This window comes from Lagopus muta, chromosome 27 (assembly GCF_023343835.1).
Source record: "Lagopus muta isolate bLagMut1 chromosome 27, bLagMut1 primary, whole genome shotgun sequence".
Lineage (NCBI taxonomy): Eukaryota > Metazoa > Chordata > Aves > Galliformes > Phasianidae > Lagopus > Lagopus muta.
The window spans coordinates 1,961,052-2,065,579 of NC_064459.1; the positions used below are offsets into that span (position 1 = coordinate 1,961,052).

General features: G+C 52.1%; 7 protein-coding genes across 23 annotated transcripts; 3 read left to right on the forward strand and 4 right to left on the reverse strand.

The window, feature by feature from the left end:
• Nucleotides 1–1,040: 1,040 nt before the first annotated feature.
• ANK1 (ankyrin 1) lies at nt 1,041–51,571 on the forward strand. Of its 13 annotated transcripts, none has more exons than XM_048927965.1 (45): nt 18,356–18,857; nt 18,967–19,059; nt 27,366–27,467; nt 30,851–30,949; nt 31,617–31,715; nt 32,435–32,533; nt 32,636–32,821; nt 32,958–33,056; nt 33,262–33,360; nt 33,712–33,810; nt 34,020–34,217; nt 34,312–34,410; nt 34,695–34,793; nt 34,934–35,032; nt 35,186–35,383; nt 35,535–35,633; nt 35,718–35,816; nt 36,870–37,067; nt 37,257–37,355; nt 37,521–37,619; nt 37,902–38,000; nt 38,090–38,182; nt 38,396–38,468; nt 38,793–38,816; nt 39,613–39,715; nt 39,963–40,110; nt 40,316–40,413; nt 40,493–40,717; nt 40,902–41,056; nt 41,237–41,448; nt 41,565–41,769; nt 41,914–42,010; nt 42,162–42,390; nt 42,474–42,599; nt 42,679–42,798; nt 42,918–43,002; nt 43,234–43,308; nt 43,457–43,588; nt 43,777–43,923; nt 45,254–45,806; nt 46,387–46,645; nt 47,720–47,803; nt 48,094–48,258; nt 48,552–48,675; nt 49,387–51,571. In XM_048927965.1, exons 2-44 carry the CDS (start codon nt 19,033–19,035, stop codon nt 48,648–48,650), a joined length of 5,802 nt encoding a protein of 1,933 aa, XP_048783922.1. In that variant the 5' UTR covers nt 18,356–18,857; nt 18,967–19,032; the 3' UTR covers nt 48,651–48,675; nt 49,387–51,571. The 13 variants fall into 13 exon arrangements, with proteins under 13 accessions (XP_048783919.1, XP_048783927.1, XP_048783928.1 ...); XM_048927968.1 differs by lacking the exons at nt 18,356–18,857; nt 18,967–19,059 and adding exons at nt 19,427–19,687; nt 21,053–24,962; XM_048927967.1 differs by lacking the exons at nt 18,356–18,857; nt 18,967–19,059 and adding exons at nt 19,492–19,515; nt 19,593–19,687.
• Nucleotides 51,572–53,039: 1,468 nt separating this feature from the next.
• Nucleotides 53,040–55,689, forward strand: NKX6-3 (NK6 homeobox 3). 2 transcript variants are annotated; one of them, XM_048928099.1, is made up of 3 exons: nt 53,040–53,669; nt 54,385–54,554; nt 54,623–55,689. In XM_048928099.1, exons 1-3 carry the CDS (start codon nt 53,291–53,293, stop codon nt 54,851–54,853), a joined length of 780 nt encoding a protein of 259 aa, XP_048784056.1. In that variant the 5' UTR covers nt 53,040–53,290; the 3' UTR covers nt 54,854–55,689. The 2 variants fall into 2 exon arrangements, with proteins under 2 accessions (XP_048784056.1, XP_048784057.1); XM_048928100.1 differs by having other exon boundaries at nt 54,385–54,548.
• A 1,985-nt stretch (nt 55,690–57,674) lies between these two features.
• GPAT4 (glycerol-3-phosphate acyltransferase 4) lies at nt 57,675–66,332 on the reverse strand. Of its 3 annotated transcripts, XM_048928234.1 has the most exons (14): nt 65,603–65,716; nt 64,640–64,742; nt 63,845–64,488; nt 61,450–61,519; nt 60,863–61,160; nt 60,635–60,709; nt 60,127–60,216; nt 59,940–60,033; nt 59,593–59,708; nt 59,425–59,480; nt 59,146–59,231; nt 58,774–58,902; nt 58,613–58,692; nt 57,675–58,040 (listed from the first exon to the last, which is right to left on the reverse strand). In XM_048928234.1, the coding sequence occupies exons 3-14, from the start codon at nt 64,007–64,009 to the stop codon at nt 57,932–57,934; spliced, it is 1,368 nt and encodes a 455-aa protein (XP_048784191.1). In that variant the 5' UTR covers nt 64,010–64,488; nt 64,640–64,742; nt 65,603–65,716; the 3' UTR covers nt 57,675–57,931. The 3 variants fall into 3 exon arrangements, with proteins under 3 accessions (XP_048784191.1, XP_048784189.1, XP_048784190.1); XM_048928232.1 differs by lacking the exon at nt 65,603–65,716 and adding an exon at nt 66,253–66,332 and having other exon boundaries at nt 63,845–64,742; XM_048928233.1 differs by having other exon boundaries at nt 63,845–64,742.
• Nucleotides 66,333–66,437: 105 nt separating this feature from the next.
• LOC125685238 (protein phosphatase 1 regulatory subunit 3C-B-like) lies at nt 66,438–67,767 on the reverse strand. The gene has a single exon (XM_048928161.1). It carries the CDS (start codon nt 67,765–67,767, stop codon nt 66,901–66,903), a length of 867 nt encoding a protein of 288 aa, XP_048784118.1. The 3' UTR covers nt 66,438–66,900.
• Nucleotides 67,768–73,979: 6,212 nt separating this feature from the next.
• Nucleotides 73,980–76,312, reverse strand: GINS4 (GINS complex subunit 4). Its single transcript, XM_048928162.1, has 7 exons — nt 76,061–76,312; nt 75,767–75,853; nt 75,436–75,549; nt 74,933–75,030; nt 74,514–74,602; nt 74,168–74,258; nt 73,980–74,083 (listed from the first exon to the last, which is right to left on the reverse strand). Exons 1-7 carry the CDS (start codon nt 76,151–76,153, stop codon nt 73,987–73,989), a joined length of 669 nt encoding a protein of 222 aa, XP_048784119.1. The 5' UTR covers nt 76,154–76,312; the 3' UTR covers nt 73,980–73,986.
• Nucleotides 76,313–76,414: 102 nt separating this feature from the next.
• On the reverse strand, nt 76,415–80,700 carry GOLGA7 (golgin A7). 2 transcript variants are annotated; one of them, XM_048928164.1, is made up of 5 exons: nt 80,447–80,700; nt 79,826–79,978; nt 78,903–79,004; nt 78,374–78,437; nt 76,415–77,636 (listed from the first exon to the last, which is right to left on the reverse strand). In XM_048928164.1, exons 1-4 carry the CDS (start codon nt 80,555–80,557, stop codon nt 78,390–78,392), a joined length of 414 nt encoding a protein of 137 aa, XP_048784121.1. In that variant the 5' UTR covers nt 80,558–80,700; the 3' UTR covers nt 76,415–77,636; nt 78,374–78,389. The 2 variants fall into 2 exon arrangements, with proteins under 2 accessions (XP_048784121.1, XP_048784120.1); XM_048928163.1 differs by having other exon boundaries at nt 76,415–77,633; nt 80,447–80,699.
• A 10,753-nt stretch (nt 80,701–91,453) lies between these two features.
• On the forward strand, nt 91,454–100,556 carry SFRP1 (secreted frizzled related protein 1). The gene is made up of 3 exons (XM_048928248.1): nt 91,454–92,112; nt 95,244–95,321; nt 98,707–100,556. Exons 1-3 carry the CDS (start codon nt 91,590–91,592, stop codon nt 99,027–99,029), a joined length of 924 nt encoding a protein of 307 aa, XP_048784205.1. The 5' UTR covers nt 91,454–91,589; the 3' UTR covers nt 99,030–100,556.
• The last annotated feature ends 3,972 nt before the right edge of the window (nt 100,557–104,528 follow it).

Here is a 104,528-nt window from a genome sequence, read left to right on the forward strand (position 1 = left end):
AGTTGTTTTAAATATGGTGCCTCTGACCGTTGCAGCTGTGCACATGGCATCTCCTGCCTATGGAGCGTTGTGCTGTGTGGTTTCTATTTAATTCTGGTTTGTCTTTTTTTGTTTTTTATGTGCATATTCACAAGATGTATGAAGATGTGTAGCTCTATCTGAACCTGAGAGTTGTGTTTCTCCATGGGGGTTCAGGTCAAAGAACTAAAGCTGCTCTTGGAAAAGACTTGTAAAATGTGATGATTTCCTGTTCTTAGATTTTATTAGGACCCTGTAAACCTTTTCTGCATTCTCACCCATCACATTCTGAAAAAAACTCAGATACATAAAACTGTTTTCTGTTCTTTGGACTCTTCTTGGTCTGTGGGTAAAGCAAGAGAATTGGAAGGACTTCAAAGGGAAAAGAAATGCAGGAGAACTTAGCCAGAAAAGTGACCTACATTATCTACAGTTAATTCTGCATTTCTCAGCTTCCCATCTCTCTACATAACCTGTAAGTGACTGTCAGGTAGTTGCTAAGGAATTGACATTAAACCCTACTTCCCCATCTTTTGACACGAAAGGGACCTTTCTGTCTAAAATAGGATGAGCTACACCAAAAACCTGCAGCGTATGTTGGGCAGATGATGCTCCCAGTGCTCTGCCCATAAGTTTGCAGATGGGTGACATTTTGGGGGCAGAGGGAGAGCGGAGAATGGAACTGATAAAAGTGCAGACCCCAGTTTGTGCCCAGACCCCTCCTGCACTGATGCAATCTGCAGGAACAAAAATTACATCTCTGAGCTAAATCTATGACTTCTAACCTGTGGTTTGTTTTGCTTTGGAAGGGAGGCTGCAGGTAAAATGGTCAGATGAGCATGGAGAAGAGGTGACTGCCTCCAGGTGCCATGACCAGGGATCCTCTGCTGATGTCTGTGGGGCAGGAGCTGGGGTATCTGGTTTTCTTTTCTGCAGCTGTTAGTCAAGGAGCAAACCTAGCCCCTGCTTTCTGTCTCCCATTCACAGCCAAGATCCCTCCCCTCCCGTCGCTGTTCACTCAGTGAAGAGATGAGAGCAGAAAAGGATGCTGTTAAGCTGCACTTTGCTCCACCGTTTGGCACAGCCTTTGCAGCATTGACTGTTTTCTGAGCAGGGATGCTGCCTGCCTTCTAAGCAACGCAGCGATCGCCTACTGCTCCCCCTGAAAGGAGCTGGAATCACAACCAGCCGCATCGCCCGCTGCACAGAGAGTGACTGAGGGAATCGGAGAGGCTGGAATATGTGCCTGCCTCAGCAGCACTGCAGTGGTAGAGCCACCGACTGACTACATGCAGGTTACTGCTTTCAATGTATTGCTACGGAGAGAACAGAAGTCGAGATGAAATGCAGCGGCCTCCTTTTCCTCTGCTTCTCTGCTGTCATCGTGCATTAATTGCTGAGAGTTATTTTTCTTCCTATGGCTAGCTGCCTGCATCTCTTTTCATACTGCAGGAGAGGCAGTGAGGGAGCGAGCACAGCACAGCCCGGTGCCCTGTCCCATCAAGAGGGTTCTGCATGATGTGCCAGTGCAGTCAGGGGCTGCTGCAATGGTGCACAGAACCTCTGGAACAGCTGGATTTGGGATTATTAATGCTTTATAAAGGTGTTCTGGACTCCATCTAGCAATTAGCCGGAGACACCGTCTGTCCTTTGGGGCTTGTTGTCTGCTTTCTATCTTCCTCTCGTTACTGGTTTCACATCCATCTGGGTCGACAGCATTCGAGCTGGAAAGGGACCTTCCTGGCCAGGAACAGGAGTGCGCTGTGCAGAAAGTGCCGCTGTGAGCTCTGGAGCAGCTGCAGTCTGACCAGCCATGGCTCAAGCAGCAAAGCAGCTGAAGAAAATCAAAGACATCGAGGCTCAGGCTCTACAGGAGCAGAAGGAGAAGGAAGAATCCAATCGCAAGCGCAGAAATCGCTCTCGGGACCGGAAGAAAAAGGTCAGTGATGCTGGGGTGAGCAGCCCTATGTTCAGATGCCTGTTCTTGTGGCAGTGGGTGCTGTTTGCTTTTGGAGGGGGGGAGATGATGAGGGGCACTCTGTTCCCAGAACAAATCCATGCGCACAAGGAACAATTCCTACAAAACAGAAGACAACTTTTGGGGCCAGGAGTCTGCTGTTTATCCTGACAGTGCAGGGATGGGGGTAGAAAAAAAGGAGGGTGAAGGGACAGAGGGAGCAAAGGGTTTGTGTAAGCATCAAAGTCTCACTTAGCCTATTTCCAAGTCCTTTCATCATCTGCTAGTAATGGATTTGATCTCTGGGATAAATTTTCTGTCTTTCAGCTTCATGCAGTCTCCCAGAGACTGCAAAGGAGCAGGTGACACTTGCCCCTTTTCCCAGTGAGGAGTGTTTCTAATATTCTGCCTGTGCCCTGCTTCTGCCAGGACACTGCACCCAGGGTACAGTGACAGCAGGCCACCTGGGGAGAAGGAGCAGTTTTGTGCAGGGACCGAGTGCTCTGCTGCTGCTGCGTGGCACAGACAGTGTTGGTGAGGGGGATGTGGTTCATCCCTCCCAGCAAAGGCATCACGCTCGCAGGCAACAGGGAGCCAGAGCAAGAAAAGGTGCCCGTCCCCTCTGCCGACATCAGCACGCAGGAGCCTGGGCTCTGCCTGCTGTTCTGAGCTGTAGCACCTTTCTGGAAAGCCACTGTCAGTTTTTCTTGCTGCCAGCTCTCCGCCGGAGCAGATGTGTGGCTAAGATTGCTTTGCTGCTGCTTGAAGATCTCTTGTTCTTCTCACAACAGGGCCTGATGTCTATGCTATACACCAGTGCAGAGAGGCTAAGAGGAATGAGGTGACACCAAGGGTAATCCAGGGTATGTGTGAGAAGAGGCTGCAACACAGAGATGTCTTAGGGGGCTTCTCCTCTGTATTTAGCAAAAGAGTCTGAGACTTCTGTGTATCTCCTGTGAGCAAGAGGTTTACAACAGACTTCTGTTGCTTAGAATGTGTCAACGGCTGCTTCTGCACAGCCATGAGAGAAGTCCTGCTGAGGGAGCAGAGCAGGCACTGCTGAGCAGCCCTCAGAGTTTTATTTTCCTGCCCCACTGCCAGACAGCTGCCCACTGAGGCAGTCTGGGCTAGTCCTGGGCACTGGAATCCCAATTTCATTCATGCCTGTTTGAAGAGAATGCTCATCCCTTGTGAGCCTTTGAGAAAACCATGTTATTCCCTTCTGCCCCTCACCATGAATCACGGTGTCAGCGTGTCTCAGTGATGGACTGGGAAATCCAAAGATCTCTGTAAAGTATCTGGGCTTCTTCAGGTGGAAAGGAGCAGGGGGGACCTTCTTGTCAGCTCCTTGTGAGAGACTTGAGTTATGCTTACTGCCAAGACAGTGACATAAACAACAGAGATGGCAAAACTCCCCTGAATAAACCCAGGGGCTCTGATTCCCTGAGATCACAGAATCACAGAATCACAGAATTGTAGGGGTTGGAAGGGACCTCCAGAGATCATCGAGTCCAACCCCCCTGCCAAAGCAGGTTCCCTACAGCAGGTCTCACAGGCAGGCATCCAGGCAGGTCTTGAACATCTCCAGAGAAGGAGACTCCACCACCTCCCTGGGCAGATGAAATAGATCTTGCAGCCATAAGCATTGCAGTGCACTATTCAGGACTGTCACAGCATGGGGGACATGGTGCAAGGTCTTCTTGGAGAATTCAGCAGGATTCTGGCACACTGCAGAGTACCTGAGCTTCAGCTTTCCCTTCCCAAGCATTATGCCCAGGGAACATGCTTTGGGAAGGGAAGCTGGGCTGCCTCACAGCTCAGCCTAAAGTCAGGACAGACAGAGCCCCTGCTTGCCCTCCATTTCTTCTGGGACCAAAGCTGGGGTGAGGGATGCTTTTGCATGGGGCTGAGCACTGGGATGTCTGACCAGGGCAGCCCAGGAGGGCTCTGTGTTTGCAGAGAACAGTGAATTTGGAGAGAGCAACGGACAGATATAAAGTCTGTAGACAGCAGCTTGTCACTGGGTATGGGGCCTTTTAACTACCACACTGGCAAGTCAAACATCGCTTTCTTCAGTGATAACTGCTTACTGCATGCAGGCTCACAGCTTTTCCCTGCAGGGCCTTTTACTCTTCTACAGAGCAGCTTGTCTCTTATGCCATCAGAAAGCAGTTAAGGAGTTCTACTGTGAACCAGGAGATTTTGCTATAGGAAAAGTCCTCCCTTCTTATCCTTTGCTTCCCACCGCCTGAGTGTCTGCAGTGGTGGCAGTTTATTGCACAAGTCTGTGTTGGCACCACAGCAAGGGCTACCAGAACATGTTGGAGTTTTCTCATTCTGTTTTGCAGCAGCAGCTGAGGGGGTCTCCATGTTAGCCATGTTAGCTTGGGTGCCTGGCTGGTGCCTTGGAAGTCTGCATGCAGCTTACCATATATCCACACAGGAGGCCTCTCTGTCAAAATACTCTCACACTGCCACCAGTGTGGACTGAAAACGTTGTGTTACTGGATCCTTCTACTTCTCCACATGTGCCAGCTGGTTGTCTCTTGCTCTTTATGCAAACACAGGCTCCTGTGGGCAGAGACTGTTTGCCCTGAGTTTGCACAGCGCTGCATGTTTATATCTTGGTCTGTATCTGAGCCCACTGCTGCAATTCACTTTATTGGTGTCAATAGCAGAGGGACAACCAGTCATCCTAAGAGGTGCTAACAAAGCAGTGGAGGCCACAGAACAACTTGCTTCTAACTCCATGCAAGCTGATGCTGTCTATGCCTTGGGGCACGAGTGGTTTGCATTCTGCAGCATTTCCAGCCATTTTTGTGTTGTTGTGTATGTTGTGTGTTCTGTGATGCACCCTCTCAGTACATTCAGAGTAAGTTTTGCTTGGGCTCTACAGAACAGAGCCCAGCGCCTGCACTGCTGCCTCTATTTTGTTTGCTTTGAACAAGGAGAATTAAGCCACTTATTTTCTCTTTTCACTGCTATTTCCTTTGGCTTGCAATTGTCCAAGGTTAGGACAGTCTGTCAGTCTGAATTTGTACAGTATCTCACACAAGACAGCCTTGAATGCTAAAGGAAAATGTTTCCTAATGAGAAACTTTCAGCATAAAACTTCTGGCTGTTTTCCTAGTTGCCCATTTCCAGGAAACAAAACAGACTACTTTGAAGGCATATGTCTCCCTGCTATCAGATAGCAACCCGTGCTTGGTGCAGAGTTTCCTCTACGTGCTGCAGCAGGAAATACTTCAGTGCTCATTACCTTATACTCAAATACATCACAGAAGGAGTCAGAAGAAACTCCACTGTTATCTTCTGCCTGAAGCTTGATGCTCTGCTGTGGAAGTGAGGAGGGACATTGAGTATCAGGGCAACCAAAGCCTTTGAGAGCCAAGGAAGTACCACTGTGAATGTAACCAGGGTAGTGTGTAGGCAAAGAATTAGAGTGTGTTTCTAGGAATGGGCTTAGTCATTAGCCATATAGCTGTTATCTAGGCTTAAGAAAGGACTTTGCAATCACAGTGCCATCTTAAATCTTTGTGTGTGTTGTGTGTGTGCTGGGTTTGAGACAGCAATGCAAGGATGAACCTTTTCTGCTGTAAGAGTCCAGGGTGTAAAGCTGGGAAACTGTTTTGTATTGCAGCTGCTGATAGACTGGGGCAAAACTGAGCTCCTTTAAGGTGATCCAATGCACCGACTGATGTCGCAGTGGTGGAGGATTTACATCCCCGCCTCTGTCTGCCGAGTGTGCCAACAAGGAATTGATTTGTGTGACAAGAAGGTAACTGTGACCCTCCGAGCACTGTCAAGGTTGTTGGGGAAGCAAGTCCTGTCAGGATCTGGGGAGGATTACATCAGCCGGCTGCACCGTGAGGAGATTCAGACTTTGTAGAAGCGTAATAAATATTTAGTTTGTGTTTTAGGCTGGCTTGGGAAGTATGGGGGCTGTGTGTGATGACAGCTTCCTCTGATGCTGTTGATCTGACCTGCCACTGGAGTGCTGTGCGGATGGAAAAGCTGTCAGGAGGAGAGAAAGCATCAGCGCTGTGCTGGGCTCTGTGAGCACCCACGGAGGCCTCCCCTCCAAGCCTTTCTGTGTCTCTGTTTCTTTCTGGCGTGGAGTCAGAAGGTAGAGGAGACTCTTTCAAACTTACTTTTGACTAAACTCTGTCAAATTTCACTCGCTGCCACTCGCAACCACCCTCCAGCATTTCTTCCATTAGCTTGTAATGCAGCGTACGCTGGTTGTGATGGGAGCATCTGTCCTCCTAACATTCGGGTTTTCTTCCCAGTGATGACATGAAGTATGGGAGGAGGGCTGGCAGAGGGCAGGGTGTGTCATATTTACGTGCAGAAATCAAAATGGCAGTGCAGAAATTAGACTTCCCTCCGTGCTCCTGCAACAGCAGAGAGGTTACAGGAGCTTGTGGCTGAGCACGTGACGTTGCAATGGGCGCAGCCCAAGAGATCTTTCAGATGGCCCAGTTAGAAAAACCAGAACACGTATTCAGCAGCGGTTCCTTTTACTTCTCTCACTGTCCGCCTCGGCTCTTGGCGGATGCGGTGCTCAGCTGATCTCTCAGGTAAAGGGAGCTGATGTATAATGGGCCGTGTTTGACTGCTTTCCCAAATTGCGCACAAAAACTCGAGTCAGTTGTAAGTGAAGAACAGCGTGTGCACTGCTGAGCTAGCAAGGCATTTCAGAGCCTGTGCATCTGTCCTTTCCTGACATTTCCAGACAAGGAACTGCAGCGCCGGTGATGGAAGGGGGAGTGGCTGGCGTGGAAAACATGAGCTGAATGTAGGCATCTGGAAGGAAAGGATGGGAGGTCGGAGCAGCCCCTGCTGCTGCAGGCACGCATCGGCGGGGGGAGGAGGCACGCAGACAAAGCTGGTGCCATTCCACACGGCTGCTTTGCAGGTTCTTAAATTATTCAGGTAATAACGGTATCCATGCAGGTTTGGTGAACCCTGCAGATATCAAGATACTGGGACGAGGCAAGCAACATTTTAAACCTTGCAGCATTCCAAAATCCATTTCTGGTGCAAAGTCTTTTAAGTGCGCCCTGTCCTCTGTACCTGGTCCCCTGTGCAGTGTGGAGCATCCCAAGGGTCTGCCAAAGCAGAGCAATTCCTATGTGCAGGGGATGAGGCCAAAGGTGCCTTCTGTGACAGAGCTGAGCTTGGCAGCACGTGCAGCTTGCTTTGTTCATGATAAGAAGCTGCTTCTATTGTGCTGCAGCTGAGGCACAGCAGGTTAGATGTGAGCTCGAAGGAAAGCAGCTTTACAGAGAGCTAAAATTAGAAGTTTGGTCTGAATTATGCTAATTCATTTTAATTGCCTAAGTATGTCAGTGTTCTTCAGAAACGTACAGTCACTTCGCCGGTCTGGGAAGATGCAGCATCACTGGAGGCATGATGAAAGGATGGGTCAAGGATTGCAGAGATTTCTGGGTTCTCTGCCCTACTTCTGTCTCTGTAGCAGCCATCACCTCCAGCTCTCAGAATGCCATGAGGGTGGGTTCTGAAAACTGCCCCTGGACTGGATAGTCTCATTCAAATCTGAGGTGTGCAGAGGGCATCCTCCTGGACACGGGGAGATTTCTGACATCTCTCTATGAAGGGACAGTTCTGCACAGCAGAACCATCTGAAAATTCACATTTCCTTTCACAGATGAACTGTGTCATGTTTTGAGCCACAGTGCTGCAAACAGCAGCAAAATCCAAGCTCCCTTCCTATTTGCAAACCAAATTTTGCTGAGTGGCTGAAACACGAAGCCGGAGCCATACAGTTCTGTGTAGGGCTGCAAATATAGGGGACTGTGTTAAATCTAGGACTTTGGAATGTTGCAGTGAGAAATCTACAGTAGAAACAAAAGTAGCAGGTATTCACCAAAGTGTCTTGGGGAGGCGGAGGGAGAGAATGCAGCAGCAGGAGAGCATTCAGAAAACAGATGAGGCTTCTATATTTATACAGTGATGAGGGAAGAGGGAAAGAGTGCGTGCGTGTCTGTCTGTCTGTATGTCTGCCTGCTCAGGTCACTGAGAAGCCTCTTACTTAAGCAAAAACGTACAATAGAAGCCAGCACCAAATAAAAGTGATGGTTACAGTCCTCTACTCTAGTGTGGTAACGGGACTGTTCAAGACCTGCAGGGTGTGCTCATATCTGTATGTTGGACCTCTGCTATGGGAAATGCAGAGAACACAGTGCCTAAAGCCTTTGCAGAGTATAAGCTGTGTTTATACTTGAACTACTTGAACATACCTTAAACTATGTTGTATCTTCAGCTCATCTGGTGGTCACTGCAAAGGAATAGTGAACATATTTCTACTTTTCGTACAGTGATGTTTGTTCAGAAAACAAAAGATTCTAAATAATCTACAGGAAAACTTTTGTGTGTTCAGAGTCCATTTAATTCTGTCCTGATGCCATGCCTGGAAGGGGAGCTCTGTGTCTTACCCAGGACTTGCTGATTACAGCACAAAGCAAAGAATAAGATAAATGCCATGAGGAGTGCTGCTTGGTGGATGAGACAGACAGGTGTGGGGTGAGCTGAGGACAGTTGCAGCTTTGACAGTGCGCTTCCTACTTGCACTGAGCATCTCCAAACAGAAACTGGGTGGGAGCTGCCCCTGTCTGTGGATGGTCCCCACACAGGGTCTCCAAACCTTGGGTGAGCGTGGTGGGAAGTGTTGTTCTGGGTTTTCCAAGCGTTTGACCTTTCCATCTCCAAACACGTTGCAATTAGTCTCTATGTCTTCTGTCCCCAGCTGCAGGCACTGCTTCTCGTGCAAAGCACTGTGCCTTAGCATGCTCACATTGCTCTACTTGGAGAGAAGTGCTCTACTGAGCAGTAGATGCTATTCCACAGCCCAGCTCTGCGTTGTCAGTTAAAGCATAGTTGCTCTGAATGGTACTCAAAAACTTCAGAATCTCTCGTACAAGAAGAGCAGGGCTGTTTTGGGCTGTACCTTTCTCTCACTGTCAAGCCTTAGGCAGAGACCACGTGCCAACTAAACTTGCTCTTTCAGTCTTCTGAATGGGGAGGGGAGAGTGTGAAAGGTGTCCTCCTTTGGTCTGCCTAGGAATCAGCTCTGCTTTGTTGATGACTGGCGTGAGTTTTCACTGGGCGCTGTAATTACAAGCACGCCTCTTCCATTTCTAGGTCCTTACTCTGATGTTTGAATCAATAATGTTTTGCTGTTCATTGTTTCCATGGTTTTCGTTATAGGAGTAAATAGTCTGTTCTTAAATAAGATGCTGAACTTCAATCATTCCGTTCCCTGTCCTTGCAAGTCTCTGCATGGATCTCCTTTTCGGCTGCTTCTCTCTGCTCCTAATTTTCCTTGCGGTGGATGAAAGAACTCAGGCTGGTGATGAGTTTGAAGAGTGGTGGTGTGGGGATGGGAAATGTGCTGCAGAGCTCTCAGAAAGGGAAAACTTATCTAACTGGCTTGCTATGCTGTACTTGTTTTCCCTTTACTGGGGACGGTTACGGTTCTGCTTCTCAACATAAAAGCTGAAATAGAGAATATATCTGTGGGCCACTGCCTTTCTCGTGACAGTATTTCAGCTCTTGGGCAAGAGATGCCTTCATAGGGTCTATATTTGTCCTGCAGGCTATGATTTTCTCATCTTTTCCCTTCTTCAGCTCTGTTCCTGGCAGGATTAGCTCAGCTCGCTAGATTTGGTCCAAGCAGAAATTGCTCAGTGAAGCATGGCATGGCAGCTCTCTTCACACACAGGTTGGCCATGCATTGATGCACAATAACGTGTTCCTGTTAAAAAAACAACGTGATGGCCAGCAGGCTGATCCCTATCTGCACATAGCAGGAAAAATGCCGCCCGTCAAGCCTGCTGCAGTGCTAAGATTGCAGTAAAAGCAGCTACAGCATCACAAGGCAGAAGTATAAAATATCTGCTCCCCATCAGTACTGCATCAGCACAGCTCCTCCACATAACTTGTTGAACTCATCCTCATCAATAGGGTCAACAGGGAGAAATGCATCTCAGACCAGCCAGCAACCAGTCCGCAACTGCAGTAGTGAAGCACTTCCTTTATACAGCAGGGAGATCAAGTCTGCATTGGAAAGGGGCATTGCATGTTGGCTATTGTGGTCTGCAGGCTTCCTCCCTGAAGCAGTGGTGTGTTTTTACACATTGTGCTGCAAATAAATGCAACGTTGCACACAGAAGACAAAGGAAGGTGGCTCAGAAATATCACACGATCCTGTAGTTTGCTCTTGGCAGAAAGAATCTATCGCGACCTGTTGGGATAAAGAAAGGAGCTCAGCTTCCTCAGAATTGTCTCTGTAGCTCTTGTGAGATTTCAGGGGAAACATCAAACAATCAAACAAAAATAAAACCAGCCCAAAGAAAGCAATGTGCTTTTTGTACTTTTTATGGAGCTGCAACCACTACGGTTCGCTCCACTCCTCCAGCTGTCTGCTCTGTGCTGCCAACTGCTGAGCTCTGCCAGCAGGTTACGGGGAGAACGTGAGGGTGTAAGGCAAAAAGTACCTCAAAAATATGCACTAATCATGTTTGTGTTTACATTAGGAGAGATGTAAGGCATGCCAACGATGTGATTGTGAGCTGCAATGAAACAGTAGAGATTCAGGGAGGCTTTTTGGGTGCTGAACCATGAAAACAAGGACTTAATTTTGACTATGGTTCTGAAGGTCAGCACAAACAAACATGCATACAAACATGTTGTTTGGAAGATGCTTCCAAGGTACAATAGATTGCAAAAAGGTAAGAGAAGAGACTGCAGAACTGGGGGCTTTCAGCTGCAGCTGTGGAGTAGGACGTCATTAAAATGAATGTGCTGGGAATGGCAGAGTGCAGGACATAGACATTACTTCTGTAGGAGACCACTTTGGGTGCCTGCTTTTCATGATGTAAAGCATATTCTGTTAGAAGTCTGGCACGAAACCCCCTCAAACAAATGAAATCTTCCTTTGTGCCCTCACATTTCAGGGCTCCTTGGCTTGCATTGGACCACTACAATCTGGGTGCCCACCAAGGGTACATTGGGATGCAGGGGATGGTGGCTCACATTGTCTGTTACCGACAGCAAATCCTCAGGGAACCGTAGTGCTAAATGCTACAAGACTGTGCATCTTTGAAGGTATGCAGTTGTGCAGTGCTTTTTGGGCTTGGAGATGCCCTTTCAAGGCAGGGGATCTCTGTGAGCTCCTGGAGAGGGGATCAAGCAGCCTGCTTGTCCTGTGTTTTCCTTGTTCCTCATTGGGAATTGCTTCCTACTTCTCTGCCTATGATGTGACAGGAGATGGGGACAGTATTAAGCTGCGTGTTGCTTGGCTCCACTGATGTTCTGACGCTGCAGCAGCCTTTTCCAGGCTCCTCATTAACTGCTCTGTGGCCAGCGCTGTTCTGGTGCTCAGCTCCCAGCACTTGCTGCCAGTGCTGATAAACTGGAGTAACAGCATCTTATTTTTGAATTATTTAGGGCAGATTTTTTATTAATAACTCAAATTACCCTGTGAAACAGCAGCTTGTCTGATGTTAAATATTAAACTCTGTTAAGTGTGTGAGCCGGGGCAGAGAGCAGCACGCTGTGACTGCTCTAGCAGTGGATGGCCACGGTGCCCACCATCGTGCATTAATCCCTGCTCCTCAGAGAGCCTCCATCTTTAGGGCAGCCAGATGCACCCCACACAGCTCCCCAGCTTCTGAATTGCATTTTGCATGCTTTAAACAGATCAGCACATCAAAGGCTGGCGGAGCCTCTCTCTGGCGTTTCCATGGCAGCAGCAGCTGAGAGGATTCGGATGTTTCTGGGGTGGGATGGTGCTGTTGGGTGCATTGGGGCAGAGGGGACTGCTGACCACGGCCAGCATCCTCATAGATCTGCTCAGTGCAAGGGGCTGTCTCCCCATTTTGGGGTGCTGTGATGCAGACCTCTGCCTCTGGACTGCCCACCTCAGCTTCCTCTGGTCTGGGAGAGAAGGATGCTGCGCTGCACAGCAAGTAGGTCAGCTGAGTTATAGCCTCAGAATTGCTTGCTGGTTGGTGCAATGAAGGAAAGCAGGTCATTTCAGTTGCCATTCCTGCTCCTTGTGCTGCTGCATCCTTTGGGAGATGATGACGTGGTAGAGATAATGCTGTCATGTGGTTTGTGGTGGGTATGGCATCATTGCAAGTCTGCAATCAGCTGAATTAATTCCAAACTCATGTGCATCAAAAGATGCGTTCTGTTTCCATTGCCTCCAGGAGCACAGCAGTCTCCAGCAGTCTCTGCTTCTCCTAGGCTAGACTAGACTCCCTAGAGCGACTGAGGACACTCTGTTCCAACATGGGCTTTCCGACTGATGCTATGTGTTTTGTCTACATCTCCAAAATAATGCTTTTTGAGTGCAAAAGCACTTTGCGTTCAGAGCAAAACTCACAGTCACAAGATCTTTCCTTTTCTTGCTGCTCGTATCAGCTATGCATGCTCAGACCATCTTGCCTTCATCTCTAGAGTAAGGCATTCAGTTTTGGACACACTCTCATTTTATTTGAGATTGGGATTGATTAGCCTCAATCCCCATCCTATCCTATCCTATCCTATCCTATCCTATCCTATCCTATCCTATCCTATCCTATCCTTATCCTATCCTATCCTATCCTATCCTATCCTATCCTATCCTATCCTATCCTATCCTATCCTATAGTGTTATCTTGCATTCTGATATCATATTTAGTAAATTAACTCTCCTCCTCAGATCTGCTCTGTTTTTAGGCCCATCTCCTTACCCTTCCCCCTTGCCCCCTTTCCCCTTTCCTGGGGTGTGGGTCAGTGGGTCCCCCTGCCCCATTAGTCACAGCTGGACCAAACCAACCTGTAAACTGTCAGCACCCTCCCATCTCTTCTGGGCTGTGGTCCTGTGGGCCTGCTGTCCCCCCATCACAGACACAGATAGATCTAGAGATAGCTCTGTGACACTTTCCAACAGTGAATACACCACATCTCCCATATAGTAGCTGACAGAGCTCTCAGGGGCAAAGTTCTGTAGCTGAGGTCAGAGAAAAGTGCTGATACTGCAGGTGTTCAGTGAAAGATGTCCACTGGGAGAAATAAAATAGCTGATCTCCTTCAAGTTTCGAACAATTGTGAGACTCTCATTAGCTCTGCTAGGTCAGTAGAGCTCTATCTTCACGCTTATTCTACAGAATTGCTCCCTTCCCAAAATCATGTACAAATGACTATTTCTGGGACTCTTCTTCTGTCATCCAGAAGCATCTTATGTAATTGAATTAGACCGTAGGAAAAGATACTGAGAGATGAAATCATCCTAAATGCTGATCATTGAGAACAGGGCTGTGGGCATACAACAGAGGTGTGCACATCTCTTCTGAATCATTCATTAATTATCCTTAAATGGAACCCATGAGGTTCAAGACTTCAAGTGGATTTTTTGCAGGTCTGCCAAACGGTTCTTCAGAGCATTGCAGTAACTGGAGAACAACTGGCTGTTGTACTGTGAGCAGCACACTGGTGTGAGCTGCTGCTCTTGCTGTAATGCTCATATCATGTTGTGCAGGCATGCCAAGGATGCTGAGGAAATAGATGAATCAATGGTATCTGGAATAGTCATGCCCACAAGATGCACAGTCATCAGAACATGAGTGGAAAAGAATCCAAGGAAGCATTTGGCCTCTTAGCTTACTCAGCAAGGTGATCAGCAAAGGCTCAACAACGTGTTTCTAAGTTCTGGGACTGAGGTAAGGAGTAGGAAGCCACTTCTCAAGTAGGTTTTGTTCTGGGGTCTGCTCTGCACTGGCACTGCAGGCTGGTAGGGACCACCTATATAGGGCACCTTTATAGGGCAGCTCTGTGCCAGGATGAGCACATGTTAATGCTGTCACAGTCCCTCTGGACAGCATCTGTAGAAAAAAGAGGAGTGACCTTGTGAGTGCAGAGTTTGCTTTTGATGGTACACGAAGCTCTGAGCTCCAAGAAGAAGAGTTTGCACTGTTGGGATTTTTTTCTTTCTGCATGGGAGCCAGAAAAGCAGGGACAAATCTGCTCTGCGAGCTCCTGCAGAACGAATATTCACCATAATCTCAATGGCTTTCCATCAAACAATCCCCAGGACTAAATATTAGCAACAAAAATTTTTAGTAGTACTCTATAGCTTTCACAAATAGTCTTGGCAATGCCTTGAGTGGATTCTGTTGATGATGGCATAACCCAGTCAATATTGCTCATCCACCTCCCAGGAGGGGAGCGTCTAACAGCCTCAATCCATTAGAGGCATGAAGAGGATGGAGGTTTCCCATGACTTATTTTTCTACGACTGTGCCTTGATTCTGTAACCACCCCTCATGCAAACCTGCAGCCCAGCACTGTCACACCACAGCTGTTCCTGGAAATGGCTGTGCTGCACTTGCAGTGCCACCATGTCTCTCGTCAATCCTCATTTCATTATTTTTGCCCAGCTGCAATCCACGACTATTCAGAGGGAAAAGCTGTACAAGTTGCAGCTGACTGTGGCATGAATATTGATTGGAATTATTTCAATTTTTGGTGCAAACCTTCCTGCCTTGCTGTTGATATTTGAGCCTTTCATCAAACTCTAGAGCATTTCTGTGTCAAATCACAGGTGTACAGCTTGTTTTGCTTATTGCTCTGAATATCAAAATAACTCCCTCTGAGCTCTGTGCAGAGCTCCTGACGCCTGTCGGACTGCTGCAAAGCTGGTGACAGGACTGCATACACCACAAAGCGCTGATTGAAGGCTTTTCTTGCTGGTACAAAAAGAAAAAAGAAAAAAAAAAAAAAGAAAATAATTTGAGAACTGAAAATAGAAAAGGTTTACAGAAATGGTTTCTAAGTTCTGTTCAATTGCTTGAAGTGATCTGATAGAACAGAACAGGAGGATCTTGGTGGGACCACGGCATTTAGGTGCACTGCAGACCTCAAAGACCAGGTGGCTGCTGAGAGTAGAGGTACAGCAAAAGGTTTTTCTTTCCCTTGATGCTGAGCAGCAGAGTCAGAAATTTCTTGCCAAAAGGAGCAGAGTGCATCTTGCCAGGTGGGGACTGTGCCTTCATCTGCTCTCACAGGATGTCAGTCTGCACTGCCTCCAGGCATGCATTACAGCTCAATGCTGGATGTTTGTCCATCTTGAGATCCCCAAATAGGCATAATAACATTTGGGAATCTCGGCGGATCTGTAATCTTGCTGTTACAGCAGAATCACTGGATTCAATAGGATCAATAGCTGGGCTTAATTAGCAGCAGCTTGATAAAGGTCTCCTTATGTCTTTCAGATCGGTACCCGCCTGAGTGAAAGCAGAAACTTGTACCTAAAGCAGTAATTAAGAAGTGATTTGCCCTTGGCCCACATTATGGGCATAATGCCAAGCTGATTTCCCAGAGCTGTTTTTTTCCAATTCAGGCTCAGTTAGGTGATACTCCTTGCTCTCAGAACTGCTTGGCCTTCAGCAGAGGGAAAAAGAATTAAAACAACAACAACAAAAACAACAGCAGTTGTTAATGTTGTGGGCAAGATGTCTTCTGGTCCAATGGATGGGGAGCAAATGCAGAGGCTGCTGAGCATTTTCTATCTGTCTGTGCAGCCAGGACAGCACAGAGCTAAGCTGTAGCATAGGCAAGAGTCCATGGATATTGCTTTTATGTGAGAATTCTGCACTTCTTTCATGTCTGCACTCAATGAATCTGAGTCTCTGAGATTTCTGTGCATGAATGAGCGTAAGATGAATTGGTCAGATAACATTTTCAGCTGCGTTGCCTGGCTCATCCAAATGAGGAGCAAAAAGAACATCTTATGGCTCGTATCGTAAAATGTCAAAGGGACACACAGTGAGGCCTTCTGTTTGATCAGTGTCAATGCAATGAGGGGCAAGGGCTGCCCAAACTTTCTGATGTCATGCTCACACTGTTTCTTCTAAGAACCAAGCAGCAGTGATGCTGGTAGTAGGCAGTTTGTCTCTTGGAGTAAAAGGGCAGGCTGCTCTTTTCAATTTGCATTTCTGGATTTCCTTTGTGAATTCCACAGCTCAAACAGTTCTGAACTTATGGAAAGCCGTGAAAGATTTATTTGATCCAAGGGTACAATGGGAAAAGATTACCTATACTTACCTGCTGCTCAGCTTTGCAAATGCAGTCCAGTGGTTTTCTTGCAAGTTTTAATCTGCCTCATGCTTCTGGGTGCAGGTTTTTAGACTGATTTTGGGACAAGTATCTTCCTGTTTTCTCTCTCTCACACACACACAAGAGGATGGGGAGGCAACCAGCATGACAACACAGCCTGGAAGATGTGAGAAAAGCAAATCTTTGTTCCCCTTCCATCACACAACACTGCACAGCTCCTGCTCTGACAGAAAGCTGAAGAGCAAGTGTGGCCCCTTCCATGCCCTTCCTCTGGCCCATGGCTGATGATTCCAGCACTTTGTAAGCCGAGGAATTGACATCAGAGAGGGAGGACACCAGCAGTTCGCACTGACTTTCTGTGAAATGACAGATGCCAGAAACAACAAATGCCACAGGAAAGCGAGCTTGCTATGCTCAGAGAACTGCCTGCTCCTAGCATCAGAGTGCCTGGCTCAGCACTGCAGAGTGCTGTTATCTGCTTATTTATGCCTGCATCATGGCTATTCTCTCCTAGCAGGAGGAAGCAGCCTGACAGCAGCACTCGTTTTCATTGCAACTCTCTCCTTGCATGAAGCTCAGTACCTTCCATTACCCACAGCTGGGCAACAGCAACAGAATTGCTAAGGATTTAAATTATTCATCTTTTGTGCCTGACTCAGCCTTAAAATTGCATTCATGTTTCCTAAGATAACAGCTTGTTGACCAGAGGAGCCAGGGAGCTGGCTGCTCTTCGGAGCCTCAGCAGGTGACTGGAGCACAGGGACTGTTGTCCTCAGTAAGCAGAAAGGGGATGTGCTGGATAAAACAAACCCTGCTGCACACTTGTCCTTGCTCCAGGAGGTTGCAGTGATGGCTTGGAAGAGCAGCTTCCCTTCAGTGACTTCAGCCCTGGACCTGTCCTAGCATTGTTTCTCAAGCTGCTGAATGCAGGAAAGGATGTACATCATTCTCTGAGCAAAAGCACCGTGCTGTATCCTCAAAGAACTGAAGCCCACTGTTAAACAGAGGTATTTACTCTTCCCCAAGGCAATGTGTGTGAGATACTCTGCTTCATGCACTCTCCATTCCCTTAAGTGAAAGGAAAATAACAGCTGAGAAGGGACTGGCAGCAGCCTGTGGTGCCCGGAGATCCCTTCTCTAATTACATGGAAGATAACAAGGCAGAGAAAGGAGCCCTGCATTCCTTCACAGCTACATCATAGTGCAGCTGAAGATCTTCTCCAGAGGCCCTCAGGAAAGGTCAGAGGCAGGACTACGTATCTCTCAAAAAAAAAACCAAACAAAACCCCAAACTGTTTGTGGCTGTAGGAGCAGTTTTCTTCAGGGATCCCCCCTTCCTCCTAACTGCTCACAGATCACTTCCCTCTGTCCCACCTCTGTCTGCAGTTGGTGCTGGAGTTCAATCTCAGGTGTAAACCTGTCATGCCATGGCACTGAAGCACTAGGACTGCTGTGTGCTGTCACAAGATGGTAGGAGAGATTGTTTTTCCCTTGTATGATAGATGTTATAGCATCTGGGGAACAGTGCTATGACAATATCAGAGCCCTGGCTGGCAAAAATCTCCTTGAAGTCCTTGGGGTTGCACACAGGGGCACAAGAGAGCTGACAGCAATTATTCACTCTTTGTCCTGGATGCTTTTTCTCGACGATGGTTTGCACTTTCTAACAGACTGTTTCTATTGCATCCACTGAAATCTCTTCCTTTTTCAGAGCTCTGGTTTAGCTCTGTGTTAGCTAACTGAACTGAATGCAATGTGATGCTGACTTGTGCAGTCTCAGAGGCCTGTAAGGAGATGTTCACATAGGTGTACTGTGTGATACTGTGCAAAATCCCAGGGAGTGAGCAGTCCAGCCTGTCTCAGTTCAAGCTCTGAAAACAGGTAAGTGTTAAAGCATTGCCTGAGACTTCTGAAGTGTTTTCATGGAAAAGAACCTGCAGAAAGTTTGCATTATGCTGAGCCAGTAGCTCTGGATAGACTCATAGCCCTGGCTGGTAGGGTTCTATCTTCAGAGGACTCATATTTGCATTCATGATATGCAGTTACACAGGGGAAAAAAACAGCAGGATCTGAGACATGGCCAATGTTGCCTGGAGGTTCAAAGCAGCAATACGTTTTAGAGCAAATGCAGCGTGCCAGGCAGCAGTTACATTGCTCATCCTTCTGATAATTAACATTTGAGCTCAGCCTCAATGGGAGGAGGAGTTCATTATAGGTCAAACACTTAAGGGATCCCACACTTCCTGTGAAGTACTGAATTGCACTGGACAAGGGGAATGTATTTCCTTGGACTGAGGTAAGGACTATTCCTGCTCTAATGTTTCAACCTGGACTTGGCTCAGTAAGAAAAAAAATCTCAATTTCTACATAGTGCAAAGCATTTTTCTATCCTAACAGATTCTCTTGATTTTCTTTTCCTGCTCCAACTGGTGTAAGCTCAGCCAGTGGTGGGCTGGTCTGTTTTATTGGAATTCCCTAGAGGCATGCAGCTGATTTTGTTCCCTCTGCAACTGAAAAGTGACACAAGCTGCGTTTATCAATGTGATGCCCAGACCCTTCCAGGTGTGATCAGGTCACAGCCTTGCTAGTTTGTCCCAGTGGAGAAAGTTCTTGAACTTGTAATTGGTATCAAGGACCTGCTGATTGCTAGCTAGAAACAGGCACCAAGCTGCGTGGCTGCCTTGCACCACCCCAGGGCTTCTTCAAGGATCCCAAATAGGGTAGCAAAGCACTGGCAGAAGAATGCACGGAGTGCCAGGTGAGCGTGGCTCTGTGTTGTGTGAGCAGGAGGAGAGGGTGGGATGGGAGTGGACTCCAAGAGGGCTGTTCCTTGGACAACTGGTGTGACTCCATTGCGTGTCTTTCAGAGAGGGCATGCACCAACCACTGTGGACCCCTTGCCTTCTTGTTGCAAGCAAGGATCTCCTGAAGGGATGCTGGAGCAGGAGTCTGCTGTGCAGGTAGAAGGGGGGAAGGGGCGCGTTCGTTGCGTTGCAGCGAGCCTCAGGCCCTACGAAGGGCCTGGAGCTGCTGTCACCAGAATTCATCTCTCACTTCAGTTCCATCTCAGTGTCCCCCATTTTGGGACCTGTGCCCCAGCCAAGGTCTGCAGCAACCAATGAGCTGTTTGGGCTCTGCGCAGCACAAACCGAGAGAACCAGCGTGGTTCAGGCCACAGGATTATTTCATTTTGCCTTGTATTTCCGAAGCTCCATCTTCCCTTCTGCTGTTTGAAGAACAGGGCTCACGTAAGCGGGCTCCTCCCTGTTTACAGCTCAGGGGCATGTTTATGAAGCACGCCTCAGGTGCAACATAGGCTGAGTGCTTGCGTGCAGGGCAGCTGTAATCTTCCAGCTGCAGGCAGGGAGATTACCTCCTGGGAGGGAAAGTGCCTCCTGCCACTCCAGCAGACACATGTGAGTGGAGATGATAGGGTTCAGTCCTGCTGATAACGCTTCCAGTCTGGCTGCTCACACAGTTTATTTGGCTGCAGCATTCAGCATCAGTGAGCTGATCAGACCTGCAGACCCTGGCTGCCCAGGGTGAGCTGACTCTCCTGCAGCAATGCCATGTTTGCATTACTTGAGGGTGAGTACTTGGGCAAGTCCCTGCCATGGTCAGGGGCTTGCTGGGCTGCACTAGGGGGAGAGGAGTCAGGTCTGTTTGAATAGGGGTGTTTTTATTTGCTTTGGTTTTGTGGTGTTTGTTTATTTTGTTGTTATTATTATTATTATTATTTTATTTTGGGGGCTTTTGTTTGTTTTTTTTTTACATTCAGGAGTTTAGGTGCATCCAGGCCACTTAAATAGTTTTATATCTGCCCCAGACAACATGGGCCCTTGTCCCCAAAGTATGGTAGCCTAAATGGGCCCTGGAATGGTAGAAGGGGTTTGCTGCCCTTCTTAGGCTGCTGGAAGCTTGCCTAAGGTCATGCTGGGATTCAGCAATGTAGTCTGGCATTCAATCCAGAATTCCTAAGACCCCCTGGTATTGTGCTCACCTTGTCTTTCTTGCTGCTGCTTTTGTTGAGAGATGGGGGTGCCCTCAAGTGAGGGCTGTTAGGGGTTTTTTCCTTTGTTTTCCTCTCAGTGGTACACGTTGATTTCTGTGCTATCACCTTCCTTATTTCACCCACACGAAGCTCTGGGACAGGTGCACAGGATGACGTTTCTCTCTAGGCATAATGCTCTATTAGCTCTGCTGAGGAGCAGGTGGCTGTGCTGCCACAGCTTTTGCTTGCATGTCCTCACCGGGGATAAGTTGGCAACAATCTATTTCCAGGCTGTGCTTCAGGTACTTTCCTGTCAATGCTTTCTTCCCTGCATGGCTTCTGGAGGCTACACTGAGCTCAGGCAGCCTGGCTGCACACTGCTAGCAGTGAATCTGCAACCATGCACATGTGCTGCGATCCTTCACAGCCTCTCCATCCTAGCAGGAAGCCTCATCCTCAGCACTTTTGCTCATGGAAGCAGGTGTGGGCTGGCCCTGCTGAAGCAGAGGTAGAAAAGATCAGCCAGATGAGATTGCAGACATTAGGAACAGTTGATTCAAAACACTGGCAAAGAGAGAGAATTTTTTTCCATAAGGCACTGAGTCAGACCTTGGTGGCACGTTCTGGCTTCTGCTGCGTGCAATGGCACTGCACAGAGCCTGGGGCAGGCTGGAAGCTGGTTTGCAGGATGTGCCTCAGCCCCTCAAAGCATGTCCCTGTCTTCCCTTGTACTGATGTTGTCTGTTGCACGTATTGCCTGAGCCATGGCACGGCTGGGGAAGGCAGTGCAGTAGGAAAGCAGGAGATACAAAGCAGTCACAGTGCTGCTGCATCTCTCACAGCTGTAAATCCTATTGTGTTGTAAGAAGAGGTGTAGCTCCTGAGTGACAAGCACCGGTGTATTGTCTTCAGTCACAGTCTGTGTATTTTCTGACGAGGTAAAAATAGCTTTTCTTTTTCAGGCTGTGCAGAGAGCAGAGGCTCCTGCTAACATCAAAGGAGTGTGACAGCTTTCCCCTGGATGCGCCTTGCCCCAGCTGGCAGGAGCCTTCGCTGTGCTAATTCTTGCTTTGCTTTGGCTCTGTGCAGAGGAACAATGTCCTGGTCTTCAGCTCCCTATTCCTCTGTTCAGTCCCTGCTGCTGGACTCAGCACTGGACTTCATTGACAAGTGGTGGTTTGCAAATTTCAGAAAAGGGCTTGACGTTACTGCTTAGAAACTCCATTAATACTATCTGGGAAATGACAGGCAGGCAGACTTTCATAGAACCAGGGGATCCTTATCAGGAAGGATCAGTTCACTATGCAGGGGCAGCTTCCTAATACTTGCTCATTGCAGATTAAGGAGAGATCCGTCTCCTTACCCAGTCCTGAACCCCTTCCAGCTTCAGCATCTAGCAAAGGGGATGTGAGGTGGGAGGAAAGGGACCAGTTGTCTACATCTGAACATGCTCAGCAGGGACAGAGTGAATTTGGCCCTGAACTACACCACCAGTGACAGTCCAGAACAACCCTGTCCCATTCAGAGTGCATAAAAACAGGCTTTCCAAATGCTAATTAGTTGTGATACTGTAAGGATGGAGGACTGTGCCTGACAGAGGGGCCTGATGACTGCGACTGCACCTGAAAACGTGCCCCCACTTTACTAACTTCAAAGCTCAAAAACTAATTGAAGAGTTGCCTCCCTTCTCAGAAACCTGACGGGGACCTTCACTTTGGGATTTCTGCTCTGCCATTTGTGCCAAATTCTCTTCCAGCATTAACAGCCCCTTGATGCAGGAATTTGTGCAGATCTTTCATTTCTGCATTATTTGATTCTCTTGCCACCAGATCATTGTGCCATGTGCACCCCTGCATTCTCATGACTGGGGATCACTGCTGCTATCAGCACTATCAGCCACGGCCTCTGGTGTTCTGTGCCTTGGGGAGGCCTGGGGTATTGTGAAATCTCCACTCAGCAACAATGAGCATGGACAAAGGTTTTGCTCAAGGTGATGCATGAAAGGAGAGCAAAATCACTTAGCAAATGGTTTCCAGAGATGACCTCTTAATGCTTTAAGTTCTACTAAGATCTGCAGACCTCTCCTAAATCGCGTGCGCAGGAGTGAAGATGGTGGGAGGGTAGAATTTGGGTATATGGATTTATCCTTTCATCTGATGAGCTTTTCCCAGTGTTCTTGCTTTTCTCTTTCATCTGAGTTTGCAGTATGTGCCTGGCAGTCTCTTCTCTGTGCTGCTCTGGCTGCCTGCCTGAGGCTTCGCTCCTGTGGCCTCTCTGGAGATGCTGTGCACTATTAAATGCTTTCTTCCACCAGGAAGGCTGAAACTTGCTGGTAGGTTTTGTTTCCACTGCAGGGACCACCCGTGTCAAGCTTCTGTGAATGTAGATAGAGGAGAAAGTTCCTGCTGATCAGATGGTGTGGTTTCTGTTTCTGGGCATTCCAAGTTGAATCCAATTCAACTTCCCTTATCTTTTTAGAGAGACCCCAGGGGCCATCTCTAAATGCACTTAATCTTAGTATCTGCCTTTAGTTTATTTCCAGAACTGACATATTCTTCTCATCTGAGGAGAAAGGATCACCATTAGCACCTGCTGACCTGGGCATTTGATGTCTGCAGGGTAGGGAGAACATGGAGAGCCCTGGCCTGAAAAAAGTCCTTAGGCTGAGAACTGCTTAAAGTAAGACACTACATTGTTCTCTCTGTTGGAAACAATACCTCAAAGTTGAGGACCATGCCTGCTGCTGGACATATGCCCACAAGAGCAAAGAAATGTCAAAGCAAACTAAAGGCCATTGCAAGGATTGTACTTCCTTCCCAGCTGGCAGTGCTGACAGTGCCCTGGTACTAACAGCTGACAGTGACTGGGTCATCTCCTGGGATGTGGTCTGGACCTTTTATGCACTGTCTGGATAGGATGCCCTCTGTAACACATGGCCACAGTGCAGGAGTCAGGCTTGCATCTCCCTGTTGCTGCTGAGGCTCTGTGCATTGCTGGAGCATTGAGTGCTACCTTACACAATTCGTCTGTCCTTGCTGGACCTCCATGAGCACTTGGCAGCCTGAGACCAGGCTGGGGGGAGAGCATCTGCTTAGCAGGGTCAGAAGCCCCTGTGGGGGATCCCCAGGTAGGGCCTTGCCCTTAGCAGCAGCATCTGGCTCTTCTGTTACTATTTCTCTGCTGTTCACAAACTGCTTGCTCATCCTGGTTGTCAAGATGCCTCCACTGGCTTCACTCCTAATGCATACCAGGGAAAAAGTGGCACATATTGCTCCAGAGGTGGGGTTTCAGGAGCATTAGAGCAGTGGAGCTGCAAATGCCACTAAGTGTGCAGGGCAGGACTTGCTGGCAGGAGAACGTGGCTTCCAAAGAATACAGCAGTGGCAAAAGTTTGAAGATGCAGTTATGTTTAGGGATAAACTCATGAGATAGAAACCTGTGCAGTGGTGTAGTTGCTTTGAAGACCTTTGCTACAGAGCACACACAGGAAGCTGTTCTTGTAGCAAAGCCTGCTGTCTGAGCCTCCTCAGTGGCAATGATTTTCAGTAGCTCGGCCTGGAAGAAAGCAAATTGATCAAGGCCCAGGCATGGTGCACACATGGAGCAGTGTAGCAGCATGCATATGTGCCTTTTGCCAGTCTGAAACAGCAGGACAATTTGCTTCCTTCCTCGTGGCCCAGAAACCACCATGAGAGCAGCGTGAGCCTCTGAACTCATTTGCTCTTGGGAATCATCAACATGCTACATTTAACAGCCTCTACACAGGGTGTTCCTGATGAACATGGCCCCCGTCCATAGAAAGAGGCAATGTTGAGACCCTTCTTTCCTTTATCAATAATTTGCAGAAGGAGCTCCTCCCTAGGTGGGAGTAAGAGTGATGGCACTGCCAGAAAAGATTAGAGAAGACTTTGACCGTGTGCAGGAGACAAATAGAGCAAGATTAGCAAAATCCAGCCTGAACCTCTGGCTTGGCAAAACATCCCCTTTGCATATTGCCTTAGCCCACAGCTACAGTGCAAGGAGCTTGGTCAGACCCAGGCTTCTGCTGGGGTGAAGGAGCAGTCATCAGGCTGTGGTGATACCCTGTGAATAAGGACTGAGAAAGTCTCCCATCAAGGCTGGAAAAGAGAAATAATTTCACTGTTGCCTCAAAGAAGAGAAACTGAAGGAGAAGCACAGCTGTACTGAGCTGTGTTTTTCACTTTAGAAGGTCTTGGAGCATTTTGCAAAGTCCAGATCTGGGAAGTGCTGGAAGCTGCATCCTGCCACTTCACACCTTGAAGATCCCCAAGTCTATGGAACACGATGCCTATACGTGGGGCTTAGCTGTGTGAGAGGTACACAAATAAGCAAGTTTACCTCCTCAGCTTGGAATAACTCCTTCCTGAAAAATGGCTGGGAAAGAGAGGGAAAATGGAGAGAAACACTGCAAGCTGCCAAAAAAAATTAAAGGAAAGTAAAACCACTGGGGGCATTCTTTTTCATCTGGAAGCAACTGCTGTATATCCTGGGGCAGGCGGATAGCAAGCAAATGTAGGTGCAGGCAGCAGTATGAGCACAAATGCCAAGCGAGTGCACACAGTGTGTCTGTGCTGCACTTTGTGCTTAGCTGTGGATGGCGAGTGTGCAATGTGTGTGTCTGCCTTAAGGAGCATTTGTGTTGTGCTGCCTGGGATGTGCATGCATCTTTTTGATATGCATACGTACTTATGCCCATGGAGTCTCTGCATTTCTTGCTGTTCCCTTTTGTTGAAAAAGGAGATGGCATTGACCCAATCTATGCTTTAGTTCCTTGGCTAATCTCATGCTGTCAGGCTGCCTGTGACACCCCAGAGTAATCAGCTGTTGTGAAAGAGTACGACCGAACGCCAGGTAGGCAGTCCCAGTGTACGCAGGGACTTTAAGAGGAGAATATGACTGCAGATATCTGTCGTCTGCTTTTGCTGTCTGAGCTGTGTCTCCATCCCATGGCTGCCGGCGCCCGGCACCCATCAGTTCTCTGGTTCTGGGAAGCAGAAGGGCAGTCGTTCTGCAGCATCCATGCCTCAGCCATGTGCAAGGGCCCTCCACCCCTCTCCTCCAGGGTAGTGTTACCTGCAAGATGCTCCTCAGCATGTCTGTGGGGCTGCTCCTCTCTGCTCTTCTCGAGGTAGTCCCTGCAGCGCTGACTGTTCTCTGTGCTTGGCAGCAAGCATCTGCTTTCCACAGGCATCTTGCTATTAAATATCCTGTCTGACACAGTAATGGAAAGAAAACGAACAAATTCCATTAGTGGCTGGCGATCCCTGCAGGTTCTGCGTTGGGGCGAGGAGGGAGTTGGTATTTTTAGAGAGAATGCAATGCAACTTACTGGCTCTCTTAAAGCTGGGGAGTAGATAACCAAGGAGGGGAAGAGGGGACACCGGGCTCAGGTTTCAGCTGAAGTGCTGGACTATGGCAGCACGAAAGGGCAAGTCTGGTCCAGACGTGGCTGTGAGTATACAATGCGCTTCTCCTTCATGCCCAAAGAGACCTCTGCTTTGCTTCTCTGCTTGCTTCTTGCCTGTGGTCTCTGCTGCTGGGTGTACCAGGGTTTTGGAAGTGCTTCGCTGCTGGAGCGTGTCAAGTTTTACCATATTAATCTTTACAGTTCCATGCGTGTCCTGTGGGTGGGATCCCAGGTCTGGCTGAGCTGTGCTTTGAACTTCCAAGGGGGTTGCTGTTGTAGGTCTGTGCTGAAGCTGCCATGCCTGCAGCGTAGCTGAGGGCTCGACCTGAGATGCAGAAGTTTCCAGCAAGAGCTGGAGTTAGAAAAGCCCTTTGCACTTAACCATTTCTTGGAGCTAGCAGCGTTTCCTGCTGACCCTAGACAGCATGCAGGGCTCTGAGTGCAAATGTGCACTTCTAAGGGCAGCACCAGCACCGTGCTCTGCCTTTCCCAGCAGATCAGCCTGAATGAGCAGAGTGCACCCAGGCGTCGTGTTGACTCTCCAACGCACCTGCAGCCCTCCGTGAAGCTGGCAGCCTAGCTTCAAATGTGGGGGCTCCTCCCAGGCAGACCGGGTTGTGCTGCGAAGCAGCAGCTTGTGGTGCCAGCTGGCAGAGCAGGGCATGCCAGCTGCACGTGTTTCCCTGCGTGCAGAGACTGCGCCAGCACGGGGCATGGCGATGCTGCCCTCCACTGCCCGTCCCTCTGTCCTGGGCAGAGCTGCAGCACTTGCACTGCTGGGGTCTGGGACACCCATCTGCAGGTCTTCTTTCTGCAGGGGTAGCAGGAGAGTGGGCCCTGTGCTGGGCTGTGTTTCTCTGGGTAGGAGGATGAGGGAAGGATGGAGGAAAGCAGGAGGCAGCTGAGCAGTGCTGCTTCCATCTCTGAGCTGAAATGACCGAGGCTGGTAAGACAGGAGCTCTGAACACTTCACCTGCACCATTCTGCCCAGGTCTGCTGCCAAGGCTCTGTTGCTTTCAGTGCTGGCCCCACGAGCTTGATGACCCCAGGGCTGTGGGAACTGGAGGGCTGAGGCTGGCAGGGTGTATGCTCACATAGCACAGGAGGTCTCTTGGACAATCCCAGCGTGAGTGGTAAGAAAGGGGCTCTGATTTTCTAGTGGAGCCAAGGACAGAGGAGTGTGTCCTGCTGCTTTGCCATGGATATCTCATGGCTCTGTGCTGTGGACAGCCCTTTGGGCTAGACCTACCAGGCAGGCACCAGTTCATAGGTACAGCCACACAGAGCTCTCACTGCATTTCCACCTTGTTCTCCAGCTTCTGGTGAGCCATCCCATTGTCTTCATTTGCTGCCTTAATAGTGTTATACAAATTATTGCTGTGCCTTGCCTGGGGTGGTGGCACTGCCTTGCTGTGACTTTCCTGGCTGCAATGTGCACAGTTGGGGTTGTCGCCACTGTCACTGTGACTCCTGTACTGGTTTCTGGAGGACAGCAGAGGCAGGCACAACCAACTCTGCAGTATATTGTCCATTGCTGATCTCTCAGCCAGGACAGAAAGCATTTCCTGTGCCTAGAAAGGCTGCAGCAATCCTGTCAGAGCACCTTCCCAGCCCTACCAGCACTGCTCAGATCCATACATCTCTCCTCCCTGGCCTGGCCAAAGGTTTTTCTTCCCTTAAACCTCACTCCCAGCCCTGCCTTGTCCTGTTTGATGAGGACCATCTCTGCCTGCCTGGCCTCTTTCCCACCGGGTCTCTGTAGCCAAGCATTGGGATGATCCCATATTGCTGACGGGAGAGCACGAAGTATGATGCCAAACCTCATGCTGTTTGTTTTTTTCCCCAAGGCTGATGCTGCGACCAGTTTTCTGAGAGCTGCAAGATCTGGGAATCTGGACAAAGCCTTGGATCATCTCAGGAATGGGGTAGATATTAACACCTGTAATCAGGTAGGTGAAACCCACGAGGTTTCTGGTATCACCGCTAGCTTATGTGAAAATTGCCATGCTGTGGCTCCCCAAGGCTGAGGTGACAGTCACTCTGTCCCTTCCTTATTCTGCTCTGTGGGAGAGGGACAGAGAAAGGCCCCAGGGAGCTTGCTTAGCCTTGATCCTGGTACAGAGCAGACCATAAGTGAGCAGAGCAAGTTTAAAAACGGTGGGAGGTGTTTAAAAACAGGGGATGTTTGCAGAACGCCAGTGTGGTGCCTCAGGAGGTGCTGTTCAGGTGGAGCCCCTTCTAACACAGAGCAGGGACAGCTCTGCCCCTGGAAAGGAAAGCTGCAGGCACAGAGGAATGGTTTGCACATAACTGACAGAACATTTTGTTACCTGTGCAGCTGCCAAATGCATCGACTCAGCCTGAATCAGAGTAGGTGCTGCAGGGAGGGACACAAGGGACTTGGGCTGAGCTGGGGGACAGACAGGCAGACGGCACTGTCAGCTGCTTTCCAGAGCATCAGTGATGCTGGGGAGGCTGACTTGGCAGGTAGCACAAGCGGATGTTCCTCTGGTTCAGTATCAAGTTTCCAAACCAAGCGTGGTTCAGACCCATCAATCTATGCACTGCAGTGGCCGGTGCATTGCTGCAGACATTTTCCCCCAGGAAATGTTGCTGTCTCCTTTTCTTTTCTGACTGACAGTGCTGTGCAGATATGCTGGATTTCTGCTGGCAGCTGGGGCATGTTGCACCTTGTTTTCTCCTCCCTAGGATGCTAGAGGAGGCTTGGGGAAAGCTCATGAGGTGCCCATTTTATTCCTCATTCCCAATTATTGTCAGCGCATAACCAGCATCCAGGTGTTCCTGTCCTGGGGTTGTGTGGGCAAGGACAGGATTGAAACCAGAGGGGTGTTGTAGGGAGAAGAAATAGAAAACGTTGTGTTTCAGTCCATTGAAGATGAAATAGTTTTCAATTTCTTCCCCACAAGGGGCAGTCCCTGTTTGCTGGGAGCAGTCCTGCTTCCAGCCAGATTCCTGCAGCCAATGAGGGGGTTTAACATCCTGCTGGGGAGCACGTGGCTGCAGCAGAATGAGGTGCTCCTTTCAGTGGTGCCTTTGCACTGGTTCCTGCCATCTCCCTGAGGTTAGATGGCACTTTAGGGTTTCCTTCTGAGGAATATCAGACCTGTGGGAAAGGTCCAACCTCACATGTCCTGTATAGAATAAGGAGGGATATATGTGGTCAGACCTATCCCACAGGCCCTGTATTCTTACACAAGTGCAGAGACCTTGACATGCCATCTGATCTTCATCCTGCCATCTTCTTCATGGTTGCCATCTGCATCAGTATCCTTATTGTGTTCTGAATCCGTGCGTGCTGTCCTCACCAATGAGGAGTTGGAGCTGAGGAGAAGCAGAGCTGAGCTGGCTGCCAGAACCCAGCAGTCGTGGTTGTCTGGGCAGGAATCTTTTCTGGGTCACAACCCAGGGCAGGGTCCACTCAGGGTACAGCAACACAAAGGAGCATTTTTCTGCAGAACTGAGTTTGTTGCATTGGCAGCAGCGCCCAAGGCTTCTGGGAAGCATTTGCAGTTGGTGAGGGAGTGCAGCACTGCTCAGATCAAGTGCATCCCATGGCGGTTTTGGGTCAGAAGAGCCGTCAAACCAGAGCAAACCTGCAAAACAACCTGCATTGTTCCTGAGGCAGAAATATCGATGGGCCTCTGGGAAACAGCCTTCAGTAAACATTGTGCTTATCGCTGTAAGGATGGAGAATAACGATTCCTCAATGGCTTTCAGCTTTCAAAAGGTTATTTATGAATCCTTTGCGTAAGAGGACATATGTGTGAGGGGAGCATTCATGATTTTGTCCTCCCTGCATCTTGTTACATGGGTATAACAGGGAAAAAGCATGTGCTGTATCTGTGGCTCTCACCCAGCTGGTGAGCTCTCAAGATGTGGGTGCAGAGCCGTGCAGCTGTGCCCTGGTCCAAGAGCTGCAGCATTCTTGCTTCTTTTTCCCTTGGCAGCCATCCCCTTGTGCTTGGAGCTCCAGGAGATGCTGGAGCTGGTGTGCTGAGATAGCCTGTAGACTTGCTATCTGTGCATACATGAGAGGTAGAAAAGAGTCTGTGATCATGGAAGGCTGCTGGATTGAGAGAAGTGGAAGACCTTTTTGTGCTATGAGAAACCCCCTCTGGAAGCTGTTGTGAGTTTAACTGGGATGTTGAAGGCTGCAACTGGAGCTTGCCCTGGCATGTTCTGCTCCCCTACCTGTATTCAGATGGGGATGAAGCAATCCTGCAAAGTGACCTTCCAGCACCCTCCATAAGCCAAAGCAGATGGCTGGGGGGTGGAGTGCTTGGGCAGCATTGTGTGCTTCTGGGGAGCTGGCAGCTCTTTGCCACATGAGAGCTGCACAGGGGTGAGTAAGCACAGTGCATCCATCTGGGAGAAGTGCGGCACTTTTCCCTTGTGGAGGGGAAAAAAAAAAGTGCCATTTGAAATTGCCTGCAAATATTTAACCTCTCTGCCAGTAAATAGCTCAGCCCTTTTGTTCACATCTGGGAAGTTGGAAATAATGGAACATAAGCTTTCTCAACTGCCTCTGGGGTGCTGGCAGGCCTAACCCCCCCACTTTTGACAGCACAAGGATATTCCAAGGGTGCTCTTCAGTCCTTTGCTCCTGGGACTGTGGTTTCATATGTAGCTTGGAAAAGGAGGGTTGAACTGGGGCACCCGAAGCAGTGTTCCCAAGCAGTCACCTGAACTGTTCAAGAGCTTCCTGGATCTGACAGAGCTGAGCAGCTGCACAACTGGTGCTTCCCCAGAGTCTCTCTGCAGCTCAGTACTGGAGGAGCAAAGCAGCCCCGGTGCTGAGCATGGGCTGTGGGATGGAATTGGCAGGGTCAGCCTGCAAGGCCACACTTACACAGCGTGTGCATCCTCACTCTGGGCCATCCAGAGGGCTTTGGCTGTGCCAGGTGTGGCTGTGGGCAGGAGATCTGAGGGAGCCCTGGGAAGTCACTGGAGCGGTGATGGGAGCTGACAACAGGAATGCGTCATGAGCAAGGAGAGCTCAAACAGTGCCTGTGAAGCCATGCACACCCACTGTGCCATGGTGACACCCATCTATAGGAACTAGTCCACGAGGGCTGCATGTCACAGGGAAACCTCCAGCATTAGTCAGCAGCTCAGTGCACGGGGCTGCATGCAGCGTGAAGCCAACTGCTCAGGGCTCAAAGGCAGAGCAGTGACTTCTGCTCCTGGCAGCCAGCACCTCCTTCAGTACACAGCAAGCACCCGCAGCCAGGTCTGTAGAGGAGCTCCAGGGTGGTTCCCAGAGATCATCAGTCTCATCCTGTGATTAATGCCCCCTCTTTGTGCCCTGCAGAATGGGCTGAACGCCTTGCACCTGGCCTCCAAGGAAGGCCACGCGAAAATGGTGGTGGAGCTTCTGCACAAGGAGATTGTTTTGGAGACCACGACCAAGGTGAGAACAAAGGAGTCTGGTCACATTCCTCAGTCGTTGCTCTACAGCCTGCCATTGCTGGTGCTCCATAAATAATGCATAGTTCTCTCCCTGAATCATCATGGAGAGGTGTGGCTCTCTCTCTCTGTGACAAAGGCATGAGCCAGCAGGACTGGACAACCAGCAGCCTCTGGTAGTGTGTGGAAGGCTGTGGTAGCTGCAGTGGCTGGCATGTCACCTCTGTGCCCTAGCAAGGCTTGGGATGCAGAGCAGAGCCTGGTGTCCTGCCCTCGCCACCCCAGGGCGCACACTGGAGGGAGAAGTCTGTGTCTTTCAGTCTGCTCCTCCCTGAGCTCCACTGGGAAGCCTTGGCTCCCATGCTCTGTGCTTTTGCCTGAGGTCTGCCAGCTCAGCGCTCCCTTCTCCCTTCCCCTGCTCGCCTCCTGGTGCTGGAGATATGCAGAGCCTGACAATGCGCACAACTTTGGCTGCCAGTGACCTCGTAAGAAATATGAAGTCACCCTCTTGCTTAGCCAGCAAATGTGTCTGTAGCAGGAATGGGGTGCAGAGCACGGCCCCACCGCCTTGCGCTGGCCGGGATGGCAGCAGCCCCTTTTCACACCTATGTTAGTACGCACATCTGGCCTGTCTTTTTCCCTGAGTGCTGCCCTGTGATGTTGTCTTTCAGAAGGGAAACACAGCCCTGCACATCGCTGCCCTCGCTGGACAGCAGGACGTGGTCCGGGAACTGGTGAACTATGGGGCCAATGTCAATGCTCAGTCTCAGGTACAGTGATCCAGGCTGGGGTAGGCAGAGCTCCAGCATGTGTGTGGTGATGTCCATGTGGTGAGAGCTGTGCCCAGCAAGGGCTCTGCAGTAGCCCTTTAGTGTCTCTTTGGTCCTGTTCAGGGACAAGGGTGGCTTTGCCCGATCTCTGAAGGACCACAAGTCTGTGAGTGATGGGGAAAGAAGTGTGGGGGTGGAGATGGTGAGTGTCTGGTCTGTGGAGATGGTGAGGAGATGGTCTGTGTCTGGTGGGAGTCCATGGCAGCACACACAAGCACACTGAACTCTTCCTGGAAGAACTCATGAAAGATGCTCCCTGACAGTGAACCGGGGGTGTGGGTGTTCATAGAATGGCTTAGGTTGCAGGGGACCTTGAAGATCATCTAATTCCAACCCCCCTGCCATGGACAGGGTTGCAGAGCACTAGATCAGGCTACTCAGCATCCCATCCAACCTGACCTTGAATGCATCCAGAAGTGAGGTATCCACAGCCTCTCTAGGAAACCTGTTCCATTGCCTCACCATTCTCTGAGCAAAAAAAATTCTTCCTAGCATCTAACCTAAATTTCCCCTCTTTTAGTTTAAAGACATTTCTCCTGTCCTACCACTGTCAGACTGTGTAAAAAGTCAGTCCCCCTCCTACTTGTAAGCTTGGTGGGGTGCAGCTCTTCAAGAAGCTGGAGGAAGGGTTGTGTTGATGTGTACGGCTCTGTTTGCAGAAGGGATTCACACCACTCTACATGGCAGCGCAGGAAAACCACCTGGAAGTTGTCAAGTTCCTGCTGGAAAATGGAGCCAACCAGAATGTAGCCACAGAGGTACGGTCCTTGGGGAGAACTCCGCAGCTCTACTTGTTGAGGCTGCACCAGGGGCTGCCGTGGCTTCTTGGCTCTCCCCACTCACCTGCCTCTCCTTGGCAGGATGGCTTCACACCGCTAGCTGTGGCTCTGCAGCAGGGTCATGAGAATGTGGTTGCTCACCTTATCAACTATGGGACAAAGGGTAAGGTCCGCCTGCCCGCCTTGCACATCGCAGCTCGCAACGATGACACCCGCACAGCCGCCGTGCTGCTGCAGAATGACCCCAATGCTGACGTCCTCTCCAAGGTGCGTGGCTCTCCCACCCTGTCCCTGCCAGCTTTCCCACCTCCCAGGGGGAACAGCAGCTTGGTATGCTGTATATATCCATCCTTTCGGCAGGGAGCATGTATCTGGCTGGGCTGATCCCCCTTCTTTCCCCTAGACTGGATTTACGCCCTTGCACATTGCAGCCCACTATGAGAATCTCAGTGTGGCCCAACTCTTGCTGAATCGTGGAGCCAGTGTCAACTTCACACCCCAGGTGAGTGCCATGTGGGGTGGCTGCTATGGCATCCACAGCTTTCAGCCACGGGTGGGCATGTGCTTGCCTCTCACCTGTCCATCCTTGCGAAGGAATTTAGCCTTCCACTGCCCTCTGTCCCTTGTTTGCCCCGTGCTTCCTGGCAGCCCTGCAGGGAAAAGAGGAGGGGTTGCTTCCTGTAACAAGCTGTCCTTCCTTCTGCCAGAATGGGATCACTCCTTTGCACATAGCCTCCCGACGAGGCAACATCATCATGGTGCGGCTGCTGCTGGACCGTGGGGCCCAGATAGAGACAAGGACCAAGGTGAGACCCTTTCTAAACCTCTGGCAACTACACGGGCCATCTCTGTCTCCATTCTTCCTGTGTCCAGGGAGCACTGATGCAATGCCCTCCTCAGTCCATACCTTGGGAATGTCATGCTAGGGCATGAGCACAGTCCCTGATGTCCTAAGGGGGTGGACCAGGTTTTTTAGTGATGTGTGTTCAGGTTGAGAGAAAGCTGCATGGGTGGTGGGCTGAGCCTGGGGGCTGAGAGCAGAATCAGTTTTGATCTTATTTTGCAAACAAGTCCCAAGTTTCTGTTCCTTTCTGGTCTGGGGTTTGCCTTGCCTTTCCCTGTCCTTGCTGAGCCTCTGAACCCTTCTCTCTCCCCAGGATGAGTTGACACCTCTCCACTGTGCAGCTCGCAATGGACATGTGCGAATTGCAGAGATCCTACTGGACCATGGTGCTCCCATTCAAGCCAAAACAAAGGTGCCTGTGGGACTGCGCTCAGTGTCAGTGCAGGGGTCACAAATTGCATGCGTTTGCTGGATGCTCTCTGTAGCTGGGCCAGGGTCGAACTTTTGGCCCTCAAGAGGCAAAGAGCTTCCTGATCTGCTCAGAGCTATGGCAGGGAGCATGGCTGTGTGGGATGCCCAGTGCCCTCCACTCAGCCCTAAGGCTCCGCTCCCCGCTCACAGAACGGTCTGTCACCGATCCACATGGCAGCACAGGGTGATCACCTGGACTGTGTGCGCCTACTCCTGCAGTACAGTGCTGAGATAGACGACATCACCCTGGACCACCTGACACCACTGCATGTAGCCGCGCACTGTGGCCACCACCGTGTGGCTAAACTGCTGGTGGAGAAGGGAGCCAAGCCCAACTCCAGAGCCCTGGTGAGCCAGGAGGGGTGGGCAAGAAAAGGATAAATGGGCTGGGAGCGGAAGAGGGAATGCGCTTGCAATTGACTGATGGTCATTCTGTCTGTAGAATGGCTTCACGCCTCTCCACATCGCCTGCAAGAAGAACCACATTCGAGTGATGGAATTGCTTCTGAAGACAGGAGCCTCCATTGATGCTGTCACGGAGGTGGGTGAGCTGCAGCCCAGCCCCAGCTCTTCTGTTATTGCCCATGCACAGCAGGGCTGGGTCACTGCTGCCCTGCTGCCCCCCAGCATCTTCTTCCTTGTGGCTGGGGAGAACTGCAGCTCAAGACCCACTGTGCGGGTGGCAGCCGCAGCCTGTTTCCTGCAGGGCAGAAGTTCTGTGCATTGCTGTCGGCTCAGCTAGGGGCTCCCAGAGGCTGAGAGAATGGGGGGATTACCTCTGTGTCAGGCCATTCAACATGACTCTTTGCTGCTTTCTCTCCACAGTCTGGCTTGACCCCCTTGCATGTGGCTGCCTTCATGGGGCATTTGCCCATCGTCAAAACCCTGCTGCAGCGTGGAGCATCTCCTAATGTGTCCAATGTGGTGAGTGCTGGCCTGGCTGGAGCCATTGGGGCTCACTGTGGTGGGGTGTAGTGGAGCTGCACCCTGCTTTCTTTGTTCCTGGGCAATGGGTGACATGTCCCCTCCTGTGGCCTCACCGCTTTATTCTGTCCATGGTGCAGAAAGTGGAGACACCCCTGCACATGGCAGCCAGAGCTGGGCACATGGATGTGGCCAAGTATCTGCTGCAGAACAAAGCCAAAGTCAACGCCAAGGCCAAGGTAGGCAGGAGCTCCCATGTGCTCACCCAGTGCTGAGTTCTTTGCTCTCACCTGTCCAGGCCCCTGTGGTGAGGGGTTGTGAAGCAGCAGGAGTGCTGCAAGGAAGCAGCGAGTCCAAGCCCGCGAGCAACAGCTTCTCTGCCTCCCTTACAGGATGACCAGACTCCTCTGCACTGTGCTACACGCATTGGCCACACCAGTATGGTCCGACTTCTGCTGGAGAACAGTGCCAACCCCAACCTGGCCACCACAGCAGGGCACACACCTCTGCACATCACTGCCAGAGAGGGTCATGTAGACACAGCCTTGGCCCTGCTAGAAAAGGGAGCCTCTCAGACTTGCATGACCAAGGTAGGCTGCTGGCATGCTGCGGAAAGATGGCTGGCAGGGCTGGCAGGACAGTGTCCCCATCCCAGAAGGGACAGCCTCCTGTGCTGCAGTGTGCATCTGCATTCTCCTCATCATCCCCTTACACCCAGTGATGGGCTGCCTATCTCCTCAGAAAGGATTTACCCCTCTCCACGTTGCAGCCAAGTATGGGAAGGTGGATGTGGCAGAGCTGCTGCTGGTGCATGATGCTCACCCCAATGCAGCGGGGAAGGTGAGGGTTGTTCTGGGGCTGTGAGAGAGGTGAGTATGGGCTGAGACTCTATCTCACTGCTCCGTGCCCTCTTCCCTCCTCTAGAACGGCCTGACCCCACTGCACGTAGCTGTGTACCACAACAACCTGGAGATCGTCAAGCTCCTGCTTCCCAAGGGGAGCTCTCCACACAGCTCAGCCTGGGTAAGGCTGGATGGGATCCCTGGGGTGGGAGGATGGTGTGTGCCCAGTACCCTCCAGCCAAGGCTGACAGTGCCCCGTGCTGTGTCACCCCTCAACTCTGACACCTGCCAGTCCCACCATAGCTCCCCCACCTGCTGCTTGTGCTGGCCTGTCCTTGTGCCCATGGGGATGCTGAGCACTCACCCGGTTCCAGCAGAATAGCTTTAAGGGATATTCCCTGTTGGCAGCCTAGTGGCTGTTGCTTGGGGATGTGTTTCCATAGCAAGCCCTGCTGAGCAGTGCTGCGGTCTGGCAGTTTGGGAAACCACACATGAATGTTTCCATGCAGCTGGGAAGCTGTGAAGGCAGAAAATCCAGCAGCTTGTGAGCATCCTGCGCTCTGGCAGAGCACGAGGAGCCTTTCCTCATGGATCAGCCCAGCAGAATTGGTTTTCACATTGTTTGCAGAAGCTGCAGCATCTCGGCAGACAAGTGGCTGCTGGTGCTACCTCCCCTCTTCCCCCGTGCATCTGCTGGCAGGGCTGCTGGGCTGGCAGCAGAGCAGCTGGTGCTGGTGCCGATCTCCCCTTGGTCTGCGTCACGGCCGCCTGCGTCATCACAGGCACAGGGCGTCTGCTTCTCTGCTGGCAAATGACAGCACAAGCAGTGCTCAAGGCCATGCAGCCTCTGCCTGAATACTAATCCTGTATGTTGTGGGTTCTGCCCCACACCTCTACCAGGCAGTCCTAGTAGTGCCTGCCTGTCCTGACTCTTGCAGCCCCAAGTGGCCGCATGCTAGAAACTCATGTAAAGAAAACCCCAGGACAGCTGACACTAACCAGACCTGAAGCAGGTGGTCTTGGAGCCTCCTCACTGTCTTGATTAGGGAAGCAGGATTGGCTTCAGTGATAGGATTAGTTGCTGTCAGGGAGATGGTTTGAGTGTGAGCTTGTGTCCCTGAGACCTGGAAGCAGTCTGGCAGGGCAGACTTGGCCTGGAGAGATGGGGTGGTACTTCCTGCCCAGGCAGATCTGCTCAGTGGGTGCTGAGAGCTGCCATGGTCCCTTCCCACAGAACGGATACACCCCTCTGCACATTGCTGCCAAGCAGAACCAGATGGAGGTGGCCAGCAGCTTGCTGCAGTATGGTGCTTCTGCAAATGCGGAGTCTGTTCAGGGAGTCACCCCTCTGCACCTGGCTTCTCAGGAGGGGCATACAGACATGGTAGCACTGCTTTTCTCCAAGCAAGCCAATGGAAACTTAGGCAACAAGGTATGTTGTGCTAGTGCTTCCTGCCAGGCTGGCAGGCAGTAGCAGATCCAGTGCCTCCCTGCATTCAAATAGCAGTGCCTTGGTTATAATGTAACGTTGGGCAGTTTGCTGTATTTACAATCCAACTTGCTCTCTCTGCTGGTCGAGCTGCAGTACTTCTCCTGTGCATGTGACATGCTCTTTTTGCAGAGTGGCCTGACTCCTCTCCATCTCGTGGCCCAAGAGGGACATGTACCAGTTGCTGACGTTCTGGTGAAACACGGAGTCACAGTGGACGCAACAACGAGGGTAAAGTAGTGCATTGGCCATGGTTGGGGTGAAAAACACTTGGGAACTACTTCTACATACCCCATCCTTCAGCTGTTGGGGCTGGCCCATGCAGTTCAACATACCCAAGCCAGAAGGCCCAGGAGCAGTGCTGACAGCACTCTGAGACCTGATCTTGTCTTTCAGATGGGCTACACCCCGCTGCACGTAGCCAGCCACTATGGGAACATCAAATTGGTGAAGTTTCTGCTGCAGCACCAGGCTGATGTCAATGCTAAAACTAAGGTACAATGATGCTCTGTGCTAAAAGGACCCTGGGGAACAGTGTGCAGGTTGATGGGAAAGGTTTTGTGCCACTACAACCCCTATACCTTGTTCCAAGTCCTCCTGTTTCCATGGCTGGAAGCTGTTGTAGCGCCCCTGGGGCACATTATGGATCCTATACAGCCCTTTACTAACCACAGAAAGCAGGATGCAGCCCATGTGAAGCATTGTGTGAAGCTTTGGGGGGCATTTGTGGGGCAGCATTCCCCAAAGCTGATGCAGCAGTCTCTATTCTCCCTACAGCTTGGCTACACGCCCCTGCACCAGGCAGCGCAGCAGGGCCACACGGACGTGGTGACCCTGCTGCTGAAGCACGGTGCCTCTCCCAACGAGATCAGCACGGTGAGCAGGGCAAACTGCCTGCATTTCCTCATTGTGTGACATGCTTGGGCACATGCCTGGGTTCCCTTACATCCTCTCCCCTTGCACAGAATGGCACCACTCCACTGGCCATCGCGAAGCGCCTCGGTTACATTTCCGTCACAGATGTGCTCAAGATTGTCACAGAGGAGACCAGCATCCCAGTAAGCTTCTGGGCACAGGACTGGCTGGGTGCAGAATCCTGTGGAGAAGGGTTGGGGTTGGGAGCAGCTAAGTGAGGGTCTGCCAGCCTTGGCCCCAGGCAGATCAGGGTGTGGGCTGCCAAAGAGCAGCTTGAGTGCCCAGGCTTGTGGAGAGGGGCTGTGGGTGGCTGTGGGTTGTGTGCTGTCCTGCTCTGACTGCCCTCTGCTCCACAGCCAGTCAGTGACAAGTACCGCATGAGCTTCCCAGAGACTGTGGATGAGATTTTGGATGTGTCAGAGGATGAAGGTGAGAGGCTGGAGCTGGGTCATGCCCTTAGAGGTCTGCTAGCAGCCCCGGGGATGGGCACAGGGTGGGGAGCTGCCTGGTCCCACTGGGGTCTCGCAACAAGGAAGCAGAAGCCCAGCAGCCACCTCCTGGCTTGGTCTTCCCCTGTGCTGTGCAGGAGGGTGGTGCCCAGACCTGAGGATGGTGTGCAGAGAGAACTTGGGCACTCTGAGCACCGCACCATGCCTTGCTCCCTGGGTGATACCAGCCCACAGCCCACCTGAAGCTGGTTTGCTCCTACCCCCTCCCACCAAGACCTCACTTTTGCCTCTTCTTACTTTGCAGGCACTGCTCATGTCACAGTAATGGGTATGAAATTTGTCCCTGTGCCCCAGCTCAATGGCCCATTTCACCCCATGGCCACTAACCATCCGCACGCCGCCTCCATCTGCTGAACCTTGCTGCTGGGCTGGTGCTACCCAGCACAGGCCTTGCCATCCTGCCCTGCCCATCTGCGTCCATGCTGCTTGCTGTGGTGTGACTGCATGAAGGGGACTATCCCCGAGCAGACGGAGCCCTGGCTGTCATCAGCCTTGCTCCCAGCAGCAGGAGCCTGCTCCTGTTGTAAGCTCTGGAGCCTGCTCACAGCCAGCCCGTGCCACTCTGGCCTTGGTGGTATGAAGTGGAGCACTGGAAGGTCCCTGTGCTGCTCACCACTCTGGCTCTCCCTGCATTGGGAGGTGCTGGGCTCCTTCCAGCAGGGCTCTAGCATGAGCTCAGCCCTGGTGGATTCCTTAGCAGGTGTTAATTGGGTGGCAGGTGAGGATGGTTCGGCTCATGCCCCCATAGAGTCATGTGTGGGTGAACTTGGTGGCCTTGGTGAGTCCTTTCTATGGCCCCAGCCCCACCTGGTGGTGGGGGGCCCCAGCAGGCTTGGCTCTGTGCTTGAGTGTTGTGAGGTTTGGGTTGGCTGGCTCCTAACAGATGCCACAGTTCCTGCCACACTAACAGCCCAGGCTTCTGGCAGAGGGAAGAGCCTTCCCACTGCTGAGACCAGGGGAAGAATGCGTGTGGCCAGTGGTGGGAGCAGGGATGGGAGTAAAGCTGGGCAGCTGTGCTCCCTTGTCCTGCTGCCTCTGTGTGCTGAGCCAGCTCTTGGTTTCAGAGGAGGAGCTGATCGCACCGAAACCCAGAACACCTGAACCCAGGGAGCAGGAGGTCAAGAGGGAGATGCTGGAGTTTGTGACCGTGACAACACTGGAGCAAACGTACGAGGCACTGGATGGAGGGGAGGGAGTGGGAACAGGGCATGGGCCAGCCTGGTGCTGGGGTGGGATGCCAGCAGGGCAGGAACAGCTGCAGGCATTGGGTACCAGCAGATCAAGCATGACTGTGGGCAAGGATCCCTGAGCTCCCTGATAGGGTCCTGCTGTGCCTGGTGGCCCTCAGGGGTGGCTGGAGCCTGGGGGGCCCTGACCTGTTGCTGCAGTGGCTGTCATTGTTCTCTCCTGCCAGGGAGGAGTCTGTAGCTGTCCCACAGGTCCCCTGCGTGCCCCCTGAGACAGTGGTGACCAGGGCAGAGGAGCCTGAGCAGGTGGGATCTGTGGAGACTGAAGCTGAGCAAGGCAGCCTGCTGCACGCACCTTCGGTGTCCCCACAGGAGGTGAGTGTGACACAGTTCTAATATATTTCTTGTTGGGGGAATATCCCTCCTCTGTCAGCCCAGAGCCAAAACGTCAGGGGTGGAGGGGATGGGTTGATGGTACAGGGCTGCCAAGACAGAATGCAGGAGTGCAGAGGGTTGAGCAGACCCAGCACCACCAGACAGGACCTTATGCCCATTGGGACTCTTCCCTGCTTTTGCACAGCCCTCCAAGGAGTTCGATGAGGACTCCTTGATTCCCAGCAGCCCGGCCACCGAGACCTCAGACAACATCAGCCCCGTGGCCAGCCCCGTTCACACAGGGTAAGTGCCTGCCCAAAGCAGCACTGTGTGTGTGAGCTGGCTGCAGGGCACTGCTTGCCTATGCCTCTGCCTGCTGCAGGTTCCTGGTGAGCTTCATGGTGGATGCACGCGGTGGCTCCATGCGGGGCAGCCGGCACCACGGGCTGCGTGTGATCATCCCACCCCGTGCCTGTGCTGCACCCACCCGCATCACTTGCCGCCTGGTGAAGCCTCAGAAGCTGCCTGCACCCCCACCGCTGGCTGAGGAGGAAGGCCTGGCGAGCCGCATCATTGCACTGGGACCCGCTGGTGCCCAGTTCCTCAGGTGAGCATGGAAGGGAATGGGGCCATCCCTTGAGCTAGGGACAGATCTGGGCTCCTCTAGGGGCTGTTGCTGGCTGTCTGTGGGGATTCTGTGCAGGAGATGTCCTAGCTTTGGCCAAGCGCAGCACAATGCTGGGGTGGGCCTTTGCAGCATGGTGTAAGCATGCCTCCTCCCTTATCTGCAGCCCCGTCATCGTGGAGATTCCTCACTTTGCCTCCTACGGACGAGGGGACCGTGAGCTGGTGGTGTTACGGAGTGAGAATGGCTCTGTCTGGAAGGAGCACCGCAACCGCTATGAGGAGAGTTACATGGACCAACTGCTCAATGGCATGGATGAGGGTGAGCGTGCCAGGCTGGGGGCTTGACACTCCAGCCAGAACTGCAGCTGTCCTGGGAATGGCCAGCACTGGGAGGTGGTGGTATGGAACCAAGTGTGGCATGGTTGGTGCAGCCAAAGAGGAGGTAGATGTCATGGGTTTGGTTTGTGGAGGAGCACTGATGACTGTGCTGCACTTGCAGAGCTGGAGAGCCAAGAGGAGCTGGAGAAGAAGAGGGTCTGCCGCATCATCACCACTGACTTTCCTCTCTACTTCGTGGTCATGTCCCGGATTTGCCAGGACTGTGACATGATTGGCCCCGAGGGAGGGTGCTTGAAAAGCACTCTGGTGCCCATGGTGCAGGCCACCTTCCCAGACACCGCTGTCACCAAGAAAGTGAGGCTGGCTCTGCAGGTGAGGTGCTGAAGAGCCTGGTCTGGAGACCAGCAGGCAGGAAAAGGCAGCTTATCCAGCTGCACCCCAGCACTGCAGAGAGCTGGCCCCGATCACCCCACCTGTGCTGCCCACAGGCGCAGCCCGTGCCTGATGAGCTGGTGACCAAGCTGCTGGGGAACCAGGCAACCTTCAGCCCCATCGTCACAGTGGAGCCTCGCCGGAGGAAGTTCCACCGCCCCATTGGCCTCCGCATCCCTCTGCCCCCATCCTGGAAGGACAATCCCAGAGACAGTGGCGAGGGTGACACCACCAGCCTGCGCCTGCTCTGCTCTGTGATAGGTGAGGCCAGGTGCATGAGTTACAGGATGAGCCGAGGTGGGATGCAGCTTTGGAAGCCAAGGATAGGTTGCACAGTCCAGCGGGGAGAGCAGATCCGCTGCAGCGAGAAAGCAATGTGCTTAATCCTGCTTTCTGCTGCTGCAGGAGGGACAGCACAAGCTCAGTGGGAAGACATCACAGGCACCACGAAGCTGGTCTATGAAAAGGAGTGCGCTAACTTTACCACCAATGTGTCTGCCAGGTGAGTCGTGGCTGAGCATGTAATTGAATGGGATTCTTATCCTGGGGAAGATCCCTGCCCTGGATGGGTTTTCCACACTTGGAGCTCCTTCACACCCTATGTGGTGCTGTTTTCCCCCCTGATGCCCCATTCTGACCCACCCCTCCCACAGGTTCTGGCTGGCTGACTGCCCACGCACTGCTGAGGCTGTGCACTTTGCCACCATGCTGTACAAAGAACTGACAGCTGTGCCCTACATGGCCAAATTTGTGGTATTTGCCAAGATGAATGATGGACGGGAAGGCCGACTGCGCTGCTACTGCATGACTGATGACAAGGTGGACAAGACTTTGGAGCAGCACGAGAACTTCACTGAGGTGGCCCGCAGCAGGGACATTGAGGTTTGTCTCTTGCAACGTTCCTGGAGGACAGAAGGAAGAAGCTGCTCTGTGCAGGGTCCTATCCCGTGTTTCACTCCCTGCAGGTGGTGGAGGGAATGCCTCTGCATGTCGAGCTCTCAGGGAACCTGGTGCCCATCAAGAAAGCCACGCAGTCGCGCACCTTCCTCTTCCAGTCCTTCCGGGAGAACCGCCTCGCCCTCCCCATCAAGGTAATGGCAGGTGCAGAGTTGGACTGTGGTGGGACCCTGTGCCCTGTTCCAACCCCCCACCTGGGTGCTTGGTGTGCAGGTCCGGGACAGCAGCCGAGAAGCCAGTGGCTCCCTGTCCTTCCTGCGCAAGGCCATGAAGTATGAGGACTTGCAGCATGTGCTCTGTCACCTCAACATCAGCATTCCACCCTGCACTAAGGTCAGCTCTCCTTTCTCAAAGCAGCCACACCATGCTGTGCTGGGGCTGTGCAAATGCCAGGGCTGAGCTGTTTCTCTCTATTCTGGCTGGTGACCCCTTGGTTTGTAACCACTTTGCAGGGAAGTGGCACTGAGGAGCGAAGGAGGACACTGACACCTTTGTCTCTGAGGGAGCGATATAGCATCCTAAGTGAGAGCAGTTTCGGTACGCAGCCTACTGGTCTGTTCAAGCATCTCACCTCCTTTGCTTAGGGTAGGGGTGCCCAGCCCAGGAGGAAGGGCTGGGATGACCCTACTGCACTTGCGTGCGTGGTATCCTCCTGTTCCCAGGGAATTTCTCTGGTCCTGCCTGCGGGGCTATGCTGAGCCCCTGCAGCCTGCACCTCACTCCTACCCCAACCCACAGCTGGAGTTGTGACCCCCTCTTCTCCTCCAGGCTCTCTGAGCAGCACTGACAGGGCAGACCAGAAGATGATCGACATCGCAGAGCAGCTCGGCCTCAGCTGGGCAGGTGAGTCCTCAGCTGATGGATGCTCAGTGCACCTTGAAGCTCAGCACTTAGGAAGACTAAAAAGATGCTGCAGGGTGGCGTGAATGTGCTTTATGCTGTCTGGGGAGCTGCCCATGAATGTGATGCTGAGATGCTATGTCTCTCCCAGAGTTGGCACGTGAGCTGCAGTTTGGGGTGGATGACATCAACAGGATTCGTGTGGAGAACCCTAACTCCTTGCTGGAGCAGAGCATAGCCTTACTCAACCTCTGGGTCAGCCGCGAGGGCAAGGGTGTCAAGAGTGAGTATTGATCCCCGCTACAAGGGTGATGGTGTCTGGGCTGGGCGTGCAGCCTATATGTGTGTGCTCAGGGCTCCCTGGCTCAGTTTGGACCACCAGTTCCTGCACACCTACCTGGAGGGCAGCTGGGGCATGGCCACAACTGCCAGCCTGCCCTGCCTGCTGACTGACACTGGCTTTCCCTGCAGTTGAGAATCTGTACACGGCGCTGAGGAACATTGACCGCAGCGAGATCGTCAGCACACTGGAGGGCTCTGGCCGGCAGAGCCGCAGCATGAAGGGCAGCTGGCGCTACACAGACAGGGACTATTCACTCTCACCCTCCCAGATGAATGGTGAGCCCCATGTCCTGTGCAGGGGATACCAGAGGGGCTAGGAGCAGAGTCGCTGTGGACACAGTGGGGCTGATGTCTGTCCCAAGTCAGCTGCACTGCCCCTAGGAGCTTGGTGAGCACCAGGTGCTGCAGATAGCTGCAGTCTCTCCATGGGGACTTGTGCTATAGGAACCTTGGTCCTGCTCTTCATGGAGAACAGACACATGGGGCATCCTCCTCTTGAGGTACCAGTGCAGGATGCACCTGGCTTGTTGCTCCCAGCATCACCTGTGCCCAGCCATGGCTGTGCCTGGGAGCAGGACCAGCCACGTGTCCCACAGGAGAGCCAGTGCCATGGGCAGGGATGGGGCTGTTGCTGTCCTGCCCCCAGGCACCACCCATGCAGCTCTGGCTCATCGCTTTCCCCTTTCGTATCTGCCCTTGTTGTGTTCTCTTAAATGTGCCACCTACTGCCACCAGATGTGGGCACTCCTGGGGGCCACTTCTTGTCACCTCCAAGTTCACCCTGGCCTCTCTCATCTTCCTCCTCTGCTTGTCTACACTGTTTCCACCTCAGCTGAGCCTCTGGGAGCAGTGTCCTGTTCCAGCAGCTGCATGTCACCCAGGACTGCTTCTCTCTTGGCTGTGTCATCCTCTTCCCTTAGTGGCCCTGCACTACTTTCCCCCTGCATTGGGGAGGCTGGGGGCTCCTGGCTGAACAGTGTGCTCCTGCTGCTCCTGACGATCCCTGGCTGAGCTTGTGGCTCAGTAAAGGAAAAAAAATTGCTGCCTGCATGCCTGAGACTGCTTGGCTTGGCTGTAGTCTCTATTGGTGTGCCTGGGCTGTGCATGAGGACACGATGATTGCTTACAGACCTGAGGACATCAGTGGGATTATAGGGCCCTGGCTGCATCCTGCAGGGCTTCAGGGCTGCATGGCATTTGCCAGGATCATCCTTCCTTGCTCATGGGTCAGCTTTGGGAATTTAGTGCCTGCAGCACCTGGCTACCTGAGCTCCAGGCTGACCTTCAGATGCTGGTTGGGGGCTGTGGGCAGGGACTGGGGGCTGGTAGAGCAGGGTGCTAGAGAGGGCACCATGTCCTGCAGTGGGGATGGGGCATCACCAGTCCCCAGGCCTGTCCTCACCAGGGGAATGGACAGCCTCAGGGGCCGCCCAGCCCCAGCACTCAGAGTGAGGCACGGGGGCACTTGCAGGGACAGGAGGGACTGCGTGAAGGCAGCAGCCGCTGTGAGCGCGCACCTCCCAGAGGCTCCTTCCCTTCTCGCCCCGCTGTGCTTGTGTGTGTGTGAGATGGCTGCTGGAGACATCGCCTCTGTCTGCCCATGTAGGTTATGCTTCGCTGCAGGACGAGCTGCTCTCCCCTGCCTCCCTGCATTATATGCTGCCATCCCCTCTGCGTGCTGACCAGTACTGGAACGAGGTGGCCATCATGGACGCCATCCCTATGGCCGCCACCGAGCAGGACGCCCTGATGGAGATGTCTGACATGCAGGTGTGGTCCTCAGGGCTCACCCCTTCACTGGTGACGGCTGAGGACTCCTCTCTGGAGTGCAGCAAGGCTGAGGACTCGGATGCCACAAGCGAAGGTCGTTTCCCAGGGCAACTTCTGACAGACGCACACGGCCCAGACCACATGGGCTCTATGGACTTAGTTGAGGATGACACAGTGGACTCAGATGCCATGAATGGGCTGATTGAACTGCTAGAGCAGGAGGAAGGGCAGAGGCCAGAAGGGAAGACGCCAGCCAGGGACCGCCAGCTGGGGACTGGAGAGCAAAACCCAGAGGGTGAAGTCTCTTTTGTTTCAGTTCAACAGAAGGTACAAGCCAGGATCGTGGCATCGCCGACTGTGAGCCACACAGTGGAGAGGAGTGCAGACAGGTATGGTGGTCCCAGTGACAGGGGGGCAGTGGAAGGGGAGCTTCGCCAGCTACTGCCTTGTGCTGGGCCAGCTGCAATAACTTCCCAGCCTCGCTTGCTTCCCTGCTAACCTCCAGCTCTGGAGCCCAGCACCCCGCACAGAGCAGTGGCTTGGGCAGAGTGCCTGTAAACCTGCTGGAGTCTCTCTGGGGGCTCCTTGAAAAGCACCCAGGGGAAATCCCCGCAGACAGCCGGGCCCTGCATGTGGGTTGTGCCTCCCAGCACCATCTCAGGGCTTTGTTCTGCCATCTTCACAGCAGCACTGGTGCCATGACAGCCCAGTGATGTTCCGAGGCATGGCCCGGAAGCCTGCAGACTGGGGTGTTGGATGGGCAGAGAGCGTGGCAGGGAGAAGGCCCGTGCCCTTTGTGCATCTGCATTGTATGCTGCTTGTGCCAGGCACTGGCAGCACCAGGAGCTCTGTGCCTGGCGGGGTGCAGCTGTGCCCAGCTGTCAGCTGGTGTTCTGGGTGCAACACTCCAACAAAGCTGACTGCCTCTCTCTCTCTGTCTCTCTCTCCCTGTCCCTCTCCGGCGTCCAGGCTGAGGGACTGGAATGCAGAAGGCTCCTTTATCTCCTGCCTACAGGACCTGACAGAAGGCTCCTGGCAGGAGGGGGTCACCCGACGGCTGGGCCCAGCACACACCGTGGCTGCTGGGGCGCAGGGCCAGGAGCAAGAGCAGGTCCTGGCGCCGGACGTGGAGCTGATGCGGGTCAGCTCCACAGAGGACAGCGACTGGCAGCCCCAGCACCCCGCGGGCGGCTGGCCAGAGGAGCCCGACAGCCGCGGCTTTGGGCAGGTGAGGTTGAGAGCAGCAGCGGATGCAGCCTTTTGCCCACCACCAGATCAAGAAGTCCCGGCAGAACTGCTGCCCTGGCCCCTGGGGTGCCTCTTGGCCCAGAATAGAATGCTGCACACCCAATATGTGAGCTCTTGCTCTCCATTTATAACTCAGGCAGGCCCTCTGCTTGCTTCCTTATTGAGTATCTGCCCTGGCCGCTGGCCTGACAGCTTACTGGGCCAGAAATAGAGCTGGTCTGGGGGCCAGGAGGGGTGATGGGCATCCCGCCATGGCCATGTGGATCAGATAGGGATGGGATGAGAGCAGGCGTGTGCCCCCAAGCAGGCACGGCAGGACTGCAGCTGCAACACGGCAGAGCTCAGCTCCGTGCCACGTGTAGCTCCGTCTGTCCTGTGACAGATGACTGCTCTCTGCCCTGTCAGGCTGCTGGGGAGGGGGTCATGGCTGTCCCTGTCACTGCCTGACAGGGGACGGGTGTTGCTGTTGCAGTCCCAATCCCATGACTTTGACAGAAGCTGTGAGTGCAAAGGACACCCCACCTGCCTTCTCCCTTCTCCCGCCCCGGGCAGCTGATCTGCAGCAGCTAGGATTACAGCAGTGCTTTGCAGAGACGTGCGGACCTGTGGGCAGCTCCTGTGCCCAGAGCTCTGCCCGCCACAACCGACAGCATGGCTGGGCTCTGAGAGGGGGTGTGGGGCACATGCACGACCCTGCAGGGGCAGGATGTGGTCTTTCCTGGTCCAGCTGCTGATTGTCGTGGTTTTGCTGGCCTTCTTCCTGGTCAGCTGCCAGAATGTCCTGTACATCGTCAGGGGCTCTGTGCGCTTCCTGCTCAATCATGCGCACCGCGAGCTGGACAAGGAGCTCGGGGAGAGCCAGGGGCTGGCGGACGACGAGGAGTCTTTCTCTACCAGAGTCGTCCGCCGGCGTGTCCTTGTGAAGGTAATGGGCAGGGAGCAGTGCTGGGGTGCACAGCAGAGAGCAGAGACAGGGCTGGGGCTGTGTGTGTGCCGGGCTGCGTGCTGGAGAGCTCTGCTGCACCCTGAAATGCTCTTCCTCCTGTCCCTCCAGGGCAACGAAGTCCTCCATTTACCTGGGGAGCATGTAACTGAGGAGCAGTTCACAGATGAACAAGGCAATATAATCACCAAGAAGGTGAGTGAATGGGGCCGAGTCTTTGTAGGGTGCTCTCCAAAGTCTTCCTCCTCTCTCTTTCCATGTGGCCCCTCTCTGCAGCCCAGGGCCCTGCACAGGGTGCTTGCATTCTGCTTTCTCTAATTACTGTCGTGGCTCTTCTCCAGCCACAGATTCTGCCAGGGGGTGGTGTGCACGGGGCTGAGGGCCAGACCTGCAAGAAGGAAGGCATGGTGTTGGGGCTGGCCGTGTCCTCTTGTGTGGGCTGGTGTCGGGGCTGGCAGTGATGAAGGCTGCATGGGTCTCCGCAGGTCATCCGGAAGGTGGTGCGTCATCTGGGCCCCAGTGACACAGATGACAGGCAGGAGCGTGAGGACCTGATCCTGGAGGGCTCCCTGCAGGAGCCCCAAGACCTGGAGGCAGAGGCTGATCACTTCATGTACTCCATCCTACAGAGGGACGGTCTGGGGGCCAAGGTATGGTGTGGTTCATGGCTGTGCCTTGCAAGTCCCCTACTCGGGGCCAGCACTGCCTCTGCAGGACTTGTGGGCTCCAGGGCTCCTCCATCCTCTGTCCTTTCTTCTGTCCTGCTCACCTCTCCCACCTGTTTCCCTCCTAAGGCTGCCAGGGGCTGCTCTTGCCCCTGCACCAGTCTTCTTGCTTGGTGTCTTCTGCTGACTGACTCAGCCTTTCCCTCTCCTGTCCTTTTCTCTGTGTCTGTCTGTTCACCTGGGTGATGTCCTGCCTCCTGTCCCTGTGGCTCCCTCAGGAGGAGGTGCAAGTGCGTGTCCCAAAACTGGAGGTCTCCGGGAGCAGGATGGGGGCTCAGATAGTGAAACGAGCCAGTCTGAAAAGGGGGAAGCATTGACCCCCCTCAAATGGCCTCTTTGGAGGTAACCCCCCCCCCCCCGCTTTGCTCTTCCTTTTGTGCCAGCTCTTTGTACTGCTGGGTTAAAGGTAGCAGGGATGTATGTGCATGATGGTGTCTCTCTCCTCTCTCTCTCTCTCCAATTTCTACTTTTTGTTAGTGAGATATCTGTGGTATATGATAGTCAAGACCTTTGTGTTTGTGGACATATGGTCATACAGACAGTGTCTGTTGTCTGCAGCTGTCCCTAGAGAGTCCCTGGGCCAGCCTCACTCGAGGCAGTCTACTTGCTGCTTTACACTTGCTATTTTCTACAGCATGCAAAAGCAGCTCAGGAAATGCATTAACAACTTATGGGGTCTTCCATGCTGCTGTGAGAAACAAGGTGTAGTGAGTCAACCTTGTTGAAACAGGGCTGGCCTCCAGTGGATGGGATATGTCTGTCCCAGGCTGTACAGCAGCCTTCCCAGCTCCTTCCACTGCTGCTCTGGCTTTGGTGAAGCTCAGCTCCTACTTGTTGCTGCTCTCTGCATCTGAGGTGGCACCACTGGTACCATCTGTGCCATTGCTGAGGGTTCCAGGCAGGGCACTCATCGATGCTCTGATGCTGCCTCTCTGGCACCCTGCTGTAAAACTCATCTTGTGGGTGGTCAGAACGGGTGCATTTGGAACAAGTGTAGGCTGGGACTACGTGAGCCTGATGACTCCATCTCTGCGTCTTTCTGTGTCTCCCCAGGATCTCACCTCAACACCAAACCACTGATCTCCACACCAACCTGAGAAGACAGGAGAGGAAGACAGAGATTGGAGGGAAGCAGGGCTGGCTGTACATGTTTCAATAGGCTAATGGCATGATTTCTGTACGAGATACTTACCGTCCTATCCGCATGACTGACTGACTGCAAGACGCATGAGCTACAGTACTTCCAGCAAACAGAGGGACCCTGTCCCTGCCTTGCTGCCATCGGGAGCCTAAAGACAGCAGCACGCACAAGGGGCATCCTTCAGCTCCTCTGGGAGGCCAGAGCTGGACTGGCAGCAAATGAGAGGGGAGAAGAATCCACCCTCGCACGTCCGCCTGCGTCACTACATCCCTGTGCAGTGCTCCAGTGGCAGGAAGGAGGCTGGGGCTGCTCACTGAAGGAGAAGAGGGGCTCTATCCCCGTCACCATTCTTGCCTCTGCTGGACTCGCTTCTCATCCCTCTCAGTGAGTGCTGGGGCAGGGGGAGGGCAGCAATAGGGGGATGTGAGAGAGGAGGGCTGTGGGTGCAGTGTTGCCTGATGCAGGGCTGCCCTTCCTCTCCCCAGCATGTGCAGCATCTCCTGCCAGGGCAGGGCTCTGGGCCGAGCACTGAGCTCGTTGCTTATGTTGAAAGTGTAAACTGTACAGCAATCAGCCTTGTGTATATGAACCAATAAATACTATGCAAACACCTAGGGACACTCTAGCAGTATGTACAAAGCACTAACAGCTCCACTCCCAAATACCTCTTCAGGCTGCAGGATGGGCGAAGCCTTTGGAGTATGTGAGCAGCTCTGGTGAATAGAGCTGGGAGCCTACAGGTGTGACAGGGTGGCAGATTGTCTTGTCCTGCCCTTCCATCTGAGTCTGGTCCCTTCTTGGCCTGAAGAGAGAGGCCCACGGGGGCAGCCCCATGGGCTGGTCCATGGTGCAAGCCCCAGTTTGTGCTGGCTTCAGCTGGGGTGAGGCTGGCAGCCTGCACTGAGGTGCTTGGGGCCCAGGGAGGATAGGTAGTGAGAGCAGGGAAGGCTTGTGCCACGCACTGGATTGTGCCTAGCTCTACTCAGCACAATATCTGCTCAGGAGATGGGCCAGGAGCTGGCAGGAGCCAGAAGCCCTGCACTACTTTGCAGGGCCTCCTGGCCTCCCTGTGAGGGCACAAATGAGCACAGACCCTTGACCCCGTGGATGTTGGCCCACCCAGGACCAATCCCAGAAATGGGGGGAGCTGCTTCCTCGAGTGGCTGCACTTTGGCCAAGTGAATGCCTTCTGCAGCCACCGAGCTAAGCAGTCACCCTGAAAGCACGGGCAGTGCGGGGGCAGCTGTTCTGGCAGGAGAATCGTGGTGCTCAGGGCTGCCCAGGCAGCACTGAGATGTGCAGAAGGTTGAATCTGCTACAAAACTTGACCCTGAAAGGACAGAATGCAGACAGCAGTAGATCTGTGTCCCCAGCTCTCTCCTTTACCTAAGCAATGAGGGGGCCTGGCCTTTGTAGCATGGTGGTGTGGAGACCCCCTTGCCCTTTCCCCAGAGGTGGCTGTGGACTTGTTTAGCAGGGCCTGATGCTGCTCTCGGTGGCCACATGCAGAACAAGCCCACCTCCAGCTTCAGGCAGGGCAGCCCTGTCTCACAGTGGGTGCACACATGCCAGGAAAGTCTCTGGCTCTGCTGCAGTCTGGATAAAAAACCCAGATGCAGCAAAGCAAATGGCCCAGCTTAGCCATGGAAAGCAAGGCAACCCCTTCCTCACCCCACCTCAAAGTAGGCACAGACTCCATCCATTACCCTTGCTGTGTACAATAACCTACCTAGACCCACTGCAACAGCTGACCCTGTAGCATCACCGTAGAGTTGTGTGTGGGTCCTGTGCTTTGGCCTAGTCTACGCCTTAGGGAATGTGCTGTGCTGCAACTGTGCCCGGCACCTGCAGTGACATTGCTTTGCGCTCAGATTGCTCGTAGGGCTGGTAGGGGGAGGCTGCACCCAACATTGAGCCTAGAGAATGCTGCAGTCTGCACACTAGAAGCTTTTTAGAAGTTTTAAAAATTACTTTTATTTCCTTTTTTTAATTGTTATGGAAACAAGCCTTTTGGATCTCCCTGTCTTAGCCCCTGATGTATAGATCATATCCCAGTACACCAGCTATCGGACTATGAATTAATAAAGAAACTAACACAGATCACGTCTCGTCTCTGCTTTTCCAAGGGGAAGGGGAAGGTGGAGGCTGCTGAGTGCTGCAGTGAAGCCCAGCAGGCAGCCGAGCCCTGCAGGATGTGGGGTGGGGGAATGTATTCTCACAGTATTCTCCTTCCCACTGCATTCTCCTGCAGAAGCAGGCAGGCCATGGCTTGGACAGGTGCGCTCTTGGCTGGATAAGGAACTGGCTGAAGGGCCGGGCCCAGAGAGTGGTGGTGAACAGAACCAAATCCAGCTGGCAACCAGTGGTGCCCCCAGGGATCGATGCTGGGGCCAGTCCTCTTCAGTGTCTTTATTGGTGACCTGGATGAGGGCACTGAGTGCACCCTAGGAAGTTTGCGGCTGACGCCAAGTTGGCTGGAAGTGTGGATCTGCCTGGGAGCAGCGAGGCCCTGCAGAGGGATCTGGACAGCCTGGAAAGCTGGGCTGAAGCCAATAGGATGAGGTTCAGCAAGGCCAAATACCAGATCCTGCACTTTGGCCACAACAACCCCAGGCAACGCTACAGACTTGGGGGTGATGGCTGGGAGATCGCATGCAGGAAACGGACCTGGAGGTGTCGATTGGTGCGGCTGAACACGAGCCAGCAGTGTGTGCGGGTGGCCAAGAAGGTCCAGGGCATCCTGGCTCGCATCAGGAACGGTGCTGCCAGCAGGAACAGGGCAGTGATTGTCCCCTGTACTCAGCTCTGTGAGGCCGCACCTCAAGTGCTGTGTCCAGTTTTGGGCCCACGCTGCAAGAAAGACATGGAGGCCCTGGAGCGGGTTCAAAGAAGGGCGACAAAGCTGTGAGGGGTCTGGAGCACAGGGCTGATGAGAAACGGCTGCAGGAGCTGGGGTTGTTCAGTGTGGAGAAGAGGAGGCTCAGGGGAGACCTCACTGCTCTCTATAGCTGCGTGAAGGGAGGTTGTAGCGAGCTGGGGGTCGGCCTCTTCTCATGTAACAGTGATAGAACTAGAGGGAATGGCTTCAAGCTGCACCAGGGGAATTTAGGCTGGACTTTAGGAAATATTACTGCTCCAAAAGAGCGGTCAGGCACTGCAGTGGGCTGCCCAGGGATGTGGTGGAGTCACCGAGCCTGGAGGTGTTGAAGGAACGTTTGGATTTTGCGTTGAGGGACGTGGTTTAGTGAGTGCTATTGGTGATGGTGGGACTGGATGATCTTGGAGGTCTTTTCTCCCCCCGGCGTTCCGCCCGGCGCTGTCCAGCGGCCGTGGTGCTGCAACGCAGCGTCTCGCAGCCCGGGCCCCGCGGCGGCTTCTTCGCCGCCGGCTCTCAAAGCACGATTTGTCTGGGCAGAGCCAATCCCGGGCTGCCCGTGAGCGTAGCCAATTAGAATCGAGGTTGCGGGGATCCGGCCTATGGGCGCTAGCCTTTGAAACCGCTCGGCCAATGGGAGCGCCGTATTCTAATAGACCTCATCTTTATCAGAGAAATGTTGCCTCTTCCCAAGCCCAAGTTGAGTGCCCGGTGCCGGTGCCACGTCGGGTGCGGGGTCAGCCGGGGGCAGCTGCCACCGAGGCAGTGACCACCTGCTGCCGTGGCCCTGGCCCCCCTGGGGCAGCTCACCAGCCTTCTGGCTGCCCATTGGCACTGTGGCAGCTGGTGTGGACGCTGCGAGCCGGTAGCCCCAAGGCCGATCGGGATGGGCTGCGCATCATGCCCTCGGAGTGCCAGCCTCTGAGAGCAGTCCAGGAGCCATGGACACCAACCTGCCAGGCACCTTCCTGCTCAGCGGCCCTTCACTGGCCCCCTTCCCTGAGGCCAAGGCACCTGTCTGCCAATACTCGGTGCAGAGCTCCTTCTACAAGCTGGGTCCCCCCGGGCTGGGTGCCCAACTGGCTGCCGGCACCCCACACGGCATCTCCGACATCCTCGGCCGGCCCACAGCGACTCCAAACAGCAGCCTACTGCCCAGCTACCCCCACGCAGGTGGATTTAATGGACTGAGCTCCCCAGGCGTCTATTATGGGCCACAGGTGGGGGCCCTCCCTAAAGCCAGCAGCGATTACGTGCCACGGGGCAGGAGCTGCTGGGCAGAGGCACCCGACTGGCAGGGCAGCCGGCAGTGCGGTGGCCGTAAGTACGGGGCTGGGAGAGGGTGGGCAGCTGGTGGGACCCCATCTCCTCCATTGCTTTGTGTGAGGCACAGCTTGACACCTGGGGATGTGCTGGGGGGGGCACAGCTGGGGAGCTTAGGCAGAGCCTAGGCAGAGCCCAGGCAGACCATCTACTCACAGAGACTCCCAACCCCTGGCAGCAGCATCCCTTGGTGAATGCCAGGAACAAGGTCTGTCATGGCTGGCACGCAGCTGGCAGGGGCATTGAGGAGCACATTGCTGCCATGATGGGACTGTGCTGGGTGAGCACAGGCACTAGCTCGTTAGGAGCCCACAGAAAACCCAGGGGCTGGGGCTCTGGCTCAGTGACCTGCAGCCCTGTTCCCCTCTCCAGGTGATGCTCGTGGAGCAGATGGATCAGCTCGTACTTCTTTCCCACTGCACGCTTAGGGAGGTGGGGGGCATGGGCACAGTGTTCCCAGTGCAGCGTGGCTCCACAGTCACATGCTGCTCCTAATGCTTGTTCCCTTCTCAGCACAGCAAATAGTTTCTGCTCCCAAGCAGGAGGTGCAGAGCCCAGCCTTGGAGGCAACACGGCTCTCCCGGGACGAGGTCGAAGCTGTGGAGCCAGGATATTGTTTTACTTTGGAGGAGAGCAGCGGCATAAAGGGGCATGGGGATTGGGCTGCCCAGAGCCATGAGTCCGGTGCTCACCCACTGCCCTTGTCCCAAAGCCCCTGCACACCTGACTGACAGCCTGCACAAGAAGAAGCACACGCGTCCGACCTTCACAGGGCATCAGATCTTCGCTCTGGAGAAGACATTTGAACAGACCAAGTACCTGGCAGGGCCAGAGAGGGCACGGCTGGCATATTCCCTCGGCATGACTGAGTCCCAGGTGAAGGTGAGTGGGGGGTGTGTGGTGTGTGGGGCGTGTGGCAGGCGGCTGCTAACAGCCCTGTTGGGCTGCAGGTTTGGTTCCAGAACCGACGCACCAAATGGAGGAAGAAGAGTGCCCTGGAGCCTTCCTCCTCCTCGCAGCGGGCGGGGGGCTCCAGTGGAGAGCGGGCAGCCTCTGAGACCGAGGATGATGAGTACAACAAGCCCCTGGACCCTGACTCTGACGATGAGAAGATTCGGCTGCTGCTGAGGAAGCACCGTGCAGCCTTCTCTGTGCTGGGGCTGGGCACACACAGTGGCTGAGCACCTGGGAATGGGTTCTGCTGTGCCCCCACTGCAGCTCCTGCCCAGGGCTCAGGGTCTGGGAACAGCAGCAGTGAAATAAAAGCCCCTGCCCCACATGGGTCTGCAATGCGGGGTGCCCCAAAGGCTGGGCTGGGAAGGGGCTGAGGCTGGGGGTCCATGTATGGGGCAGGAATGTCCCCCAGAGTTTCCCCAGGTTGGGTGTGTGCTGGTAGCAAGAAGTGCTGTCCAAAAGTCACTCGTTAGGGCCTCTTGTTGGAACCTATTAGCAGCAAATAAATATCATTTATCTTAACTGTGTGAGTGAGAGCCCATTCACCTGTCGGGGCTGCAGGATTGATGTGACAGCAATAGCCCTGGCTTGTTTGCTGCCAACCTGTGGGGGTTGGCACCCCCATGCTGCACCCAGCTCGGTGCAGGCTGCATGCACTCCTGGGGCCATGTCCCCCCCTCCCAGCTCCCACTGGCTCAGCTTCTGCTTGTTGATGGCACAGGGCCACCACCTGTCCTTGCTGCCTGAGGTGCCAAGGGGCTGCTGCTGGGGCCGCCGAGAGCTGACAAAGTGCAAGCAAACAGTGCTGCGGTGTCCTGGTGGAGAAATCAATAGGCAATGATAAGGTGCTGCTGGGCCATTGCGCAGTGGTTGGCAGCGTGGCACGGGAGCGGAGGTGCTGTTGGGGGCCCCTCTGGCAGCTGCAGGCAGCATTAGTGTCCACGTCCCCACCTGCACAGTGCAGGTCCTGCATCACAGCAGCCCCCGATGCTCCCTTATGGCATTGGGATGCTGCAGGCTGACACTGGGCCTCCAGCTGCCCAGCCCCAAGGCACGCACACAGCTCCAGGTCCTTGCTTTCCACCACACTTTGAGCTCTGCAGGTATCCCGGACAGCTTTGCTGCACATCCTGGGGGTTTGGGGAAGGCTGAACTACCCCAGCAAGCATGGGAGGTGCAATGCTATCCCAACCACGCGGCCCCTGGGTTCCTCTGAGCTGATGCTGCTCCGCTGCAGGGCTGTGGAGTCATGCACCATCCCTGGGCATTGCAGTGCAGGAGCGTTCTCTGCGTGGCCAGAGTGTGAGGCTGCTGCTGGGATATTTTTTTGACATTTTCTAAGCTGTTCGACGTGGCTGACAATTTTTAATGTACTAACTGCCTGGTCCAGTGAGCTGATTAATTGGTGCTGTGGAGATCAATAGAAAACAGAAAATTAAAACAATTTTAAAGTGATTAAGTAGTTTAACACCTGTCTGATGCCACGTCAGTGCTGGGAGACAAATAAAGCAGGTGGCAAAGGGCCGGCTGCAGCCCAGGAGTGACAAATCGCAGCCACAGCTTGGCTGCCTTCAGCATCCCACGGCTGGACCTGAGCTGCAGAGCTGCTCACGGGGCTGCAGTGCAGGATTAATCCCACCTCCAGCTCTCTTCATCCCGCAGCCCTGCAGCCAGAACCAATGCATGGTGCCAAGCACGTGGCACGGCTGATGGCTGCTGTGGATGTTCCAGCCAGCACCGGAGCTCACAGGGCTCACAGAGCCCAGGCCATGGTGAGAGCCAGCGCTGCGTCCCAGGCCCTCCTTGTGCTCCTCACTGGGCACTACTTGGAGCTCGAGCAGGGTGGGCTGGCAGGCAGATGGATGGCAGCTCCGTTTCAATTCCACATCCCTTTTCTCCCAGACAAACCCCGTCGGATTTTCATAAATCAAAGCGCCACACTGTTTAATAAAAATTTATTGACTTACAAGTGATTATTTATCAAAAGGCCATTAATAGCGGCTCCGGGAATGATGTGCTACTGGGTGGTGTGGGGAGACTAATAGCAAATCAATGCCAGCATCTGGGCAGAATGCATATGAGGGCCCCCAGCCCCAACGGGCTGCATGGCTGCTGCTGCCAGGGCCGGCAGCCCCTACCCCAAGGGCTGCCCCACGCTCCCCCCGGTTATTTATCGCTTACAAATGAAATGATCAATACTTTTAATCTAGAGCTAAATTTATTAACTTTCCCATCGGAGAGAGACATATTGACTGGGAGCAAAGGGAGGGGGAGCTGAGGAAAGATGGATGCGTGCTTGCTCACCTGCCCAGCCTGCTGCATAGCATCCCAGCGGCAGCAGGACGGTGAAGATGGGCCCCAAGCACAACGAGGATGGAAGCAGCCAGGAGCCACAGACTGCTGCTGCCACCACAGCACCCGTGACAGAGCCAGGGCCCTGCTGCAGGCAGACCAGCAAGCAACTGCAGCCAGGTCTGAGTTCTGGGTGCAGGGGTATTATGGGCACCCAGCATGGCAATGCCTGCTCCTGGCACAGCCCCTGCCTCTGTGTGCAGCTATTTGCACAGCTAAAAGCAATGCCCCATCCCTCTGGAAAAGTGGAGTGCTGGTTGTGATCAGTGCTCAGGGAGAAGTGGCTGGGGAAAGGCGAAAGGAGACTGGAGAACCTGCCCCAAAGGAGCAGTGATGCTCATGTCCCCAGCCCAGTGCAGCATGCCTGTCTGCAGCTCAGTGCAGGGACACCAAGGGGGCACTGGGCATCCTCCCTGTGGCTCCCCAAAGCCACTCAGAGCAGGGCACACCTGGGGGGCTCAGTGTGAAGGACCTGAGGCAGGGAAAAGCTCCATGAGCCTGGAGGCTGGAGCAGCAATACACGTTTTGTGCTGCAGCCCTGAGAGGCACAGGCTTGTAAGGTTCCCTTGGTTGTCAAGGCAGCTTATCTGAGCACAGCTCACCAGTTTCTGTGCCGTGGGAGACTTGTGACTGACACACATGCACATCAACACACCAGCCCTCCCCCTGGGCCTGTAAACACCATATGGAAGCATATGACACCAGAAGTGTTTCATTTAATATTGCCCCTGCAAGGGGCTTTACTGTAACAGTAACAAGAAGGCATCTGTGCCAAGAGTTGCCCAAGGCCTGAAGGCTTTAGGCAGTAATAATGCCTCCTGGAAAGAAGAGATGAAGGAGTAAGTCCAAACAGCTCTGGAGTAGCCAAAGTCCAAAAGAAATGGAGCTGCTTCGTACAAGACCTGGCTCACATTGGAGGCAGAGCTCTGGAGACAGTGCTGGAGACAGAGGACTCAGGAGCGGCTCCGGTCTTCATGGTTGCCTACAATCATTTTGCTGTAAAGTTTCTGTTGCTCCTCCTTGAATGTATCTTTCACCTTCTCCCTCTTCAGACCTCCATCCCTAGAAAAAGAATCATTTACAATGCAGCTAAAGGAACACACTGACACTGCTGCTCTGAGCAGGCTGGAACTCCCACATCAACCCGATGAGTGCATTTGTCCCTTAGGTTAACAGGGCATACTGAAGGCTGACTGTACACAGGGGCAGCTCCTTTCACCTCATGCTCTGCCAAGAATGTCACACACAGCCCTGCACAGTGCTCAGCACATCCAGCACCACTGCAGCATGCTGCTTGCAGGGACCCTCAACCTCTCAGGCTCCAAAGATCTCAATGCCTGACAAGGGAGGTTCTCAAGCTTCACAATGCTTTGCTGAACAACATCAAGTAAGAACCGGAGCATCCCAGAGCAAGCTGCATTCAGAGAATGAAATTTTGGTGCCCAACACACAGAACAGAAGTCAAAATGCTGGTCTTGACTATAGAAAGGCAGTTTTGGACATGCATCCCCATTTCTACGCAGGTCTACTTGCCCAGTGCAAGACACAAACTTAGCTTTGCAGCTTACAAACACGTTATCAGGACCCAAGAACAAAGAATAGAGCTGGGAGGAGAAATGTCTGGCAAGACTCACCAGAGCAGATCTACAAGGCCTCCCTGCCTGGCAATAGCTGACTTCACTCGATTGGCAAACTGGACAGCATCCTCATCACACTGAAGGAAAACGACACTGTTCAGACAGAGCATGAGGCCAAACAGGCAGCAGATCAGATAGGGCAGGTTCACCTTACCTACCTGTCTGGTCATTGGGGGCAAGTACCACACACTGCACACAATGGCCCAGCTGGTCATCATCCTAAGGAGGTAGGTCACCATGCCATACTTGCTGCTGTTCCAAAAGGCATCTCCAAACTGTGGATCATACTGTGGAGAAAGGAGAGCTTATGAATGTCAGGTAATGGATGCACCTTCCCCAAGGCTCCGAGTTCTACATCAAATCCAACTACGGGCCATCCCTCCCCCACTGCACATCAGTGCTCAGCATCCCCATATCCCATGGTCTGAGGACCAGGCTGTTGTGACCCAGTAATGCCAATACTGGGTTATCAATGCTGACCTTGTAAGCAGAAAACTATTTCTGCTGTAAAAATGTTTGCCTTCTCATACCTTGATGGCTACAGGGTAAACTGTGGCTCCAATTTCAAAGCTCCCTTTTTTGAACATCATCACGGACGTGTTGTTGATGCAGGTTCCTGTAAGAGACAAGCACAATCTTTGCAGGTCAGTTCAGAAGTCTAAGCTATACACCTACAGGCAATCCAGCAATTGCCCCTGACACTCCAAACCCTGCTCTGTATGTGCACAAGATGTGTAACATCACTGAGACAGGAAGGCTGCTGTGCCTTCCTCCACCAGGTGCCTGCCTGGCCTCACTCCTCAACTCACCTTCCGGAAAGATAAGAATAGGCAGTTTGCTCTTGTCCTGGACGTGCTCTGTGAGCCTAAACAGAAGAGAGTCACCAATCATCATTGGAGCTGTCCTGGCAATCCACACAGCAGCCCCCAACCCTTTCCCAGCCTCCAGAGCCCCCCTGCAGCTAGCAGCTGTCACACCTTTTGGCAACGAGGTGACGGTCTTTGACCTCAGAACGTTCAAACCAGACGTGGGGGCAAGCTTTCACCATGGCTCTCTGTATCACACCCATGAGCCCTCCGTGGATTTGACCCACCTGAACAGGGTGAGAAAATGTAAGTTACAAGACCTGGGGACACACGCAGGCCAAGGCAGCTCCTATAGCTTTGTTGCTAAGCTGAAGTTCATCTTTCTACCCCAGTCCTTGTAAGGCTGAGAGGAAAAGTTCCAGGCTCTAAATGTAAAGATGCAGCAAGCACCAAGGGAGGTCAAGCTTGCTGGAAAGCAAGCAACACAACAGCAGGCAGAGCTGGGGTGCAGACCTTACCATTGCATAGTAGCCATCACTGGCCAGGATGATCACGTCGATGGGGGATGTGTGATTGGCCACACAAATGCCTCCATTTCGGGGTCTGTTTTCTCTACATGCAAAACAAAAGCACAGATTAGGGCAGAAGGATGAAGAGTGAGGCCTGCAAGAGGCACAGGCACTGCAGCAGACAGCGCTGCCTTACCGGTCATGGTAGGTGATGATGGCTGTGAGGGCACGCACGCAGATCCGGTAACACATCAGGTGGACGTGTTTGCTGAGGAACTCCTTACATCTGCACCCAGAACAGAGAGCATCAGCCCCAGCTGCTCATATCAGGGCCATTTCAGCCCAGCTGTGTGAGGTCAGGAGATCCCATTTCACATCGTGCCCACGTAAACACCCCTCCTGTTTGGTTGTGCTGTTTGTTTACTGATTCACATCTCATGAAAACCAAACTTTTGCTTTTGCTCTTCTCTGTTTTTACTCCTTGCAGAGACCTGGGCTAAGAGCTCTGTCACAGGCTTAATATTCACATCTAGGCCTTTTATTTAAAGTAGTAACATATACATTCCTGACAGGCTACAGATGACAGGACCCCCTGCCTCATCTGCAGCACGCAGAAGAGACAGGCTTTGCAGGAAAATTTCCTAACTATCAGGTCTCAAACAGCACAGGGAGCTGCCCATCACTTCTTATAAAGGCCAACTCACCTTCCATTTGGCAAATATCCCACCACTGTAGTACCAGTCACCAACAAGCTGATGCCAGTGAACGCCAGGGCTATCCTGCAGAAAGACAGAAGCTACATGCTAGCAAATCCAGGCCAGAGGCTCTGCCCATCACATAACCTGTCTCTCCCAGACACATCAAGCAGGGTTTGTGACCTGGGGGACCAGCTGCACCAGGAACAGGTCACAGGTTTCTGCAGCAGCACCCACCTGAGGGGCAGAAGGAAGCAGTAGCGGATGACAACACCCAGTCCCCAGAGTACAGTGAGGCGCAGACTGATGTAGTGGAAGTTGTAGTTGGTCCTGCTGAGCAGATTCCAGGACTCCAGCTCTTCAGCTGAAAACCTCTTGGTCACTTCATCATCCATGATGGTCTCGATGCCTTTGCGGCAGAAATAGAAGATATCTGAGAGCTCAAACTCAGGGGTGTCCAGGTCTTTGCCGCTGCCGCTCCGACGGATCTCTTTGATCTCTTCTTCCAGAGATGTTGGCTCCTTTGCAATGATACCTGCAACGAGCCACAGGCAGCTCTGAGCAAAGTGTGACTGGCCTGCTGAATGACAGCTGAGGGCCAGGGGGATCTCTGGGGACCCACACAAGGCTCCCTTCCTTCCTCCAGCCCTCCCGACTACTTAGACATGAAACGCCCTGGGTGCCTCACGCACCAGACCTTTCCACATCCACCGCCAATCCGTCTATGTGGAGAGGGCATCCATCACACTTCAGCTCTCAAAAACACTCCATTTACCACACAGAAATATCAACTTCAGATGTGCCCAAGAAGGGCAGGATCTTACCATTGACATAGGGCTTGTATAACGGATGGTTCTTCTCCTTGGCACCACGTTCTATTCTCAGTGTCGCCCACTGCAAGAGACACACAGCAAACAGAACTGTCAAAGCCTGCAGCTCCACTTGATGCTATTCCTGATTCACAGCTGGCTTCTGGAGAAGATTGTGCTTAAGGGGACCAAATGAGATGAAAGCAGGATGCTTCCATACAGAACTGTGTGAGTGATGAACATGCAGCTGAAGTGAAGTGGAAGCAGACATTAGATTGGGAAGAAATGGAACAGGAGGAGTAATGGGAAGGTGACCAGCACTTAGGAAAGACATACTGTGCACACGCTTGTGTACCATTCTGCACAGCAGAGCTCCAGGGGAAGAATGAGTGCCAGAAGCTGGAATGGTATTCAGTGGTGAGATGGCCCAGCAAGTCTTTCTACAGCCTCCTGTAGGCTGCTGCTGATTGCATGTGGCTGCCACTGCACAGCCTCCAGATGGACCTTCATCCTGCATGCCCTCCTGGAAGGTGATGTAGCTCAGCAAGCAGATAACAGAACCAGCACTATTTTCCACTACTGAATTCCTCCAAACTCAAAGCAGAGGCTGTTTTCAGGCTGCTGCTACGCACATCAGGCCAGCCTGATGAGGAGATGGGATCCCTCCCTACTGCTTCTCAGTTCACAGTCAGTCCAAAGTAGCAGCAGCAAGCACCCTCAGACTGAGTAACCCTCAGTTACTCCATCAGTCATCCATGAAGGAGCAGAAACTGCTGAGAACTCCAGGGTTCCCAGTCTCAACTCATGACACTGTAAGATGAGAAAGCAGTGATGTGGGAATGTTAACTGGGGGAGGAGCTTCTAGCTCATCTGGCAGCCTCCTCTGCAAGTACAAGGAACTGCAGGATTGCAGAAGATTGTCCAGACATTGCCATTCCCAGAAGGCAAAAGAGAAGCTCTGACCCAACAGAAGGGGGGAAGCCTGTATAAAAGGCACAAGAACTTGAAAAATACTTGTTCTGAATTATACTCCTCTTACAGTTCCAAATGACCAGACCCAGCCACTGAGCTTTACGTCAATCTAGGAGATATTCTGCCAGAGAGCTCCTCTCTCCCACCACAAAGGTTCTTTGATAAAAGCTGAAATAGATTTCTTCTCAGAAAAAAGACTGCAAAATTGAACACCAAAATGTGCTGAGATTAAACGTTCCTTCATCGAATGAAAGAAAGGAAAAATAATTACAGTAAAACAAAATGTTCCATTTCAGATAAGCCAAAATTCTTCTTTTTTTTTTTCTCTCTGTTCAGTCACTAAATTAAAAACCAGATCTTCAGACACCAGTGATAATGAAGCACGTCACAAAGCACTAGGACTTCCCCCTCACACCACAAATTTTGGGAGGACTTGGACAAAGCACTGAAAACAGCAAGCTGCAGGGCTGCCCTCTCCAGCCAGCCAGTACAGAGATGCTCCCAGAGAAGACCAGCTCTGTTCCTAGCTAACTGAATACTGCAGAAGTTTGGACATCACATTTAAAAGCCTGAAACTTCCCTGCTATGCTCAGTGCTATTTTATTCGTTTTCCCTGGGCTGCCAGGCTTGGGTTGATTTGGGTTGGTTTGGGTTTTATCTACTGGGAGCTTTGCAAAAATTCTGCTCTCAGCAGGGATTTGATTCAAGGAGAGGCACTGGCTAAGATGGCCCAGAAATAAGTCTGCTGAAGGCAGCCAGGGGAACAGCATGACCCCAACATGGAAAATTCCACTTGGCTTTTTCGTGCCAAGAGGAGCAAGGAGTGCTGCTGCTGTCCTCAGAGCTGCAGGTCCAGCTGTGACTGCTGGGCTCAGCAGATAAGCAGGCAGCACTTTGGGACTCAGGAGCTCTGTGTTCTGGCCACAGACTGCCCATGGCTTGCAGCACTTGAAGTTCCACCTTGCTGCCTGCTTTTGCTTCGTCCAAACATACTGGAGATGAGCAGCACGCTGACTGCTGTTCCTTTCTGTCACATCTCACACCCCTTTTGGCTTCCCTCCATATCAAACTGTGACAGCTCTCTGCCTTGCATTAACGTGGCCAAGCACACACCTCCTCCCAGCACATCCCCTGGTACTGCTGTAATGCTTGCATACTTATGGGCTATGCTGTCTTACTGCTTGGTTTGAAGACTCAGTAGCTTAACCACAGAGAAAAAAAACCACAACCTGTGAACAGAAATCCAGTAAATTGCATTTGGCTGAGATGACTGCAGCAGGTCATCTGGCACCAGCACATTAACAGCAAACCATGCTCCCGGCCCTGGTGTCTGCTGTGCTCTACAGAATGGGAAAAGCTTCTCCTCCTACCATTAACACACTTGATGAGACCCCTATAAACATCCTTCAGCACAGAAAATCCTGAAAATGTGACTTACCTGAAAAATCTTCAATAATGTTTTCATGTAAACCTTGCGGATGCCAAAGGAGACTCCAAAAATTGCTGGCACAATGATGAAAACCAGGAGTAGAGTGAAGAGGACAGTTATGGAGATTCCCAAGAGATTGACAACTAGGCTGTCAAAGGGGAGCAGGAGGAACATGATGAAGGGCCCAAGCAAGGCTGGTGCCCTGCGACCCTGCAGCCAAACAGGAAGGCTGCCTGCAGCAGTTAAACAGTCCTCCTACTATTCAGTAATAGTCTCACACGTGCAATGAGTCCGCTGTTGCTCACAGACCCCATTCCAAAGTTCACATCCTTTTTGGGCTCTGTGAGAGAGGGAACGAACAGTATCTGGGAGAGAGGTTGGGAAAACAAGCAAATACTGCCAGGAGTCCCAAACAGTTCAAACAGTGCACGTTAAGGAGCTCAAAGAAGATGGAGCATGCAGGCAGGTTCCTCCATGGGTTTGCAGTGAGTACCGTCCTGGAACAGCTGTGTGAATACAGGCTCTCCCACAGCACTGCTGAGCAAATCCTCCTGAGGAGCAGCTTCTGAAGACACTGGCAGTAGAATTCGTCTCAGGCTGCTGAGAGTACGCAGAGTCTCCTCACGGGGACAAGATGAAGTCCATCTCTGAGCCTGCATTGGAGGAAATTGAGGGAGTTGGCACTTGCAGGAGCCTACTGTATGTGGAGCTATTATTGCTCCTTCCAGGATACAGAGACTGGCTCAGATCCTCACATGACGCCTGTAACAAGTTTAATTCCAGAGGCTTCTGGCATCCACTCACGTTGAAGGGTTGTAACTGACTCAAATGAAACTCGTGTCCCTGGAAAGCTCTCCAAACAGTGCGTTGGCTTCTTGGTAGACCAGGCACTCACATGTCACCAGCACTAGAGGAGGAAAGAGAAACTGAAGTCAGGCAAGTCACGCAACTCAGAGACGTCAATGGCAGGAGGCCAAGGACAGTGGGTGCTGAAAGCATGAGGGCATTGATCAGGCTGAGGACACATCAATCCAAGCAGCTCCTAAGACACTTCAGACCCAGACTGGTACTCCAGCTTCCATTTCACACCATCAGACACACATCCTGTGCCTTCCTCCCAGACAAACCTCGTACTGAGTGGCTCCGACCAGAGCCACTCCAGAGCACAGGATGTTGAGTGTATCTAAACAGGTCCCAGGTACAGGAAAAGAGCCAATGAAGTAGCAGAAAACCCTTCTGAATGACAGAGCCCTCAGCACCCCTCTCATTTCAGAGGAATCCAAGCTCACGGAGCCAGCAGTGTGTTGGATTCCTGGGAAGGAATCACTTCCTCTACCCCTGTACACAGGTTCCTGGGGTGTGGCTCACCTACTGCTTACACAGGGCAGCTTTACAAACAATGCATGACAGGAAGTTAGCCCAAGGGGAGAATTACTGCTGATGATTAGCCACGGTGGAACTCACCGGGACACGGGGAGCAGTCAAAGGTCAACACAGCACTGCAGCCCTGGCAGGGGATGACCTGGCAGAACAGGTCTGCGTGAGGCCAGCACAGCTTGGAGCAACTGCTGAGGGGAGAACTCCCTCCAGATATTATTTCTGCCTGCTGCCAGAGGGCACGGTGTCAGCCTAAGGGTGGGATGGAACAGTGCTTGAACTCAGAGGATGAAGGTGGGAATACCATTCTGCTCCCCTGTACGTAGTGTTGCAGCTGCTGGCACTGCGGCGTTACTGCTTCAGAAGAACACAAACTGCACCTCTACAAACCTTCACAAACTATTCTCTATCAGCAGCAGTTCTGCAGCCACAAACGTGACCGTCCTTCGGCCACAGCTCTCACTGTCGGCCCGGCCCCGGCAGCTCTCGGCCCCACCAGCCGTTCAGTTCCACGTTTCAGCTCCACGTTTCAGCTCCGCGTCCCCGCCGTGCCCCGGCCCTACGAGCCAGCGGCCACGTGCGGTGCCCGATTCAACCCGACAGCAGCAGCCACGGTCCGGCAGCCCCCGATCTCTCGTGGAGCCCCGCGCTCGGGGTCCGAAGCCGCGCCCTTCCACCCAACGCGGTCAGCCGAGGCCGGGAGCGCTTTGTTACGGCCTACGGGACACCGCCCACGGGCGCGGCGAATCCGGGCAGGGCCGGAACCGGCGGCGACCTTCGTGCGCGCTGGCAGCGGCTGCCGTTGCGGAGGGGCGGGGTGCTCCCACCGCGAGCGGAGCGGTACGGCGCGGCCCGCGGCACGGAGGAGGCCGCGCTTCGTAACGCGGAAGCCGGTTAACGGTCCGCGGGCGGCTCGGGCCCGGCCCCGTCTCTCCGCTTCCTCCGCCGATCGCAGCGGGACGGAGATCGCGGCCGAGACCGGAGCGGGACGGCGGGGGAGGAGGAGGAGGAGCGCCGGGCCGGGCTGCTCGCGCACTCACCTGCCTCCACTGCCGCCGGGCCCGGCTCCGCCCCCGCCACGCACCGTGCGCGCCGCGCCTCCGCCCCGCGTGCGCTGACGTCATCACGCTTCTCGCGGGGCCGCGCACGCAGCACCGCCGCAAACCTCCCTGTCGGCAGGGGGCGCCGCACGCCGCCGAAATGAGAGGCGGACTCACACCGTGCCGTCACTTTATTGCCTCCCGTAACAGCGCGGCCAGAGCGAGGCGCACCTAGCGGCCTCGTCACGCCCTCGTCCCGCCCGCAGCATCCGCCTCGGCTTCGCCGGAACGGCCCCGAGCCGCTCCCTCCGCCTGCACGAAGGCACTTGTCCCGCTGATCGCGCCCCAGGCTCGCACCGGAGCACACGCGGGGTCGGCCGGCTTCACGCCGCTGTCACTCCTGTTCTCTCGTGCTAGCGCTGCCTGGAGGATGGACCGGCAGGAATTTCACCGAAATGGCTCCCAGCTTAAGATGTAGCGGGGCCCAGCTTTGAAGCCCAGCAGCTGCTTGTACCGTAGCCAGGCAGGCTCGTGGAGAAGCTAACAGAGCTGGGAGCAGCACTTGATGCTGTTGTCCCCATCCTCCCCCAGGGCCCTTGTACCAAAGCAGGGACATAAGGGACCTACAGACCCCTCCAAAGCACCTCCCTACCAGTACGGGGCTTGGGGCTCTGAATGGCGCCAGCTCTGCAGGTGAGAAAGGACGAGGGCAGCAGCCCGGGAGGTGCCAAGGTGCTCCCGGGCCCCCTTGGCACTCTTCACAGCATGGGAGGGTGAGCGTATGACACCCAAGTGGTAGATCCTGTAGTTCTTCCCGTGGTTATTGTCCCAGTGGGTCTTCTGCCCACAGCGGAAGGAGATGCAGAACTCTGTGGCCTTGCAGGAGCTAGAGGGCTTGGGAAGGGAGAGCTCAAAGGAGAAGGTGTCCGTGTCTGCTGAGCCATACGTGCTATGCATGTACTGGCAGGAGATGTCTCGGAAGCTCTTCCAGCCGTCAAAGGTGATGCGGACGATGACTTTCTTCTCGTACTCAATGTTTCTGACCTTCACTGTCCCAGACAGGGCATGGTCCTGGATCAGGCAGCTCTCCAGGCAGACCAGGTTGCTGAGCAGGCGGCTGCGGAAGGTTGCATAGTCTGCAGAGGGTTGTGGGAAGTCCAGCACATACCTGCCTGCTTCTGAGTGCGAGTCCCGAAACCTGGGCCGGAAGCAGGTGAGGTCTGACAGGGCATGCTGCAAATCACAGAGGTCCTCCTCGATCTTTGAGAAGAATCGGACAGCTGTCAATGAGAGCCCCTTCATGTCAGCAAATACCACCCTCTTCTTCTTCTGACTTTTGGAGCTCTTGGTGTTCTCCCTCCACTCAGGCTCATGATCTGCGCTCTGTTTCAGGTTCAGACAGGAGCGGAGCGGTTTGCGTCCCCGGCTGCCCCGGAGCTCCTCATAAGAATTCAGTAGCTTGCGAATAGGGGGTGAACGGCTCAGGCAGAGCCGCATGGCCAGGTCCACAGGCATAGCTGGGGGAGTGACAGCTCGCGTGCTATAGACCTGGAAAAGCCTAGAGGTGAAGAGGGGTCAGGCAATGAGCCCTGGCTGCCGGACAGCTGGGGCCGCAGCCCCGTTCCCAGCCCGCACCCTTCCCTCCGCCCGCCCCACCCGCGCTCACTCGCCGCAGCTCATCGCGTCCCGTCCGCTCCCTCCACCGGCGGCGCCGCGCGATCAATGGGGCCGTGGAAGCGCCCACGGCCGGGACACCCCACGGCTGTCGCGGCAGCCAATAGGCGTCGGGAACGCGCTCCGGATCGGCCAATGAGAGTCTGGGCTGCCTCTCCGCCCCTCCCCCCCAGCTCCCCCGGCACAGCGGCGCCACCGCCAGCCCGTCCGCGGCGGCTCCGCAAGCTGGGAGCCCCGCAGCCGGACCGCGTCCCCCCAGCCACGAGAAGCTACAGGAAGAAAAGTTCGCTCCTCTTTAGCGTTGAGAGATTTGAACTGTTTTCATGCGTCTCTCTTCAAGCGCTTACTCTGAAACAACTATTTCCATGGTGTCTAAAAGCACAGAAAATCCCAGACTCCGGACTAGCTCTGTATCACAGAACGGCCAGGGTTGGAAGGGACCTCAAGGATCACGAAGCTCCAACCCCCTGCCACACGCAGGGCCACCAACCTCCACATTCAATACCAGCCCAGGCTGCCCAGGGCCCCATCCAACCTGGCCTCCAACACCTCCAGGGATGGATGGGGCATCACAGCCTCTCTGGGCAGCTGTTCCAGCACCTCACCTCTCTCACAGCACAGAACTTCCCCCTGACATCCAACCTCCAGCTGCCCTCCCTCCATTCAAACCATTTCCCCTTGTCCTGCTGTCATCTCCCCTTTCCAAGAGTTGATTCCCCTCCTGTCTGCAGGCTCCCTTTAGGTACTGCAGGCTGCCATGAGGTCACCCCACAGCCTTCTTTACTCAAGCCCAGCTCCCTCAGCCTGTATTCATAAGAGCTTCGTATCAAAACCCAATTTAGAAGCTTCTTACCCCTCTGCACTGACAAACAGGGCGCTGTGATGTCCCTGACACTCACATTCAAAATCACCTTCACTGTTTAGCTCACATGTGACTCCTTGATAGAAAAGACTGTCACCTAAGTCAGATCACCCCTGCCCTGTACTACCTGCTAATCTCTCCAGAGCTGTCTAGCCATTTAGGTTAAGCAGACCTGATTTTTCCTGCTGACAGCACAGATCTTGATCAGCTCATGACACAACCCATCTATCAGTATTTATACACAGCTTTCCATTGCCACTGCTTCAGCACAGAGCGAGAAGCAGCATCTTGCATTGAAGGGGTGGAAGCAAACATGAGTTGTGTGTGCGGCTGGGAGAAGCCTAGAGTTCAGCCCTGACCTCAGTCCATAAAATACATCAGGAAAAAAAACAAAACAAAACAAAACAGAGAGCCAAAGCTGTACTCTTCCCTACAAGGATGTGTGGCACTCAGGTCACTGCTGGTCAGACACTCCTGCATGGGGAGGAGCACAACAGAACACACTGGGGGTAACCAGGAGCCAGATACACTTGTATGGCAGGGCCTGCAGGAAGGGGTGGTGGAGGACAAGCCACATTGTATTCACCCCCTGCAACAGCTAACTGTGGCTGCACCTGCCCAAATTCCAAACCCAAACAACATCTCCCAGAGGCATGGCAGCAAATTGACTTTTTTTGGCTTTTTTTTTTTTTTGACAGAACTAAAGGCTATTCCTCAGGTTTTCATAACCTGTCTGCTTCTGGACCTTCGACTACTCAAAACCTTTCCAGCAGAATTTCCAACTGGTACCTCGTGTCAGCTTCAAGCCAGATATTTCTCAGTTCTGGGACACACAGACACACAGCAGCACAGCAGGGTGAGCCAGGGCAGTGAAAGAGAAAGCCCACATGAAAATCTGCCTGGGTCTCCACGCACTGCTGTGATGGATTGCACAGCAGGAACTGCACAGGTTTGCATGTGTGGTCACATATAGTGCAGGCAATTTGTTAGCTCTCACCTGTTGCTTTCTGAGAACCATTCCTTCCTCACATTCTCTCAGGCTGACGGCATGCATTCCCCTTCAGTGACTTGAGGGAGTCAGTGATATGGAAGAGGGATCCTACTAATTTAAGTACTTACTCCACATTTCTCCTGCCCTCAGGAGAGCAGATCCGGCTTCAACTGTGAAATCACAACTCACAACCAGTGCTTTCCCTGTGACCTCTTTCACCATCCATCCACTTTGCATTTAGAGCTCACTGCACAGCAAACCCAAGTTATCAACACCTTGGAAGGAACAGAGAACAGGTATTGGATTGGACATTCCAGTCCAATCTCTACTGCAGCCCCTAGAGAGGCTGCTCCACTCTCATCACAGGCACAGACTAAGGTGGATGAAGGAGTCTTCCCCTCCATCTGACAATACAAGCCAAAAGCATCTCTTCCTTGACAGAGTTGCAGATGTTTCCCCTTCCTCCAATGCAGATGAGGCAACAGAAGCACTGTGTCAGCAGTGAAATGTTATCCAGTCCCATAGGTATCTCAAGTATTCAGTCATGGAAGGACACAAAAAGCATTTTCAGATAGGCTGAAACTGAATCTCACTCTTAGCCTGACCAATTGCAGCCTAACAGCCACTCTGAAAAATCCTGCACAGCCTGCAGTAATTTTGCTGGCTCCAAGACTCCAGAGAGGAGCTGTGCTCAAGGTATTCTAGGAAAAATCAGCTCTGGTGAAGATTTGGCTTCTAGAACAGGGCATGGGGGCCTGATGGTCACATTGCAGCAGCCACGTGAGGTGCAGCAGCAGGGCAAGTACAAGCTGCCTGGACAACTGTTCAGCCAAACTAAATAGGGCTAAGGAGAAAGTCTTACAGACATTCTGCAAGCAGCTCTTCTAGAGCATGTTTTTGCAGCAGCAGATTAAGAATGACTTTGACTGAGAGCTTTGTCACCTCTGAGAAGCTGCCTGAGCTGCAGGCATGAACAGGGTACAATCCAAAGCCCTTTCTTCAGGGCCGGGCAGAGGTGTGTGCTACTGATTCCTAAGGATTAAACACAACTTCCTCTTAACGTCTATACTTAAAAAAGAATCCACTTTATCTAAATGGATTCATTAGGAACACTATAAACCACACATGCAAAGCCACTTGCACTGCAAAATGCACTGCGTCACACCCTGCCTGCCTGGCAGTGAAAGGGGAGCATCAGAGCAGCACCAGCCTGTTCCCCACAGAGTATGGTGCAAGGAAGGCCCTGTCCTGAAGGAAAGTGAGCCTGTCTGTACACACACCTGACAGGCACCAGGCTGTACCAGCAGGGAATCAGGAAATGCAGGGCAAAAGGAGCTTTTGCCCCATGTAATCAACATGAAGGGACAGCTTGTCTCCCTTACCCCAGCATTTGTTTCAGCACAAAGCAACTGGGCAGTTTCCACCCTCAAAACTACAAGCAGGGAATGCAGCAGAACCCCACATTCTCTGGAAAGAGGATCTTCAGAGCACATGCAGCAGAAAGCTGCTTTATCCCGAGCCCATCATTACAGTTACTCCATTTTAGTGAAATTGGTCACCATAATTCTTAAACAAGGCATCCTACCAACCACACACTGAAGCTTTCCAGAATACGCCCTCTGCCCTGTCACTTTGCACTTGCTGCTGTTGATCCAAGTTTCCCTGCACCCAGGGCTGAATGCTCTGCTGCAGAAATCAAGGGCAGCGTGCTGGCCTTAGAAGTAATGTGAATAGCACACAAAGCACAGGAGGCAAGGCAAAAATCAAGACGATTTCTGTTCTCACTCTGCAGCAAAAGACTGCTCTAGGAAAGCCCTGCCAAACTTGTGCTCCGTTACCATTCCAAGCAGCATGAAAGCACAAGCTTACAGAATTCCTCAGAGCTCTTCTAGTCCTCAGCTGCTGATCATGCAGACCCTGTTTGCCCTGGAGTTCACTGACAAAGGCAGCTTCAAACCTGAGGATTAGCTGTAACCGTGTTGTAATCTCCCTGAAGCCTGTCAGCCCAAAGAAGGGGGTCAGAAAAGGCCAGAAAAGCAGGAAAGCCTTTTATTCCCCTTGCAGTAGTTGATCAACATCCAGGAATTTCAAAAGGTGAAATGACAGCATTTAAATCTTCAGTGCAGAATCTGCTTTGATATTGGTTTTATGCAAAGCTTGTGTGTGTAACAAAACAGTGGAATGAAATACAAATTGCATGTGGGCATTATCAAGACCTACTAAATGTGAATCAGTTGCTTGGTGAAGAAATGTCAAATGCTGCTTGACATTTCCAAAGCTTCCATCACAACTGTAATGAGTCACAGCCTGATCAGAGAAAACATGGATGCCCAGGGCTCCTGCAGGCACTCATTCTTTGGACCATGTAAGAAAAGCCACTATCAGCACAAAGGCCTGGAAGCAATTCCAAATCCAGGCCTACAGTGCAGGCAAATCTGAGATACTTGAAATAGCAAAGGTAGATGTTTTATGAGAACAGTGCTACCATTGCCAGAACACCAGGAAGAAATAAAATCAGTGTAACTTCTCTCTAGACAAGTTAGAAGGCATTGTGGACAACTGTGCCCACACTGGGACAGAAGCTGCTTTGTTCATGGCAAGAACAAAGTTGATTCCATCTGCAAGGTAAATTCTGCCTTGAGATGTTCTAAAGGACAGACCTGCTGCTTGGCCTGCATAACTATCCTTCAGAGCAGACAAACTGAATTCCTAAGCTCATGGCCATCTTCCAGGCAATACTTTGAGAAAGGCAGAAGATAAAAAACTTGGTAAACTCTCCAACCTGCCTTCTTACTGCTGGTAACAAGCTGGAGTTAAGCATCTCTCACATGACCCCAGGGCTCTCCCCTGCTTGCTCACAACATTCTCTTTGCTCCGAGTTGCAGTTTCCATCCTTAATTTGCTCCTAATCCTTCCTGCTCCTCGCATGATAATCAAGATCTGCTCTGCCAGCAAATACCTTCATGTGTGTTCTTTGCTCAATGGATCATGTGGCAAAGGTGGCGCAGAAGAATCCCTCCAGTTCACCTCAGAGCAATTGGGCACTTGCACAACATCCAAGGTTGTACAGGCTGTGATGAGATCAAAGCTGATGGGGAAAGGTGGAGTTTACACAAGTTAACCACACCGTTCCATCAGCCAATTTTCACCTGATAGCCTAATTTAACAAACAACGCTAAACTGGGGCAAGAATGAACACACATATGTAAGGTTTAAAAAAGTGTATCCTTGCATTTACAAAGGCATTATTCCTCTCTGAAGATATAAGTGCTCTGTACACATCTGCTGTCAAACCAGTCTGAGATCTCAAGAAATGTTGCCTATGCTCATCCACCCCCTGGGACTCCAAAGGGACCGTGGCAGGGCTCTGCTAAAGCCCTGTGAGTGCTGTGACTGCCCTCACTCAGCAAAGCTGGGAGAAAGGAGCCTGCCTGTATTCTAAGTGTGTCACAAGCAATCGAGATCTTGATTATATGGGGGCCAATAAGCCCCATGGAAACACAGAGGGGAAGATGCCTTGCTCGTTTACTTGAATCACAGAATGGTTTGGGTTGAAAAGGACCACGAGGATCATCGTGTTTCAACCCCCTGCTGTGTGCAGGGTCACCAACCAGCAGCCCAGGCTGCCCAGAGCCACATCCAGCCTGGGCTCGAATGCCTCCAGGGATGGGGCATCCACAGTCTCTTTGGGCAACCTGTTCCAGTGCCTCACCACCCTGTGTGAAAAACTTCCTCCTAACATCCAACCTAAACCTCCCTTGTCTCAGTTTAAAACCATTCTCCCTTGTGTTATCACAATCTGCCCTTGTAAACAGCCATTTCCCTTCCTGTTTATACGCTCCCCTCATATACTGAAAGGCCACAGTGAGGTCTTCCTGGAGCCTTCTCTTCTCCAAGCTAAACAACCCCAGTTCCCTCAACCTTTTCTCATAGGAGAGCTGCTCCAGCCCTCTGACCATCTCAGTGACCCTCCTCTGGACCCACACCAAGATCTCCACGTCCTTCCTGTACTGGGGGCCCCAGGCTTGGACGCAAAATGCTTTGAATGCTTTCAAAGATACCTTCCAGCCCTGCCGCTACCCTCAGCCATCTCTCTCCAAGCCTGTGGGGCACCCAGCCCAGCCCTGCTCTGCCCCCCATCACCACCACCTGGGCCTGGGCCATGACCAGGAGGCAGCACGACCCCACCTCAGCGCTCACCACTCGCTCAGATGAGCTGCACTGCTCCTGAGGCCACCAGAGGGGCAATGGTCTTGTAGCGGATCAGGTGCTGTGAGCCCTCCTCCAGGTCAATGGTGTACTCTCTGAAAGAGGCAGGTGCAAGGTGTTAAGCTGCTTTTGTGAAACAAGTCTTGTTCATATGCTCTGGGTGTGGAAGGACCACCTACCTCTGCTCATCAGTCTCTGGCTCAACCAGGATGTTCTCCTGCCTCTTCAGCACTCTCAAGAACACGAAAGAGTCCAGATTGGGTTTCGGGACTGCAGATACAACAGATTCAGAGCACAGACTCAACACTCACTCTTGTTCCTCTGCAGAATGCTCAGTGAAGTAGTATTAGGGGCAGCAAATGCATTGCCAACAAAGGGAATGCCAGACGTTTCTGTTAAGAAGTAGTTTGCATTGACCCAGCTTAAGAAAAAAAGCAGGTGGAGGTGGCAAGCATGAGCACAGAGCTTTCTCCACACCTCATTTGCAGTAATTTTCCTGAGTGCTTGTAGTCTGCCTGTACTCACCCGATTTTAGGAGGGCTACTTTCTGCAGGTTGGGTGGCATGTGCTTTAGGGCTACATTTTTCAGATAAGTCTCAGTGTTTGCCATGTACCTGAGGAAAAAAAAAAATAACAAAACCCCACAACATTGGAGCATCCACTAATTAAGTCAACTGCAAATTTGCCTGGAGAGTATTTGCTCAAAAGTGCCAACAGGTGACACCTCCTGGTCATTCAGTTACAAGCAACCCACTGACAGAACTGGCTCAGATGCTAAGTATGCCACAGACTCAGAAAACTATTTCTTTCCTTGTCCATAATGAAAGCTAAACACCTGAATCTTACTGCAACCTTGTCTAAGGCTTAAGAACTGCTCAGTATAACAAAAGGGCAAGTTCTGTACCCCATGCAAAGGGAGGGAGATGGACTGAAAGCCCACTTACTCCTTAGCAAAGGCAAACTCCTCTGGTGATAGAATGGAAGGCTCTCCTTTGGCTCGAGATTTCTCCTTCTCCAGCACATGTGGGAAAAACTTCTCTATCTGTCATTGGAAGAAAAAAAGAAAGAAAAGATTAAATCCCAACTTTCTCGTAGTTCAGTGCCTAAAATCCACCAGACTTCCCTGGCAAGTGATCCTCCCCTGAACAGTATACAGTAAACACAGGCCTGCTCAAATACCTGCTGCTGACTTGGCAACACTATAGTCAGCTGGGGTCTTAAAGCTGCACAGATATATGTGTATGTGACAGGACCCAGGAGGATCACATACCTTGGCTTAGATTAAAAAAAAAAAAACATGCCATTATAACGGAACATCACAGCAATACTGTGAGCCTCGACAACAGAAAAGTGTGCCTATGGATTGAAATTCTTTGGGAAGAGATCATTAAAACAGGCTAAGAATCACTCCTGAAATAAACCTCTTCTATGCTCCGTGCAGCATTACCTTCATAAGTCTACATCTCAAGTAACTACTGAGCACATAACGGATCCTTTCAATCTCCATGCGGTGGATGCTGACCTTCAAGTCTCCCTTCTTTGCCCGTTTTAGGTTTGCCTCCTGCAAAGAAAGGCAAAGGAAACTGAAAAGACTGAAACACCAAACAACAACAACAACAACAAAAAAAAAAAAAAAAAAAAGAGAGAGAGAGAAAGACAACCATTTGACACATAAGGAAAATAAAAACTTATGGCGTTTCCCAGTGCTCTCTGCAGGAACGAGCACTGCACAGGCTCAGAAGCACATCCCCCATTTCCCCCTGCCCCGCAGCACGCACCATGTGGTCCAGCTGCTCCACCACGCACTCAATGATCTCAGGCTTGCACTCCAGCAGCTCGGGGGCAAATTTCTCGTTCAGCCAGGCCTAGGAGAAGGAACGCTGTGAGCAAAGGTGAAGAGAGCTCCTATCGTGCAGCGGGAGCCGGGACCCCGGCCCTGAGTTGCCCCTTTCCGCCCAGCGGGCCCACAGGCCTCGCCATCAGCCTCCCCGCGCCTTCCACGGACAGCCCCAGCTGCCGATCGTCTAAAAGGTCCCCAGGAAGCCTCGACGCTCATCCCTGGACCGCACTACCTGCTCCAGGCTGCGGATGAGCTGTAGAGGGGTGAGCACCAGCTCCTCGCTACCATCATCCGAGTCCGGCTCCTCACCGCCCGCTGCCGCCATTCCAACAGCCGCAGCTGCACTGCGCAGGCGCGCCGCGTGACCCCGGATGTTCTTCTCTCCACGGGCGCTCAGCGTGACCCGGATGTTCCTCACTGTGCCGGCGCGCCGTGTGACCCGGATGTTTCCCACTGCGCCGGCGCGAAGAGCAAGAAAATGGCGGCCGCGGGGGATAGTGCGGTGCAGCTCCGCTCGGGCTTTTACCCAGTCTCGCGCTACGAAGAGAAGGCGTTTCAAAAACAGCGCTACTGAACATGACACAGACACAGTTTAAGAAAAGATTTACTGATCCATTAGTACTTCTGCCAGTATTGCAACGGACATGAAAGGCAACCACTGTTACAGTTTAGAAAAAACAAGTTTTATACAGTGAGAATATTCAATCTCAAAAAAGAAAACAAACAAACAAACAGAACCCAGTGGCTGAGGAACAAGCCTGGAATTTCAGACGCGGTAGCACCTACAGCACCACCAAAAGCCAAAAACATCACTTCTGTACAATTTCTCAGTTTCTAAGTTCTTGAAATCCTTCCACAATTGGATAATGGCACTCAGAACTGAAATCCAAACATCCTTTCCTTAAGGAACCGTGCTTTTAGGTATTGCTGAGGAATGTTAATGCACAAACATACGAAATAATGCACAGCTCTACTTCTCAATAGTGTGCCAGCAGACAAGAGTTAAGAAACCATCTCACACAACAGCTAAGTTTGTCGAATCAGCATTTTCCTCTAAGTTATAATAAATTCATAAAGAAACAGTTTTACACTTCACATATGAATCAGAGTAGGGAAAGAGTTACGTTTATTGGTTCGGCATCCATTTTATTGTACTTCCTGTTTTATCCATGAATAGACTCCCTCTTCTGATCAGCACTGACAGACACAATAACAGCACATACACAGCAGTATAAAAAACACTCAGAATAAAGTCCAGCTATTCCTCCCTCTCTTCTAGGAATAACCAAAACATTAAAACAAGAAACTCTTTGCCTTCTAGTTTTCCACAAGAATCAGCACACAATGCTTTAAAATGCTCGTTGCCTTGAGTCACTTCTCACCAGGAAGAGGCACCACGTATCCCCCTCACTGAAATACTGAACCTGAGGGAAAGCCTTTCTTCTGGAAAATTCCATTCCACCTTGTAGGTTTCCAAAGCCCAATCAACGTATGGAAAGGTTTAAGAAGTAGGGAGGAACTGCACCACATTTACATGACTAGACTTCTGTCGGGCCAAAGCGGTTCTGTCAGAGGAATACACAGCTTCACCACTTCTGGTTTTTCTTGAGAAACTTAAGAGAGATCTCACTGCTCAATAATTTGCCACAAAATGTATGCTGACCAGCTGGGTCACACCACGTGGAGTAGTTTTAGGAAGTCAGTCCCTGTAGAAAATGGCACTGTGGATCTGGCAGCAGAAAGAGGAATGATGCTCTAAAGTAGGAGGTAGGGGAACTGATACATCAAGTCCACTGTTGAGCTGTCTGCTAGAAAAGAAGTTACATGTTAGAATTGATTTCCAGGTAAAACAGAATCATAGAATTACTCAGGGATTCTTAACATGGGTTATGGCCTTGATTTCATAGATGCTTGAAACACAAAACCTTTTAAAACTTGCTTGCCACAAGATATCTCTAAAAACATTCAAAAAGAAAAGCTGCATCTTTCACAGCAGTACAGGAAGAACAGTTGCTAGCACAGTGCCACCAATGATTTTCTTAAGTATTTCTTCATCTCTTACACTATCAATCTGAAATTTGTTTAGAAAACCAAAATAAGCATTTAAATAGTGCTTTGTTTTAAAGTCGAGATTGAAGAGCAAAGTCTTATATTTGTCTGTTCAGAAACTTGTGCCAGAAAAACTTTGTGGAAATAGAAAAAAAAACAAATAAATAAAAAAAATCAAAAGATCCTTTAAATACAGAAAGCCATTTTGGGCTTAACACAGTGCAAGTTAAGTTTATGCATATTTTACCAAACTCAAATCTTGACTGTTTGAAGTTAAATCTGCTGTTCTTTGAAGTGGCTTCACGTTCGGTAGCATAAAATTAATCATATATATGGCTACACATTCAGAAAACCTACACCACCCAAGACTTCAGTAGAAAGCCACTGATTACACATAGAAGTTGCATAAATATTCTGTTTCAGCTGGAGAAAATCTACCAGCCTGAGCACAAAAAGGAAAGCTGAGGTTGGCATCTACTGTGATGTTGATACGTACCTGAGACTCCACAGTTTTATCTTCCACTGCTCATGCCTCTGTCTTCATAAATGGTAATTTCAATCTGTGCAGAAAGGCTGTTAGGGAAATATACTATAAGAAGTTTACAAAAACACAAGTGAAAAATCATTAGGATATCAGAACGTTTGATCTTCCTGCTTCATAGCTGTTTTTTCCAAGATTAATTTCAGAGCTACAAAGCAAACAGAACAGCACATCTGCCTTGTCAGATGAGACCAATCACCTATGCAGCTCAGGACTGTCCCAACAACAAGAACACAAAATTCTGCACACAAAGAGCTTGTGAACCTTGCCATCTTCTCCTAGATCACAGGAAAAGCTACACAACAGACAGAAGTATAAATATCTGATTAAAGAACAACTCATAGCCGAGAGTGACCAAACTGATCACATATTCTGCAGTATCACAGACCAAGCATGACCAGAGGATGCCATGTTAACAGAGACACAGGTTGCATATTGTAGACTGACAAATTAGGAAATAATCTTAGAAACCACTCAAGGATACAACTCTTAGTCCTCTTTCAATGGGGTCGGTCAGAAGGAGGCCCTGAGGAGCATAGATCTTCTCATTCTGTTCCTGAATGAACTTGGCAATTTTCTTTAGAACCTGATAGTAGAACAGCACAGAAGTTTATTAAATCAGGGTTCTTAATTAGGTTTCCCTATCTTAGAGCCATAGATCAGCAATTCCACAAATATAACAACATTAGGAGAATGCAGCATGAGAGCACAAGTACCCACTAGAGACAGAAATTGCATTATTCCTCAATATACAGAAAATGTTACACTGCTCATATATCAGACAGACTTGCCACAGCCCCATCAGAATCACAGAATGGCCAGAGTTGGAAGAGACCTCAAGGATCGCGGAGCTCCAACCCCCTGCCACACGCAGGGCCACCAACCTCCACATTTCACACCAGCCCAGGCTGCCCAGGGCCCCATCCAACCTGGCCTCCAACACCTCCAGGGATGGACGGGGCATCACAGCCTCTCTGGGCAGCTGTTCAGCCCCTCACTGCTCTCACAGCAAAGAACTTCCCCCTGACATCCAACCTCCAGCTGCCCTCCCTCAGTTGAAACCATTTCCCCTTGTCCTGCTGTCATCTCCCCTTTCCAAGAGTTTACTCCCCTCCTGTCTGCAGGCGCCCTTCAGGCACTGCAGGCTGCACTGAGGTCACCCCACAGCCTTCTTTTCTCCATGCTGAACAAGCCCAGCTCCCTCAGCCTGTCTTCATGGTGGAGGTGCTGCAGCCCCCTTATCTTTGTGGTTCTCCTCTGTTAAGTCACCCTGCAGTAAGATCTAGAGTCTATGTGGAATTTATACAGTGATGGTGCAAGTCACAGAAAACCTACCAGGACATAAATCACCTGAAGTCTGGAAGATATAGATCCTTTTAAGAATGAAGGAAAAGGAAACAAACCTACCTTTTCATAATGTGTTTCCATGCACAAGAAGATAGTATAGGCAGTCAGACAGGCCAGACACCCCTCAAGGTACGACTGGCCCCCAAGTTTCTCAGCTTCAGCATAAAGGTTATTCAGTGTTCGGACAGTCTCTTCAAACTGCTGCCTATCGATCTGAAAGAGAAATGAGATTTAGCCATCACACCTTTCACACTCCAGAACTCATCAATATCTTCTAATAACAGCCTTATTTCCACTTTCTCTGTCTTTCCTCACAGAAATATCACCTACTGACATTTTAAACAGCCGCTGCATTTAGAGCAAAGTCCAGAGGATGCTGTGAGTTACAGACCTCGAACTTCTTGTCAAAAATCTGCTCAGATCAAGTGCAAATGCCAACAGAACCTGAACTCAAAGCAGTTAAATAACAACTGACTGCAATTCCACCAAGTGGAAAAACAGCAAAAGCAGCTTACTTCATACACAACGGGCAGCTAGACTAAAAAAAAGAGCACGAAAAAGCAAACCAGGCAGCTCCAGAGATCAGCAGTAACTCCTCGTTGGCCGCTCAGACAAACTCCATAAAGCGACACAAAGCACAAAGGCGGGGCAGCACGAATAAAGCGCGGTTATCCGCTTTACCCGGTTCTCCAGCTCGGCCGGGAACTTGCTCTGGAATTGGCAGCGGGTCCCACCGCTGTAATCTCGCTGGATGAACACTTTGCCCGACACGGGCGCTTGCTGCGGCCTCATCGCACCGCGGCCGCCTCGCTCCGCTCCCGCGGGCGCCGCCGCTCGCTTTAGGCTACTCGCAAAGGCGTCCGGTGAGCTCCGGGCCGGGAAAAAGGCGGAAGCAACGTTGTGCGCATGCGCCGTAGCCTCATCGGGCCCAGAGTGCGGCAGCGCGCATGCGCCCGCGCCACCACAAAACATAGCGGCGAGCCCACGCATGAGCACTCGCTGCCCGCTTCCTATTGGCTGCGCGGAAATTCCTCCACCAATCACAGCTGAGGCACTGCTCTCGTGACCTCTGCCAACGCCCCGCACAGATGGCGCCGCTCTGGTGCACATCCCTTAACATACGCTGGCATGGTACGGCCCTGCTCCCCCTGCCTCGAAATCACGTGGCACAACCCGGCCCCGCCCACTCCCGGACACGTCCAATCCCTGGCCCCGCCCACTCCCGGCCCCGTCCAATCCCGGGCCCCGCCCTCTCCTGGCACCGCCCACTCCCAGCACCGCGAATGCGCACGTGTGCGCTGAGCTGCGGGCTGCGAGGTGGGATGAAAACGGTCGTAGAATTTTACTCTGCGGTAATAAATGTTGTTTTGTTTTGTTTTTTACCAATTAAAAATGCCGTGGAAAAAAAAATGGAAGGCAAAGTTAATTCAAACATTATCTGTGCGGGGGCATTTGTAATTCCAGATGTGGGTCATAGAATGAGGCTCCAGCACCAGGGTTCAGAGACGGTCAGTGCCCCAGCTGCAGGACATGGCCTGGTTGGGTGCTGGGTGTCACCATGGGACACACGTTCACGTTTTGCATGCAGGACAGTGGCATTCCTCCACCATGCCTGTATTCATTATTTTAAAATATAATACAGCAAAGAGTTGCCAAGCTTTCTTGCCGCATTCCTCCATGCTGTAAATAGCCTTGAGCTACTGTCTGCATCCTACACCACATAATTTTGAAGATATATTTTTGTGTTTGGGTTTTGCCTTTGTCTAGAAGGCTTCGGGAGGGCTGTGGGCAGGGATGCACACGGATTGCATAAAGGACACAGCTGGAGGAAGCTGGGGCCACCCCAGGAGCTTCAAGCCTTCCTCCAATCCTATGTTTATTAGCATTTGCAATTTTCCATTTTGCACGTTGGCCTCGTCAGTCTGTTCCATTCACATCACATCAGAGTGTGGTGCAGGGCTGTCCTTTCTCTGCAAGAGAACTTTTGATGACCAGGATGTATTCAGTGTGGAGCAGCAGGAAACATTAACCCTTAATCCTCAGCTGGGAGCAACAGAGTCCATCGGGACACTGGGACTGCCCATTGCCATGTCCTGTGCACAGCAGGATGCCAGCACTGCACACCAGCGACAGCTGGAACTGCATGGACCCTGCCTCATAAGCAAGGAGAACACAGCCTTGCTTTTCTAGCAAAGCAGTTTTGGATTTGGATTTCTCTTGGCTGATGCAAGGTGACTTCAGCCCTCCATGGGGAGGTGGGTTGTAGCTGTTGTGCCTGGCTTGGAGTTTGGTACAAAGGCTTGCAGCTGTCGGGTAGCAAGGGTGGCTGAGGATTGTGAGGCCCCGTGCTGCCCCTCTCCCACAGGATGGAATTATTTACAAAGGGAGCAGAGTTCTGATCAAAGCAGGCAAAATGTGTATATACTGAGGTCGACTGGAAGCTGAAACTAGATGAACTCAGGCCTTAATGGAAGGGCTGAGGCAACATGCTGGTGGTCAGGAGCATTCTGCATCGCTCCTAATCTCCAAAGCCCCAAGTGCTGGGCAGGAGTGCTGCATGGCCTCTGATCTGTAGGGTTCAATGCCTTGCAGAGATTTATGAAGCATTTGTTGTCCCCTGCCAACCACGCCACAAATCAACACAGAGGAAACAAATACAAGAATGATTTATTTTGTTTAGTTTTAACAGAGCATAATAAGCAGACGCCATGTCATGCTCCAAACAAAACTAACAATTTTGCAATGATAAAAGTCAGTAAACAGCGCTGTCACTGTCCCCAGCACAAAGCCCAGGGGTGGCAGCTGAGGAAGAGGCACCCGTCTGGCCTGGAGAAGGGCTCTTCTTTGTGCTAAGCAGTTTGTAAATGTGATAATGACACCCTTAATTTGCTCAGGGAGGAGATAAAAATAAAATAAATAAAAATAAGAACAGAAATCTGTCTGAATGGTGAGTGTCCCAGGAACCCGGGTATCAGCTGCTGTGATCTCTGTGCCTCCCCCCATAGGAACAGCCTGAACTAATTAACCCTCTAGCACTCCATAATGAAGACTAATAAACACCTAATGGGTTTGCTTGAACAAACAACCCCTGCTCCTTCTTGCAGGAAGCACCCGGTCTGTTGGAGCAGCGTGGGGACAAAGTGTGACATGGGCTGAGCCCCATTCCTGCAGCCCTCGCCTGCCTGAAGTGCTCTCAGAAATGATCTGCTTAAAAATGCTGCACCAGATGGAGTGCGTTTCCTTAACCTTTAGCTGCTTGCAATGTGAAAACAGTTAAGATCGTGATGTTAAAATTTTCTCAGATGTTTTATGCGCATATAAAATATTCTAGAAGAATGTGCTTTTGAATGCAAACTTTGATCCAACTACGATTTTACTGGAGTTTATAGAAACAAAAGATATATATTTTCAGGGTGTCTGGATCTTCACGTAAAGATATCCGCTGCTGAGCTTTTGGAATAAAAAGTTGGCAAACGCTGTGACCAGAGGGAACCTCCTGGGTTTGCTGTGCTGAACCTGGAAATGGTAACCATGTAATGTGTCTCTTTCTGAAAGATCCATTCACTGTTTTATTGTTTTATGACACCAAGCATAAGCACGAGGAGCTTTTCATAATTTTAACGGCTTATTCTGATCCACCATCTTTGAATCATAGGTTAAAATTGCATAGCGAGTGTGCACGAAATATTAAAGAAAATTGCATTGTCTCATCAAGGGGCAGAAACTGGGTCTGCCAGGCTCAAGACCTTGGTGTTTCCATGGCCTGCACCTTGGGGTGAGGAGGAGCAATGCAGGAGGAGCTGTTTGCCAACCCCTGGCATGTCCCAGGCTGCCGTGTTCCCACGGGACACTGAGCACAAGTGGGCAGGAGGAGGTTCCTATGCCCCAGGGAGGCAATTTGAACCTGTGCTGCTGGGTACCGCACTGAGTGTTACACAGAAAAAGCAAGAGGGAGGAACAGGACTTGTGTTTGTTAGTGGTAAATCAAACCAGCTGTGATCCACAGGCTGCTGGATGCACAGATCCTTCCTGTGAGAAACACCAAACGTTGCTGCTGTTCCCCTTTGCTCCGTGTTGGGCTGCTGGGTGCATCTGAGGGGCTGCTGGGACCCATTGGGGCCTCCTCCATCCTGATGTGACACAGAGCAGCACCTGGGCTGCAGGAAGGGACTGGAGGACTCAGGAACAAAGGAGCCTTTCAGGCCACCTAATGCTGTATGGATCCGAGAGGACAAAATGAATTTACAGGCATGGCTCAGATTGGGAGATATGCTCGCAAAGGCAATTTGTTTCATTTTATAGGCCTGAAAGATTCTACGTCGGGGCTCCCTGTATGGTTTGAATTAAGTTCGGAGAGTGGCATTTTGGAGAGCAGTTTGGAGGGGTTTTCAAGGCAATGAAATGTCTGTCGTTGAGCAGGAGCCACGCAACGCTTTTGCAGTGCTTTCCAGCCAAATAATCCACGTCTGCCCCCAAAAACGAGAACGATGAATACCCGAAAACAGAGGTATCTGCCTCGTATTATTTTGGAATGAGGTTCCACGCACCTACTGATGGAGCAAGCGAGAAGTTTGAAGGCTGCTGCGTTAAAAAGAAGAGCTTTTTCTCCTGCCGCTTTGCATCCGCGCTGCCAGCAACGCATCTCCCGGTTGAGATGCTGCCATCTGAGACCCGACCCCTCGTCGGGACGGGCGATCCCTGCTGCCCTCCGCCTTCGTTAGCTCTTAATCACCGCCGGGCGAAGGGAGTTCTCCCGAAGGAGGCTCCATTCAGGGCTTTCAGAAAACGGGGTCAGACGTGTCTTCTGACCTGCGACCTGCCGCTTCCCCCCTCGCTGTAATTATCTAATGCCGCGCTCTCCCTGCCAAGTACAATGAAACAATTTGTCACTTCGATTGTCTGTCAGTCAACACTGGGGCCTTTTCAACAGGCCAACACATGTTTTTTGAGAGCTTGTCAGCAAGGGCTGTCTGGCCAGGCACATAACCGTGGAAAATGGAACCTTTGTTAATTCTGGTTCTTAGAAAAGTAAATCCATTCACTTGCTTTTTTTTTTTTTTTGCTTTTTTTTTTTTTTTTCTCTCCAAGCTTTCAGCTTGGAATTTGCACAAGAAGCTGAATTGCCCCTGATCCCTAAATGATTGGTCAGAGGATTTGCATGAGGAAGCAGAAATTAATTATTCTTTTCTTTTTATTTTCTGTAATTGTGTGTTTAGAAATGAGATTACATTCTGCAGCCGCACGAGGGGCTGGGGGGGTTGCTTGGGGGGGGGGGGGGGGGGGGAACCGCTTTGCATTTGTTTAGCGCCTCGGAGTTAAGATCACCTAATCGCTTCAAGCATTTCCTCGGATTCCCTCTTTTTTTTTTCTTCCTGCTTTAACGACCAAACAAAGGTTGTGCTGCTTTTCGGGGAACTTCTCCGACGGCGAATGTCGGCGTTCATCGCCCCGTCCGTGCACTGCGAGGTTCGGGATGATTCGGGGCCGTTTCGCATCCCCAGTTCCGTTGCCTGCAGATCCGAAGTCCCGAAGCTCCTCTCCCACCGCAGAAGTAAAATACGGCGTGGAATCACAGCACAGCCGCTCCATTGAGAGCTCTGCTTGCTTGGCTAATAGCAATAATTCAAAACAGATGAGCCCAAGGCTGTACTCTGCGTATCCCGATCTGCCCTGACCCCTGGCACTCACTGAAAGTTACCTTGAGACTCGCCAGAGCTCCTCCTGCCTTCTGTGAGGGTTATTTATTGCAAAGTCATAAATGTTTGCTATAGATTTTCTCCATCAATCTAGAAAATGACTCGGGTTAGAAAAAAAAATTATGGACTTGGATTTGGGGCTCGTGTTTCTCGGGTAGGGGAGAAGAATTCGGATCTCCATTGTTCAGAGCTGCACAACTCTGGGCTCTGCTGCTTTGTTAATTAATTCCCTTCTGCAAATGGTTTGAAATGCACAGTGTAGCAGAGAAGGGAAGAGGTTCTCCTTTACTTCTGTCTTAAAATGTTCCATAAAACTATTTATGGGAGAAGGAAAAGTCTGTTTTCTTCTCATCCTTCCGGGACACATTGCAATTAAGAAAATTGAAATCTGGAGGCTGCTGTGGCCCAGAAAACCCACCTCAAACCAACACCTCCCAACTGGGTTGCAGTAGGGCTGGGGGGAGCATCCACCTCCTCCCTGCACCCCAGCCACTGCTGCCCTGGGCCATGGCCAGCACGTTTTCCCACCCCTTTTAGGAGGCACAGGAGCAGGGCTGCTGCTGCCCTGCAGGCACTTCTCTGCAAAATTGAAAAGCTTTTATTCAGGAAAGTTGAGCAAGACTTCGGCTTCCAGGATGATCTGGAAGTCTCTCAGTGAAGTGGATTCAAGCACTGCTGGATTTGACACTGGGGCTAATGAGCTGCTGTCTTCAGAGGTTATGGCTAACAGTTCGATCTGACTGCATTTTTTTGTTGTTTCAAAATTATCTGTGGCAGCTGTGCTTGCCCATGTGCAAGCAGGCCCAGGATAGAGAATCTGCCTCAGCTCAGAGCAGTTCTGTGCTGCATTCGTGCATGGCTCAGTTTCCACCACCACGGACCAGGACAGAAGATGGATGCAGGGGTGGCAGCGCGGATGCCACAGCAGTTGCTGCTGCTATTCATGGCACAACCTGCTCTCCCATGTCTGTCTGTCCATCCGTCCAAAGCCTCTTGAAAAGCTTTGCGTGAATGAGCTGACCCAGCTTTGTTTCTGCTGCCCCGCTTTGCCCTTTACCCTTTGGCCTTTGCCCAGCAGTGTGGTCAAGGAGGCAGGGTTTGGCCACAGATCACTGCACAGCTGGACAGATGATCCCACAGCAGCACAATGAGACTATGATGCAGCTCCTGGGGCTCGCTCTACACCACTGCAGTATTTATCTCCTGCTTGTTTTCTCTTCTCTCATGCACCTCTTTCCATTCCTGCCCCAACGTGTGCCACGGAGCTGAAAAGGTGTGTGGTTGGTGGCTGGGTCTGCTGACGTTGGGACATGTGGTCGCAGGGGCATGGGGGGGTTCTGGTGCGGATGGATCTGTGCTGGGTAAGGTGCAAAAATCTGACAGTGAGAGCATGACAACAGGAGCTATTTGTTCAATCAATGATTTACCAGATGTGTACACTGTACTAAAGGCTTGTAAACATGCTTTAATGGCCAGCTGTAAATCCAGACGGTAGCAGTGCCAACTCCAACTCCATTGGACACGTCTCAGAACAGCAGCATAAGGGCCCTGAATCACTTTGTTATAGGCCCTGTCAGCTCTGCAATTGTGCATGTAAATCAAAGAGCCAATGTCCTTAGGTCAAAATTATTTGGATGTCAGGAGAGGTTTTATGGCCACAGCTTTTCCCTTTCTGGGTTCCCTGCAGTTTCATGTCTTCCACGAATCACATCTCCAGAACATCAGGTTTCTGTCCGAGTGCCCCGAGTGCAGGGCTGTGTTTTCCCTGACTGGGTTGGAAGTCTCCTTTGTTAATCACTGAAGCAGAGCATCATTAGTGAGAAGTGCAGAATGTACACAAAGAAGAACTTGCCAAATTACTAATAAGCAGAAACTCCATCCATCTTAATGAGATGGGGTTAAGAAAATAGCAACCTAGAATATACACAATGGAGCCTTTCCATGCTGTTTGTTTAGCCATGTTAGAAAGTAGTTCAGAGCTCCATCTCTTGTAGTTCAGCTTAGGGAGGCTGAAGCACAGTTTCCAAACCACAGGCTGCTGGTTGCTCTTGCAAATCATCAAGCATGAGAAAGATAAATAAATAAACGGACAGACAGCTCAATAAATTATTAGAGGGAAAATAAGCGTCTGGTTTCCAAACAAATGGAAGAACACCACCACAACAAAATGCTGGGCTCTCTTTGCTGCTGAGCAAATCAGGTTTGCTCCACACGGATGAGGAGCACTGCTTGGAGGAGAGAGGATTGCAAAGTGCTGCCCCACCTTGCTGTGCTGCTGGAGGGCTGGGAAGGAACAGAGAGAAGCTTTTATTTGGGAAAAGCCGGGGATGAATTGCAAATCTCTGGCTCCCTGCTGACCTCCTGGGCATTGGCAGCACAGAAGGGCTCACACCACACTGAGGTGGCTGCACACCTGTGCTGCCAAGCCACGTTTTTCTTTTGTTGGGTAGAAATGACTTGAAGTGCATTTCACACGAGCTGCTCAGCTGCTGCTATTTTATTGAATGCCAGCACTCGCTGCACGTTATTGAGACAAACTTTATATATGCTACAGCAGCCTGCACCTGGTCCAGGGCAAAGCTGAGCCTCCTAGAGAAAAATGTGCTGTAATGCAGCAAGTTATTATGGGATAAATATTTATAAGCGCCTGTAAATATTTGCCATGGGTTCCCTCTTGGGATTAGGGGCAGACGGTCAGAGTTTTCAGCAGTGCCATTGGAGTTCTTTAAGTGTTATCTCAGCTAGTAAACCCTTTGCTTGTTGTGTTTAGTTATAGAATTTAATGGTGCTAATTTCACACTAACAGGAGATGTCAGTGGAACTGCACATGCCTTGACCATGCCTTGGCTGCTGCATGCCAGGATGCCCTCTCCGTGTGGGCAGCAGCACAGGGCTGCCCAGCTGCAGAACTCTGTGTGCAGCTCCCCAGGCACGAAGGTGAGGGCGCATTCACGGCTAATGAAAGCTCTGAGCTATCTGCTGAGCAAAACCAGAAAACAAACACAGCAAAGCTAACATCCTCCATGGCAGCCTGACCCCAGCAGGGGCTATCACTTCTGGCTACCAGGGGGGTCTGAGCTAAAGCAAATATACCCTGCGTTTTCCAGGAGCTGCCCTGCTGCAGGAGGTGGCACGGCAGGGTCCCTGAACAAAGATGATGGGGATGGGGGTGGGGATGGGGTTGAGGATGGGAATGGGGATGGAGATGGGGATGGAACAGTTGCTGCCAGCCTTGTCTCGCTGCTGGTGGCTGTTGTGTCACCACTGCCCCATTGGGCTTGGGGTGGGACAGGCACAGTGGTGGGAAACTGGGGAAGAAATGCCAGGGCAGGCGAGGCCACGACTCCTCCATGCCCTCAAATGCAGCAGTGGAACAATGGGCCCCGGGCAATAGCGCTCATTGGATTGTTGCATGGGACTCTATTTGGGGGCTCCACTTTGCTGCTCATGCACGAAAGGCAGTCATTTGGCAAAAATCAGCTCAGTTAGCAGCTATTGTTCGTAAAGAGCCTGGGGCTGAATGGGCTCAGGGCTAATATATTCTATTATCCCATGCCTGCCTGTTCCCGGACAACATGGAGGGAAAGGCACATTCCAGTCCCAGCAGCCAAGCACTGTGGGCAGAGCAGCAGGGCCAGAAGGGATGGGGTGCAGTGGGCACAGCTCAGGGGCTGCAGTTTGCCAGAGTGTGCTGGCTGTGTTGAGCCTTCAACACTGCATGCCCATGGCAGGGGGGATGGGAGCACCCAAGCAGCAGAGCAAGCAGTCCTGCAGGGTCCCACAGCCTGCAGGACAAACAACAGAGACCGAAATAAGCATGGTTAATTGAGCTGGGCTTGTCACAGGGCAGGGAGGACTCAGGATAACCAAAAGGGTGCATGTTGCAAGGCATCTTGTTATTCAGTAAGGATATGCCAGCCCCTTTGGGAGAGGCAACAATAAATGGCTGTAAAGTAAAGTCAAATAATGACACTGCAGAAACTTAGGAAGCAGCAGAGGGCTACGTAATTGTGAATGGGAATGGCTGCACAGGCATTTAGAAAAGTTAATGCCCAGTTTGGAAAGGGTTTATTGAAAGAACACTGCTATATATACTGCTCATACTGTGTGTTATGCAATGCAGTGGTCTAGACCAGAGCTGCTAGATTTTTTTCTTTTGGAGGCAGTTCTATTTCAGCCCACAGTTCACTCATGAATACCATGCAGGTGCAGCTGCCATGAATATGGCTATCAAATACAGAAGGGTGCCAGCAGAACTGTTTGTAAGGCTGAGGATAGAGTTGTCCGTGCTGTTTGTGGGATGCTTCAGAACCAAAGCAACAGACCTGCAGTGTTCTGCTGGGATGGGGAGGGCTGAGCTGGGGTGGGCAGCCCTGGGAGATGCATTGCTGTGCCTCAGGATGCAGCCAGCCCAAGGAGCAGCATGGGTGCTCTGGATATGTGATGCAGTGCATCTCTTGAATGGTTTTGTTTCTCTTTCTGTTGAGGTGGGTGTAAGCAGCTCTGATGGAGAGCTCTAAGACTTTCTGGTGCTGTTGCAGTTAAAAATGGAGCGTTGCTTGCAGAGCGTGGTTCTGAGCACCCAGAAGAGCAGGGGTCTGTGTTCAGGACCAGACAGTTGTGCCTGCAGGCATAGTACTTGGCTGTGAATAAATATTACTGAGAGAAATGCAGCCAAACAGCCTTAAGCAGATCCATGTCCTGTTTTGTGCTACACTGCAACACGCTGCTTGGACTTTGCAATATGTTCTATGTTCTGTGAGATGTTTCAGTGTTTCTAAATTGATGTTGGTAAAAGCAAATTCTAGGATGTCAGGATTTCCCCAGGGATGAAAAGCCCATTTTGCAGCTGTTTCTTCGTGCAAACACCAATCAGGGTTCTACTGCCATTCCCTGAGCCCGAGCAGCAGGGAAGAGCCCTCTCCATCCCACTGCTTTTCATTCAGTAACTGGCACCTTACGGCGAAGACTTCTCTTGTTTACTACTGAATTCTCCACTTCATTAGCAGTGCTAACAGGCTGCTCTCTTCTACTGGGCCTCAAGTGGCTCTTTCACGCTTGCAGGCTGCAGAACCTCTTCCATTTACCTCTCAATGAGGTGTAGTTCCTGCTTTTAATATCGCAAGCTGTTTCAGCAGAAAGCAGCAACAGTAACTGAGCTCAGCGTAGGGCCAGGGGAAGGGGCTCAGGGGAGCACAGGGACTGCCTGATGGCCCAACTCCTGCACACAGCTTGGCTGAGCTGCAAGCCCAGAACCGAGGGGCCCAGCTGTGCCCACGTGTGATGGTGGGGCAGCACTGGGTGCTGCTGCTGCATGGCTCCAGCACTGTGGGCATGCTTCCAGGCGTAATTCCTCTTTAAGAAACAGACCTACTCTTTCTCCTGCTTCCCCCCCCCACTTCTTTTTTTTTCTTTTTTTTTTTTTTCCTGCAAATACCGTAGTTTGGGTTGGAATTTGTCCACAGGGAAATGAGATCTGCACGGTCCGCTCCAGGCACTCAGAAACATTCACAATCTCGGAAAAGCTGCTTAGGAGCACCAGGGCTTTGCAGAGCTGCTTCAGCTCCGTGCCACAACTGCCCCCGGTACCCCCAGCTCTCCCTGGGAGGAAGCAGCAGGATCTACGGCCGCGCTCACGCGTTTCCTAAGCCTAAGGGAGCCTCCCCGTGCTTTCGCCTTCCCCGAACACCCCTCCACCGTGCCGCAGGTGCGGCGCCCTCCCGCTCGCTCCGAGGCACGGAGCTCCTCCGCCGGACCGCGGCGCCGTCGGGGCTCGCCTGGGGCGGTGCGGAGGCGGCCGGGCCGGTGCGGGATTGGCTCCCGGTGCCGCTGATTGACATCGGAGGACGAGTGCGCGGCGGGCGGTACCGCCGTGATTGGCTGCCGGGGGCTCACAAACCCGCGGCGCGGGGCGGTGGGGCCAGAGTGGGGCCGGGGTTGGGGAGGGAGCGGGCGGCTTTGAGAGGGGGCAGCGGCGGCAGCGACGGGCGTCTGGCGGGAGGGGCCGCCGAACGTCGGGTGGGAGTCCCGGGAAGGGGTGTCTGGGAACAGAGCGGGGGAATCCGGGTGAAGCTGCGGGGAGTGGCGGTGCCGCGGGCGGTGCCGTCGGGGCGGCCGTCGGCGCGGCCATGGGCGGAGTGCGGGGCGAGCTGCGGGCGCTGCTGTCGCTGGCCGCGGGGCTGCTGGCGTGCGGCGGGGCCAGCGAGTACGACTACGTGAGCTACCAGTCCGATCTGGGGCCCTACCCTGGGGGTCGCTTTTACACCAAACCCCACCAATGCGTGGCCATCCCCGCCGACCTGAGGCTGTGTCACAGCGTGGGTTATGATAAGATGGTGTTGCCCAACCTGCTGGACCACGAGACCATGGCCGAGGTGAAGCACCAGGCGAGCAGCTGGGTGCCGCTGCTCAACAAGAACTGCCATATGGGCACCCAGGTCTTCCTCTGCTCCCTCTTTGCTCCCGTCTGCCTGGACCGGCCGGTCTACCCGTGCCGCTGGCTCTGCGAGGCTGTGCGTGATTCCTGTGAGCCCGTCATGCAGTTCTTTGGCTTCTTTTGGCCGGAGATGCTCAAATGTGACCAGTTCCCACAGGATGATGTCTGCATTGCCATGACAGCTCCCAATGCCACCGAAGTCTCCAGGCCTAAAGGTAAGGCATGGTCAGAGCTGGGGGGGAGGGGGAACAGATGTCAGCTCAAGAAAAGCTGTATCCCTGTCCCCAAGCAGGATGGATGCGCTGCCTGCTCCTTGCCACTCTTGGAGCAGTAATCGTGGAGCAGGTGGAGCCTGGGGAGTTGCCGTGCTGTAATCTGTGCATCCCTCTTCTCCTGAGAAGTGTTTCTCTTCCATGCTTGGCTGCTGTGGGACCATTCTTCAGCTGCAGTGGGATGTGTGTGCTTACACATGGCAGGAATGTCTGGCTGGAGTAGATGGTGGCAGTGGTCCCAACAGAGCACCACGCTTCCCAGGCAGCACTGAGGCTCAGTAGCCTGCCCGAGTGGAGGAACATAGGGGAGGAAAAGCAGCCCTGCCTTCCCAGTGGGGGCTGTATGGTGGAGGGAGGCTGCAGGCAGGGTGTCCCATCAAGAAGCAACTGGGGAAAGTGGATGTGTTTCTTATTTTCACCATCGTGCTCTGTGAGTCTGCCTGTGTCAGACCAGCTTGCCCACAGTGAGTTGCAAGGAGTCTGGTTAGTTGCTGGAAACTTTTAAAATAATCAAATGAACGTTCTGGTGTAAGGTAAGCATTCTGTGTTAAAGCACTTTGTAAAGCTACTGAGAGGTGTTTGCAGAGGGAGAAGGGTTAGGGCTGTAGGGTTGCACGGCACTCACTGAAGCAATTGCTGGAAGGAGCTCTTTGTTTTCAGGGGAGGCTCTAAGATCTCTGCTCTGGGTGAACCCAGACCCTTGGTCCAGACTGCTGCTGTGTCTTGTGAACAGGTACAAAGGTTGCTTTTATTCCTCAGGGACTTGCAGCCAAGCAGAGCAGAACTGCAGCCTGTAGAGCTGCCCCTGCTCTGGGCTGTGTGCAGGTCAGTATCTTCAGAGGCTTTAGTAGCTCCAGACCTGGGGTCACCCTTGTGAGCAAGCAGCATCTGCCAGTCTTCCTTGGTGTGGTTCAACAGCCGTCTTTGCGATGAACTTTCAGGCCTGTTTAGACAGATGGGGCAGCATTGCTTTCTTCTGGTGCTGTGCAGCAGCACGGTGTTCAGTACCACGCTGTCACTCACATCACTGCAGTGACTTTGTTACAGCAAAGCCCCTCTGCTGCCTGCAGCTGTGTGTAGACTTCTGCTGGTGTGTATTCCTGGAGCCCCATGGATTTCAGGCTCTGGGGTGTTTCCTATTGATTCAAAGAAGGTCAGAGCCCAGCAGTATCCCTCCCCCCACCCCATTCTCAGGGCATTAATAAGAACGAGTCTTTTCAGTATTTTTTCCCATTAACACCTTAAAATTGGAATTTGTTTCTGCCTCTCAAAGAGCTGACCTGCTGAATTCCTTTCTCCTTAAGCATTAGGCAGTAAAGCCTGCAGGCCCACAGGATGCATCAGGGGAGTTGCAGATTAATATAGCATTACACATTCCTTCTCCCTGCCCCTGGAGTAAGCTAGCTCTAAAGCCAGGCATTAGAAAATGGTCAGCAGGGAGAAAAACTGGAAACAGTCCTCAGAGTGAAGCTGTCACATACAGAACGTGGGCTCTGTCCCAGCTGTTGTAGGCTGGGAGGTGTCAGAGCTCGGACTGTTGGGTGCTCTCAGGGTGCTGGGGGTTGGGCTGGGGTCCCAGAGCTGCCCAGGGTGCACAGCAGCAGCCCCAGCTCACGTTGTGGGTATGCTACAGCATCCCTGGGGCAACGCACGCAGCTCAAACAAAGCCTGACTTTTCACCAGGGAACAGTGAGTTTTATTTTACTTTTCTTTTTTTTGTCGGAGCTTGGAAAGCTTGTAGGTTTGGCACTGTGGTGGCTTTCCTGCTGGCTGTCTGCCCTGTGTGGGCTCGACCTCTTGGTGTGCTCTTTGGCTATGAGATAAGCTGAAGATGAGGGGTATGCCCTTCTGCTCCCAGGGTATGGGATTGGGTGGTCTGCACCACAGCTGCTCTCCTCCTGGCAGCAGACAGTGTGGGGTCCTCCCGCCAGCATCCCCTTGCCATGAGCTTGTTAAATGTACAGTATGGAAAGATTCTGACTGCTCATTTAAAAATAAAGCATTTGGGCTGTCATCATGCCCCAGAAACTGTCTTCTCCCCGTGTCCCTGTAAGCTAAGCTGGTAAAGTGGCTATGGCATTGGTAGGGTGTTGGAAGGGGATGTCACCCAGCTCAGGCACACCAAGAATGGCATTTCTAGGGCTGCTCCTGGACGCAGTGAGGATTACCTTGTTGCTGGCAAACCGGGACAATTGGAAGGCCAATTGCTCTACACGTGTGATTAATAAAGGCTTCTGACCCCAGGAATGAATGAGGGTTTGGCACAAAGCAGGATGGGTGGCGGGAGGGGAGAAGCACTGCACAGGAATGAGTGTCCAGCTGGGAGTCCCACGGGGCATCTGTGGACGAGGCAGCAGCACTGTGGTCTGCACGAGGTGTGCGGCTTTATACCCTCCTGCTGGTAGCTGCTGTGCTGCAGGTCCAGGCTCCTTCTGCCTGCGGAGACTGGCAGACGTTGCACTGCAGCGTGGCTCCAGAGAACAGCTCTTGTGTGTGGGAAAGAGCCCTTGTGCTGGACCGAGAGCATCTCCCTGCTTCAATAAATTCATCCGTCAGTAGCACAAACCTCTGTCTGTGCTGCTGGGTGGTCTCTGCTGGCTGGAGGCAGGAACCTGGAAGCAGTTGATTATCCTCTGGATGTGAGGAGCTCTCCTGATGAGCTGGGTTTTGCGTGTCCTGAACCCTGTCTGGCTCTGGGGTGGTTACCCTTGTTGTGTGAGCCTTCCCTGCCGTACCTTTGTATGTGCTGTGTGCCAGCTTGGTGCACCGTGGGACACAGCATCAGCAGGCTGCTCACCATGCCCTATGGCAAGCAACTTCTCCAGCCAGAAGCTTGGCCCTGAAAACTCTATTCTATGTCAACCCTGTCCTCTGCAAGCAGCTGCCTGCACCTGGGGTGGGGGAAGCAGGGCTGGCAGGAGGCTGAGCTGGGGCTGGGACTGGGACCAGGCAGGTGCTGCCCTGCTGCGCTGGCTGCTGGCAGCCCAGGGCAGGGCTTCAGGCTGCTTTTGGCCCTCCTGGGTCTGTGGTGCTCTTGGGCTTGTTCTTCATCAGCTGTTCTCTCCTCTCACCAGGAACCACTGTGTGTCCCCCGTGCGACAATGAGATGAAGTCGGAGGCCATTGTTGAGCACCTGTGTGCCAGCGAGTTTGGTAAGGAAGCATTCCTGCTGCTATGGCTCTGTATTGTGGAGAGGAGAAGACACTTGGTGCCCAGGCTGCAGAGCATCCTGCTTCCCTTCCAGCTGTGCCTGCTGCAGCAGGTTGGGTACATGATGCTGGAAGGGCATCTCCCTGTGCAGGGAGCAGGGCACTACAGGGTGCTACAGCTGCTCAGCAACCACTGTGCTACCCGGGCCGGCTGTTGACTGCCTTGCTGTGGGCTTGGAGGTGTTTTTAGGGTTCTGGGAGGCTTCCTGGGCTGTGCAGGGCAGTGCAGCTCTGCGTAGGCTGGATCCTGGACCACTGGATTCCCACCACCCTTGTGGTCGATATGGGTCAGCAGTACAGTCTCATTGTCTGCGGCAGCCTGGGGGCAAGCATGCCTCTAGATGTCAGTGTTGATGCGTGGTGGCAGCAATGTGTGGGATGTGTCTGGTGGGGAGTGGGGTCTTGGAGCTGCGTGGCCCCATGGCAGCTCAGCAGGGAGGTGTCACTGAGTGTCTGCTGCCCAGGCTGCCGGCACCCCCGGGTCTCAGCAGAATTCTACTCTTCTTGCCAAGTCTGGGTGTTGAACCCAAAAACCCATCCCTTGCCTTTTTAAGGCTGAGAAGCGAAGGGGAAAAAATGCAGTGCTATTGGAAAGCTGTGTCCTAAATCCATTATGGCTCATAAGTGAGTCAGACAATCATAGGGAAACAGAGCTTCATTAAAAACAAGAAAAAACCACAAAGAAACAACCAAAGAAAGCTGTTGCAGGGAAAAATATGAGCTTTTTCAGATCAAGCCCAGCATTAACTGGTTTTGACATCCTTGCTGGTGTCTGTAACTTTCCTGAAAAGCTATTAAAGGAGCATTGAGCAAGGTGTGCATTCCGGGGGGATTAGCACTTGAACGTGTGCTGTGCAAACCCCAACCTGCTCTGTGCTGATGCTTTACCCCTTCTGCTGGAAATGAATTCCCCACGCCTGCAGGTTTGGTATGCCAGAAGGCCTAAGTTCAGTACAGACTTTTTTCTAACGGGGGAAAGCATCCACAGGAACACCCATGTAATAGTTCCTCAGGAATGTGCGTGCTCCCGGAGTGCAAGAATTCAGTGTGGCTGGGAGCTGCCTGTCCTGAGCTCCTCATCTGTGGCCCAGGAGCTTTCTTGTGAAAACGAGACAACTTCTTCCTGGAGAGGAGTCCAGAGCAGCTGAGCAGGACATAACTGGTGTCTGCTGCGTGTGAGGCATCATTCTTTCCTCACAATGGAAAGCTGGTTGCATTTTGGGTTGCCTTTTGTTCTCCTCTTCCTCTCTTGTCACCAGAATAAATAGCAGTGGAAAAGTTCATTTGCATGGATTCTCAGTGGTGTAGGTTTCAAGCTGCTGCCTTTGGCACTTCTTCCTTCTGCCTCTGCGTTCTTCCTCCTCCATTGAGGAGAAGTCCCTCCAGCCACTCTGGTGTGCTGGGAGCTGGGGTGAAGGATGTGGGCAGGATGCTGTGGGGATGCCTGGCAGTGGGGAGCAGCTGGTGAGCGATGGATCGGCCCCAGGAAGTGCTCTCCCACCGCAGGATCCTTAGATCTCTGTTTAGTCTTCAGGGGTTACTGTCGTGGGGGTGATTTCTCATGGAGAGCTGTTTATCTGGCACTAACATAAACTCCCGTCCCCTCCAACTGAGGTTTCTCATGCACATCCAGCAAGGTAAACACCGGCAGCTGACAGGTTACAGAACCTCATCACAGCCAGACATGTACTGTAAATGTTTAAACTACGTGTACTGTGAGGGGCAGCTGGTGGTGGGCTCTGCTCACCGCTTTTCCCCAGTTCACATGGTGCCCTTGTTGTAGGGCTCCTGCACATCCCTGGGCTGTGCTGTTGGTGCTCTGCCTGCTTGTAGCAGCTCGGGGCTGGGCAGCCCTGGCATGCTGCTGCTCTCTGTTTCTCCTGGTGGGTGTATTTATCGTTTCTGCCCTTTCCCTGAGGTCTGAGAGATCCTGCCCAGCGGGCTCTTGCTGAACCAGGACTGCAGTACAATCAATACATGCTGTTTATTTTTCCCCTTGACTGACAGCTCCTTGCCTGCACCCTTCTCCAGTTACAGCCCTAATGTGTCTTCTGGCAGGTTTCCTTCTTCTGTGCGATTCCTGAAGGAAGGAGCAATGAGGCTGCAGGAACAGCAGAGCTTTCCACTCTCTCACATTCCCTTCCCTGCCCCTGGGGGTGCTGGTGTGGGGTTCCTACATGTGGGGGAGAGCTGGGATGGAGCCAAGTGCTGTGGGCTGGGGTGCACCTGGGGTGGGGGTGATCTCAGTGATGTATTCCTGTGCCTTGTGCCGTTCCAGGGCTCAGTGCAAATGGAGCTGCTCTGGTCTCTCCTGCTCTGTAAAGCTTGCATCTCTACCTCCCTGAGCATCCTGAATTTGGAAAGCAGATAGAAAGAAAGCTTTCCTTTAGTTTCCAGCCCTGGATTGCTTTCCTGTACAGTAATAGTATAACACAACAGGGCTCTTGGCAAGCACAGCAGCCTTTTTTGGCATGTGGGCAGACAAATACCATTATTCTCACTGCCAGTGCAGTGGCTGGGAGCACGAGGGTAGCACACAGACTGTGCTGCCTTCTTGAGGCTGTCATTGCTGTCCTGCTGCCATGTGTGTCTGCAGTGGTGACCTGAATATGACGTGTATTTATTGCAACAAGTTCCAGCAGGGCAGAGCTTCAAGGGGCAGTGATGCAGGGGACTCTTTCCCCTGCCAGAGCCCATGGCTTCTGCTGTGCTACCTGCTGCTCACATGTCTGAGAATCAAATGGGAAGGGACAGCAGACAATCACATATCTGAGCATTATTTATCTGTGGCTCTGAAGTAAACTCCCAAATGATGGAAATATGTTAGTCATTTTTGGCCACATGTGCTTTTCCCCAAAAATGAGACAGAGCCAAATGGCACAGAAGTGGTACTTTAATGTACAACACATTTCCATCATTTTTCCCATGCTTACTGAATTCCTGTTCATGGTCATGGCAAATGAGCATTAATTTTCTTTTATTTGGGTTGCTATTTACTCAGGAAGGCACTGAATCCAAAGAGGAGAATTCTTCTGTTGGTATGGGATGGGGTTGGCCCTGCTCCCCAGGTCCCCACCAGCTCACACATAGCAATACTCAGTGTTCAGAATGTGTTCTACAGCTGCCTGAGGGCAGGAGAGCCTGAAAGCAAATGTTTGAGGAGCTGAGTTGATCTCTTAAGAGTCTCTCTGTCATTGCTCAGCTAACATTTTGCTAGCAAATCATGCGTTGTGCTGCTGAACAAATTTCCTTCTCAATTAAAATTGTTTCGTGCTGAGAACTTTCTGGTGTTTTTTTTTTTCCCCCTTCTCCTTGGCTTGTTTTTCAGCTCTTAAGATGACCATCAAGGAGGTGAAGAAGGAGAACGGGGACAAAGTGATCATTCCACGGAAGAGGAAGGCGCTGAAGCTGGGGCCCATCCGCAAGAAGAACCTGAAGAAATTGGTGCTGCTCCTGAAGAATGGGGCTGACTGCCCCTGCCACCAGCTGGACAACCTTGGCCACCATTTCCTCATCATGGGCCGCCAGGTGAAGACCCAGCACCTTCTGACAGCCATCTACAAGTGGGACAAGAAGAACAAAGAGTTCAAGAAGTTCATGAAGAAGGTGAAAGCTCCGGACTGCCCAACGTTCCCATCTGTCTTCAAGTGACCCCCATGGGGGCCAAACCGCCCCCCCTTTCTTCCTCATCCTCAGAGCTCCCCCAGCCCCACCTCCTGCCCCATGCCAGCATTTCCCAGAGTGAGCACTGAGCAGACCCTGAGGTCATGAACCACATACATCTGCAGTAGCCAAAGACCCATTGCTGTGAGTTCATGGAAATAGCAACGATCAGATGCAGAGGGCTGTGAGACCACATGATTTTGGACGTGACCCTCGTGACCACCTGTATTTGTGGCTGCAGGAGCACCTGAGTTAATTCCTACAGGACCAGAGCCAGCCTATTGGAAAAGCATTCCATCCTGACAAGTTAATAAACAAGTGAAGCAGCATCCATCGAACCCCTGATAAAACCTCTTAGTAGCTAATTGCCCTCATGGTAAATACAAACCCACCATTATTCCAGTCTGAGTGCCTTTGGGTTGAGCCTCAGCCCAGGACCTCACGGTGCCCTGATTTGCTGGGTCTCATTCCCAACCATTGCATGGTCCCACATACCTGGCTGTGTCCCTCAGTGAGGCTCTGCTTGCTGGCTCGTGTCATTGCTCATTTTACCACCAATATTTTGTAGTTTCTTCAGGCCATCAGCAAAATATTGCACTGCAGAAGGGCAAGGAGTGATCCCTGTGGAGCAGCACAGGACTGCATCCTCTCCGTGCTCCTCTTCCTGCAGTTGGGACTGATTGGTGTCCAGGTTTTGATGTATGACAGCTTGGCTTTGTTTGTACTGTTGTTGTTTTTTTCCTGTCATCAAAATACCACATTAGTGTGAGGTTGTGTCGTTATATGAAAGACAATGAATACTGCATCCAAATGATTATTGACCAGGCTGAAATTCATTATTCTGTTAATTAGACGTGTTCTTTTCTGCACAGTCCCACATTACTCCACATTAATTACACCATCCCGCTTCTATTCATCATTCTCATCAATCATGATTGCTCTTAAGAGAATGACTGTCTTAAAACTTGAAATAATCCTGTAGCTTTGCAGTTAACTCTGCTCAGATCTGGTGAATGAATTGTTCTCTGGCTCGGGAGCGCTGTGTGTTTCTTTCATGACTGAACCATGGACTTTATTGTAGATAAACTCCCTAAATATGCTGAGCACCCTGATGAATGCTGCTTCAGAACTAGCAGAGAGATGGATTTAGGATGTGAACTCTTTAGAAAATCCCACTAAGTGTCTTAGACCACAGCGTGTATTAGCATTGTTACTGTGATGCAAAGTTAATCATTGTAGATAATGTACTTGATCAGTGAATTAAAAAAAAGAGCAAAACCACAAAAAAGATCCACCCTAAGCTTTAGAAGCAGCTCAGGGCTGCTGAGCTGTGTGTGATGTTTCAGACACGGTGCATTGGGCATCTCCATGTACCTGGATGGTTGTTGTACCACCCTCCTGCCAAACTGCTGTGGGATCTGCCAGCAGTTCTGTGCAGATGGAGCAGGCAGAGCCCCTGTGCATCACTGCATCCCTTGTGCTCTCTTTGTATGTGGAGGATTTTAATAATAATAAAATAACAGCACTAAGAGTTTGACGTAACATCGTGTTGTAGACAGGATATGTATTTACATTTTGCTCTAATGTAATTTTAGATCGTTAATTTAGAACCTTGTGTGGCAGCCCCAAATCAGAGCTGCAGCTGCTGCCTGTGCCCCCCTGGGCTCCCATCTCCCCCAACCCAGGGATGGAGCAGCACTGGGCTGCAGTCCAGGCCCACAGCACCGAGGCTGAGGCTGCAGAACCACATCAGCATCTGCTTCCATGGCGTGGCTGGAAGCCTCAGACATGGTGAAGGTGTTCAGCACTGCAACCACAGCAGTGTGCTCACGGTAGATGATTTCAGCTGTTGGTTTTGATGTTACGGCTTGCATTTATTTTCAAATCTCATATCTGTTGTTTATGCTTTGTCTTTTATGTATCAATCGTCTCTTCACTAAAACTGCTAAATTAATCAACAACGACGTGATTCCCCCTCCCTGTTTTTATAGAGACGTCGTTTTCTGTCCCACGTTGGTGCTGTCAGAGGTGGCTGCAGTGCAATGCAATGGGACGTGATGCGATGCTGGGGATGTCTGGGCTGGATGTGCTGCAGCTTTTTGGACAAGAGGAGGGAGATGCTTCTCACAGCCAAACTTAACGCTCCCCAGCGGTGCATCCCTGCTCTTAGAACCCAGAAATCATCTTGCAGTGCAGCCCATGCACTCTGCAAATAGGTCTGCGGGTGTGAGAGCCAGGTGGGGGTCATGCAGGGCACAGAGCTGCAGTGGGCTTTGAGGACTCTGCATTCCTTATTTGCTCGTGAGGGTCGGGGGGAGCAGCCCAAGCTACACATCAAATAGGTTTTGAAGGACAAATGCTCCAAATGCAATTGTGACAGCGTAGAAGAAGAGCACAGATGTGTGAGTGCTGTAAGCAGGCACAACCCAGAGCTGTGTGAGGAGTCTGTGCTGCTGTGGGAACCTCTCATGTGAGCACAATGCATTACAGCAGAGCGCTGCTTGCTTTTCTCATGGTATATTTTGACAAAGAAATCTGTACTTGATTGTTTTGCTTTGTTTTAAACTTGTGGTTGATATAAACACATTATGGCTTCTGTTCTCTCTCTTCTGTGATTGGAGCAAGAAAACCTCTCAATAAAATGTTGGGGTTTTTTTTTTTTTCCTCCTCCCTTTCAAAGTTATTTTTATTGTTGCCTTTTCAGTATCAGTTGCATTACTCACTCTGACATTCAAGGGTTCAGCACACTGTCTCTATACAGACACAGCTTATCTGCACTGCTGCCTGGCAAGGAGAGATGCAAGAGCTTAAACCACACATCCACAGTGCTGAGACAGAGAAGTGCTGTCAAAGTGCTGCTTCTAGACACTGCTTTATCTGTACATTAATACCCCTGTTGCAAACCAGCTAGCTCACACCAGTGCAAGCAAAGGCAATGAGCTCCTTACAGCAAACAGCATTGTCTGCAGGAATTATTTCCTAGAAAATGTTGTTGCTGTCACTGGTAGCAAGGAAAGCTGGCACGCACCTGAAACCCCATTAGTCAGCCCTGGCTCCAGCTCTCAGGTTATTCCAATCAGAGCAGTCACCCATCCTTTGAGAAACAGCCAGCAGGGCTGAGCATAGCCTGCAGTTGGTCTCAGGTGGAGGGGAGGTTTGATAGTGGAGAAATCAGGGAGCTCCTGCCCTCCAGTGCCCCTGGCCAGGGACATCAGCAACAGCACAAGGTGCCATGAGGGCAGGTAAGAGCAGCTCCAACGTAGGAGTTATGCTATAATTGGTTCCAATGCTGATTGCTACCAGTTCTGTTTATGCAGCATGCTCATTCTAAACAAGGATTTTTATGAGTTCTGCTGTGTAATAATCCAGGCTGAGATTTTTCACGTGCATGTATGTAACTGTAGGTTACATAAAGTAGGGAGTGTGCTTAGAGCCAGCAGAGTGCTGGTGGTGCAAAGAAATACCCAAAGTTAGGGGAGCTTTGCTGACCTGAATGCATTTTTGTTTCAGGCTCGTGTCCAGCTCTGAGTCTGGCTTCACAATGCAGGGAGGCTGAGAAAGCTTGGGGGTGGTTGAGGATTGCCCAGCAGTGACTGCTTTGTGTCTGTGTGCTGTGCCCCATGGAAAACTGCTTCTAGCTTGTGTGAGGGTGAAACAGCTGATCTGGCAGCATGAGGATGCTCAAGCCTTGCCAGCAGCCTGCCCTGGCCTTGTCTGAATCTTGCATAAAAAAAAATATCATCCTCTTGTGACTCAGTTTATCCTCCCATTAATGTTTATCTTATTTGCTCCAGCATTCTTTCTGTTGAGTATCATCTGTTAATTGAGTTTCTGGTCTCCAGTTCATAGTTAAGCTCTAAATAAATACAGTTTGCTTTCCTGCTATACAAAAGTCATCTTCCATCCTACAATTAATTTCTTGTCCTTGGCAATCTGTGTTCTTCTTTGACCCCTGCTGGGGAACACAGGGCTGGAAATTGTGAGCAATTAGGGACGGTTTCTCCTGGAGAAGAGCAGATACCAGCCTGGTGTGTCTGACAAGGAGCTCTATTAACATTCTGCAGGATGGGGAGGTGATGCACCACAGCTGCTCAGGCAGTCTGGTGACATGTCTGCAAGGGAAATGCTGCCTGTGTTTATCTGCAGCGCTGTCTGGGCACGGTGTAACACCAAAGCCCTCCTTTGCTCTGGTGCTGTTCAGCTTTGCTGGGACACGTGCTGCAATTTCAGCACAGAACTGCCCCTCTTTGTGCTGCTGAGGGGCTGAAGTCCTACATGGAGTGGCAAGGAGACGTGTGGATGTCTCCACAGTGGGGAATGGTGTTTATGCCTCAACTCTGTAAAGCAAAGGGTGCCTTGCTGCACGTAGCCACACAAACCATAGACTGGGAGAGATGCACAGAGGAAAGCAAGGGATTTGTAACGTGCCACGATGAAGAACAGAACAGGAAGTGGGAAAGAAATACTTCCTTTCCTTTCAGACGCTTTTGTGGAAAAAAACAGATCCATCAAGGATACAGGGATGCAAAACTCCCTGCTCTGAGTGTGCCTTGAGCCGCAGGGCATGCAGACGTGGGAAGCTCTGCTTCAACCTCAGTGCAGAGAAAGTCTGCTATGAGATTGAGGGAGGGAAAAATCTCTCAGAATTCACAGCAAGTGCTGTAAAAGCCTCTGTTTTGTGAGGGCTCAGGCTTGTTTTATTGTCATTTCTTCTCTAGTAATCCCATCCGAGCCTCTGAGCATCCCACCTGTTGGCTGAGTTGCACCCCTCTGTTAGTCTGGAGGTGACAAAGTCACGTTTCAATGCCCTTTTTGGGATTCAGTGCCCTTTTTGGGAGCCTGGCTGGCTCCTGTGCTCTATGCATGAGGCCGTGGCTCTGCACTATGTGGCTTCCCTGGGCAGTGCTGTGCCAGGAGCCGTGGGTTGGCCCATCAGGTTGGCTGGCTGAGCTGCAGAAGCCTCCCAGTCTCTGGAAAATGAGAACTCTGTTCCAAGACCCTCTCAGCGAAGGCTGGAATCTCCTCTGGGCTGGCTGCTGGCCACAAGCTGTCCTGGTAGCAACGTAAGGGCAATGGTGTGCTCAGCTCTGCAGTGCAGGGTGATGGTGCCTGCAGGGCCATCAGCTCTGCTACACACAGCTTCTAGGATCCAGGGAGCTGTGAGGGGCCAGCAAATGGTCTCTGCAGAAATGTGCACAGCCTGGAAGTGCTGTGAGTAACGTTTTTTTTTTCTGTTGGAGATGTGTGCCAAGTCCTCACTCCAGCAAGGAGATGTGGGAAAGCAGGGCTGTGGCTGGATGAACCACACCTGGGTCACAGTGCTGCTGCTGCTCAGTGAGACCCCCACCAAACTCCTGAGTTATTAACATGGATGAGAGATTGATTTGCTAGAAGGTATTTTTCTTTGCTGGGAGAGCAAGCACATGCATGGCTCTGACATGCAGTGCTCAGAACTTCATTAAAGTGCACCAATGATGAACTGCAATT

Bases quoted from the DNA above. Each gene is read 5' to 3' on its own strand.
- ANK1 (XM_048927959.1), top strand. From the start codon at position 18,901: ATGGGAGTGGACTCCAAGAGGGCTGTTCCTTGGACAACTGGTGTGACT. The intron at 34,218-34,311 runs GTGAGCCAGGAG...TTCTGTCTGTAG, and splicing joins AGCCCAACTCCAGAGCCCTG to AATGGCTTCACGCCTCTCCA. The intron at 35,384-35,534 runs GTAGGCTGCTGG...CTATCTCCTCAG, and splicing joins CTCAGACTTGCATGACCAAG to AAAGGATTTACCCCTCTCCA.
- NKX6-3 (XM_048928099.1), top strand. From the start codon at position 53,291: ATGGACACCAACCTGCCAGGCACCTTCCTGCTCAGCGGCCCTTCACTG. The intron at 53,670-54,384 runs GTAAGTACGGGG...CTTGTCCCAAAG, and splicing joins CAGCCGGCAGTGCGGTGGCC to CCCCTGCACACCTGACTGAC. The intron at 54,555-54,622 runs GTGAGTGGGGGG...GTTGGGCTGCAG, and splicing joins TGACTGAGTCCCAGGTGAAG to GTTTGGTTCCAGAACCGACG.
- GPAT4 (XM_048928232.1), bottom strand. From the start codon at position 64,009: ATGTTCCTCCTGCTCCCCTTTGACAGCCTAGTTGTCAATCTCTTGGGA. The intron at 59,709-59,939 runs GTAAGGTCTGCA...CACCCTGTTCAG, and splicing joins GTGATGGCTACTATGCAATG to GTGGGTCAAATCCACGGAGG. The intron at 58,693-58,773 runs GTAGGTAAGGTG...GTTTTCCTTCAG, and splicing joins TGCCCCCAATGACCAGACAG to TGTGATGAGGATGCTGTCCA.
- LOC125685238 (XM_048928161.1), bottom strand. From the start codon at position 67,767: ATGCCTGTGGACCTGGCCATGCGGCTCTGCCTGAGCCGTTCACCCCCT.
- GINS4 (XM_048928162.1), bottom strand. From the start codon at position 76,153: ATGGCGGCAGCGGGCGGTGAGGAGCCGGACTCGGATGATGGTAGCGAG. The intron at 74,259-74,513 runs GTGAGTACAGGC...TTGTATCTGCAG, and splicing joins AGTAGCCCTCCTAAAATCGG to TCCCGAAACCCAATCTGGAC. The intron at 74,084-74,167 runs GTAGGTGGTCCT...TGCCTCTTTCAG, and splicing joins CCAGAGACTGATGAGCAGAG to AGAGTACACCATTGACCTGG.
- GOLGA7 (XM_048928164.1), bottom strand. From the start codon at position 80,557: ATGAGGCCGCAGCAAGCGCCCGTGTCGGGCAAAGTGTTCATCCAGCGA. The intron at 79,979-80,446 runs GTAAAGCGGATA...TTTCTCTTTCAG, and splicing joins CGGCCGAGCTGGAGAACCGG to ATCGATAGGCAGCAGTTTGA. The intron at 78,438-78,902 runs GTATCCTTGAGT...CTTTCTGCACAG, and splicing joins TTGAAAGAGGACTAAGAGTT to ATTGAAATTACCATTTATGA.
- SFRP1 (XM_048928248.1), top strand. From the start codon at position 91,590: ATGGGCGGAGTGCGGGGCGAGCTGCGGGCGCTGCTGTCGCTGGCCGCG. The intron at 92,113-95,243 runs GTAAGGCATGGT...TCCTCTCACCAG, and splicing joins CGAAGTCTCCAGGCCTAAAG to GAACCACTGTGTGTCCCCCG. The intron at 95,322-98,706 runs GTAAGGAAGCAT...CTTGTTTTTCAG, and splicing joins CCTGTGTGCCAGCGAGTTTG to CTCTTAAGATGACCATCAAG.